Source organism: Capricornis sumatraensis, chromosome 20, assembly GCF_032405125.1.
Source record: "Capricornis sumatraensis isolate serow.1 chromosome 20, serow.2, whole genome shotgun sequence".
Lineage (NCBI taxonomy): Eukaryota > Metazoa > Chordata > Mammalia > Artiodactyla > Bovidae > Capricornis > Capricornis sumatraensis.
In genome coordinates, this window is record NC_091088.1 from 58,202,461 (window position 1) to 58,340,327 (window position 137,867).

A 137,867-nucleotide genomic window follows, 5' to 3' on the forward strand; every position below is an offset into this window, starting at 1 on the left:
CTGCTGAAGCCCGTGGGCCTGGCATCCGTGCTCTGCAGCAAGAAAGCAGCCCCCCACTCTCTGCAACCAGAGAAAGGCCCGAGTGCCGCGGTGAAGACGCAGTGCAACCAAATAACAATAATAAACAAATATGTAAATTTAAAAATAAATAAATCCAGGGAGACTTCCCCAGTGGTCCAGTAGTTAAGAATCCACCTTTCAGTGCAGGGGACCTGGATTTGATCCACATACCTCGAGGCAACTAAGACCATGCGCCACAACTAGGGAGCTGGTGCTACAGCTACTGAGTCTGTGCCTTCTAGAGCCCGAGCTCACCAACACGAGAAGCCCAAACACCAACATTTAAAAAAATTTTAATTAAGAAATGGAATTTAAGGTTCTGGCTCTTGCCCTCTGTGATGGCCCCCCACTCTGTCTGTGGAGTGTGTTTCTCTCTGAATAAATCTACTTCTTCTATCAAAAAAAATGGAATTTAAGAAATCCAATTCCTGATCCTCTATCTTAAGTTCAATGGTGGGTGCCAGGGTGTGACTCAGGATAGGACTGACCTTGTCCTTGAAGGGGAATTGCCCCCGAAGGAGGGGAACTTGACCCTCTGTGGGCTCAGGGTTCTAGGATAATTGCTTTTTAAGCTTTCCTTTATTTGACGTACAAGACCACTGTTTTCCCAATGTCCCAGCCTTTTACAGAATGTACAATTGTCTTGGGACAAAGGCAGGGACCGTTGATTTTAACTGCTTTTTCCTCCTGCTTTCCTGAAGGCTATTGTAAAAGAACCGAGAAGCAATTTCTGTAATAACATTGAGAGCCTGTCCATCCTGGCCAGTTACACTATTTTGGATTTGCTCAGACAGTAAAGAATCTGCCTGTCCCTATGTAGGCAAGGTCCCCTGGAGGAGGGCATGGCAACCCGCTCCAGTATTCTCGCCTGGAGAATTCCGTGGACAGAGGAGCCTGGCAGGCTACAGTCCAGAGGGTCACAAAGAGGTGAACAAAACTGAGTATGCACACATGTGTGCTCACACACACGTTAGGGAGATTTCCAGCCAAAGCAGACATGTTCCGGGGCATCTGAGTTTGATGCAGTGTGTCTTTGAAAAGTCTGTGTAACACCTTCCACGGAGATTTGGGGACGCTCTTCTTTCTGAGCACACAGTTCAACCTGGGACCAGTTTACCTTTGGAGGAAAGCCCTTTAGCATCACTCCTATCAGACCTGGAACATCAGGCTCCACTCAGGTCATTTCCTGGCTGTTTGCTGAAGCATCTGGGAAGGGTTCTGGCCACCAGTTTCCCCAGTGTGGGGAGTTTCCTGCGGGAGCTCTTGGCATATGGCTTTAGTATCATCAGAGGGCCTCCCTGGGAGTCCAGTCGGTAAAGAATCCGCCTGCAGTGCAGGAGACACAGGCTCATTTCCTGGGTTGGAAAGACCCCCTGGAGAAGGAAATGGCAACCCACGCCAGTATTCTTGCCTGAAAAATGCCACGGACAGAGGAGCCTGGTGGGCTGTCGTCCCCCAGATTGCAAGAGTCAGACATGACTGAGCGACTAAACCACCGCCACAGTATCATCATCAATGGAAAGAACGCATCTTACAAGCTGCCCCCTATGCGCAGGGCTATATATGGCCACTAACGTTTCTAGCTCCTCTCTGCATTTGGCAGGATCTTCTGGAAGTGGAAGTTTAAAAGATCTGCTGGTATCCAGGGAACATGGATGCTTTCCAGTGGAATCCAGGATACTTCTTTCCTTTTTTTTTTTTTTTTGGCTGAGACAGGTCTTAGTTTCAGCATGTGAGATCTAGTTCCCTGACCAGGGATTGAACCCTCACCCCTGCATCGGGAGCATGGAGTCTTGGCCACTGGACCACCAGGGACAGCCCCGTCCCGGATACGTTTATTCATTTATTAGCTCTGGTTTACCCCGAGCATAATCTTACATTTTATCTGTTTACTTGTTTATGGCTGCGCTGAGGCTGCTTTGCTGCCTGAAGGCTTTTCTCTAGTTACAGGGAGCGGGAGCTACTCTTCATTGCGGGGCGTGGGCTTCCCGGTGCAGTGGCTTTTCTAGCTTTGGAGCACCGGTTCTAGGCACCCGGGCTCAGGAGTTGTGGCGCACAGTCTTAGTTGCTCTTTGGCACGTGGCATCTTCCCAGACCAGGGTTTGAACCAATGTCTCCTGTATTTGCAGGGGGATTCTTAACCACTGGACCAGCAGGGAAGTCTGAGTCCAGGAAACGTCTGACCAGCCCTTTGCCTGGGAGAGCCTGAAGCTGATGGATTTTGATTACAGAGCCCTGGCAAGTACCCCCTGATTACCAGAGATGGCAAGACCAGTACTGAAGCCTCTACCAAGTATTCCTCCTCAATATCAGCATTTACATAAATGGCCTGTATCCCTCAGTCCAGAGATCAGGCCCAAGTGCTCTCTGGATTCTTTCAGGGAAGGGGAAGTTAATCCTGGCAGCTGTGTGTTTGAGGGATTTTCTGGGGAAGCTGGGGGTAATTTTAGAAATTAAAGGTATTTGCTGGAGAGGTGAGGCTAGATTTTGGGGAGATGGATTTGAAGCAGGGACCCAGAGATGCAGAAGACCTTCTGGAGGGTCAGCGACAGGGAGTTGGGTATGAAGAGGCATGTGGGAGAGTGGAATTTATGGGGCCTGTAGGTTTGTGTTCTAAGTCTGACTTCTGTTTTTTTCAATCTTGTTGAAGGGACCCCTAAGGCTAGCCAGGATGCTCTTTTGCTTCCTTCTATCAGTTTGGTCTTGGTTCCAACAGGACATTTATTTAGGATGAGAAGTCTTTAAAATCTTTTAAAAACACAAATGTTTTTCCAAATCAAAGGATCCCTTATCTCACCATTGATGGGTAGAATTTTCAAAGACGTTGTTTAGTCACTCAGTTGTATCTGACTCTTTGCAACCCCATGGACTGTAGCCCGCCAGGCTCCTCTGTCCATGGGATTCTAATACTGGAGTAGGTTGTCATGCCCTCCTCCAGGGGATCTTCCCCACCTAGGGATGGAACCCATGTCCCCTGCATTGGCAGGCGGATTTTTATCACTGCACCACCTGGGAAGCCCAAAACCCAGAAAGACACAATAATCACAAGAGTCACTGGACTCCAGGAGTTAGTTCACACGAACGTTTTCTGCAGCTAATGTAAATTTAGAAGGGAGAAGTACTGTAGAGACTTGTGCTGCTGGGCTCGATCAGACCACGTGCAGAGGTCCAGGAAACAGAAAAGAAGCCTAAGGTTTTGCTGCCGTTGTCAGGTCCCAGAATCTCTCAGTTGCAGCCTCCAGAGTGGGCAGAAGGTTCTGGGCAATGCAGTCTCTCCACACTTCCAATGCAGGAGGTAAGGGTTCGATTCCCAGGCAGGGAACTAAGATTCCACATGCCATGTGGTGTGGCCAAAAATAAATAAATAAATGGTTAAATATATAATTACTGTATGATCTGGCAACTCCACTTCTAGGAATATACCCAAAAGACTCGAAAGCAGGGACTCAAGCAGATCCTTGCACATGAATGTTCATGGTAGCATTAGTCACAATAGCCAAGGAGGTGGAAGCAATCCAGATGTCCGTCAACAGATGAATGAATAAACAGAATGTGGTATGTACGTGCAATGAAACAGTATCCAGCCTGGAAAAGGATCAGAATTTTGATACATCCCACAGCATGCCCAAGCACGAAAACATTATACTCAGTGAAATAAAACAGACACCAAAGGACAAATAGCTATAATTTCTCTTATATAATGCATCTGGAATATGCAAATTAATCAAGACAGAAAGTAGAATAAAGATTACATAGACATTCAGTTCAGTTCAGTTGCTCAGTCGTGTCCGACTCTTTGCATCCCCATGGACTGCAGTGCTCCAGGCCTCCCTGTCCATCACCAACTCCCAGAATTTACTCAAACTCATGTCCACTGAGTCAGTGATGCCATCCAACCATCTCATCCTCCCGCCTTCAGTCTTTCCCAGCACCAGGGTCTTTTCAGATGAGTGGGCAAAGTATTGGAGTTTTAGCTTCAGCATCAGTCCTTCCAATGAATATTCAGGACTGATTTCCTGAATCAGAACAAACTATGGAAAATTCTGAAAGAGATGGGAATACCAGACCACCTGGTAGGATGGACTGGTTGGATCTCCTTGCTGTCCAAGGGACTCTCAAGAGTCTTCTCCAACACCACAGTTCAAAAGCATCAATTCTTCGGTTCTGAGCTTTCTCTATAGTCCAACTCTCACATCCATATATGACTACTGGAAAAACTATAGCTTTGACTAGACAGACTTTTGTTGGCAAAGTAATGTTTCTACTTTTTAATATGCTGTCTAGGTTGGTCATAACTTTTCTTCCAAGAAGCAAGCATCTTTTAATTTGATGGCTGCAGTCACCATTTGCAGTGATTTTGGAGCCAAAAAAAAAAAAAAAGTCTATCACTGTTTCCATTGTTTCCCCATCTATTTGCCATAAAATGATGGGACCAGATGCCATGATCTTAGTTTTCTGAATGCTGAGTTTTTAGCCAACTTTTTCACCATCCTCTTTCACTTTCATCAAGAGGCTCTTTAGTTCTTCTTTGCTTTCTGCCATAAGGCTCTTTAGTTCTTCTTTGGTGTCATCTGCATATCTGAGGGTATTGATATTTCTCCCAGCAATCTTGATTCCAACTTGTGCTTCATCCAGTCCAGCGTTTCTCATGATGTACTCTGGATGTAAGTTAAATAAGCGGGGTGACAATATACAGCCTTGACATACCCCTTTTCCTATTTGGAACCAGTCTGTTGTTCCATGTCCAGTTCTAACTGTTGCTTCCTGACCTGCATATAGGTTGCTCAAGAGGCAGGTCAGGTGGTCTGGTATTCCCATCTCTTTCAGAATTTTCCATAGTTTGTTCTGATCCACACAGTCAAAGGCTTTGGCATAGTCAATAAAGCAGAAGTAGATGTTTTTCTGGAAGTCTCTTGCTTCTTCCATGATCCAACGGATGTTGGCAATTTGATCTCTGGTTCCTCTGCCTTTTCTAAAACCAGCTTGAACATCTGGAAGTTCACGGTTCATGTACTGCTGAAGCCTGGCTTGGAGAATTTTGAGCATTACTTTACTAGCGTGTGACATGAGTGAAATTGTGAGGTAGTTTGAGCATTCTTTGGCATTGCCTTTCTTTGAGATTGGAATGAAAACTGACCTTTTCCAGTCCTGTGGCCTCTGCTGAGTTTTCCAAATTTGCTGGCATGTTGAGTGCAGCACCTTCACAGCATCATCTTTTAGGATTTGAAAGAGCTCAGCTGGAATTCCATCACCATAGACCTGGGTTAGGGAATGATTGTTTAATGGGCACAGAGTTTCTATTTGCGATGTTAAATGAAATTCAGGTAAGCAAATTAAAAATTAATTTGGCTTACTCAACAGTTCATGACTCAAACTACATTCCATCCACCAGCAGAAAGGTGCTCCATGGAGCTGTAAAAAGTTTATTTAATATTTATTCATTTGTTTGGCTTAGCGAGGTCTTGGTTACAACACGCAGCATCTTTTCACTGTGGCGCACAAACTCTTCGTTGTGGTATGTGGGCTCTAACTGTCTGACCAGGGATCGAACCCAGGCCCCCTACACTGGGAGCACAGAGTCTTAGCCACTGGACCACTAGGGAATCCCAAAAGAAAAGTCTTTTATAGGTGGAAAGAGGTGGGGGAAAAAAGTTATTAGAAAAAAAAAAAAGATTTTTTTCAGACATAGTAACCCTCCTAATGGGAATGGAAGGATCTACTGGGCTATGAGCTCAGTGGTACTGCCCAGGCAATTCCAGGTTGACTGGTCAAAGGTCACATACCTGGAGATTGAGACTACAATTGGGTTAGATATTGTCTTGTTTTCCTGGCATGGGGTTGAGCACAAGTGACTCCATTTTGAGCCTGCTATCTTCTTTTTAAGGGGGCTTCCCTAATGGCTCAATGGCAAAGAATCTGCCTTCAGTGCAGAAGACTTGTGTTCGATCCCTGGGTTGGGAAGATTCCCTGGAAGAGGAACTGGCAACCCACTCCAGTATTCCTCCCTAAAAAGTTCCATCAAAAAGAGTAGGACTCGACTAATCAGTTGACCATGCATGACTTCTTTTTAACCATCCCCTAATTTTGATTAGCTTCTCAGCCTGAGAGATATGATTAACCTTTAAGGCATTAACGCCACTCGAAGCTACTGCTCTGTGGTTTTCTGAGCTCCTGTTGACCCTCTGTGCCGTATCCCCAAGTCCTGATGGCCTTCCTTAATCTGCGATACTTGCGGCCACAACTTCAGATTCACAATTTGTAAGCTGGACATTTTCTTTGTTTCTTTTCTTATATCCCAGGGAGAACACTTGTTTGGTGATGATCAGCTATGAACATACAATTAAAGCTTTTGAAAGAGTATGAGAGGGTACAGTGTACCAGGGAGATGACTGTGGTTTTTATAAGCAGGATATTTCTTAGTGTGCTGAGTGCACTTTGGAGATATGATCCTCAAGACCCAAACCAATCAAATCAAATAAGTTAAACTCCACTAAAAGAATGATCTTTATATGTATATATAAAGATGATTATATTATATATTATAAGATATTATATTATATAATTTTATTTATTTATTTATTGGCTGTACTGGATCTTTGTTGCTACTTGAGCTTTTCTCTGCTGTGGCAAGTAGGGGCTACACTCTAGTTGCAAGCACGGGCTCTTCATTGCAGTGGCTTCCCTTGTTTCTAAGCACGGGCTCTAGGGTATGTGGGCTTCAATAGTTGGGGTTCCCCACCTCTAAAGTGTAGGCTCAATAGTTTTGGCCCACAGACTCAGTTGCTCCGAAGCATGTGGGATCTTCCCGGACCAGGGATTGAACCTGTGTCTCGTGCATTAGCGGCGGATTCTTTACCACCGAGCCACCTGGGAAGCCCAGAGAGTCATCTTCTTAAGCCAGGTAGCCTCCTCAAGGATCGTATGTACCTGAGTTTCAGCTTCTCCAAAAGTGTTAACCCAGGTACAACAGGTGGTGTTGGCCACAGATACCGGCTCACTCAGCTAAAAGATAATCAAGGGCTGTCCTGTTACCAGGAACAACCTGGACCAGGGTCTAAGGCCCTTTGTTGGGCAGCGTGGTCTTAGCAATGGACGCTACAGTATCTTCAAGAGTTAAGGAGATGTTTGAGGTCATATTCCCATTTGCAGTTAATCCTAACTGAAAACGCAGGGCCCTGCCAAAGGACGTCAACCTTGAATCATGAACGCCTCCTGACAGTTCCTTTCTAACTAGACAATGTAGGTCAAAGGGATCCAATCAATGAAATGTCTTCATTCCCTTGTCCACAAAGTTAGAGGCGCAGTTAGATAATCTAAGAGGCATTACCCAGCTGTACACCAGTCACCTAGGCATTCATACACCCTACGAGAATGATAACCATTACAGACAAAGACGAAACTAGTTGCAGGACAGACCATTCCCCTTATGGGAGTACTATAAATAGATCCATCCAAAGGCATGGCTGTGTTTACCCATTCAAGCCAGAGGTCAGTTAGGCTTTTAGTGCATACAGGAAGAAAATCTCCTAGCCTGAAACAGAGTCGTTTTAAATCCCTTGCAAAGATGGGAGCTGCTGGTGAGAATGTTTAGTGAGTGGGAGTAGATCTGATCTAGATAATCATGAGTAGGTGGCGGGTGCAAGTGTACAAAGATTTACATAGGGGTGTGTGTATGTATGTGAAGTCACTCCAGTCGTGTCCGACTCTGTGGCCCTATGGACTGTAGCCCACCAGGCTCCTCTGTCCTTGGGATTCTCCAGGCAAGAATATTGGAGTGGATTGCCATGCCCACCTCCAGGTTACGTAGGTATTCCTGTGTAATCGGGCAAGCACGGGCATAACAAGAAAAGGGAAGGACAAGGCACCGGATATTCTGGCCACAGCAGCTGAGACTTCTAAGGGGAGTCAGTCACGGTTTGCAGTGACATTGCGAACAGAAGAAAAGTGGGCCACTGGAATGATCAGCGGGGATCTCTCACCTCATGGACAGGTGAGTTTTTGATGAAATATTCAGTAGTCTGAAAGGTTGCTTCACTTAACAACGGCCTGGGAGATATGATGAGGGCATTATCTTGCTAGGCCAATGCCAGAGTAAAGAGAAGAAAGGGTTTCACATTTAGCTAAAATATGAATGGGTCTTTTTTGGGGGGCGGGGGGGGGGCAGCTCTTGGGCTTTCTGTAGTTGCAGTGCACAGGCTTAGTGGCCTCATGGCATGGGGGATCTTAGTTCCCTGACCAAGGATGGAACCCAAGTCCCCTGCTTTGGAAGGCGGATTTTTTTTAAACCTAATCACAAGCTTTTAGTTTTTCTTTTTTTAGTTTATTTTTGGCTGAACTGGGTCTTTGTTGCTGCACACAGACATTCTTTATATACAACATGCTAAGTCACTTCAGCCATGTCCTACTCGTTGTGATCCCATGAACTATAGCCTCCCAGGCTCCTCTGTCCATGGGATTCTCCAAGCAAGAATACTGGAGTGGGTTCCCACACCCTCTTCCAGGGGATCCTCCCAACCCAGGGATCAAACCCAGGTCTCCTGAGGCTCCTGCATGGACAGGCCGATTCTTTACCACTAGCACCACCAGGGAAGCCTCATTGCAGCAACCAGGGGCTACTCTAGTTGCAGTGTGCAAGCTTCTCATAGCGATGGCGTCTCTTCTTGTGCAGCACAGGTTCTAGGGTGCACGGGCTTCAGTACTTGTGGCACACCAGCTTAGTTGTCCTAAGACATGTGGAATCTTCCTGGACCAAGGATCAAACCAGCGCACCCTGCATTGGCAAGTGGATTCTTTACCCCTGTATTGCCAGGGAAGTCCCTGGCACAGGTATATTTTAACAAGGTTGCTTGCTATCAAAAGATGTCTCTAATGCAAAAAAAAAAAAAAAATACTGAGCTCTGAAGTTCAGTGACACTGTGGTGAGGGATATCCAGGGGACAGTCCCTAAAACAAGGGGACCAGGCAGCTGCTCAGACTTGTCCACAGACTCTCAGTGTCAGCAAGGGGCCAATGAATAACCAGCAAAAAGTCCGTCTGGACCGTTATCTCCAGGATGGCTCACCAAATATGTTACTGAACCAGGTTCATTTGCCCACGGTGAAGCAAGCCAAAGGCCGAGACACTAAGGTTTGCAGCAGAAAATGTTTATTTACAAAGCAGCCAAATGAGATCTCAAACCCACAAATCCTGCTCCTCATAGGTGAGGAACTTGGACTGTCTGTGGGTGAAAGAGTTAGGGTGGTCATAAGCATGGGGAAAGGAGATTGGAGGTAGGGGAAAAGGTGAAGTAACTGGCATTCTGCACAGATGTCTCTGAATTATTAATACGAGATGCTAATTATTAATACATAATACTTCATGAGACGCATGTTAAAAAATGGAAGTGCTTTAGTGCAATCTGAGGGGCTTCCTCGATGGCCCAGCAGTAAAGAATTTGCCTGCAATGCAGGAGACACAGGAGAGAAGGGTTTGACCCCTGGGTTGGGAAAATCCCCTGGAGGAGGAAATGGCAATGCACTCCAGTATTCTTGCCTGGAGAATCCCATGGAGAGAGGAGACTGAAGGGGTACAGTCACAAAGAGTCGGACACGACTGCTCACACAGTGCACTCTGAGACTGGAGTTTTTGCCCCTCTGATGTCAAAAGGGCATCTGTTGGACACTTGTGCAGGACCAGCTTTAGGGTCGGTGGTCCCAATCAGTCTCAGCTGACTCGGACAGGACAAGAGCTGGCTCCAAGTTCCTGAAAAACAGCTTAAGCCCCCATTACTATAGTGACCCATCGGTCAGTAGTGTTATCTATAGGGGTGGTTAAGGCATTAAAAAAAAAAAAAAAAAAGGCAAGCTTGGTCAGTGAAGGCAGGTTACAAGTGGAGATTTGTTTATTTTTTTAAACAAGGTGTTTCCTTAGTTGCTGTTCTGTAAGACCAGCTCAAGAATTTGTTAGTCACCAATTTCTGTTAACCCTGTGGAGCACAGTTTTAGTTACAGCCTTATAGTTGGGGTAGGCACTACCCTCTGAATCCACTTGTGTGCTGCTATAAAAGGCAATGAAAGTTTGAAAGTGTTAGTTGCTCAGTTGTGCCTGATTCTTCGTGACGCCATTGACTATAGCCCACAGGCTTCTCCATCCACAGAATTCTCCAGACAAGAATACTGGAGTGGGTTGCCATTTCCTCCTCCAGGGAAATCATGCGGACCCATGGTTCAAACCCCACGTCTCTTGCATCTCCTACATTGGCAGGCGGGTTCTTTACCCCTGGGGCCACAAAGGAAGCCCTTAGTAAGTTTATAGAGAGGAAAATGAGGATCTGCAAGTAGCCAGCCAGGACTAGAAATCCACCAAGCTGTTGCCTAGTTGTGGGTCAAGGAAATTCTTGGGTTAACTTAATCTGTTTGGAAGACAATTGGATTCCTTCAGCACTTCGATTATGACCTAGGTAATAAACAGTGTCTAGAGATGGTTGTTATTTTGCATCAGAGATTCCATGTTTCTTTTGAACTAACTGTTGCAGCAAATGAATAGAATCATTTATGGACGCCTCTTGGGGAGCACTGAGCAAAGCAAGAGTTCATCTACATATTGTAAGAGAGTCGACTTCCTGGGGAAGTGGAGGGTGCTCAGATCCTGGTGGAGCACTTGGGAGAGTTAAGAAGGGGTCTCTGTGGACCCTTGCCACATGAGTGTCCAAGTATATTGTTGATTGTTCCAAGTAAAGGCAAATAGATGTTGGCTGTTGGGGTCCACAGGGATGCTGGGGGGAAAAAAAGCCAAGCAAAGAGCTACAGCAGTGAACCATTTTGAGCCTGGTGGAATTAGTGACAAAAGAATGTTTGTGTTTGAAACAACTGGGAAGCAGGGAGTAACTATCTTGTAAACAGCTTCCCAACCATTCGATTTTTTCCCCCTGTGCTGGGTCCTCACTGCTGTAGGCAGGCTCTGGCAATGGGGAGCTGGGGCCACTCTCTCGTGGTGTGGTAGCTTCTCTTGTTGCAGCTCACAGGCTCTAGAGAGAGGGGGCTCAGCAGGTGTGGCCCACAGGCTTAGTTGCCCCATGACACGTGGGATCTTCCCAGACCAGGATCAAATCTGTGTCTTCCACACTGGCAGGCAGATTCTTAACCACTAGACCACCAGGGAAGTCCTCATTAGGGTTTCCAATCAGCCAGACCAGTGTTACAGGGGCTGGTACAGGAAATGATCAACCCTTGGTGGTGAGATCGTCTATTGTCGGTATGAGGCCTTGTATGGATTCAGGCTTTAATGAATATTGAGGCAGTTTAGAAAGAGGTCTAACCACATACGTCAGAAATTTTACCGGCTCTGCACTTTTTGCTTTCCCAAAGTCAGGATTAGAAATAGCCCATAGATTGAGTATTCTTGCCTGGGAAATTCCTATGGACAGAGGAGCCTGGCGGACTACAGTCCTTGGTGTCATAACACTCAGAGACAACTTAGCGACTAAACAACAATAAAAATGGTTTAGTTATGAAGGCAGGTAACAGTAAACAGACCAATTCTCATAAGTATTAAATGCTAATATAAAAGAGAGCATGTCACTGTTTCATAAATAAAGCTTAAAATGCAAAAAGAAAAAAGAAAAAGAGAGAGAAAAAACCCATAGATTTGGGGGCACCTCTGTTAAACTGGAGAATTTTTGTTGTAATTCTTTCTCTTCTATATCAAGGACAGATTGTAAAGGACATAAAAGAGCAGGTTTAAGCCATAACCTGCCAGCAAAAAGCCCGAACTTCATTAGCCAGAGTAGTGCTAGACAATAAGATTGCTTGTCATTGCAAGAACATGGATTCAGTCTCACAGGAAACACTTTGTCATGGATCCCATAGGAATAAGGTCTACATTGGAGGGATTACTTAAACTCAGTAATAGTGTCTTGTGCTGCTAGGATTTATATTCCTTTTTGTCATAACTCTGTTCTTGCTCTATCCAGACCCATCAATTTTTGCAGCTTTTGACCTCTGAGGTCCCAGTTAGCAACAGCCCTCATTGATTCAAAACAAGCAAACACATGTACCTTAATATATCGGTGAAGATCAAGAGCTGTTACTGCATCCTGGCCCAGAAAAGGTCCTGTGGACACCATGACCAGTTCCCAACATGGAACCAAGGACTGAGGAAAGGACTGAACCAGCAGACTTCAGAGAATGAGAACTGCAGGCTTCTTCCAGACAAATGGGAAACTGCAGTGGTCACCGGCTGTTCCTGACATGGAACTAGTAATTCCAGACAAATGGGAAAACTAACTGGAAAGCCCACTAGGTCAGGAACTTGACACAAATAGGACAGAACTCAGACCAAGAACTCACCCAGGATCCTCGGAAATGGCCAGAAACACAGTGAGCCCAAAGGGTTCACGGGGCGCCACACCTGTCTCCTGCTGTCTCCAAAGCCATCAGAAATCCCCTTTGTCCTACTGCTGCCACCAAATCTGTTAAAAAACACAAAGTCCCAACTCAGTAAACTTAAAGATCAAATTGGCTTTATTCAATGGTTCATGCATCAGGCTACATCCCATCTAGTCGTAGAAAGGATCTCCACTGAGCTGTAGAAAAGGGAAGTTGTTAAAGGCAGAAAGGGAGTTGAAAAAATGATCTTTTCAGCAAAGAAATTCATTGTTTGAGTCAAGGCTATCCTCCTAAGGGGATGGAAGGGCTTATTGGGTGGCCTACCTCACTAGCATTGCTGATTCATTGGACATGAACCTGGGCCAACTCTGGGAGATAGGGAGGGACAGAGAGGCCTGGCAGGCTGTAGTCCACAGGGCTGCGAAGAATCGGACTCGACTGGGTGACTGAACAGCAGCAAGGCTCATTAGTACCAACCAGGCGATCCTAGGTTGAATAAAGGTTACATTCTTGTGGGGTTGAAACAACCATTAAGTTAGTTATTAAATCTTGCTTTGTTAACCCAAGGCTTAGCACAGCTGACTCCATTTGGCACCTGTTTTCTTCTTTTTATCAGGGGTGATGAAATAGGTCTAGGATGTGGTGACAGTTGCACAATCTTGTGAGTGCACCTAATGTCACTGAATTATATCTATACTTTGAAAGGATTAAAATGGTGAAATTTATGTTACGTATATTTATTTTACCACAACAATCATGTCCGACTCTCTGAAACCCATGGACTGCCCGGCTCCTCTGTCCATGGGATTCTCCAGGCAAGAATACTGGAGTGGGTAACTATTCCTTTCTCCAGGGGATCTTCCCTACCTAGGGATCGAACTGGGTCTCCTACATTGCAGACGGATTCTTTACTGTTTGACCTACCAGGGAACCCCATTATTAAATAATAATAATATTTATTATAAATAACTATAATTTATGTTATGAAACCATAGCCATAATCATTAGATGATAATTACAATTTATTATTGTAAATAATTGCCTTCTAATTGTGGCACTGGAGAAGACTTCTGAGAGTCCCTTGGACTGCAAGGAGATCAAACCAGTCAATTCTAAAGGAAATCAATCCTGAATATTCATTGGAAGGACTGTTTCTGAAGCTGAGACTCTAGTGTTTTGGCCACCTGAAGTGAAGAGCTGACTCACTGGAAAAGCCCCTGATGCTGGGAAAGATTGAAGGCAAAAGGAGAAGGAGGCAACAGAGGATGGAATGGTTGGGTAGCATCACCAACTCAGTGGACATGAATCTGAGCAAACTCCAGTAGATAGTGGAGGACAGAGGAGCCTAGCATGCTATTGTCCATGGGGTGGCAAAGAATTGAACGCAACTTCGGGACTGAACAAGAACAAATTATTCAATAATAAATGCGAAGAACAAGTGAAAAAACCAGAATTTGCCAAGGAGAAGTGAGGAGAAAGGTTACATAGAGCCACTGTAAGGCCTCCGGCTTTTATACTGCCTCGGCAGATAAGTTGTAAGTGAGGTTCTTCTGACAAACTGATAAACCCCGCCTGTCGGACACAACTTGGCGCCTGAACAATGACGTGATTGGTCCCTCGTTTCAGTTCTGGCCTTCACCCACCAACAGCGAGATTGAGTTCAGTGACCCAAATGGAGGTTATCTGTGGGTACCCTTTGCCCAGCTCTGCAGGTTGAGGGGAGGCTGGATGTAAGCTGGCTCTGCAGGCGCTGGGAGTGGACTTTGAGCTCAGGTGTGGACCTATCAAGGGGCGGTGTTAAGGCTATGGGCGTGGCTGTTGGTTAGATTAAACCCTCATTGGGCGTAGCTAGGGAGAGAGGCGGGGTGGAACGCTTGACTGGCAGTGTGGGCGGGGCTAACGCCCAGGCTTCTAATAGCTGCCCCCGGAAAAACCCCCTTGGTCCTAGGTCGGGTGATCTGTTGGTTGGGGTTGTGATGGAGGCGGAGTGGGACGGGCTGAGAGTGCTGGGAGCGGTTACAGCCCTGTTCCTGCTGCTGTGGGCGACCTGGGCTGTGGGCTCCACAGTCTATGTGTATCTGCTGCCTCAGGCACGCCGGAGCAACCACTGGCTCCGGGCGCACGGGGCCTGGGCAGGTAAGGAAGAAGGGCTCTGCACTAAGCAGGTAGAGGCGGGGCAGCAGGAACACGGACAGATGACCGGTGAGGACCCCTAGTCAGGGCAGAGGCCAGGGACCCCTGGAAGCATGACGGGTGAAGGCTGGACATGTATGAAGTCCTCCAACCTGTCCGAGGTGTCAGAGCCCCTTGCTGATGAAAGAGGAGGACGAAAACCAGGAGGGTTGGGTCTCAGTGAGGGGGGTTCCCAGAAAAGGTGCAAAAAGGGACAAGAGGGACATGAAGTGGATGACGGGGGTAGGAGAGGGTGGGGATCCCCTCCTGCCCTTTCCTCCTCTCCTTTCTAGTGGTAACAGGAGCCACCAGCGGCATCGGCAAGGGTTACGCACATGAGGTGAGCCAGGGCTTGGGGTGGGTGATGGGAGGGCTTCTGTTTGCCTGTTGTCAGCTAACTCTATCAGACTGAGAATGCTGTGCTCTCTCTGGTTCCCGCAGACATCCTCTCCAGGGAGCCTTTCCTCTGCTCCCCAGGTGGGGGCAGGAACTTATTCATTCAAAACATATTTATATAGCACCTCCAGGCACCAGGCATCTTCTAGATGCTAGGAGGTACAACAGTAAACAAAAGAGATTTAAAAGAAAAAAATCAAAAGACCTTGTCTTCTGGAAGCTTCTGTTGTAGTGAGGGGAGATAGGTGTAAGATAAACAAATGAAATGTATAGTGTATCAAGTACTGGAACAGTTGCCATTTCCTTCTCCAGGGGATCTTCCTGACCCAGGTATTGAACCCAGGTCTCCTGCATTGCAGGTGGTTTCTCTACTGCTTGAGCCACCAGGGAAGCCCATCAAATGGTTACAAGAGTTGAAGAGAGGGACTTCTGTGGTGGTCTAGTGGTTAAGACTGTGCTTCCACTGCATGGGGCAAGGATTCCATCTCTGGTCCTATCGGGGAACTAAGATCCCACATGCCACACGGTGTGGCCCTAAAAAAGAAAGAAAGAAATAGATTTAAAATTTTTTAAAGAGTTAAAAATAAATCAAGGAAGGAGAAGAGGGAGCCCTGGAGATGTGCAGGTTCCAAAGCATGGAGCTGCCATTACTGCAATGGAGTTGAACTGAGGAGAGGACCAGGTTTGGGGGAAGTGGAAAGGAGTCTAGTTTTGGGCATTCTAAGTTTGACGTTTTGGACATTCTATCTTCGTTGGTGGCTCAGATGATAAAGAGTCTGCCTGCAATGCGAGAGACCCAGGTTTGATCCCTGAGTTGGGAAGATCCCCTGGAATAGGAAATGGCAACCTCCAATATTCCTGCCTGGGAAATCCCATGGACAGAGGAGCCTGGCAGGCTATATAGTCCATGGGGTTGCAAACAGTTGGACATGACTGAGCAACTAACACACACATTTGAGATACCAGTTAGGTATCTGAGTTGTGAAGTTCCAGAAGGTGGAAATGCCATTCTGGAGTTCAGAATGGGTGGAGATAGAAATTGGAGCATCAACATCATAACAATGCCATTTAAAGTCCTAAGACTAGGGGTCCTCCCTGGTGATCCAGCGGTAAAGAATCCATTTGCTAGTGCAGGAGACATGAGTTTGATCCCTGGTCTGGGAAGATCTCACATGCTGAGGAGCAACTAAGTCCATGCCTCACAACTACTGAGCTTGTGCCCTAGAGCCTGGAAGCCACAGGTACTGAGCCCATATCCTGCAACTACTGAAGCCCATGTGCCTACAGCCCGTGCTCTCCAACAAGAGAAGCCACCAGGAAGAGAAACCCGAGCACTGCACCTAGAGTGTAGCTCCTGCCTGCCACCACTAGAGAAAAGCCCGCACTACAGTGAAGACCCAGCACAGCCAAAAATAAATAAATACATAATATTGTAAAAAATAAAGTCCCAATACTCGATGAGATGCCCATGGTAGTGGATGTGGATGGAGAAGGGGAGCACAGTCTGAATCCCCCCCAAAGTGCTCCCTGGAGCACTCAAAGTTAAGACGCACGGAAGATGAGGCACAAGATCTGAGCCAGGGCAGGAGGGAAACCAAGGTTGGAAGAGCTGTCTTGGAAGCCAGGGAAAGAACGTTGCCTGGAGGAGGGGGTGATGAACGTGTCAGCTAATGCTGGGAGGTGCTGAGAATGGCACTGGGTTTACCACCGTGGAAGTTACTGTTGACCAGAGTGGTTTGGGTGGCACAGTGGGGGCAGGAGTCCAACTGGAGTGGATACAAGCGGCCCGGGAGAGAGCCAGGGTAAGCAGTTCTTAGAATGTTGAGTAAAGTGGGGTGGCGTGATGAGAAATGGGGGAACACCAAAACAAAGACCTTCTGGCAGGTCTGCACATTGGATGGGAATCATCCAGAAAAGAGAGAGCGTGATGCAGGGGGAAAATGGGAGAAAGCTGCAGCGATGTCCCCGAGCGGGCACGAAGGCAGGGGAGGCTAGTTGCTGTTTAATCACTAAGTTGTGTCCGACTCTGTTGTGACCTATGTACTGTAGCCCTCCAGGACCCTCTGTCCATGGGATTTCCCAGGCAAGAATACTTCATTCAGTGCACCCTGGACTGTGTGCTGTCCTTTCAGCTAGCCAGCCTTTGCGCAAGGGCCTGCACTTGCTGTTCCTTCTGCCTGGAATAGTCTGGCCCCAGAATGCATGCTCCGCGAGGGCCAACTTCCCTTATTTCTCTTTTGTTCATCTCTGCATTGGCAGCGCCTACAACAGCGCAGCACGCTGTCAGCACACAGTAAATATTTGTGGCTTTCGTGAATAAATAAACGAATGCATCTCCTGCAGCTCGCCCGGAGAGGTCTGAACGTCGTCCTCATCAGTCGAGACCTGAGCAAGTTGAAGCACGAGGCAAAGGAGATAGGTGAGTAAAGGAAAGGAGGGGAGCTCAGAAACGCGGCCCTCCTGGCTCACGGGCTGAGGTTTGACGGGGTGTGGTCGGGGCGTGGTCGAAGGCGTGGTCGAGGCAAGTGCAGGGAGCACGCTCCCACTGCCTCTGGGGCCTGCGAAGGATGGGGTAAGGGCCTGGGGCTGAACTGAGACTGGAGTGAGATGCAGGCAGAGATGAGTTACAGCCAAAAGCCTGGCTCCCACTCCGCCTCTGCCCCTCAACCCCTCACACACTTCCCAGAGCGGCTTTACGGCAAAAGTACACGAGTGATTCAGGTGGATTTCACCGGGGGCTTGGAAATCTACGAGACCATTGAGGCGGGACTGAAGGACCTGGAGATCGGAGTATTGGGTATGTCCCCGTGCCTGTTGGGAGAAGCACTGCTCTCAGCCGCCCTCGGGCTCACCCTGACCCCAGAACACTCTCCTGGCTTGGCCCCACCCGGTGTCCCAGGGCCTGTTGGAGTGACACAAGCACTTTGTCCCCTCTCATTCAGTAAACAACGTGGGCCAAAAATATACAACCCACTTGAGTAAACTGCTCGACTGTGAGGAGGACGTCGGCAAAGTGAGTAACACCGAGAACTAGCCCGCGGGACCTCTGCCTTACACTGCTGCCTCTGTTGGAAAACCTCGCGCAGTACACTAGCTTGATTAAGTGGAGAGCTAGGAATCTATGCTCTCCTTCCATGGGGCGCCCTTCTGCAGTGCTCAACCAGGACCACTGTCTAAATTGAGTCTGGTTCTGCCCGTTTTATATTCTCCGGTGCTAACTTTCTGGAGAAATGAGGGACTTCCCTGGCGGTTCAGTGGTTAAGACTCCGTGCTTCCAATGAAGGGGGGGTGGGCCGGGGTTGTGGGTTCTGTCGGTGGTCAGGGAAATAAGATCTCACGTGGCCGACAGTGTGGCCAAAAAAAGAGTAGGGGGCGGGGAATGAGCCACGTGGAAAAATCAGCGCCTCAGTCTCATATCTATAAAATGGGAATCAGTGTTTTTTTGCTGACCTCGTAGAGCTGATAAGATAATAACAGCTGATAAGACAACACAATGCACATACACCTAAGTTGTGTGCTCCATAAATGAGGGCCATTATTATTAGACATAGGAGATCAGGATGGCTTTTAAATTCTCTATTGTTAGTTCTAATCATGTTAGTTTAAGACGTCTGTTGTGGGAGTGGGTCCAGTAAAAGTATCTAAGGCCTTGATAAGACTAGGGAGTGGGGGCACTCTCCGTCCCTCTTCTGATGTCTGTCAGAAGCTTTCCCTGTCCCTTTATCACATTAACAAAACTTTGCTATACACACAAAAAAAAATAAATAAATTCTAAATATTATTATTTCAGAAGGAATGCATAAGGGAGTGGGAGGGAGGTCCAAGAGGGAGGGGATATATGTATACACAGAGCTGATTCACTTCGTTGTGCAGCAGAAACTAACACAACAATGTAAAGCAATTATGCTCCAATAAAAATTAATCTGTGATAACAGAAGTCAGAAAAGAAAAAGAAGGCATAGACTCATTTTAGAAAATGCAAGGAGAATCAGCCTGTGTATTCTGCCTCTGGTATTAGAGGAAGCTGTGACTGAAGACTAACCCTGCAAATGAGAACGAGTAGGAGAGCTGGATAAAATAGTTTTAAAATAACTGTTTGAAGGTATCAACCTACTAAGTCAATGAGGAATTGTCACGTCAAGATTTGAGGGAAGAGAGAATCCAAGAGAGGTGAGATCTGACATTTGAAGCAACATTCCCCTTCAACATGGATAGTGTTTGGAGCTGCAACAAATAACATAGCACAAAGCTTTGGAAAATATCTCAGATTTTAGGTTGGAATCCTGAACACTGTAATCCAGGAGTTAGGGTAAAGTAGGTTTCATAGGCCCTGGAAGAGGGCATGGGAACCCACTCCAGTATCCTTGCCTGGAGAATCCCATGGATGGAGGAGCCTGGTGCGCTACAGTCCAGCGGGTCACAAAGACTTGGAGATGACTGAGCGACTAAGCACAGCACAGCAGCAGGTTTTATAGGAACTGAAGCCAACTCTCAGATGATCTTAATTCCACTGGGATTATGTGGATCTGATATTTTGGCATCCCCTAGTTTAGCCACCTGGGAGATGCAAAACCAAACCATTTTTAGAGAAAAACAATGTAGTCCAGAGACTCAAATTAGCAGTTAAATTTTTTTAATATTAAATATACAGCACCAAAAAAATATAACCAGGAGTATTAGAAGAAAATTCATGATTGAACACAAGAGAAATAATAGATAATATAACAAGGTCCACATGGAGCCAGGGTAATGGAAATATCAGCATAAATTTTTTAAAAAATTGTGACATATATAACATAAAACTTGCCATTTTAACGATTTTAAAGTTTGCAACTTCGTGGCATTAAATACATTCACAATGTAGTGCAGCCGTCACCACTGTGTATTTCCAAAACTTTTCCATCATCCCAAACAGAAGCTCATTAAGCAGTATAAGTTAAATACAGGACCTGTAAGTTAAACAGGTCCTATTAAGCAGTATCTCCACATTCTTCCCTATTCCCTGGTAACATCTATTTCTACTTTTCTGTGTCTACAAGCTTGCTAATTCTAGATACCTCATACAGGAGAAATCACAGAACAGTTTTGCTTTGGTGTCTGGCTTATTTCAGTTAGCATGTTTTCAACTTCATCTGTGTTGTTAGCAAATATCAGAATTTCATTCTTTTTCTGTTCTTTGCTTTTAAGTTATGGGAAATATATATAACTTAAATTTTGTCATTTTGACTCTTATGTGTGCAGTTCAGTGGTATTGTGTACACTCAGATTGATGTGAAACAATCCCCTCCATCCATCTCCAGAACTTTTTCAGCTCTCTACCTGTTGAACAGTAACCCCCAGTTCCTAACTACCTGCAGGTCCTGGAAACCACCATTCTGTCTCTATGAATTTGCCTATTCTAGATGCCTCCTATAAGTGGAATCATACTGTATTTATTCTTTTGGGCCTGGTTTGTTTCACTTAGCATAGTATTTTCAGGGTCCATCCATGTCACAGCCTGTGTCCCAATTTTCTTTTTAAGGCTGAATAATATTCCATCATATGTATTAATATGTATCACCCTTTATCTCTTCACTGTTGATAGATACTTGGGTTGTTTCCACCTATTGGCTGTTGTGAATAATGCTGCTATGAACTGTTGATGTACCAATATCTGTTGAGTACCTGCTTTTTATTCCCCAAACTTTAAACTTTTTATTTTGTATTGGGGTATAGCCAATTAGCAATGTTCTGGTAGTTTCAGGTGAGCAGTGAAGGGACTCAGCCATACATAGAGATGTATCCATTCTTCCCCAAACTCCCCTCTCATTCAAGCTGGCACATAACGTTGAACAGAGTTCCACATACTATACGATAGGTCCTTGTTGGTTATCCATTTTAAATACAGCAGTGTTGGGTTTTAGTTCAGTTCAGTCGCTCAGTCATGTCCGACTCTTTGCGACCCCAAGAATCGCAGCACGCCAGGCCTCCCTGTCCATCACCAACTCCCGGAGTTCACTCAGACTCACGTCCATCGAGTCAGTGATGCCATCCAGCCATCTCATCCTCGGTCATCCCCTTCTCCTGCCCTCAATCCCTCCCAGCATCAGAGTCTTTTTCAGAGTCAACTCTTCGCATGAGGTGGCCAAAGTACTGGAGTTTCAGCTTTAGCATCATTCCTTCCAAAGAAATCCCAGGGCTGATCTCCTTTAGAATGTACTGGGTGGATCTCCTTGCAGTCCAAGGGACTCTCAAGAGTCTTCTCCAACACCACAGTTGAAAAGCATCAATTCTTCGGCGCTCAGCCTTCTTCACAGTCCAACTCTCACATCCATACATGACCACAGGAAAAACCATAGCCTTGACTAGACGGACCTTAGTCAGCAAAGTAATGTCTCTGCTTTTGAATATACTATCTAGGTTGGTCATAACTTTTCTTCCAAGGAGTAAGCGTCTTTTAATTTGATGGCTGCAATCACCATCTGCAGTGATTTTGGAGCCCCCCAAAATAAAGTCTGACACTGTTTCCACTGTTTGCCCATCTATTTGCCATGAAGTGATGGGACCAGATGCCATGATCTTCATTTTCTGAATGTTGAGCTTTAAGCCAACTTTTTCACTCTCCTCTTTCAATTTCATCAAGAGGCTTTTAGTGTTGGGTACCTGCTTTTAATTCTTTTGGGCATATACCCAGAAGTGGAAATGATGGATGCAAGATTAGTCTGGCTAATATCAGGGTCCCTTGAGATTCCATATGAATTTTGGGCAGGGTTTTTCTTTCTGCAAAATATGCTACTAGGATTTTAATAGCAGTTGAATTGAATCTTTTAAAAAATATTTTATTTATTTATTTGGTTGCGCTGGGTCTTAGTTGCGGCTGTGGGGTCTTTTAGTTCGGCCTGTGGGTTCTAGTTCCTTGACCAGGGCTTGAACCTGGCCCCCTGTATTGCGAATGTAGAGTCTTAGCCACTGGATCACCAAGGAAGTCCCAATACTTCCTTTATGTGGGTAGAAGCTAAAGATTTGTGTTCAGTTTTTACTCTAAGATTTGCGCACTTTGGTATGTATATGGTATGCATTTATAAATAGTTTACTGATCAGAAAATCCAAAGAGAGACGTTTACGAAACGAAAGTGAAAATCTCCCTTCTCCCTTCAATCTTATTCCCCACAAGTGCCCCCCGGTTTAAAATAGTGATAGATTTTTCTCTTTATGCCTACAGAAGGATGTATATGTAATTTTTATCCAAATGGCAGCAGCCTATTGTTCTGCACTTTACCTTCACAAGTAGACATGTATCTTGGGGATCATTTTAATCAGAATAATTAGCTGATCCATTCTTTTTACTTGTTGTTCAGTGGTCTATCCATGGGCTACCCAGTGTTTATTTAGTCATCCCAGTATTGATGGATATTCAGGCTGTTTCCTGGTATATCTGACTACAAATTGTGTTATAATGTGTATTTTTGGACATATGCATTCCCCACATATGTGAGTATCTTAGAAAGGAATACATTTCCAGAAGTGGAGTCAATGCATCGAAGTTTATGTGTATTTTAAATTCTAGTAGATGCAACTTTTAAAAACTGTTCCACATTAAAAGAAAAGTAAGCTAGAAAATATGGGAGTTGTGGCAGAGTTGTGGTGAAGGAAAGGACTGATTAGTTCCATTTTCTTCCCCTAGAAACTCCAGGATATTATAAACTGCAACATGCTGTCTGTGGCCCAGGTGAGTCAGGGCTAGGAGGGACTGGGTTCAGAGTCAGCATAGCTCTGACCACTCTGGGTGGTCCTCAATATCCCCCAGTACTGGACTTGGCATGGAGGCAGTGCTAGCGGAATAGTCCCTGATGGAAAGTAGGGGGACAGGAGTGAACTTGAGGAGGGGCCCGGAGTCTGGGCAGGTGAAAGCAGTGGAAAGAAGGAAAGACAGGATCCTCTTCATTCCTCCTGCAGATGACTAGAATCCTCCTGCCCCGAATGGTCAGCAGGTAAGAGGCAGTCTCTTTGTCTTTCACTCTGGATCTTTCCCATCCAACCTCTGCCTATTTCTATTCCCCAGCTCTCCCATTTACATTTCCACCTCTTCCCTATCTCTCTGATCTTTCTGGTTAGCACAGCGACTAAAGGGTGGGGAGGTGGGTAAATCACTAGGATCCTCTCTTCCCCATGGCAGTGACTGCCTTCCAACTAATGCTTCCTCCTCCAGGGGCAAAGGCATCATCATCAACATATCTTCAGTAGCTGACAGGAAGCCCTATCCATATTTAGCAGTGTATGCGGCCACCAAGGTACCCAGACCCACAGACCGGGCACCGGCTGGCTGTCATGGTCTCATTCCTACAGTAGCCCTTAATTCTGGCCCTGAAGGTTATGGCGGAAAAGACCCGAATGCTTGCGTGTGTGTGTGTGTGTGTGTGTGTGTGTGTGTGTGTGTGTGTGATGTATCACCAGAGTCTGAGGCTATTAATAGGACAGATATCTCGGGCACAGTCCAGTGGGCAAGTCAGATTTTGTGTTCTTTTTTTAAGAGAAAAGAAAGCTAGGATTTCGAGAACATGTGCGGTGGGAGGAGGTCAGGGAATACACAGAGACTGGCGCGGCTGGAATGGAGAGTGAGAGTATGGGAACAAAAAGAGGGCTTAGAGCAAAGAAACTTTCAGGTGTTAAGGTGAGAACCTGAGCCGTAAGGGAGGGGCCCCTCCGGGAACGAGGGAATGTTCTAGGATACGGGACGGCACGCCGGGGCAGGGGGCAGGCTGGAGGACTCCACGCGGAAAGCTCGTGGTCCTGGGACCCGTCTCTCCTTCTCCGCAGGCCTTTGTGCGAAGCTTCTCCGTGGCCGTGGGCACAGAGTACCGCTCCAAAGGTGTCATCGTGCAGGTGCCTGACTCCGGAGGGAAGGAGCTCGAGAGGGGCAGGAGGGGCAACTCACGAGGGGAGGGCTCTGAAGGAGGAGGAGCTTGGATTCAGTGGAGGCTCCTAGGAGCAGGGGCGGGCTGGGAATGAGGTGGGGGTGAGGTCAAAAAGCTTCGGTGGATGTAAATCATCTATACTTCAGTAAAATTTAAGAAAGAAAGGAAGGGAAGGGAGGGGAAAAAAGAAGAGAGGGAGAGAGAAGAAGGGAGGAAGGAAGGAAAAGAGAGAGAAAGAGGGAAGAAGGAAACCTTTTTTAAGAAAAAGCTTCCGTGGCACCAAAGTCGCAAGGGGTGGGTTCTCGAGGGGGCGTGGCCAGGGAGGCGTGGTCAGCACATATCTGGGGGCGTGGTCCGCAAGAGGGGTGGGATTCAGGGATTCTCGGAGAGGGCCCGGGAGTTTAGGCTTGGGAGGGAAGGGAGTTCTTATCTTGATTCCTTTCTTACCTGCAGACAGTGAGCCCCTTTTTGGTTGAAACAAATATGACCTATCCCTTGAGAAAGGGACTGCTCATGGTGAGCGCCGAAGACTTCGCTCGGCAAGCATTGGACACGCTTGGCCTCACTTCTGAAACCACTGGGTGCCTCAGCCACGCTATTCAGGTGCTTTCCTGCGGACAGTCCTAGGATGCGAGCGGGATGGGACAGCCCCTGGTGCGGGTCCACTAGTCCTCAGAAAGGGGGAGATGGACAGAGAAGGGAAGGGCCCCCAGCCCGGGCTGGGGAGCCGGGAAAGGAGAGGGGAGACTCAAGAATGGGGCGTGTCTTGATCCTTGGTACTTCTCCTTCCCAGGATTTCCTGCTGACCATGCTCCTGCCCAGTTGGTTTTTTCTGAGTCCTAGGGGATTTACTCTGTTGGAGAGCCTTAATAAAGCAGGATTCTTTTCTGAAAGAACTTGACTAAAGGTCTTGAAGGCGTGACCGCATGTCTGTCGCCCCCCCCCCACCCCTTACCAGAGTCCTAAACCAGAACCGTTGTTAGGGAGACCGAACAAACAGACCAGTGGAACGGAATTGGTCTCCCAGATACCCGGACATTACTGACAGCAGCAGCATCTCAACTCTCTGACAGCAAGATGGAGCTCTTAATATGTGCCGCTAAGACTAGATAGACATTTGGAGAAAAACAAATACACACACACACATACATAACATATATGTACAAATATAGCTTGTAGCAATGATAGGTGCACAATTTTGTGAAATACTAAAACCCACTAAAATGTACACAATTAAAAGGGGTGAATTTTATGGTATGTGAATTAAATCTCAATAAAAATACTTTTAAAACAGAGAGCCCCTGTGTATGTATATATATATATTTATGTGTAAAGTTGGATTTAGTTCTCACAACATGTACCTGCATAAACTCCAAATAAATTAGAAATCCCTAAATCGCTGTGTGAAAGTGGAAACACATCAACTAGAAGAATCCATGAATGAATTTCTTTCCATCTTGAAAGTGGGAGAATCTTTTATTATTAATATTGAAAATTAAAAGCAGCAAAAAAAAAATTGAACTGTGGTTAATGACATACAGGCTGAATTATTTAGGGAAAGTGTACTGATGTCTGCAATTTACTTTGAAATGCATTGAAAAGTTAGATGGATAGAGTAAATAGAAATACAGTTAGACAAGTATGGCAAAATGTTGGTAACAGTCTAAGTGGTAGACACATGTACACCTCTTTCAACTTTCTTGCGTGTTTGAAATTTTCCATAATAAAATGTTGGGAGAAATCCAGGAGCAATCAAGTTAAATTTATAAATAAAACGACTTAAGCAGCTTTATAAGTCACTTAAGATGATATGCTTTTTTATCACATTTCTGGTGAAGGACAGGCTCGGAACCCTGGGGAAGAAACGGACTTTTTTGAGGCGAAGCGCGGATGTAGACCATCGAAGAGCCGTCGTTCTTCGCCCGCCTTGGTGCGGGTGGTTGTGGGTAGCGCTCAGCGGAAGGAGGATAAACAAGGGCGGGCACCAAGCTGAGGCAGGTGGCGGTGGTGGCGCGATGTGGGTGGCGCGATGTGGGTGGCGCTGCGGACGTTTTGTGTCGGGAGCTGAACCTGGCCGAGGGGAACACAAGCTAACTCCGCCGCCATCGAGGACATCTACGGCCTAGAGGAAGTTACACACTGGTCGGCTTGTTCGTTATCTGTCGCCTGCCTCAAAAGCATTATCCCCACAGTTGGAAACCATATCTTGGAAGGAAATTAAGCGAAACGCAATTTCAAAAAATTTGAGCCAATTTTTAAAGATGTGTTTCAAAATCCATGTGAAGCGCCACCAAAGTTACCACGAAGCAGGAAGCAGAGGAGTCCTTGCAGTGTTAAGGAGCTTTTTAATTTCTTTTGGACACTTTGTTTATACTGAGGATAATTTTCCTATGATTGGAGATGATTTAGTAAACTCATCATTTCCTTCTGTGCTGCTTGGATCCGATTTTCGTCAGTGACATTATATGCTCAAATTGACGAGACTCCTTGAATTCATCTTTAAAGGTTTACCATCCTGATTTTCGTATTGCTGATTTTAGAGCTTCTGTATAGCCTGGCTGCGTCACTGCTGTACTGTGTGAACTATAGCCAGAGGGATAAAGGAGCACTACTTTAAGCCATATGTTTCAAAACTATTTGACAGGAAGACTTTAAAGGAGAGAATGCCTCCTGGGCCTTTCCAGTTTACTGACAATAGCGAAGCAGTGAACACGGAGAGTGTGAAGAATATGTTTTAACTATTGGTGGTTATGATGAGAAGCTCTTTTGGGGAGAATATGCAGAAGAGGAAATAAACTCCTGGAAGGTTCACTGGTGATGCCCTGTTCGGAAACGGACAACCCAGACTACTGTCGAGTGTAACCATCAACAATACTTTGAAACAAACATTATTTATACCTTCTACCCCACTGACAGGGCAGCAGTATTTAAGAGAAAAAGTAGCAGTCATTAACTCTTGTTGCTTCAGTCACTCAAAGTGTGAGCTGATTGCAGAGTATTGTGGCTGGATTGAAAAATGCACCAAGTAACCAAGTTATAAATATTTTTGAGTCTTGTTTGTGTAATCCAAGGGAAAACATAATGGAACTAGTGAGAGAGACTCTGCCAACACTATCCTCAATCAACATGAACAGCCAGAATCTTGCATAGACTTCGCTGTAAACAAACTGGAACTTGCAGAAATTTTGTACTATAAAATATGAGAGACTGCAATGGTTCAGGCAACACAAAGACTTCATGGAATAGACATGTCAGTTATTTTAGAGCAGGATATATATTTTTCATCATTCCCTGATGGCCTGTTGTTTCAAAATGGTCCTCTTTGCCTATAGCTCACTTCATACTTTTCTCTGGATTACTGAAGTTTTTAATCTGTGGCCATTTTATTTTTGTAAGGTTATAGAGGTGGTGGAGTGACAATGGCAACAGTGTCAGACTTTATGTTCTTGGGCTCCAAAATCACTGTAGGTGGTGACTGCAGCCATGAAATTAAAGGATGCTTGCTCCTTGGAAGAAAAGCTATGACAAACCTAGACAGCATATTAAAAAGCAGACAACTTTGCCGACAAAGGTTCGTCTAGTCAAAGCTATGGTTTTTCCAGTAGTCATGTATGGATATGAGAGTTGGACCATATAGAAAGCTGAGCGCCTAAGAATTGATGCTTTTGGACTGTGGTGTTGGAGAAAGACTCTTGGGAGTCCCTTGGACTGCAAGGAGATCAAACCAGTCAGTCCTAAAGGAAATCAGTCCCCTGGAAAGACTGAGGCTGAAGCTGAAACTCCAGTACTTTGGCCACCTGATGTGGAGAACTGACTCATTGGAAAAGACCCTGATTTGTGGAAAGATTGAAGGCAGGAGGAGAAGGGGATGACAGGATGAGATGGTTGGATGGTATCACGGATTTGAGGGACATGAATTTGAGCAAGCTCTGGGAGTTGGTGATGGACAGGGAAGCCTGGCATGCTGCAGTCCATGGGGTCACAAAGAGTTGGACACGACTGAGTGACTGAACTGAAGTGATAGAGGTGGTGATCTGCTCAGAACAGGGACTCTCCAGGGACATGGTGAAACACCTGAACAGCATCGAAGAACAGATTTTAGAGAATTTAGTATGGAGTCATGATTCTGCACTGTGGGAGGCTCTCCATGCTTCTGCAAAGTTCCTACCTGTGAAGAAGTTATATTCCCAAATAATTTTGAAACAGGAGGTGGGGGAAATGTACAAGGACATCTTTCCCATGAGCCAGTGTCTCCTGGGTCAAAGAAATGGATGACCTTGTCATCCAAGGGTCAAAGAAATTTGGACAGTGGAAGTCTTCAAAAGGGTAGGGAACTGTTGTCTCCAGTTTCTGTCCACGAACGCTACAGTTCTCCTACGGCTGGGAGTGCTAAGAGACTTTGTGGGGAAGACTTCCCCCAAAGGAAATGCATAAAGATAGGATCGGAACAGAGGGAACAAAATAGAAATTTGTTCCTTCTTCAAGCATTACTGCTGAAAATATGTCAATTTCACCCAGACAGAGTCTTCTGTTGATGGCCAGAGACATAGAATAGGGACAACAGGACATAAAATTACAATCCCATTGCATACAGTCCAGCAAACGATGCTGGATCGATCACACTGATATCAGTTTCCATGGATGGGTCAGTCCTTACGCCAAGGAGTACTCTGCTGTCTAAATCCAGTGCCGCGCCTCTAAGAGTTTGAAAGATATCAACAACGTGATAAGGCAAGGTGAGCAGAGAACCAAGAAATGGACGATAGGGACTTCCCTGGTGGTCAGACTCTGTGTCTCCAATGCAGGGGACACAGTTTCCATCCCTGGTTGGAGAACTAAGGTCTTACGTGCCTTGGCCAAAAAATATAAAAGAAGCAAGCAATAGCTATCGATGGTGTTGTAGAATCACCAACCATCAAGAAAATGATGATGTGTTACTTAAATAACTACAGGATGTTGTCAGTGAAAGAGCAGATCATTAGCCCCTCCCCATTTCTAGGATAAAAGCACTTTCAGGATGTTTTGCAGAAAGTTGGGGCTCTGTTTTTCAAAACATTCAGCCCTTGTAAGTAGTAAATATCGCTGAGTTACAAGAAAACTTGCATCAAAATTAAGCGGGATTTTTTTAAACATTTGTCCAAAATGTAGTTGCAGATATATTTGAGTTGGATTGCAAACAAATGTTTTAAGTACCTTCTAAACATGTTAATAGTCGTAGTTTTTTTTTTTTTTTTTTGGCCGCACCATGTAGCCTGAAGGGGTGAATCTTAGTTCCCTGATAAGGAATCAAACTCTTGGCTCCTGCAGTGGAAGCAGGAAGTCTTAACTCCTGGACCACCAGGGAAGTCCCAAAATTTTTAACATATTTGTTCTTCGGGTTTTTCAGATGAGGTAAGGAGAAACATCATCATTTTATAGCCCACTTTTAAAAATAATCAAATGTCTTCTCCTTCTAGGCTTCATACTATGAGGGTGAATAATCTGTTTTTGGCAAGTATGCTTTGAGATGCTTATGATGCTTATGTTCCCAATTTAATGTTGGGCAGCAGTTGGGTCCCATAGCATCTAGGGCAGAGGAAATGCATCAGCCTGTCTTTGACCCAGCGTGGTAACTGTACATCCAGGTGCCAGGACCATTCTGGGCTGTCCAGACTCTTCTCATGCCCTTCCTCTCCTTGAATGGAGGTCGATTTATACCTGAACCGCTCACAATCCCCATGACTTACTTTCCAACCCTAAGCCCTCTTAGCCTGGTGTTACAACCTAGCAAGAGAGATACTTGCTCCTTTTTAAAATTACTATCATTTTGTTTTCTAAGCCATTAGCTTAATTATATATGATTATATTATGTCATATATTTCTCAAAATAGGAAGCTGCTTCTCAAGCCAGTAGAGGAAAATATAGAAAAGAGTTGTTAGAAACTGAATTTCCTATTAGTGAGATGACACCATGATAATAGGGGAGATGTTCTTTCTGAGGTCTTAATAGGATTGTTCATTCTCAGTGTCTTAACTGATCCCCTAAGAATAGTTGAAACCTTTTCCAAAACCTCAGTAATATCACCTCATACCTTTTAATTATACTATATACATCAATGAAACATCTGCATATTACTCCCCTCTCTTTGTTCTCAGCATCATTGCTACTTTGTAAGTTTCCCATTAGGGTTTTTAAAAAGCAATTCTTTTTTTTTTTTTTTTCAAACTTTAAACTTTTATCTTGTATTAGGGAATAGCTGATTAATGGATTTCCCTGGTGGCTCAGACAGTAAAGAATCTGCCTGCAATGCAGGAGCCCCGGGTTCAATCCCGGGGTCAGGAAGATCCTGTGGAAAAGGGAATGGTACCCCACTCCAGTGTTCTTGCCTGGAGAATTCATGGACAGAGGAGCCTGGCGGGCTACTGTCCATGGTGTTGCAGAGTCAGACACAGCTGAGCAACTAACACACACACACACACATAGCTGATTAACAATGTTGTGATAGTTTCAGGTGAACAGCAAGGAACTCAGCCATACGTACACATGTATTCATTCTCCCCCAAGCCCCCCTCCCATCCAGACTGGCATATTACATTGAGTAGAGTTTCATGTCACGTGTATGTTCAATAGTCCCTGTTGGTTATCCATTTTGAACATAGCAGAATATGACCTTCCCAACCCCCTACTCTTTTCTAATTATTTATTTGGCCGCCCCGGTTGCTGTGTGAGGGCCCTCTCTAGTTGCGGTGTGCCGCTTCTCATGTGTTGGCTTCTCTTGTTGTGGAGCACAGGCTGTAGGTGTGGGGGCTTCCGTAGGTGCGGTTCCTGGGCTCTAGAGCACAGGCTCAATAGTTGCGGTACATGGGCTCAGCTGCCCTGCGGCAGTGTGGGATCTTCCTGGACAAGGGATCGAACCTGCGTCTCCTGTATTAGCAGGCAGATTCTTAACCGCTGGACCACCAGGGAAGTCCTCCATTAGGGTGTGATCCCTGGGCCCCTTAAGGATGTTTTCCAGGGGTAGGGGTGCAGCTTTCCAAAGAATCAGTTGTTCAGTATTCACTTTTTCTAGTGTGTTTCCAGGATCTAGAATGACATGGATAAACAGTTCTTAATTTTGACAAAATGTTATCAAATTTACCATCTGAGTCACCAGGGAAACCCTACGTATGTTTATTAAATTGCAAACCTTATTTTTTTAATGCAGAGTATTTAACTCTAACCCTGGCTAATTTGAATTAGTCTAAGATTTGGCTATGAATTAGTAATTACAACAGGAAATTTATTGTTAAATTTTAAGAAGAAAAGTGACATTTTACTTTTCTGGAAATTACATCCTCATTTTTTGTGTAGTATCTACCTGTTTTATAAGTCAAATAACATTAAGTCTATCTTGAATCCATATAAATCTATATTATACTTTTATTATATCAGTTCAGTTCAGTCGCTCAGTAGTGTCTGACTCTTTGGGACCCCATGGACTGCAACATACACCAGGCTTCCCTGTCCATCACCAAATCCCAGAGCTTGCTCAAACTCATGTCCAGCAAATCGGTGATGCCATCCAACCATCTCATCCTCTGTCATCCCCTTCTCCTCCAACCTTCAATCTTCCCAAGTCTCAGGGTCTTTCCTGAAGAATGAGTCAGTTTTTCGCATCAGGTGGCCAGAGTATTTGAGTTTCAGCATCAGTCCTTCCAATGAATATTCAGGGTTGATTTCCTTTAGGACTGACTGGTTTGATCTCCTTGCTGTCCAAGGGACTCTCAAGAATCTTCTCTAGCACCACAGTTCAAAAGCATCAAATCTTCGGCACTCAGCTTTCTTTATGGCCCAACTCTCACATCCATACATGACTACTGGAAAAACCATAGCTTTGACTAGACAGACCTTTGTCGGTAAAGTTACTATATATATATATATATATATATATATATATATACACACACACACAGAGACAGACAGAGAGAGAGAGAGAGGGCACACCAAATGACTTGTGGGATCTTAATTCCCAGACCAAGGATCAAACCCGGGTCCACAGAAGTGAAAGTGCTGAGTCCTAACTGCTGGACCACCACGGAGTTTCCAAATCTTTGTATATATTTTTATGTCGTTATAACTGTTGTGTCATTTTCATTGTCATTATTAATGTGCAAAATGTAAACAAGCATTTGCACTTGTCTTTATAAGAAACTCTGGACATATTTTATCAGATTTCAAGACTGGATAGCAATGCACATAAAATAGCTAATAAAACATTGGGATTTTGAGATTATTGAAAAAGAAGCAAAGTACTTTACTATAAGCAAAGTAAAACTGTGACAATCTCAGAAAATATTTACAACTTTTGTCACACAAAATGTTTACCTCTTTATAAGGAAAAGACTAAAAGCCCAATGTTTTAAAATGTGCAGAAGAAATAGATCACAGAGAAACAAATATGAGCCATCATTAACTATATGAAAAGATATTCAACTTCACTCATAATAAGAGCAACTCCAGTGATAACTACCCTGAAGCGGCAGTCTTCACCTATAAAACTGGCAACAATTTCTAAGGTGGGAAACGCCTTCTCATGCATTGCTGGTGGATATGCAAAATGATACAAACTCCATGGGGAGACATCTGATGATAGCTAACTAGCTGAACAACATATGTCTTTACTCTCAGACCTAGCAATGCCACTCCCAGGAATATACCTTGCAGACCCATCTCCACAGAAAGAGCAAGCCCTCCCCTTGGGGTCAAGCTTGAACACTTTCAAAGAACAGAAACAGGTATCACAGGCTGGGCCATTCTTAATTTTCTATTTTGAACATTTTTAAGCCTATTTACATTACAAGACTAGTATCTTTGTTCACTGTTTCATCTAGAGTCACTGCTCATTAATGTTCGTTTAACTTGCTTTTATTTCTCTCCGTGGATATGTGATGATGATGGTCGTGGTGGTGTTGTTAATGAATGGGCCATTTGAAAGTAATTTGAGACCTTATGATTCTTTACCCCTAAACGCTCTAGCAGGTAACTCCCAAGAACAAAGACACTATTCTAATAACAACAATTCAGCGATTGAATTCAGGAAGCTTATAATTAACATACACTATTTTTAAAAAATAATTTTATTTCTTTTTGGCCATGCTGGGTCTTTGTTGCTTGTTGGGCTTTTCTCTGCTTGCAGAGAGCAGGTTGCCGTGCGCAGTTTTCTCATTGCGGTGGCTTCTCCTGTCGCGGAGCATGGTCTCTAGGACTCCAGTAGTTGCAGCTGCCAGGCTTAGTTGCCTCGAGGAATGTGGGAACTTCCTGGACCAGGGATGTGACCCGTGTCCCTGGATTGCCAGGCGATTCTTAACCAGTGCACCACCAGGGAAGCCATATATATATATTTCTTTTGAATAAATACCCAAGAGGATTCTAAATCACAGGGTAAATGTATATTCAACTTGACAAGAAAGTGCCGATCTGTTTTTCAAAGTGGGGGTACTATTGGGTTGGCCAAAAAATTCATTTGGGTTTTTCCGTTACATCTTAAGGAAAAATCCAAACGAATTTATTGGCCAACCCAATATTTTGGACTCCCTTCAACACTATGTGAGAGTTCTAGCTGCTGCATATTTTTCCAGTGTTTGGTATTATCAGTCTTTTAAAATTTTAGCCTTTCTGGATGTATAGTCGTATCTCTTTGCGGCATTAATTTGAAAATCCCTGGTGATTGTAGATGCCGACTGTCTTGATATGTTTGTTGGCCTTTAATATATCTTTTTTGGGGCAGTGTTCATGTCTTTTGCCCATTTTTAATTTGAAAATTAAAGTTTTTTTCATTATTAAGTTATAAAGATACTTTATATATTCTGATTTCAACCAACTTGGTGGAAAACATATTACACATATTTCTCCCAGGCTGTGGCTTACAGTTTCACTTTCTTAATTTTGTCTTTTGGAGGACAGAAGTTTTAAGTTTTGTTAAGTTGCATTGATCTTTTGTGTTTTTTTTCCTTTTATGGTTAGTGCTTTTAATGTCTTGTCTAAAAACCCTTGCCTACCCCAAGTTTATGAAAATTTTCTCCAATTCTTTTTTTGAAATTTTATAGTTTTAGAGTTTATATGCTGGGTCTATGATTATATGTTAGGTCTCTGATTCATTTGAGGTAATTTTTGTGTGCACTGTGAACTGGGTTCAGTTTTATTCATGCAAATATCCAGTTGTTTCAGGATCATTTATTGAAAAGACTTTCCTCCCCTTGAATTATACTACATGTTTATAGAAAATGCACTATTGTGTTTGTATGATATATGTCCTCACTCCAATTCCACACTGTCTTTTTTAAAGTATTTACTGGTTTATATGTGGCTGCACTGGGCCTTTATTGCTGTGCACAGGCCTTCTCCAATTGCAGCGAGCAGGTCCTACTCTCTGGTTGCCGTGTAAGGGCTTCACGCTGCCGTCGTTTCTCTCGTTGCGGAGCACCGGCTCTAGGCGCTAAGGCTTCCTCAGTTTCGGCACCTGCATGGGCTGCATAGTTGTGCCACGGGGATAGTTGTCCCTCAGCATGGGGGCTCTTCCCGGACCAGGGATCAAACCGTGTCCCCTGTATGGGCAGGCAGATTCTTCAACTCTGAGCCACCAGAGAAGCTCCAGTACCGCACTGTCTTGATTACTGTAGCTTTAAAAAAATGATTGACGTATAGGTGATATACAGTGTTATAAATACGTATTCTTCTTCATATTCTTTTCCATTATGGTTTATCACAGGGTGTTGAAAGTAGTTCCCTGTGTCACACGTTGTTGTTTAACCATCCTACATATATACTGGTTTGTATCTGCTAATCCCAGACTCCCAGTCCTTCCCGCCTGCACCCCTCCTCCCCTTCGGCAACCATATGTCTGTTCTCTATGTCTGTGAGTCTGTCTCTGTTTCACAGACATCTTCGTTTGTGTCATGTTTTAGATTCCACAGATGAGTGATATCATGTCATTCTGACTTACTTCGCTTAGTATGAGAATCTCTAGGGCCATCCGTGTTGCCGCAGATGGCATTCGCGCATTCTTTTTGTGGCTGAGTAACAGTCCACTGTGTATATACACTGCATCTTCTTTACCCATTCATCTGTTGATGGCTGTTTAGCTTGTTTCCATGTTTTGACTGTTGTAAATAGTGCTGCTGTGAACATAGGAGGACATGTATCTTTTCAAATTATTCTTTCTTAAAGCAGCGTTTTGTTTTGTTTTTTATATCCCACCTCTGGATCCCTGATGTGAGCCCTGCCTGAGAGGGTGGGCCAGTTGTGTTGTGGCAGCAATCTGTTGTGCCCTGGGGTGCCCTGGTGGGGCGTGGTGGTGGTGGTTTGGTTGCTAAGTTGTGTCCGACTCTTGCGAGTTCATGGACTGTAGCCTGCTGGGCTCCTCTGAGCATGGAGTTCTCCAGGCAAGAATACTGGAGTGGGTTGCCATTTCCTTCTCCATTACAGCAGTGCTTTTTTAGTTTTCAGTGAAAATTTACTCCTAATTTCGCTCCCAGGCGAAATTTACTCCTAATTATTACTTTGTATGCTTTTGTAAATGGAATTATTTCTCAATTTCTCTGTTAGACTGCTTATTGCTAGTGTATAGAAATACAACTGGTTTGTGTGTGATGATTTTATATCCTACACACTGCTGAATTCATTTTTGGTTCTAATTTTTTTAAAATTCTTTAGGAGTTTCTACTTATAAGGTCATGCTATTGCAAATAGATTTTATTTCTTCATTTCCAGTTATTTATTTTTCTTGCCTTTTTCTAGAAGCTGGAACTCTAGTACTATGTTGAATAGAAATGGTGAAAGCAAATATTCTCGTTTTGATTCTCATCTTAGGGAGTTTCAAAAAGATTGAAAATTTTCAATTTTTCCCCATTGCAGGTAATATTACTTATTTTTTAATATATTGCCTTTATCATGTTGAAGAATTTCCCTCCTGTTCCTAGTTTATCTATTGCTTTTTGTCATAAAAGGTGTCAGTTCATGTCTAATTCTTTTTCATATCTCCATGAACATGAATGCAAAAATAATAAAATATTAGGAAAGCAAAGCAAGCAATACATAATAATAATACATCATGATCAAGTGGGTTTAACCTTAAAAATTCAGGATTGTTTGAACAATCAACCATCAATCTAAGTAATCCATCTTCCATTAATAGAATAAAGAAGAAAATAGTTTAATTATCCTAAAAGATACAGGAAGAGCCTGAAGCAAACTTATTTTCCATACAAACCTCTCATCATGCTGGGAATAGAAGGGATCTTCCTCCTTCTAATATGGAGCACCTATGAAAAGCCCACAGTTAACATGATATTTGGGCTTCTCTGATTACTCAGCAATAAAGAATCCACCTGCCAATGCAGGAGAATCAGGTTCCATCCCTGGGTTGGGAGGATCTCCTGGAGAAGGAAATGGCAACCCACTCCAGTATTCTTGCCTGGGAAATCCCATGGACAGAGAAGCCGGGCAGGCTACAGTCCATGGGGTTGCAAACAGTCAGACAAGACTTATCAACTAAACAACAACAATAACATGATACTTAATAATGAAAGACTAAATGCTTCCCTTCTGAGCTTGAGAATAAGGTGAGAGTGTCAACCTCCAATCTTGTATTAGTGATGTTGTATTCCACTGGGGACTGTACCTACTGGACCCAACTTAACTGGTCACCTGTTGACTGTTGTCCATCGTTGCCACTTTGAACAGCGTAGCAGTGTCTGTCTTGCACCTGTGAGAGTACTGCAAAGGGACACATTCCTAGAAGTGGGGTTTCTGCGCTCAAGGGTATGAGCATTTTAAATTTCCCTTTAAACATCGTTCCATGTATTGCAAAGTTATTTAGGCAAGACTACAAGAAAATTTGGGGGAATCTATTGATTCCATTTTCTTCCTCGGGCCCTCTGGGGTATTATGACCTGCCAGATGATATCCGTGGTCCAGTGGAGGGTTGGATCTCAGAGCAGGTGCCTCCTTCTCCAGGAAGCCTTCCTGATTCCCAGACAAAGTCAGGGAAACTTTGAACTTCCCCTAGAGAGCTCCCCAACTCTAGCCTTGACCACTTTGTATGACAGACATGTCTCCCCCCTGGACTGTCAGTTCCGTCAGGGCAGGGCCAAGGCTGTTGAGGTCACTACAGTGTCCTCAGCATCACCCTGTACAAGGTTGGGTGTACAAGATGAACTCAGTGGATGAATGGATAGAATGAGTGAATTTATAGCGACAGAAAGAGAGGGGATCCAAGATGGGGACAGGACTCAGCTTCCAGGGGCTCAGAGAGGTGGTAGAGAGGCTCAGAGTGAGAGGTGGAGACTTGAGGATTGGAAGGGGGCTTCCAGAAGGAAGCAAGGCCACGAAGAGAGAGACAGCCAGAGAGGGGTGGCATCTCAGGATGAGGCATGGGGACTCAGTGGCGACTGGGGGTTAGAGAGAGCTGTTAAGGCTGGCAAGGATGACAGGTGCTCTGACGGGGCTGGAGGTTACAGAAGACCTGGGAACTGAGGCTCCTAGACAGGATGGGAGTTGCGTAGGTTCCCACCTTCTTCCTCCTCCTCTTGCAGATAGCGACAACCAGGCTTGCCTCCTCCAGCTTGACCACCTGCTCGGTCATGGAGGCCTTGGGAGGGGCTCAAGGGCTTTGCTAGGTCAGCACTGAACACTGTTGGTCTCTCCCCCAGGCCTTAGGGGCCTCTTTCACACTGTCTGGGTGCTTTGATGGGGCTGCCTTAGACACAGGGCTCAGTGGGAAATGACCAGGCATGGGTGGGCAGCTCATCAGAAAGGCATTGGGCAGAAAAGGAGGGTCCTCACCCACTCTGGGTGGGGCTGGAGGGGCGGGTGCGGGAAGACTCAGGGTGGGGGTGGCTACTGACCCCGGGGCCCTCTCCTTTCCCAGAATTTCCTGCCCTGGTGCCTTTATGGTCCTGGCTGCTATTTCACATTTTGATGAAGCCGAAGGATCCTGTTTCCAACTGAACCAAGCCCAGTCCGAGGGGAGGGCCTGGCCCCCTGCCTCCCTTTCTCTCATCTGGACCGTGGCCGTGGCCCATATGGATAGCCCCTCCCCAGCCGGCGTCGTCTCCTTTCTCCCCTTCCCAGGAAGGCGCTGCTCAGCCACTTCCTGGCTGTGTGACCAGAGTGTCCATCAGACCCTTGGGGACCTCATCAGTGCACCAGGAACAATAACACCATCCATCTCCCAGGGGTTGACGGGGAGGCTGGCCGTGGACCAGGCAGCGAGGCACGGGTACAGTGAGTTAGGCACGTGCTTGGCCTGGCGCACAGCAGGGCCAGCAGACAGTGACTGAGAGCTCTTGGAATCTATTTGATTGGGGTTTAAATCCCAGCCACTGCCTCTGTCCTAACCTCTGAGACTGCTTCCTGCCTGAGAGGACCAGTCCCTTCTCCCAGGGCCAGGGGGTGGTGCCATGAGACACTCTGCATTAAAAAAAAATTTTTTTTATTTCTGTCTTTGTTTGTTTGTTTAGGCTGCACTGGGTCTTTGTTGCGGTATGGGAACTCTTAGCTGTGGCATGTGGGATCTAGTTCCCCGAACAGGGACTGAACCTGGGCCCCCTGTACTGGGAGCAGGGAGTCTCACCCACTGGTCCACCAGGGAAGTCCTGAGATGCTCTGCATGTAGGATACATTCAGGGAGCCCCTGACACAGAATCGGTAGGTACCCAATAAACAGTTACCACCCCGCCCCAGTCCCACAGTCCAGAAATCAGCTCTGTGTGAATCCAATCAGTTAAGGGTTTTCCAAGCACTCCCCTGGGTCAGGATCTGAGCCAGATTTCTCGCACACAATCTCCTCGGGAGCCTGGGGTGAGTAGGTGGGGTCTTGCCCCTGGCACTCTTTGGATGGTGATTTGGCATTTTTTAATTACTTTTTTGACCGCACCACACAGCACATGGGATCTTAGTATCCCAACCAGGAACTGAACTCATGCCCCCTGCGTTGGAAGCGCAGAGTCTTCGCCACTGAGCCACCAGGGAAGCCCCTGGATGGCGACTTTAGTGGCACTCCTGTCTTCGTCTGGGCCTCTGTTTCCAAATCTGCAGGTTTGCTGAGTGAATCCTCGGGAGCATGGCACTTGGCATGCTGCAGGCGCCACATTAACGCTGCTGTTAGGACTCTTCTCCCGTTTTACAAAAGTGGAAACTGAGGGCGTTCCCTGGTGGCCTAATGGTTAGGGCTTCTGGGTTTTCACTGCTGTGGCCTGGGTTCAGTCCCTGGTCAGGGGACTAAGATCCTGCAAGCATGCAACAAGGTCAAAAATAAAAAAACACGGTGGAATGAAGCTCAGGGTAAGGTCAGAACTTCTCAGGGAACCAAGAAAATGTTTGTAATCTAGAAAAAAAAAAGTGGAGCACAATACTCATAACTAAAAAGTAGAAACAGCCTAAATGTCCATCAGCTGCATGTGTGCGTGCTAAGTTGCTTCAGCTGCGTCCGACTCTTTGCGACCCCGTGGACTGTAGCCCGCCAGGCTCCTCTGTCCATGGGATTCTCCAGGCAAGAATATTGGAGTGGGCTGCCGTGCCCTCCTCCAGGGGACCTTCCTGGATTCCCTTCCAGGGATTGAACCTGCGTCTCTTATATCTCCTACTTTGGCAGGAGAGTTCTTTACCACTAGTGCCACCTGAGAAGTCTGTCCATCAGCTGATACACGGATGAATACAAGGAGGTATAGCCGTACAGTGGAATGTTATCTGACAATGAAAAGAAATGACGTAGTGACACGTGCTACAACATGACGGATCCTGAAAATACTTTGCGAAGTGAAAGAAGACAGGCCCCCCAAAAAATCACTTCTTTATTCACAGTAGCCAAGCTATGGAAACAACTGAAATGTCCAGCAGCAGATGAGTGGGTGAAGCCACACAGCAGAATATTATTCAGCCCTAACAAAGAAATCCTTCCATTTGTGACAGTCATGAGGTGAAGTGGAATAAGCCCGTCAAAAAAGGACAAATTCTGCATGATTCCACTTACACGAGGTATTCAGAATACTCAAACGCAGGGGGTGAGGGAGGGACAGACTGGGAGTTTGGGGTTAGCAGATACAAGTGACTACATAATCAAACAGGTAAGCAACAAGGTCCTACCATATAGCATAGGGAACTATATTTAACATCCTATAACAAGCTATAATGGGAAATATGAAAAGACTATGTATATAGATATGTGTAACTGAATCACTTTGCTGTGCAGCAGAAACTAACACAACATTGTAAGTCAACTATACTCTTCAATAGAAAATAAGAAAAATGAAAATAACTCAGAGTCATCAAAGTAGAGAACAGATGGGATGAGGGAGGGGGGAGAGTTGTTTAATGAGCGCACGGTTAGAGTGCAAAGATCTGCTGTTCAGCTTTGTGGCGATAGTTAACAGCACTGTATTACGCACTGAGAAATGGGTTAAGTGGGTAGATCTCACATTGTGTTCTGAACACCCGTACACACATACACACACACACACCGAAGACCCCATTTTCTGTGATCCCATTTACACAAAAACGTTCCAGAACATGCAGATCTCCAGAGAGAAAAAGGAGCCCAGTGGTCCCCAGGGCCTGAGAGGGATAGAGGGGTTGGGTTGATGGTTAAAGGGGTGCAGGGTTTCTTTAGGGGGATGAAATGTTCCCAAGATTGACTGCAGAGGTGGCTGCCCTGAACTGTGCACTTTTAAATGGATGAATTCTCTGCTGTGTAAATTCTATTTCAATACAGCCATTTTACAGTGGGGCACCAAACTCTCGAAAAAGAATCCTACCAAACTGAGATGAATACATCTTTCATTAAATGTCCACAAACTGCAGCCGGTTCATTCCTCAACTCCCCACTTGTATATCCATGACATTGAAAGTATCACTTGAGGATGTGAAGTGAGGGGCATATATCCTCTGGACATCTCACCTTGTCCTGGGCAAAGAGAGGTTAAGCAGTTCCTCAGAGAGGGACAGGAACTGCAGCCCAGAGAGGGTCAGCTTCCTGCCTGGCATCACACAGCCCTGGGGCTCCAAGAGACCGTCAGACGTCAAACGTGAGTTCAAATGCGCATGAGGTTCCAACCCCAGCCTCCACTCTGACCCCTGGCTGCCTCCTCCTTCCGACTTTGCAGAAAGAAAAAAAAAAGCCATGCCAGGAAGCATCCATCATAGCCTGTCCAGCTGGGCCGGAGGGGTAGGGGTCAGCAAGGAGGTCACCTCAAGGTCTCCGTGGGGACTAGGATCCGGCGGCAGGGCTGGGGGTGAGAGGCTGGAATTTTTCCCACCCTGAGATTTTCCTGCGTCAACCCAGGAGGGCGCCCTGGATGCCGCCAGCCCTGCCCCCAACCTCCTTCCTCTCTTGATACCGCTTCCCGCCTGAGGATGGGGGAGGGGGTGTGTGCCAAGGTGGGACCACTGGGCCCAGGAGAGAAGGCACTTGCGGATGGACAAAATGAGGGTCGCTGGCCCAGAGAGGCCGAGGGCCTGCCGTAGAGTCACGCAGCCTCGGGGACCTGGTGTAAATGGGACGGCAGGGCTGCTCCCGTCCTGCAGGGCCTCCCGCAGCCTCCACTGCTCTGCCCAGGAGTTGGACCCTAGCCCGGCCTTGGGTGTGTGAGAAGCCCTTGGCCCTGGGCCCTGCCCCAGTCCTTCCTCCCCCCACACACTGGGGACTCAGCCCTTCCTTGTGTTAAATAGAAACCTCTTTATTCTAAGTATCGTACGTTCCTTAATACATTGGATTGAGGCCAGACCTTGAGGTGAGGGGAAAGGGGGGGGCCTGGGATATTTGTGTACAGCCTTCCAAAACGCCACCCACCCCATGCTGGGCTGGGGAGCTGGTGCTGGGAACGGGCTTCATGGCCTTGGGAAAGTCCTTGCTCCTTCTAGCCGCTTTCTCCTCGGAACACAGGGAGTTTGGGGGCAGGAGAGAAGACCGCTAAGGATCTTGCCAGCCCAGGCGTCTGTGGTGCCAGGCTAGGAGTTGAGTCGGGGTAGGGGGGGATGGTCTGTCAGCAGCAAAGATGGGGGGCACTGAGGTGGGGCTGGGAGAGTCTCAGCGTCGGGCCTGGGGCCGCCGTAATGGAGACGGAGCCGGAGGCCGAGGCCACGGCAGGCAGGCCAGCCGGGACAGGGTGAGGCGGCCGAGGAAGAGAGGGAGGCTTAGGCAGACAGGCGGCCGGGGCACGGGGATGTCTGCGAAGAAGGCACGGTCCCGAGGTGGGGACAGGGCTGCCACCTCGCAGAGTTCCAGGTCCCGGGTCACCGCCAGGATCTCCTGGCGGGCGGCCGTGTGGCGCAGACCACGGATGTCAAGGAGCGTTGCCACGTGCTTCTGCCTGGGGGCGGAGGAGGGGACAGGTGCATGGGGGCCTCCAGATATACTCCAGCCTACCTGGGATACCCACCCTGCCCCCCAGCCATCTCTTCCAGAACTCGTCTTAGCTCTGGAACCCCTTTGCTCTCTCCATATCCCTCCTCCGTATCAGTTTCCCCCAGATCCTCCCTTCCCACCAGCTCCCCTAGATCCCACCAGCCCCCTCCAGAACTTCCCTCCCAACCAGTTCCAAATCCCCCTACTCACAGTGGATTCCAGAACCCTCACCTCCAAAACCAGCACAAGCATCTTCCTCTTCACCCCATATCAGCTCTTGATTAAAATAACCTTCCATTTCCACCCCTTCAGGAGCTCAGACCGCTCCTGAATGACCATTCTGCTACTCTCGCGCCTATTTCAGCTCTGGACTCTGTGGCAAGCCTTAACGTCACCTTCGCTTTCATCTCACACGGCTCCACGTCATCCCTCAGATCTAGCCTGGAAGTGCTCACCCCCGTCCCTATCCTAACCTTCACCTCACCCCAACACCCGGTCTAGAATATTCTCCACCACTGCTGTTTGGACTCTCATCCAAATTCAACCTCAGAACACTCACTTCACCACTAGCCCATTCCTGGAATTGTTATCAAGCAAAATTCTCCCCCAGAACCCCAAATTCACCTTGGGGACCCTTACTCCCACCAGAAACTCTGTTGTCAAAACTAACTCTGTTCCACAACCCTTGGCCCTAAATGCAACACATTAGAACCTCCCCTTCACCCGATCTCAGCTCTAGATCCTGGATCCAAAACGCAATTCCAGAACCGCCATATTTCAATTCAATATCCTGCACCCAACATTCATTTCCAGAACTTTCATTTCAAACAAGGTTCTGGGGTCTTTACCACCCCCTTCAATCCACCTCAGCATCTTCACCTGTCCACATTCCAAATTCGAAATCCCCAGAGCTCCCAAACACTAATCTAAAATGGGACTCAAGAACCTTCCAGCTCAAGTGAGCTTCAAAACGTGGCCCCCCTAACTCAGCTCTGGAACCCCTCCTCCCAGGCCAGCTGGAGACCTTTCAAACTTGGATATGCAGGTGGGCTGTATATCCAAGTTCAGATTCAAGTTCAGAAACCCCAGCTCAGCAGGAATGCCATGCAACTCTGGGATGCTGTGGTTTCCCAAGGACACAAGTCCCCCACCTCACAACCAAAACTATTCATCCTGAATCAGCTCCTTAGTCCTTACCTTAGCTGGAGTCCTTAGCTCCAGAGTCCTTACCTTCAGCCCCAAGTCCTGACCCTAAACCCAGCGGTACTCCAGGGTCCTGTGGGGTGTGTCTCTCTGAATACAGAATGTCTGTCTCCCCAACGCTGTGGGACTACCGCCACCACCACCTTATGCAAGCGGCAGTGTTGAGCGGTGGTCAGGAGTACCAGCTTTAGGGCCTACTGCCTGGGTTCAAGTCCAGACTTTGCTGCTGGCTAGCTGTGACATTTGGTGTCAGCTAGTTAATCTCTGCCTGCCTCCGATGGTGCTAAGCTCTCAAAACAGTGCTTGCCTTTTACCTGCAAAGAATTTCTAAAATAGCTTCCATTCTAAAATAACTCTTACTTATAGAGCGAGTGTGTGCCAGGCTGTTTTAGGTCTGACCTAAGGACTCAATAAACAAGAACTGGTGGTGTTACTGCTGTTACCACGGAGGATGGTAAATCATCCCTCGCTAATCATGAAAAGAGAACTATTGTCCCCATGGATCAGAAGCGGGAGACTGAGGCTCAGAGAGGATCACAAAGGAAAGAGTCCATCAGGACCTGAGCGGCCCCTGCCACTATCCCAGTGCGTGTGCGCCCGTGCGCCCCTGCGTGTCCCCGAGTCCCCCGCGGCTCCCCTGATGGGCCGGCCCTTCCTGCCGGCCGGGCGGCCCCGCGGCCCCCCTGCCCCGGGCTTCCTGTGACTGCTTGTTTGTTTGTGAGCCCTGGTGGCGGCGGCGGCAGCGACGGCGGCGGCAGAAGGAGGGAAATCGTATTAATAATGCCCTGGTTTCCAGCAGGAAACGGCCGTCAGACACGCTCGCCGCCTCCCTCCCTCGCCCAAGAGGCAGGAAACGCACGGACGGATATGCCAGGGCTCGCGGGAGACCTCGGCCCTGCCGGCGGCAGAAAGGGCCAGGGCGGCCGTGGGGGGGTGGGGATCTCACCTGATGTCCGGGTAGTCCCGCACCAGCACCCCCACCTCCATCTGGATGCTCGGCGTGTCTTCCAGGCGGAGAACTTCGGCCAAACGGGGCACCACGGCGTCCAGCCACGAGGCCTGGGACTCCTGCAGTTAAGAGAGGACCCTGGGCTCACACCCTCGCCCCCAGTCAACGCTTACCCTTTGGAAACCACCCTCTCCCGAGGCCCCGCGGTTTTCTCGTCGGTAAAACCAGGCAGAGGGCCTCCTGTAGTCAGAGACTATCTGGAACCTTTGGAAATTTGAAGGAAAATCCGTAATATAATCTACTGTTTGTAGATAATTTGGGGCTCAGGGACACAATGTTAGCATTGGGGGAAACTGGACAAAGTATGTCATTGATCTCTCTCTGCACTCTTTCTTATAACCCCATGTGAACCTACAGTTATCTCCCCACAAATTAACAAGAAAATTCCAAGAACTCTAGGTTAGAAACTCCCCGGATAGCCTGGGTGAGACTCTTCCGGTCTTGCTGATTGTAACTGGGTACAAATAAGATTTGCTGATTTTAAATGCTTGGATTTGGGAGCGCTCAAGTCCTGAGTTTCTGTCGCATTTAGCGACTCTCTGTGCTCGTAATAATAGCTAATGTTCAGGATTCCAGGTCCTAAGCCCCTTTAACTTATCTAATCGCCACAACAACGCATAGGGACCATTTTTTTCTCATTTGAGCCCTGACTTGAGCTCTCGCCGCCGGGAGAAAGCCGACTTTTTACCCGCAGAGGGCAGAGATCAGAGTGTTACAGTTGGGTATAAGTTGGGTGAGGGTCTCATTCTAAGCCCCCGCCCCCGGCTATCGAGTCCCCAGATTCCCGGTTTTCCTGGTTTCGGAGCTCCCCGCCCTCTGACCGCACTGACCAGCCGTCGGAACAGCCTCTCCAGTTGCGCGGCGTCCTCCCGGAGCCTTCCGGCCACGCGGCTGCGGGTCCTCGCGGAGCCACAGCGCAGGCGCCCGCGGAACAGGGGCCGCACGTACTCGACGAGCGCCCGCCGGTGCAGCTCGGCCACCAGCGCCTGGGGACCCGGGAAGCCGCGAGGGAGTGTGAGCTGTTGATGACCCTCTCTCCCCGCTTCCCACCCGCCCGCGCCCACTCCGGGTACCCAACGGGAACCCCTCCCCGCACCCAGTCCCCAGGCAGTCCTCCTGACTCCTTCTGGGGAACCCCTGACCTGCTCCCTAATCAGCCCGCGAGCCCACCGGCCCCCAAAGGATGCCCCATCCCAGCCTTCTCCGGGTTTCTCCGGAGCTCCACTCCCAGAGGCCCCCAACCCTGCCGGCAACCCCCTCCCCCGCTATACCCCATACCCGTGGGCGCGCTCCGCGCAGACCCCAGCTTGAGCGCCACCTATCTCTCCCTGATAGAGTTGCTCCCCACCTAGAAGAGGCCTCTCCCAGCCGAGCACTCTGGCTCCCCTCCGCCCCTCGCCCCGCGGCCGCCCGGGTTCCACCCCGCACTCCTCCCCCGCCCAAGCAGACGCACCTGGTAAGGCTCATCCTGCATTCTGCGCAGCGCCAGGGCCTTAGCGCCCAGCGTGCCCACGATGCCATCCAGGGCCTCCGAGCTGTTCAGCCACTTCCTGCGCATCAGCTTGCTAAAGTGCGGCTGGGTGGGAAAGAGTGGGCAGAGGTTCGAGGCTCGCCTCCTTTCCACCCTCTTTCTTCACTTAGCAATTCAATATTTGTTCCCCAAACTCTGCTCCTGCACAGTGCTGGGGATACAGCAGTGCCAGAGACAGTCCAGCCCTGCCTCCCTGGGGCCTCACAGTCAAGAAGGGGAGACAGACCCATTTACAGGGGATTAGGAGATCCAGAGGAGAATGGCTGAGTCAGCATAGAGAGTCAAGGAGGGCTTCCTGGAGGAGGGGTCCCCAGAGCTGAGGCACAGAAGATGGTCACTGTTAGCCAAGTGAGGAGTGGGAGAGGCAGTAGCGGAATCCAGGGGAGAGCCAGTGTGAAGAAGATTCAGATTTCAGATGGGCTTGCAGGTCAGAGGGCCAGAAAGGTCAGTGTGGCTGGCAAAACCATCTAGATAATTCACAGGCCCAATGCAAAGTGAAAATGCGAGACCTTTGTTCAAAAATAATTACTTAAGAGGCAGCAGAGTGTTAAACCAAGCTAAGGGCCAATCTAAGCAGGGAAAGGAGTCAGGGTTAGCAAGGAAGGGGAAGGTCATGTATGACTGCCCAGTAGACAGATGGGGCTGGCCTGGTGAACGGAGCAGAACACACAAGCCTCCCGGGCTGTGTGAGGATCTCCAGATTTCTCCTGAGGGTACTGGGGAGCCATGGAAGGTTCTGAGCAGGAGAGGGAGCAGATCAGCTTTGTGCTTCACCGAGATGGCTGGGACGGGGCAAGACTGAGGCAGAAATGGGGGGTCTGGAAGGAGGCGGAAGGGATGAGGAGGAGGCAGGGAGAATGCAGGTAGGAGATGCATAGGACGCAGTGGGTGGTCGCCTGTTGGGGGAGGGACGGGAGGCATCTGGATCCTGGAGGTGGGATGGGGAATGGGTCTCCCTGAGATGGAGGCTGGGAGGAGCGAGGGGAGATGCTGCTGTTGGGTGGACACTGGGAGCAGGAGGTCCCCAGACACCTTTGAGGTTGGTGTCCATGAGGGCCCGAAGCAGGATCCTATCCCATTCGGACCTGCACCCCCTTCCTGCTTTCTCATCCCACAGTAGCCCAGTTTTCTGATCCTCCAAAAATGTGGGCTTTTGTTAGAAAGCAGGTATGAATCAAACGAGCCGTCACTCTTGGTACAGCACTCGACTCAGGAAGTGTTGCTGATGCTATGAACTGTGTACATTTACGAAGATCACGATGATCAGTACCCGAGAGCTAAACACTTTATGGCCGCAAGCCCATTGCTTCCACACAGCCATCTGAGAAGGCTGTGCTCATTTTCCAGATGAGCAAACAGCAACCCCAAAGGGAAAGCCATTTGCCCAAGACCCCCTACCTGGAAGTGGTACCGCCAGGCCTGGAATAAAGACTGTACCTAATTCCTCCACCACACTCACTTACTTTCATTCCCATACTTGTCCATTGAGTCATTCAACAAACATTCTCTGAATCTTTCCTGCATGGCCCAGCCCTGCGTGGATCACTGGGAACACATCAGAGAACTCTTGGGGACACAGCGCAAAATGAGATAAACAGAACTCCAAGCGCGTGATCATCATAAGCCTTTGGGGGGAATCTGAATTCTGATTGATATGTGATGATATTAAGGACTGATTGTTCCATTTGTTAGGTAGGAGAGTGGCAGTGAATTATGTTTTTTTTAAAAAGGCCGGATTCCTTATCTTTTTGGAGATACAGGTTGAAGTGCTGATGGATGATGACAGGATATCAAGGATGTGCTTTAAAAGAAACCAGTGGGCAGGAGAGGTACGGGAAAGCTGGAGCTGATACTTGCTGGAGCTGGTCCATGGGAGGTCATTCTGCTGACTTTTGTGTATGTTTGAAATTTTCCATTACAAGAAAGTTATTTTAGAAGCATTCCAACAAATCCTTGCCCTTGAGAAGCTAACATTCCAATGGGAGGAGACAGATTGGAAAAAAAAAAAAAGCGAAGGATATAGCATGGCAGGTAGTGATAAGTGCTTTGGAGACAAACAGAGCTTGGGGCGGGGGGGGGGGTGAGGGAGAGTCTCAGGGGGCTTCTATTTTAAATATGACAGTCACAGCAGGTCCTTCTGAGAAGGTGACATTTGAGTCAAAACGAAGGAGGTGAGAGAGGGAGCTCTGGGCCTGTTGAGGGAAGAGAAGTCCAGGCAGAGGGACCCACAGGTGCAAAAGTACTGAAGTTGGAATGTGTCTGACACGTTAAGGAGCAGCTGGCCTGGCGGGTGGATGTGGCTGGAGTGGAATAAGCAAGGAGGGAAGCGGGAGGAGATGAGGTCAGAGGGGGAACGGGCAGACCATCCAGGCCCTTGGGGGGCCACAGCGAGGACCTTGGCTTTTGCCCAGAGAGAGCTGGGAGCCATGGAGGGTTCTAAGCAGAGGTGGGACACAACCTGATATACAACGTGGACTGAGCACCAATTGCAAGCAGGGACATGCACAATGCTCAGTTCTGTTCCCCAGTGTTCCCACCAGCCCCCCACTCCTTCTGAACCTTGTCCCCTCTGCACATGTGCAGGAGCCCAGAGATGAGTAAATGGGGCTCTTGGAACTAGGAGAGGCTGGGCAGGGATTTGGGGAACCTCGGTGACGAGGAGCTCCACCCAGTCCCCAAGGCCCCTTCCTGCTGATGGCCATCTTCCCCCGACCATGTCCTCCTGCCTCTTCCTTCCTGCACCCCCTACCCCTCTAAACCACCCAGATATAGCTGTTACCCCACCCCACCCCCTCTGCTTCCCGAACACTGAGTCATGGGCTGAAAGGAGCTGCAGGATGAGGTGGGGGTGCCCCCTTACCCTGGCCCCACCCCAGCCCACGGCCTCTCACCTGCAGCTCCTGGAACAGCAGGTCGGTCAGGATGCGGTGGCAGAGTCGGATCACGCGGTCCAGAGCGCTGGCGGCCGCTTCCCGGGCTGGCTCACTCTCGGGGGGCCCCACTCGGGCCAGGCGCTCCGCCAGAGCCCTGCAGGGATCCATGGAACCAAAAGTCACGGACCCAAACATCTCAGCCCAACTGTCTGGACCTGTCTCCCCTTAGACGGACCCTATTTTGTGGGTCATAGGGGTGACAGGTCAGAGGAGGAGCTGGTGGAAGTCAGGGGCTCTGGGGAGGGCCTGAGGTGAGAAATATCAGGGGATGTCTGGAGGGTTGGGGATTTGGGGGGGCTCTGTGGACTGTCTGGGAGTCTAGGGGGATGTAGTGGAGAGGAAACGGTCTCTCTGGGTCTCTTCGTCTTGGTGCTTTCTGGGTGAGATTGGGGACGCCTCCATCCTAAAAGTCTGTGATTCTAAAGGACTATAATTCTAAAATGCTACCCTTCTCATTTTCTGTCATTGTAACAGTTGATGACCATCTCCATCACTGAAAGAGAAAAACCTGGTTTGGAGGGCATTTGGGACTTTCTGCCCAAATTCCAGCAGACCCCCTTCTGAGAACATATCCCTGAGTCCCCAAACCTGTGCCACGTTTTTCTCTACAAAAGGGTGGAGGCCACTGTCCACCCACTGCGGGTAGATTAAATGAATGATGTCAGATCCAGACAGGGGACAACACTTCAGATATGAAAGAGGAATGTGGGAACTCTTCAGGTGCTCACAGAAAGACCGCCAAGGTGTAAAAGGGAAAAGGACAGAGTGTGTTCAGTATTCTACCATCTGTATTTTGGGGGGAGTCATCCCCCTTTTTTTTTGGCTATGATGCAAGGCATGTGCATGTGGGATCTTAGTTCCCCACCAGGGATGGAAATTTCGTCCCCTGCAGTGGAAGCACAGAGTCTTAACTGCCAGGGAAGTCCCTGTATTTCTTTTTTTTTTTTAAAGGGAAGAAATAATATGTATGTACATAGTAATATATTTACTTGTGTATGTTCGAAATATGCATATGCATACACATCTCTGCATATGCATGAAGCTTGCCTCTGCATATATACATTTATTTACACATATTTACTGGGAAATGTACCAAAGAACCCTGCAAAGATAGGGGAGACGTTAGTAATAACTTGACCAGAGGAGTAACGGAGGGAAGCTTTTCATTGTATGCCCTATTGTGTCTTGAATGCATTCCCGATTTAAAAACTCACTTAAAAATAAGTCAATAAAAGGGGAAGTAATAGAACTGAATCACTTTGCTGTACAGCAGAAATTGACACAACATTGTAAATCAACTAAACAAGTAAGACAAAAACATTAAAAAAAATGTAATTCCTAGAGTCTGGCTTCTAGGTTCCTGGAATTCCAACACCCCCAGGTTTCCATTACCCTATAATCTAGTGGTGCTGCGGTTCTTTCTAGGACTCCCAGGTCGTAGGATTCTCAGGTCCCCTGTGTATGCCTCTTGGGGCCACCCCACCCAGGATCCAGGCACCCCAGTTGAGCTTGTCACCCTGAACTGGCATCTCCCCCATACCCTGTGGATGCTCTCACCTCAGAGGGGGGCCACAGTTGACCAGGGAGATGGTCCTGCTGATGTAGGTGTCGGGTGGCAGCTCGCGGACTCCTGGGTTCTCATGGAATCGCTCCACGCGCTGCTGGAAGCTGGTGGGAGGAGAAATGGCAGACAGATGGAAGCGCTGCAGGATAAGGGTCCCTGGCTGGGCAGTCAGCCCAGCAAAGCCTGTGATCCCTACAGAGGCGCCCCTTCCTGCCCATCTTGACTCGATTCACTTTCATCTGTCCTCTCTCTGTTGGATCCCGGGTCCAGATGCCCGCCCCCGTCCCCAGTCCTCCGTACCTCTGCAGGAACTCCGCCAGCCCTCCTAGGCAGCAGTGGGCCATCCGCTCCCCGAACTCCTGGCTGATGCGGGGCGCTCGCTCTGTGTGCTCTTCCAGCAGCTGCATGGTCCGGGGTGGTGGGGGGGTGTAAGGAGGGGGTGAGCAGGGAGCCAGGTCCCAGTGGCCCGCCCCAGCTGATTCGCCCTCTTCTTCCCCGCCCCGTACCTCACACACGTCCTGGGCCAGGTTGCTGGACCAGTCCTCCGTGCTCCCCCAGTGCTCCCCGTCCTCCTGCAGCACTCGAAGCAGGGCTGCCCGCGTCTGAGCCTGGAGGAGGGCAGAGGCAGGCGTCAGAAGCCCGCGAGCCTCTCCCACCGCAATCCCCATACCTTAGGCCCCAGCAGGTCCGGAGTCTACCTGTGAGCTCATCAGGGCAACACTGGAGAGAGGGGCTGGCCCAGAAAACTGCCCCAGCCCTTTCCATTCCTAAGCCTACAGTTTGGCGCCTGATATTAAGAGTCTGTGGTTTTAAGGCCCCCCCATCTAATAGGCAGAGGGCTTGAGGGTTTATTCTCTCATTATCTGATGATTCTAAGACTCTGCTCTCAGCTTCCGCAAAATAGTTCGCTCAGGGTTTCCCAATTCTGTGAGTCAAGAATTCCAAGAATCTGAGGTTCTCAGGTTTACACATCTCTGATTCTCTAGTCCTGCCCGGTCTTCAGTTCAGTGAGTATGAGTATCTAGGCTTGTTCGAGTCTAAATTTCAAAGCTTCAAGTTTAGAATTGAACTAATTAGAATCAGAATTGCAACTAGAATTAGAGTTGCAAAGATTCTGACTTCTGTGGCTGAGGCAGGACTGGCTTTTTAGACCAGAAACACAGCTGCGGCTGGGATGGGTGTTTACAGCAGGACCATTCTGCTTAGCAGTAACTATGTCAATCATTAAGCATGTTTATTTACTATCAGCCCTGCTTATATGCAAAGATGTTTTTAATATAAATTTATTTATTTTAATTGGAGGCTAATTACAATATTGTATTGGTTTTGCCATACATCAACATGAATCCTGCAAAGATGTTTCGATGCCCTCTTTCTGTGAGTCCTTGAGTCTGTGAGCTGAGGTCCTGTGACCAACTCTGTCTTGCTGTAAGATTTGAAGTGTCCGAATATATTGAACCTGTACCGAGTGTTCCTATGCCCGGCTGGGTGCTTGAGATACACTGAACATGAGACAGAATGGATCAGTATGGGCTTACATTTCTCTCTTTTGGACAAAACTCAGAAGTCCATAAAGGGAAAAGGGAGATGGAAAGGGAAAGAGGGAGGGGAGAGGCCCCCCAAGCCCAGTGTAACCCCCACCCCCCTCTGCAGAGTGCCTCCCGCTTCCAGATCACTAATGCCAAGTTCTGGGTACCTTCACGTCTGTGACACATTCATCCTCCAAGCCACGAAGGGTGCCGGGCGACAGGAGGGGCCCCAGCTCCCCGTTCTCCAGAGCAACCATGTCCACCAGACCCAGGACCTCTCTAGGAGTGGGGGAAAGAGGCAGGGGGTCTGTGAGAGCTGAGGCTGGCCAACTGAACCCCTCCCCACGCTCATTCCTTCACGCTCTCGCTCCCTGTGTTTGTGACCTGAGCCACTCCCTTCCTCCCCTGGGGCCAGCTTTGCTCATCCCTCAAAGGAAGTCTCTGGAATTGTTGCTCCCTTGGCTCCAGCTCTCTGAGTCAGCTCCCTGATGGATGGTGTCCGGGCAAGACTTGGAGGGATCAAGTCCAGACGTGAGGATCTGGCACGCAAGGTCTCACCCACCAGAGGTTCACAGGACAGAAGCTCCCTTCCACCTCCGCCCCTAGTCCCTGCGGCCTCGCCTCGCCTGGTAGGCCTCCAGCGTCAGCCGTCACCCTTGGCTTCTGCCCTTCTGCATGCCCCGGCCTGTACCATGCCATCACTCTCACCACACTTCCCCACTAACCCCTCCCCCCCCCACCAGCCTTTGGCTCATGGCATCCTCTCAGCCAGAAGCCCCATCTCCCTAAAAGTCAGACTTGACATCTCACATCCCAGGCTCCCTATTCTGCCTCCCCCTGTGACAGTCGGCATGTGGGTGTCATGAACAGATACTCCCAAATGGGATGTGGCTTGGGGGTAACTGTTGCCTTACTATTCTTCTGGTGTCAGCACCCTGATTTTGATGAGGAACCGCCCACTCCCTCTCCTTCCAGTGTGTGGTTTGGGTGTGACTGATCCCTTTTCCCTGGAGCCCCTAGTGACGCAGTTATTGCTAATAATGTTATTCCATCCTGTGGCCACAAGAATGGAATGTTTTAAGGTCCAAAGCCTCGATGGTTATAAAATTCTTGGACTGGAGGTGTCAATGGTACTCAGGTTCTAGATGCTAAGATTATAGCATTCAAGAGGCTAAAACTGTGAAGGATCAACAGTGTCAAAGTTCTAGGATCCAAAGAGGGGATAGGGAATTTCCGAGTGGTCTAGTGGTTAGGACTCTGAGCTTTCACTGCTGAGGGTGGGTTCAGTCCCTGGTCAGGGAATTAAGATCCCACAAGCCTTACATGGCAGACCAGAAAAAAAAGCTAAGGTATAGGACTCAAAAGGCTCATCAGCGCCAAGGTTCTAGAATTGATAATGTCATCAATTCTAAAGTTCTAAGATTGGAAGAGTCATCTGCGCTAGTGCCCTAGGGTTGAAGGCTAGAGCGCTGTATGGGTTCTAGAATTCTAAGGGTCAACAGTGCCAAGATTTCAGCAGGACAAGAGTCACTGGTGCTAAGATTCTCGGATTAGAAGGGTGGGCGGTGCTAAAATTCTAAGAGTGCAAGTGTTGAGGATTCTAAGGTTCGTGTATGGTGCTACGATCAGAGGCTTCCTGTTGCTGAGTTCTAGCGTGGAAAGCGTGCTGAGCCATAAGACTCGAACTGTAAATGTCACCAGCGCCGAGTCTGGAAGGGTCAAAGACGTTCAAGTTCTAGGATTGAAAGTCCAGGGTCCTTAGGATCTGAAAAGGCCGGGACTGGACGGGGTGGAGGGAGGGGCGTTCTGAGGACTTCGGGCAGCTGGTCGCTGGTCCGCAGCTCACCTGGGGTACACCTGGTTGTGCCAGTGCAGCAGGGCGTAGCGGTCGGCCAGCGGCAGCCTCCGGCGGGCGGCGGCCCCGATCCACTCGGCCAGCGCGCCGTGGTAGCCGCGCAGGTAGATGCCGAAGGCGCCCAGGCCGGCTGGGTAGGAGGGCGCCAGGCGGCCCCGCACGACGCCCATGTCCTCCAGCAGCCGTCCCCGCAGCGCCTCCAGCTGCCCGGCCAGGCCCCCGGGCGCCCCGGGAGCCGCCGCCTCTAAGCGCTCCCGGGCCGCGCGCGCCACCGCCTCGGCCCAGCGGGCGCGCAGCTTGCGGGCAGCCTCGGGTCCCCGGCGCCCGTCGGCCGCCTCCTCCTGCACCAACACCTGGCCCAGCTGCGCCACGGCGCCCGCCCCGGAGCCCGCGCCCAGCCCGGGGCCCGCCAGCGTCTCGCGCACCAGCGCCCACATCTCGCGCTGCAGGGCCTCGTAGAGCAGAGCCACGTCCCGCGCCCGGCGGCCGCCGCCCGCGCCCTCGGCCTTGGGCGGCCCGGGCGCGCCGCCCCCCGACGACGCCAGCTCTTCGGCCTCTAGCTCCAAGATGTGCTCGTCGGCCCGCGCCAGCTCACGCTGCTGGATCAAGCTCAGGATTTCCAACACTGTGGGCGCAAAGTGGGCGATCAGGGGCTGGAAGACGGGGCGGAAGGGGGCGAAGAATGGGACAAGGTGGGAGGCGAGGGGGAGAAGGTTCGGGGTGGTGAGGGGGTGGGGGCAGAGGTGGAGGAGGAGGTCAAGGGAGGAAGGTGAGGAGAATGAGGAGGACTTGGGGAGGGGAGGATGGGGGACCAGGGGATGAGGGAGGCAGAGAGAGAGAGTCAGGAAAAAGGAGACAGGAGAGGGTTGCGGAGGGAAGAAGGGGTTTGGTGATGGGAGAGGGAGTCTCCATATGGGAAGGAGGTCAAAAGGCTAGAGGGTGTCTAATTAGGAGGAAGATAAGATGGGGGAGTCGGAGTAAGATGGGGGTAGGGGTTGAGGAAGAAGGAAGGGATTAGGGCTTGGGGAAGAGAGTATCAGGGGGTGGGTTAGGATGTGGGGAGCAGTTGGGGAGCTGAGGGCGGATAGGATAGAAAACGTGCATCAAGATTTTTTTAAAAGGCATCAGAGACAGTGGAGAGGCTGAGGGAGGGCAGTCAGATCCAGGTGAGGGGAGAGATGGGGGCCTGGAGGTGGGAGGAGGATGTGAGGACCATAGGTAGGGCTTTTGGGGTGCAGACAACTGTGGGGGTGATCTGGTTCTCTGGTGATTTCACACTCCCCCAGGAGAGGGGGGTCCTCTGAGGGGCTGAGAGGCCTCTGAGTGAAGGCAGAAGCAGGGTCCCAGTGGCCCAGGGTTACCCCCAACACCTCCCCCCACTCCCCTTCCTCCCTGGCAGAGAAACTGTTTCCTGGCCAGTGCTATTTCTGCCCATCCGTTTCCAGAAGGCGGGGGCTCCACTCACCCGCTTTGCCCCTCCCTGCAGTGCCCTCCCAGTCCCTAGGGCGCCAGGCTGAAATAGCCTCTGATGCAGGATGTGGAAGGCATCAGAGGATGGAGCCCTTGCTGGGGCAGCAAGGGCTGTCCGTGGGGGGAGGCCAGGGGTGGGGGTCGGGGAATAGAGACAAGGCCTCAGGGTTGGGGCTGGAGATAAGGATCCGGTGAAGGTGGGGGTTGGGATGCGGGAGTTCAGGAGAGCTAGGGTGGTGCTGCAATCTGAAGAGGGAGGTGGGGAAGGAGTTGAGGATGGTGTCTGGGCTTGGGGTAAGGATGGGGCTGGGGATGAGTTGAGGCATTGGTGAGGATGGAAAGAAGGAGGTGAGTTCAAAGAAGCCTGGAGGTGAACTGGGGTTAGGAATGCGGAGAGTTGAAGTTGGAGGCTAGAAGTGGGTGGTTAGGATTGGGACTGAGAGGATGAGTTTGGGTTAAGGTTGAAAACTGGGGCTGGGAATGTGACTTCCTGAACCAGGAAGCTGGGGAGGTGAGTGGGGTTGAAGGGGGACACTGAGATAGACCTGGGGTTGGGGGGTGGGAGTGAGATGGAAGAGGGGAAAGATTTGCACACAGGGACGGGATTGAGCGGTGGGATAAGAGGCGAGGAACAGGCCGTGGCAAGGGACTGGACCGCTTGGCAGCTGTCATGGTGTTGGGCATAGCTCTCAGGTTAAAGATGGCATTTGGAAAAAGGGATGGGTTGAGAATAAGCGTGTGGATGTGTCTCAGGGTGGAGACGGATGATGGGTTTGGAATACGTGTGACTGGAAACCAGAAAGGCACCAAGGAAGACATTGGGGTTTGGGGTACAGCTGGGGTTGAGGATACAGCTAAAGTGGTGTTGTGAGTTGAATTGTGTTTGTCCCCCCTCCAACCTCAAAAAAAAAAAAATATGTGAAGCCCTAACCCTTAATACGTCAGAATGGGATCTTATTTGGAAATAAGTCATTTGTAGAGGTCATCAAGTTAAAATGGGATAACAGGGTGGGCCCTGATCCTGTGTGACTGTCATCTTTGTAAGAAGGGACATTTGGACACCAAGACCGACAGGCACAGAGAAGATGAGGTGAAGATAGAGAAGGCCACAGGCGGATGGAAGGCGGGAGGGATGCAGCTAGCGGAGTGCCAGAAGGTGGCAGAGGCCAGGCAAGCCTCAGAGTGGGCGTGGCCCTGCCAACACCTCGATTTCAGACCTCTTCAACTGCAAGAGAATAAACGTCTGTGGTCTTCAGTCAGCCAGTCTGTGTACTAACAGAAAACTAACCCAGGTGGTGATGGGTTTGGGCGGATGTAGCCGGGAGATGGAGGGGGACATCAGGCATGGGGGTGAGCTTGAAGATGAAACTTGGGTATAAGTGGAAGTAGGGATGAAGCTGAAGGTGGAGGCTGGGGCTGGGGGTTTAGGATTGGGGTGGAGTTAGGGTTGGGGTTCAGAGTGGGATGGAAGAAGAGAAGAGATTAATGATGAAGGAGGAGGTTGAGGTGGGGGTTGGAGTTTGGGGCCAGAATTAGGGCTAAGGATGGGAATACGGAGGACTGCGGAGGTTAGGGAGGGGTTTAAGGTCAAGGTCAAATGTGGATACTTTGAAAGGAGATGGGATTGAGGCTGAATTTGAGGGGAGTAAGGGAAAGAGGATTGATACTGGAGACAGGGAGGGCATTGGAGGAGACGAGACCAGAGTTGGTGATTTGATTGTTGTTGGACCACGGGGCAAGGTTGAAGGTGGCAGGTGGAGAAAGGGACAGATTGGGGCTGGGGGTGGAGATGGGGCTGAAGCTGGAGCTTGACAATGCAGATTAGGACCGCAGGAGGGACGGCTGGCCCTGTCCATGGAGGTGGGCGGATGGAAACTAGAGATGTGAATGGCAGTGATGTCACAGGTAGAGACACTGGTTCTCTCAGGTCTGAGCCAGGGCTCCCAACTCACCTGACAAGGGCTCTTTCACCTTTGGGGGCTCTGGGACCTTGGGCGGGGGCTCGGGAGCCGCCTCACCTGCGGGCACCACCCTCTCAGCCAGTGATGCCCGCAGGGGCTTGGGCCCACGCCCCAGTCTCAGGAAGGCCAGTCTCCGAGCAGCCTCTCCAGCCGCCTCCTCATCGCCCTGGGCTCGGCTCCCCTGAAGCCTGGCCAGGAGGCCGAAGTCTGCTGAGCTCCTGCGAATCCCTGGCAACAGCACCCGGCCCAGGAAAGAGCGAGGCTGCCCATCCCTGGGGCTGCCCGCCTGCCGGCCAGGGGTTTTACCCAGCCGGAAGGGGGACAGGCCTGCCAGCTTCTCCAGGGTGGCTCGGCGACGACATGACGTTCCATTGGGCAGAGCCCCCAGCTCCGCAGCCTCCTCTTCTTCCAGTCCTGAGACTTCCTCAAAGGGGTTCCGAGAGGACCTCAGAGGCAGCGTCCCTGCCCGGGGCACCTTAGAGTCTGCCATCCCTAGACTCTTGAGGATGGGCATTTTGACTGGAGAGGGCCTGGGGGCGGGAGGGGTGGAAATGGCCCATCGGTATTGCTGGTGGTGGGTGACACTGACGACAGAGCCTTTGTGTCCCCAGCACTTTGAAGCATGCGTGCCAAGCACTGGGCTGAGCACTTACACACCCCCAGAATCTGCACAGCTTCCTGTGCTGAGCACTGTCACTATGCCCATTTTGCAGATGAGGAAACTGAGGCTCATAAGGGCCTAATGTCCCATAGTGATTCAGGGACAAAGCTGGGATCCAGACCCAGGCCTGTCTGATTCTAGATCCTGGGCTCTTTCCCTGGAGCAATGGAGTTCAGACTCTTCCCCTACCTCACTCCTGCCCTGGGACCCTCCTATTCCAGGAGAAAACAGGCTGAGAGGGGAAGGTCCCCTCCTACATGGGGACCCAGACCACACCCCACCATCTACCCAGGCATCCGTTCACACTCTCGGGCACCTTCGTCTCCTCCCCATCCAGTCAGTAGTCCTGTCACCTCTACCCCAGTCATTCCTCCAGCAAACTCTTACTGGGAAAGATCCAGAACAAGCAAATCCACAGAGACAGAAAGATTAGTGGTTGCCAGTGACTGGGAGAAAGGGACTGGGGCCTGACCACTTAATGGGTACAGGGTTTCCTCTTAGAGGGATGGAGATGTTCTGGAATTTGTGGTGATGTTTGACCACCCTTGTGAATACATGAGATGCCACTGAACTATACACTTTAAAATGGCTAATATGGTAAATTTAATGTTGTACAGATTTTACCACACACACACGTACATGCACACATGTATACACACACACACACACACACTTATTAGGTATTTGTATCAGTCCAGCCCTGTGCAGGCACTGAGAACACAGCGGCGGCCAAGGCAGACCCAGTCTCTGCTCCTGTGGGGCTGGAAGCTTCCAGAGTCTGACCCATTCCATCTCCTACATCCCTGTCTCCTCCCTCTTCACGGCCCCTACCCTAGTCCAAGCCCCCTCCTGCTTCTCTACTTCAGCCTCCTCCCTGATCTCCAGCCTCTAGGCCTCCAGTGCACCTTTGAGGACCTTGTTAGGGCTCGAACCCGCCCCTCCCCTTCTCTTAACCCTCCATGGCTCCCCAGTGCCCTCAGGACAAAATTCAGGCTGGCCAGCTGTATCCCTCATCAGCATGATCCCACATTTTCCTCCTTCTTCCTCCAGGCTCCTCTGGGCTTCAACATCTGCTTCTACATGGAACTCTGTTCTCCATAGTCCATTCAGGGTTTGAGACCCAGCTCAGATGTTGCTGCCTCCAGGAAGCTCTCCAGGATACCCAGGCTGAATCAGGTGCTCCCCTCCTTGATATTCCCACTCTGGGTCATCGCTGTCTGGGGTTGGGTCTGTGAGCCCTGAGAGGGCTGAGTCAGGACTGTCTGGGTCACCACTGTGTCCTCAGCTCCCAGAGCAGGCACTCTGGGAATGAATGGGGGCCAAACAGGAAACAAAGGAAGGGGGCAAGGACTTCATTTCTCGTGGGGGAGGAAGAATGATAAGTCAAGCTGGAGAGGTCAGCAAGAAGCAGGCTAGGCAGGGCCTCAAAAGTCATAAGGAAGGGCCTGAGCTTTCTCCTGAGGGCACCGAGGAGCCGTGAAAGGCTATTTTTCCTTTGTTTTAACTTTTGGCCATGTGTGGGACTCAGTTCCCCAACCAAGGATTGAACCCACACCCCCTGCATTGGAAGGCAGAGTCTTAACCGCTGAACTGCTGGGGAAGTTCCGGAAGGGCACTTTTGAAAACAATGAAATAGTCCAAACAGTCAGAAAAGTATAGAAAACAAATTTACTAAACACCCTTGTGCTTACGATCCTAGCTGCATCTAATGCAAATATATGCTCTCTTGGGTTCAGTTTTTTGTTTTCCAAAGAAATAAGCATTGCAGAGCATTCCCTGGTGGTCCAGTGGTTAGGGGGCTTCCCAGGTGGCGCCAGTGGTAAAGAATCCGCTTGACAACGCAGGAGATGTGAGTGATGCAGGTTTGATCCCTGGGTCGGGAAGATCCCCCGAGGAGGGCATGGCAACCCACTCCAGTATTATGCCTGGAGAATCCCAAGGACAGAGGAGCCTAACAGGCTACAGTCCATAGGGTCGCAAAGGGTTGGACACGACTGAAGTGCTTTAGCATGTACCAGTGGTTAGGACTCTGCACTTTCCCCGCCAAGGGCATAGGTTAGGCACAGGTCAGGGAACTAAGACTCAAGCGTTGCAAAGGCACTGAAGCCTCCCACACCCCTCCCTCATCCCGCCCGCTCTAGCCCTCTCCCAAGGAAAGCCATCCCTTTGCCTACCCAGACTAGTACCCAGAAATATCATACTGTTTTGCGTGGTTTCAAACTCTCTATAAACACTATCTTACTACATGTGTCCCTGCAACTTGCTTTCTTCTTTCCTCACATCTTACATGTGAGATTTGTCCACACCTGTCTCTGTGGCTCTAATTAGTGCTGCCTACCGTATTCCACTGTGCAACTATGACAAAATGTGTGAAGTGTCAGAGGTTCCCACATCCTCCTCTGGCCGGACACATGGTTGCTTTCAACCAGGACAGGGTCGGAGAGGCTAGGGACAGGGTCTAGATGGGGCACTGGGTGTGGGAGGGCATGGGGGCACTGGGAGGAAGCCGATGCTGAAGGGGCCCTGAGTTGGCTGGGCTGTGGGCACAAGCCTCTCCTTTGCTGGTGGTGACCCCACTTCTTTCCTTCCTGACTTCAGCCTCCAGACCTTAGCTGTTGTCTCTCAAGCCTCCTGTTCCTCAAAACACCATCCTAGCCTCTCTGTAGCCTCCATGGTCCCCAATCCCCCCAAGAGGCAGTCACCATGGCAACCCTTGCCTGGAACCCCTGTGGCTATGAGCAATTGGTGCCAGCCCCTCCACACACACACACACACACACACACACACACGCATGCACACACCCCACATACTGATTCTCTTTCATCTTCCAAGCTGGCCTCCACAGGCCTCATCTCCAAAATGGCTCTGTCATTCCCTAGAACTGGCTCCATCATTCCTCCGCCTGCAAAAAACTCCCCCTCCCCCTCAAAACAGGGGCCTTTGATTTCCCTCCAGCAGAAGTCAACACCACTCAAACTAGATCTTTTTTCACCCAAACAAGATTTGACATTCCCACACCAGCTTCCACAGCCACCCCTAAACTGGGACCCCTCCCCGCCAAATCATTTCCAACATCCTCAGACCCGTCTGCAACATTTTCCCAAAACTGACCCCGACGTCTTTCCCCTTCCTGGCTCCAGCACCTACCTCTGCAACCTGACTCCAACATCCTGCCCCCTCCAGCCCCCTTGTCGGCCTCCGGGTGCCGGCCCCTGACTCACTTCCGAGGGATCCCTCAAGCCCCCCAGCCTTTGTGCCCCCCGCAGGATGTCTTGGCCACCAGAGCTTCCCTCTTTGGGCTCCTCCTCCTCTTCCTTGCTACCAGCCTTTCCCCAATGCCCCGAACCTTTTGCAGGCCGGCCGGCCTGTTTGCAGAAGTTATCACCTCCAGTCCCATGCCTGTGATCAGGGAACTGCCCTGACCAGCTGTGTCCTACCCAGCCCCAATCCAGACCCTGCCCGCAAACAACTCCGTCACCAGCCCGGCCTGTCCAGGTTCACCTACATCTTCAATCCCAGCCTCATCCCGCCTCCTGCTCTATCTCCATCCCAACCCTGGTCACCGCTCCCACCTCTGGGACCCCATCTCTTGGGGACGGAGCAGAGCGCCCATCCCCCTCTGGCCTCAGCCTTCCCACCTGAACTCAGAGCGCTTCCGACCCAATGACACCGTGTCTCTCCTTTCCCTTGGTGCTTCCAAGCTCTCCATGGCTCCCTGGCAGCCTGGATCGGCAGAGTCCCCACGGCATGCCCTGCACCCTCCTCCTCCGGCTCCCCCTCTCCTCCCCCTAGCCTCTTGCTGGCTGACACCCCCCCACCACCACCAGGTCAGGCCCTAGAGTTTCTCTTTGCCCCCAGACTCTCCTGGCTTCAGGGGACACGCTCTCCCCAATTACGGTCCAGCGCCCGATTCAGAGGCGCGGGGCGCCGTGATTCCCCTCCTCCTGCACACTCACCTCCTCCTCAGTGTCTCCTGTCCCGGCTGCTGTCCTGTGTTGAGGCTCCTTCAGCCAGGACTGCCAAGAGCTTGGATCTGAGGAGGGGGGGTTAGAGGAGGTCAATTTCCTGTCAGGAAACCCCTCCCTCTCTGGGGCCAGGGGCGGGAAGGACTTGTTATCTGTCTGCCCTTTTAGGCCAGGCTGTGTTGGGCTGCGGTCAGGCCCCACATTCATCCACCCCGACCGGAACTGGCAACACCCCCAGTCTGCTCTTCACACCTCCCAACGTGACAACACCCTCCTGGGTACCCCCTCAGAGACACCCCATGCTGGCTGTGGGCCCCGAAGTTCTCTCCTGGGTTCCCCCGCTCTGGGGTAAAGACATGGAGGAAGGTTCTGCTGGGACCAGGGGCTGGTTGGAGGCCTCAGGGGGTGGCCCTAGGCAGGGCTTTGCTTCCGTGGTTCTTTCTGCCTAAAAGCCCCTGTCTCCAGGTCTCCATACGCCTGCCTTCTCATTATTACCCAGGTCTCAGCTCCAGCGTCCTTTCCTCCAAGGAGAGGTTCCCGACCAGCGAAAGCACTTCTGCCCATCCTGTACGCTCCCCGCTCCCCAGAGACATTGCTCTGATTTTTCAGTTTCTTTAGAGCACTTTCTACAACCTGAAATAATCAAATCCTTCTTTCTCCCTGGTGGATTTTCTGACTGTCCCAATCAAACGTAAATTCAATGCAGATTTTGCTTACTGTGTTCATCGTGATAACTCTAAATACATGCCCGGCACATAGCAGGTGCTCAGTAAAGCTCTGTTAACAGAATGCACCGGTGGGGATAGAGCAGTGCTAAGGATGGGAGGTTGTGGATGAAGACGGCAGATGGGTTGGGGCTAGAAATGGGTTGGGGGTTGGATGGAGTGAGATGCAGGATTAGGGTTACTTTCAAGGCTGGGTTTTAGGCTTAGGTGGCCCTTTGGGTTCCCAGGCATAGTATCCCAGGTGTTTGGCCTGAGAGAATGATCACTTGCCTCAGCTCGATTGGGGTTGGGGTGAGGTAGGGTTGACATTAGGGACAGGAGCTGGGCTCAGGGATCACTCCTTCTCCCCTAGCCCCAGTGGGGGCTCTGTGGACATTAGGTTGGGATAAGTGCATCAGGGGTTAAGATTCCAAGGTCTGAAGGCCTCCACTCAAGGATTGGATTTGTCAGCAGAGGGCCCCGGGGGAGTGGCTGATTTGGTGGCCAAGAAGGCAGGGGGAGAAACAGGCTTTGTCCTCCCCAAGTCAGTGTGGACCCATGACAATGAGAAGGCAGGCCGGGCTGGAACCAAGCATCTGTTATGGGCCATGGACACTGTTGGATCTCTCCCTCTTTTTTAACTTAATTTTTTATTGAGCTATAATTCTTACGCCATAAAATTCACCCTTTTAAAGCATATGTCAATGGTTTTTGGTATATTCACAAGGTTGTGGCAACCATCCCCACTATCTAATTCCAAAGCATTTTCACCACCCCAAAAAGAAATCCTTAAATCCTAAAACCTTTTCCAGTCGTTCCTTACTGCGCTCTCCCCCCAGCCTTTGGCAACCCTGAGTCTACTTTCTGTCACTATAGATTTACCTGTTCAGGATATTTCACATCAATTTGTTGTTGTTTAGTTGTGAAGTTGTATCCAACTTTTTACAACCCCATGGACTGTAGCCCTCCAGGCTCCTCTATCCATGGAATTTCCCAGGCAAGAATACCAGAATGGGTTGCCATTTCCTTCTCCAGGAAATCTTCTCGACCCAGGGATCAAACCCTCATCTCCTGCATCAGCAGACAGATTCCTATACAACTGAGCCACCTGGAAAGCCCATTTCTTATAAATGGAATTATACAGTAAATGGTCTTTTGTATGCTTCTTTTGATGAGCGTAACTTTTTAAGGTTATCCATGCCACAGCCTCCCCTCTTTAAGCCTCAGTTTCCCCATCTGGGAAATGAGGTGGGGACCATACTGGGAACTAAGGAGCCAGGGTGAGCCCTGAAGAGTGGTGGACAACCTGTGTAGAGGGAGGCGATCTTCTCCCCTCTTGTGGTGTTTCGGAGAACTGCAGCTGTCAGCGGTAGGGCTGGGAAGGGATTGGGCGGATTCAGCCTCTATCCCATTCCCAAGACCCCACCCCTCATCCCGCAGGAACCTTGGGATCCCAAAGCTTCCAGAACAACATTCTGAGCTCCTCCCTCTCTGCCTCCCACCATCCCTGAGACTCCTCAGGCTCCATTTGTTGAATAATAATAATATCACCCATTTAAGAGATTCTAATCTGTTCCCGCAAGAACTGCTTTCCTTCCATAGTCTCATTAATTTGTCACAGAGCTGGGCTGCTACTTCTACTTTCCAGAGACAGGAAGCCATAGTGGACAAGACCCTACCTTGTGGAGTTTGATGACGCTTGTGTTCAAACCTCAGCCCTGCTGCTTACCAGCTGTGTGGACTTCAGCATATGGTTTTTCCTCTGTAAGCAGGGGTGACAATGATGGTCCAATCTCATGCTGTAGCAGAAAGGATGAAGTGCTCAGAGCCTGGCACAGAGGAAGCCTCTGTGAGTAGATGTAGCTGATGGTATCAAGCAGTGATATACAGGTCAATAGGTTACAACCAGAGCTCTGCCAAGTGAAGGCGGAAAGCCTTTCTTTGTAGCATGTGCCAATTTCCATGGTGTAAATATTCCCACCATGGCTAATTCCAGGCTACCAAGGTGTCAACATTGAAAGCCTTTGGGGGAAAAGAGATGTGCAGTCACCCCTTACATAGCAGTTTCACTGTAACAGAATACAATAGATGTAAATAACCTCAGGATCACACGTAAGAACCAAACGTGAAATAATTAGGACGTGATGACTATTATCTTTGCTTTAAATATAATTTATTTAATTGTATGTTTGCATAATTTAATTTTTAATAATGACTGTTTAACAACCAGCTCCAAAATCCCTGAGACTTCAACAACCAGCTCGCTGAGCTGGCTCCAGCAGGCTGCTATTATTGTCAAACCAGTTTTTTAGAAAAGGAAACAGGTTCAGGAAGACGTTCAAACAGACATCGATCCCATGCAAGGGCTGAATCCAAGGCCAGGGCAGTGTCCCTCTTCCTTTCATTCCACCCTAGTCTAGAGGGGACGCGCGGCCCCCATGGCACTGTGTGATCTCAGCAAAGTCCTTGACCTCTCTGGTCTCAGTTTGCCTAGCAGGAGAATACTTGCACCAGGTTCTTCGCACCTACTTCAGCCCTGCTAGGAAGGCAACATGCAGATCCTCCCCCTCCCTTTATAGACGTGTGAAACTGAGGCCCAGAAAGAGCCAGTGCCTGTCCTGAGTGCCAAAGCTGGACACAGAGTCTGGAGACGCCTACTGGGTTGCAAAGGAAAGGAGACTGCAACCCACAACCGTGGGGTCTGGAGTTTTCTGGGAGGTGGGAGGCAGCGTTGCTAGAGAGGTTGGTCACCCTTCCTCAGTGGCTCCGCCCAGACACCGTCCCCCCAAGCATCCTTAGCCCGCGGTCCCCAGAGCTTCCTGGACTGGGGAGGAGGCGGGGCTGGGAGGGAGAACAGGGAAGCGCCGCCGGCCTGGCTGTTGCCTTTGAGGGCTTCTCTGTCAGTCCTGCCTCTTTGTCTCCATTCTCTCCTCAGGTCTGTGCACCTCCGTCCCGCCTTCTGTCTCTCTGCGTGGATCCATCAGTCTCTGTCGCTCTCTGTGTCTCTGCGTCTCTCACCCTGCCTGTCTGTGTCTCTTCTAGCGCTTCTCCCTCGTTCTGCCTTTCTGTCTTTTGGCCGCTCCGTTGTCTGGCTGCCTGTTCATCTCTTTGTGTCTCTCTGTTTCTCGCTACCCCTGTCTCTCTATCTCTTTGTGTCTCTCTTCCTGAGCCTCCCCGTCTCTGCGCCTCTCAGTATCTTTCTCTGCGTCTCTGGCGCCGTGCCTTGGCGCTTCTCACTCCTCTTCCGGTGAGTCTCTGCTCTCCGGTGAGAACCTGCTCCGAGCCGACGCGCCCAGACCTGCCTCCGCCCCGAGAGCGCGCGGCCGGCCCCGGCCTGCGCCTTTAAGTGCCGGCGGCGGGGGGCGGGGTCTCTGCGGCCCCGCCCCGCGCGCCCCGCCCCCTGACGTCCCTTCCTCCCCGGCCCCTCCGCCGCCTCCCTCCGCCGCCGCCCGGGCCGGCTCCGCGCCCCCTCCCCGGCCCCCGCCCTCCCGCCTGCCCGCCGCCCCCATGGCGCCCCGGGCCCCCGCCGTTCGGGGCCACTAGGACCCTCGGCATCCCTTTCCCTCCCCCGCCCTGCCCCCTCTCCCACGGTGCGAACCCCGGTGTCCGCAGCGCCCAGCTTTTGAGCTCGCGTCCCCAGGCCGGCGGGGGGGGAGGGGAAGACAGGGGACCCCGGGACCCCCGCCCCCCCCGACCCGGCCGCCCAGTCCCCCGGGACTCGGAGAAGATGTCTTCGCGGACGGCGCTAGCCCCGGGCAACGATCGGAACTCGGACACGGTGAGTGGGGCCCGGCCCCTTGGGGAGCCCCGGCCGGGTCTGGCCGCGGAACCCCTCTCCCTGCTGTGCCCCTGGCCACACAAGCCCCTGCCTTCGTTTTCCCGGCCCGGCCCGCCACCCCCCGACCCCCGGCCCGGACTTCCAGGCCTCTCGACCCTCCCCCACTCACTCCTCAGCCCAGCCCGACCCCTCGGGGCGCCCCTCTCGCGGGACCCCCTCTTGTCCCTCTGCAGACCGCTTCCGCTTGGGTCTCTTCTCTCCAGGAAGCCCCCTCCCCTGCCTTGCAAGAGCCCCTCCCTTCTCCGGCGTGTTCTTAAGCCCCTTCCCCTCCAGGCCGCCTGCATCCGACAGCTGGCCCCCTCCCGGATTTGCCGGGCTCCTGACCCCAAGGCCCAGCCCCGGCCCCCGCTCCCCAACCCAGGGAGGCCTGGCCCGGTGCTGCTTCTGCTTCTGGCCTTCCGCGACTGGATCTGGGTGCCGGGCTCCCCATCATCCCCTCCTCTCATCCACAGCTTTACGGCCCTCCGGAATGCTCCCAGCTCTCTTGGGCACCCCCTCACAGGAAGCCAGTTCCACCTTTCCTGGGCCGAGGGCCCTTTCTAGCTTGTTCAAGGTCTCTCCACTTCCAAGGCCTGGTCCCCATCTTCCAAGCAGCCCTGTCTCTGGATCCTCAGCACTTCCCATCCCCACAGATTCCACCCGCCACCCCCCACCCCGGACCCTCTCTGGTCTCTTCCTCTCCCAGGAAACCTTGGCTTCCAACTTCCAGGCCCCCCCAGCTCAGTCTCAGATTTCTAGGCCCTGAACCAGTCTGACTCCAGGCCTCATCCTTCCTGTATCAACTCCTCTACTTCAGGCAAGCCCCCTCTTCAAGCCCCCAACCCTGTGACCCCCCTCCTGACAGGATACTACCTCACCCCTTAGAGCTCCAGGCCCCCATCCCTTCTGCTGCACCCAGGGCCTCCCTCTTCCTTGCCAGGGGGTCTGGCCTCCCAGAGGAGCCCCTTCCTCAGTGTCAGAGCCCTTCCCCAGCTCTCAAGGCCTGGCCCCAGATCTTTCTTCCAGAAGACTCCTGGGCTTGAAGCTTCTGGTCTTGCCCTGCTCTAAGCCCTCTTCTCTTGGGGTCTGTCCGCTGGAAGCTTTCTCCCCAGGTTCCTAGGCCCCTGACCTCCCACCAGGCTCAGCCTTTGTTCCTTGGATCCACCGCTTGACCAGGAAGCCCCTTCCCCAGGACTTCAGGCCCTGGGACCTCTCTCTGGTTCCAGGGACTGCTCCTGGAAACCCTCTTCTTTAACTTCTAGGAGCTTCCTCAAGACCCAGGCCCCTGGCTCAGGTATCCTTGGCTGCTGACTTCCACTGTCCCATGGCTTGGACCCCTCCCACTATTCCCAGGTCCCCCTGCCCCTACACCACAGCCCGACAACCCCAGGGAGATCCCCCTATTCCTCATTTCCCTGATTTCTGATTAGTCTCAGCGCTTCTGAAGACTCTCCCACCAAACAATGCCAGACTTTTCCCCATCTGGGTTCTTCATCCCTTTCCCCCCAAGGTGTTCTGCCAGCTCCCTGCCAATCCCCAGCCACCCTCACCCTCGATGCCCACCAGAGAATTTTGTTTCTGTCCCTTCGTCTCGCAGGACCCTGTCTCAGAAAACTCTTTCCCTCATCACCATCCCCACTGCCGCCACCGGACATCATGCTCCGGGGCAGACTCTGATTTGGAGTCTCCAATGAGAACCACCGCTCCCCCAGTCACCCCAGGCTATGACAGGGAGCCCACAGGCCTGGCTCTGCTAGCCGCTTTGCCGTGTGACCTCAGATAGCTGGTTCTTGCCTTCTGAGCCTCAGTTTCCTGCCCTGCAAAATGGGGGTGATCACTTGAATTCCTCAGATTAGTCGAGATGATAGGGGCAAAGCCTGGCACACAGGACGCGCTCTACACGTGTTTGCAGCTGCTGTGACCGTGGGTGCAAGTCAGACAGCAGTGCCTCCTCAGTGCAGGGCTGTCATTGGTTGCTGTGCGGGCTTGCAGGCCCATTCCCTGCTTGGAGCCTCAGTTTCTTCACCTCTAAATGGGATCAGTGGTAGCACCTCCCTGTTAGGGAAGTTGTAAAAGGGGCCAATGAGATTATGTGAGTAAGATGCATAGGGCCAGACCTGTTGTAGTTGCTATTATTGTTGTTGCTGTTAATGGCTTTGGTTATCCAGAGAGGCATAAGTTCACATCGAGTTCCTGTCCCTCCCTAGCTGTGTGACCTCAGGCAAGTGACCTCACCTCTCTGAACCTCAGTTTCCTCATCCAGCAAACAGGGCTCATACAAGCACTTCCTCCTCCTCTTGTTCAGATGTGTGGGGAAATTTGGGGATGGTTAATTCTCCCCTCTCCTCCCAACTCTAGTCTGTAAGACCTGCTTGTCAGTCCTGGCAGAGGGTCACCTCTCTCCTGGAATCTGAGGTCATACCCCTCTCCTTTGCCACCTGGACATGACACCACCTACATGACGACAGGCATGTGGGGTCATGTCCAAGTTCCAGGCCCCCTACCACCCAGCCTCTGGAGGTTCCCTAGCAACAGGCTCAGTGTTGGGGCGCCAGCCGGTCAGGAGGGAGCCGGGCCAGCTGGTGGTGCTGGCCAATTTTCGCTCCCGCCCCCAGCCCCTGGGGGGCTTTATCACCCACTGCCCCAGCGGCCCCTTGCAGGGGTCCCTCAGCCACCAGCGGAATGCCAGCCCAGCCCCAGTTGGCTCCCCTGGTGCCACCTAATGGGGATTCTTCTCCAAGCCCTTATCTGGGTGAGAATCAGAGCCGTTATCTGCCAGGATCTCCAACTCCCTTCCCACCTTCCCCTGGGAGGAGGCCCAGCGGGGGATGTGGGAAAGAGCTGGGGGCTCAGGAGTGTGCAGAGCCGGGTTCAAATCCTAGGCACTCTGCTCCTTCTGCCCTGTGACCTTGGGCAAGGTGCTGCCCGTGCCTCAGCCCTGGGGTCCCCGTGTAGGGAGTGCAGATCGTAGTCGGGACCCCCTTGGAGGCCAGGGTGATGGCACAGTGGGCCACAGGCACGCGGCTAAGAGCTCCAGCACTGCGGCTGCCTTTCTGCCCCTCATGGGGCACACTGCCTCCCTGTCTTTTATGAATGAACCGTGTGACCTTGACGAGGCAGCATCTCACCACAAGCCTCAGTTTCTCCTCTGGAATACGGGGCTGCTGGTGCCACCCTCAGTGGGCTGCTGTGGGGATTAAATGCAGATGAGGTGCACTGAAACCCAGGATTTGGCCCATAGTAAAGGCAACTTCACAAAAATGACAGGAGCATGAGGCAGCATGGTGTGGCGAAGGGGAAGACATAACTCTGGGGTGCACGGTCTGGGTTCAGGTCCCAGCTGTGAATCTCAGTTGAAAGTGAAAGTGTTAGTCATTCAGTCGTGTCCGACTCTTTGTGACCCCATGGACTATAAGTAGCCCTTCAGGCTCTTCTGTCCCAGAAATCTCCAGACAAGAATACTGGAATGAGTAGCCGTTCCCTTCTCCAAGGGATCTTTCCAACCAAGGGATTGAACTCAGGCCTTCTGCATTGCAGGCAGTTTCTTTACCATCTGAGCCACCCAGGAAGCCCTGAGCCTCAGTTTCCCTACCTGTAAAATGGGGATGATGGTGCCTTAATGACCAGTGCTCATTAGATGTTGGTCCTCATCACTGTTAAGTGGCCTGGCAGAGTCCCTGCAAGGAGCTGCCCTGGGCCCTCCTCTTTGTTGCATATTTCACCTTCTCTCTTCCTCAGTTCTCTGTCCTCCTGAGTCCCATCCCCCAGCCCTGGGAAGGGCTCAGGGACAGCATAGGGTCTGAGCTGAGCTGTCTTGGCTGGGGCCTCTTGTCTCCTGCACCCTGGGCCCCAGCTCTGAAAGGGAGGCACAGTCCCTGGGGCTCACAATGAGGGCAGGGCAGCCAGGAGCAGACAGGTGACCTGCAGGGGGAGAGGCCCAGGAGGGACAGGACGGCAGGGACAGGACGTCAGGGACAGATTGTGGTGTGGCGTGGGAGACCGCAGTCCAGGCGCCGATGGAGCTGCGGGGTTCCACAGGGCAGTGGTGGGTTTGGGGGACTGATCGAGGAGGCAACAAAGTTTCCTGCCAGAGGAGGGTTAGCAGTGTGGCCTACAGTATCTGGGTGGAATGAAAGACGGTTGGTTACGGTGTTTGGAGTAGAACTGGGGGCAGTAAGGATCAGAAGGAAACATTAGGAGCAGGAACCTGGGAGTGAAATGTTGATACGTGGGTTTGCCATGGAATTGAGGGGCTGGGTGGGGACAGAGATAGAGAAGATGAAAAGTTGGGAGCAGTGAGAGTTGGGGTAGAGGGCTGAGTTCAGACATGGGGGTTGAGGACTGCAGCGTTAAAAGTCAAGTATCTTGGAGCTGATGGAGGTCCCAGTAACTAGGAAAGGACGTTGAGGCAGGGGTAGCCTGATCACAGGGAAGGGGAAAGAAGAAGACAGCTGATGTCTGGGGTCTCAGGTTCCTAAGAGTTGGGGGGCCCCAGCATCTTTGTTCTTGGAGACGTCTTTTTGGAGAGAAGGGTAGGGGAACCAGAGGCCTCTGTCCTGCATGGTTTTGCAAAGGGCCTTGAGAGGGCGGTGGCCATGGCTGGAGTTAGCTGCCCGAGCACTCTGGCGGGTTGGACAGGCGCTGCCCGCCACTCACGTTCCATCTCCCCCACTCAGCATGGCACCCTGGGCAGTGGCCGCTCCTCAGACAAGGGCCCATCCTGGTCCAGCCGCTCCCTGGGCGCCCGCTGCCGGAACTCCATCGCCTCCTGTCCCGAGGAGCAGCCCCACGTAGGCAACTACCGCCTGCTGAGGACCATCGGGAAAGGCAACTTTGCCAAAGTCAAGCTGGCCCGCCACATCCTTACTGGCCGGGAGGTGAGTGAGGGGAGGGGCGGGGCTGGGGGCAGAATCCTGCAGCCCTGGTGCTTGGTGGGAGGAGGTCAGGCTTGGCCCTCACTTGGCTTTGTGACCACAGGTAAATCTCTGACTCTCAGAACATCTCCGATTTTTGTTCCAGAACAACCCAAGTAGAAGAAGAGAGCTAGTGTCAGGCGTCCCTGGAATTGTGGGACCGTCTCAGTCAGATCACAGGCAAGCCACATGCGGGGTCTCTTCAAAGTCATGTGGCTTTTGTGCCTAAACCTAGGCTGTGCGTGTGTGCTCACTCGCTTCAGTCATGTCCAGCTCTTTACAACCCCGTGGACTGTGGCCCGCCAGGCTTCTCTGTCCATGGGATTCTACAGGCGAGAACACTGGAGTGGGTTGCCATGTCCTCGTCCAGGGGATCTTCCCCACCCAGAGATCGAACCCAGGTCTCTTATATCTCCCACATTGGCAGGCGGGTTCTCTACCCCTAGTGTCACCTGGGAAGCCCCTACACCTAGGCCACCTCCCTGGTTTAATGGTGGACTTTGGTTCAATGGAGTCTTCCAGTGATCTTGATTGAGAATGCGAGAGGTTTATTCATGTTTAGGCACCCTCCCCACCTGGCCTTCTAAGGTGGGCGTATACACACTGAGTGTGGCAACAATGTTGCAGAAATGGAGAGGAGTCTGTAAGTCACACTTGCTGCTGCTGCTGCTAAGTCACTTCAGTCGTGTAAGTCACACTTGCTGCTGCTGCTGCTAAGTCACTTCAGTCGTGTCCGACTCTGTACGACCCCATAGACGGCAGCCCACCAGGCTCCCCCGTCCCTGGGATTCTCCAGGCAAGAACACTGGAGTGGGTTGCCATTTCCTTCTCCAGTGCATGAAAGTGAAGTCGCTCAGTCGTGTCCGACTTCTAGCGACCCCATGGACTGCATCCTACCAGGCTCCTCCATCCATGGGATTTTCCAGGCAAGAGTACTGGAGTGGGTTGCCACTGTAAGGGATAAAAGAGAGTGGGTGTGTTTATGACCCCTCTACACCTCTTTCAATTTTAGAGAAGCGACAGGAGCAGTTTCTCCTGCTCTCACATTGTCTATGCCACACACACAAAAGATACCAGGCCCCCGTGGTTTTATGGGCAAATTGTACCAGACATTCCAGTTTTATGCCAGTACTTCCAGAGACTAGAGAAAGAGGTTCCGCTGCCAGATTTTATGTGCTTGTTCAACAGTGACAGTGAAACCGGGTAAGACATAAAATCGTAGGCCCATCTTACGTGTGAATATAGGTACAGAAATCTTCGACAAAATGTTAGCAGATAGACTCTGACATATCAGTTAAAGAAAGCTGCTTGGTGACAAAGCTGGGTTTATTTGAGGAATGCACAATTCTTTTCAAATTGACAATTTATTCATGTACTTTGCCACATGCACAGATTCAAGGACAGAAACCATATGATCATCTCAATACTGGCATAAAAAGTGCTTGTCGAGATCAAAAACCCATTTGTGAAAATATAAAGGAAGCTTAGAGACCCTCTTCCCCCACAAAAAGTGCATGATTCCCCTCACGTGGGTTTTGAACGTGACTCCAGGGGTTTCTTAGGGAACAGAGCCTCCCAGGGAAAGAGTTCTGTTATCCAGTGGATCTGGGGTGACTAAGGGTAACCCCAAAACTCTTTGAGAAAAATCAAAGACCTAAGCTGGATTAAGACTTTTGAAGTGCTGTACCCTAATGTGTAATTCAAAATAAAAACTTAGCTAAACTGCAAGATAAGTATAAAGAGGCTTCAATAACATTTTGATTTTTCCCCAATGATGACCATCCCAAAACTTTTTCAAAACTAGCTATAGATTTTAAGTGTGTAAAAGGTTGATTCTGTCAAGCCGCATAAGTTCAAACCCCAGCCCACAGACTTCCCAGCTGTATAACCTTGGCCACATTATGGAACAGCTGTGTGCCTCAGTTTCCCCATTTGTGAAAATGAGGATAATCTCATGGGGTTATTGGGGGGATTCAAAGAGTTCTCATTTAGGGACTTTCCTGGTGATCCAGTGGTTGAGTCTGTGCTTCTGATGCAAGGGGTGCAGGTTGAATCTCTGCTTATGGGACTAAGATCCCACATGCCAGGGGGTTCTCATTTGTAAAACACATAGACCAGGGCCTGGCTCATGTGACTACTTGGTAAATGTGAGCTCTGGTTATTATTTCTTGTTCCACAGTGTGAATGGTCTGAGATGCCCTCACAAAGGGGCCCCCTCAGGGGCTTGGTCACCCTCACTCTGGACAGGCCCCTGGAGCAGCCCCAACCAGACCCCATGATGGAATAGGGGATATTTCCCTGCAGAAGTAAGAGTAGCACTGGGCATGGTGAGAACAGCGTGTGCAAAGGCCTTGCGGTTCCAGCCCCCATCCACTAAGAATGGCCCGGGTAGAGCGCTGTTTCTGAAAGGGGACAAAGGAAGGACATACCGGGGTGTCTGGATGAGGGACCCTTTCCCAGCTTGAGGGCCTGTGGTACCTTGACCTTTCCCCCTTTCTTCCATCTCCAGGTCGCCATCAAGATCATCGACAAAACCCAGCTGAACCCCAGCAGCCTGCAAAAGGTGAGACCCAAGGGGAGGGAGCAAGGCGGGGGAAAGGTAGGGGAGAGGGTCCTTGAAACCCCCCACCCTCATCTTTCTCTTCTTTTCCTTTCTTCCAGCTGTTCCGAGAAGTCCGTATCATGAAGGGCCTAAACCACCCCAACATCGGTGAGGAGGGGAAGGGAGTGGGCTCAGTGGATACCAACCAGGGCACTTGGGAAAAGAGAGTCGGGGGAAGAGAGAACTGGCTGTTACAGTAGTTAGAAAGACCTGTTTTCTATCCCTGCTTCCTGGCTGTGTGACCTTGGGTGAGTCACTCAACCTCTCTGAGCCTCAGTGTCCTCCTCTGGAGTGGGGGGTGATAAGAGGGCTTATTACTTCAAGGTCATTGTGAGGACTGGATAAGATCATGCATTCAGAACACTTAGTTCGGAGCTAAGCTGTGGGAGCCGCTCTGATTATTGTCATCAGCAGTATCCATTGTCATTGTCATTATCATTAGTCAGAGCCGAGAGAGTGAGGTCTGTACCAGAGAAGCAGGATATGGCCTGGCCTGAATGTGGCCGCAGCATTTATTTATCCGTCTGTTCATGTACTCAGTAAGTATTCCCTGAGTGGCTGCTCAGGCGCCAGACTCTGGGGCCCAGCAGTGAAGAAAACAGGTACATATCCCCAGCCTCACAGAGCTGACGTTCTTGTGAGGAAGTGGAGACAGTGGTCAGGTGGGGTCAGGGAGTTTGGAAAAATCTTGCCATCAATAGGGAGCCATTGACTGTTCTTGAGTAATGGGGGGTCTTGGCCAGCACATGCGCAGTTACTGAGTGCAGGTGGAGGGTGAGGAGTCTCTTCTCGCCTAACCCCTCTACCGCCACCCCCTGGCCATTGCAGTGAAGCTCTTCGAGGTGATTGAGACAGAGAAGACACTGTACCTGGTGATGGAATATGCAAGTGCTGGTGAGGCCCCTCCCCTCCCCGTCCTGCTCTCTGTGCTGCCCCCCCACCACATGCCCCACCTGACACACTCGGCCTCTGCCCTGCAGGAGAAGTGTTTGACTACCTCGTGTCGCACGGCCGCATGAAGGAGAAGGAGGCTCGAGCCAAGTTCCGACAGGTCAGGGTCATGGCTGTGGGCGGGGCTGAGAGGGGCGCCCAGTCTCCAGGGATGAGGGTCTGATTGTGAGTCTGGGCTGTTGAAGGACCTGGGGGTGTGGCTTAAGTTGGGGTGGGGGTGAAGGTGGACAGTTGGGTGGCCATGGGCATGCAGAGGCCCAGGTGTGAGGCTAGTCAGATGGAGGGGTGCAGCTGCCTAGCTGGGTGGGTGAGAGGACCAAGCCTGAAGGTGCCCAGGTAGGCCAGTGTCCGATGTGTGAGTGTGAAGGTGTGCCCAGTATATAGGAGTGTGCCTAAGAGGGCACCCAGGTACCAGGGTGCTGAGGTGTGTGAGTAAGGGAGTGTGGGTGTCCAGGTGTATAGGTGTGTAGCTCTTTGGGTAAAAGTGGAAATGGTAGCTGGGGTGTATGGGTGAGGGAACCCCAAGTGTGGGTTTAAGTTTGTAAGAGGGCACAATATATATGGGTGCCCAGGCGTGTGGGTAAGAGGGCGTGTGACTTCAGCTCTGTGGCAGTGAGGATGCTCAGGTATATAAACAGGTGCAAGGGAGCCCAAGGGTGGGCATATAGGCTGATGGACCAGAGGGTATATGGCGCCAGGATGTGCAGGTGGATAAGGAGGTGTGTGGATGTCCAGGTGCGTGGCAGTGCGGATGCCTAGGTATGGAAGAGGGTTTGGTGGGTGAAGAGACCTGAACAAGAATGTTGATCCGGGAGTGTCCAGCTGTTGGACGCAGCTATGCTGGGTGCGCAGGGCGTAAGCCCTGGTGTGTTGGGGCTGCCTGTCTGTGTTTGGGTGTATGATGCTCTTGTGTGTTTCTCGGCATGAAAGTCAGGAGGGGCCGGTCCTGTGGCCTTGGTGCTGATGCCCCTGCCACGAGGGCGGCTCCTCCTCTGGGTGGAGGCGTGTGTCGGGGCAGCGCCGTCTTCATTTCCTGCTGTGACTGGGTGGGGAGTGGGCAGAGTTGGGGCTTGGGGGGGACCCAGCATCACGGCCTGTGTTTGGGGAGGCCTGGAGTCCAGAGCTCGGTCGTGGGTAGGTTCCTGGGGTCTCTGTGGGAGGCTGAGAGGTCACAAGTAACCAACCTCCGCTTTTCTCCCCTCCCCTGCAGATTGTGTCGGCCGTGCACTACTGTCACCAGAAAAATATTGTCCACAGGGACCTGAAGGTGAGCCCCCCGGCTCAGCCCGCTGACACCTGCTGCAGTCCCCCGGGCGCCCCGCACCCTCCGCCACATCTCCCTTCCTTTCCTCCGCATCCAGAACCCCTGGACTTGTCCCCAGGCTTCTGTGGCAAAAACAAGGCCAGCCAAAGCGGGGAGCAGGTGGGGCGGGGGCAGGAGGAGTGAACAAAGGGGAAAGAAACAAAGTGTCCCCGAACGGCCTCGGGCAGTTACATGCGTCCCGGGCAAGGTCACTGGAACATCACTCTCAGAGTCTCCAGAGACTTTAGAACATTCAGGAAGCTTCGAGAATTGAGATCCCAGAGCCCCAGAGTCCCGCAGCCTCCAGGGCATCAGAGTCACAGGCATCTTTGAACTTGGGAGGAGGGCGAGTGCCTGGTGGGGACGGGAGACTGCAGGGCCTGCCCTGCTCCGCCCCACCACCGGGCTGGGCTGTGTGTCCCAGGGCCCCTGCCACACACCTCCCACCCAAGAGAACCTCCTTTCTCAGGAAACATGTATCCGGTCTGAATCAGGTCATCCGTTGTCCTGATGATGATTTGTTGAGCATCCACTGTGTCCCAGGCCCTGGGCTAAGTACTTGAGGAACTGCTTCTTAGGGTTTCTACCGCAGAATACTGGGTTGGTTTGAGTGGTTTCAGCTCCCAAGCCATTGTGGACAGGGGCTTGGGTAAAGTATAATAAAAGTTAAAGGAAAAAGAGATGTATAAAGTACAAGCCCAAGGAACGTCCCTGGTAGTCCAGTGGTTAGAACTCCACGCTTCCACCACAGGGGGCACAGGTTCAATCCTTGGTCAGGGAACTAAGAACTCTGTATGCCACCCAGGGAAACCAAAAAAATAGAAGAAAAAATAAAATGCAAGCCTGATTTTAAGATGATTATTATTACAGTAAAAACAAACAAACAAAATTCTGTCAAACTGCTGTAGAAGTTCGAAACACTGCCTGTGTGCTTCTGAAATCCCCACACAGCCCACTGAGGAAGCTCCTCAGAGGCACGAGTTTGCCCTGCAGGGGTGTGAGTGAGCCATTGCCAACAGCCTGGGGGAGGCGCGCCCCCTGGTGGAGGGTCCTGGAAGTGGCTAAAAGGGGACTTGGGGATCTGGTTAGTGCACCCAGGGGACCTGCGAGGAGAAGCAACCCAGACGTGAGGGTGGGCAGGACTCTGGAGCCTCAGACGCCACCACAGGGAGTGTCACCCCTGAGCAAGATGGAGGTGCCCCTAGATTGAGGTTTGGTGTGTGTCTGTACAGGTTCTGTCCCTTTGTCAGGTCAGAGGTGCGGAAGGGTGGTACCGAAATGCACCACCAGGAAGGAGGGAGACCAGGAGGAAGCCCCACACGCTGGGTTGGGGAAGGACGGAGGTTGTCAGGGGTCGGGCGCTGGCAGCATTCTGAAGGGTAGGTTTTTTTTGTGTTAAGTGTAGTCAGCACACGAGAGGAAGAGGGATGCTGGCGGCTCCTTCCACGCTCGGGCTATGGAGATGGCAGGCCTCTTCTGGGTTCCAGCTCTGCTACGTTCATGCTCTCAGGGAGGCATGAGGTAGCCTCCCTGAGCCTCGTTTCCTCGCCTATGAAATGGCAAATACACAAACTCCTGCCACCAAAAATAGACAAAAGCCTATACATAGCATGTGAAGTATTTATTGGGTGCTGACTCTGCCCCATGTGCTGTGATGAGCACTTTTCAGTGAACCCCAAAACCGCCTGTGAGGCCGGTGCTGTAATGACCTTCAGTTTACACATCAGCAACCAAGGCACAGAGAGGGCTGGTAATCCACCCAAAGTCACACAGCGAGTGAGTGGTAGAGCTGGGATTCAAAGCTAGGGTGCTTCCAGAATCTGTACTTTAGCCCCGCGTTATGTAGCTACTTTTATAAAGGATAGTCTAAAAGCCCAGTGCATAGTGGGTGCATAATAAGTTTTATATGAAATGATTTTCATTTTTATAAGTGTTGAGCAGTCCATCCTCATTTTTTTTCTGTTTGGTGAAGTGAGACTCCAAGATGGGCAGGGGATTGCCTGAGGACATTCAGCCCTGCAGGCCACGTGCGAGAATAAGAGCTGACATTAATCTTACAGTGCTTATTGTAATTTAGTCGCTCAGCCGGGTCCGACTCTTTGTGACCCCATGGACCGTAACCCGCCGGACTCCTCTGTCCAGGGGATTTCCCAGCCAAGAATGCTGTAGCAAGGTGCCATTTCCTTCTCCAGGGGATCTTCCTGGATCAGGGATGGAACCCATGTCTCCTGCATTGGCAGGCGGGTTCTTTACGGCTGAACCACCAGGGAAGCACGTTACATAGCACTCACCGGGCGTGAGATATTGTCTGAGGCCTTTTGCGCAGATTGACTCACATAATTCTCACACATCCCTGTGAGGTGGGGACCCTGGTTATCACTATCATATGGATGAGGAAACTAGGCCCAGAGAAGTAAAGTCACTGCCCGAGGTCACACGGAAAGAAGGGACGAGGCCGCGGCCGCTTCAGGTTGGCTGGCTCTGGCGCCGCGCACATCCGCCCTCTGCCCTCTCCTTGCCTGGCAGGCCGAGAACCTCCTGCTGGACGCCGAGGCCAACATCAAGATTGCCGACTTTGGCTTCAGCAATGAGTTCACGCTGGGCTCGAAGCTGGACACCTTTTGCGGGAGCCCCCCGTACGCCGCCCCGGAGCTGTTCCAGGGCAAGAAGTACGACGGGCCAGAGGTGGACATCTGGAGCCTCGGCGTCATCCTGTACACACTCGTCAGCGGCTCCCTGCCCTTCGACGGGCACAACCTCAAGGTGCTGGGTGGGGCTGGCACAGGGGCTCTGACTCCCTTGGGGAGGGTGTCTCCGGCCTCCACAGCCCCCATCCCCCATATCCCTCCCCTGCAGAGGCCCGGAGGGGCGGGGCAGAGTTCTCGAGGCAAGACGGGGGTCGGGAGTGGGCTCGCAGCTGGCGAGCTTGGATTCAAATCCTGCTCACTCACCCGTCCACTCCTTATATAGTTATTGTTTACCGTCCACGAGTCGGGCTCTATTTTAAGTTTTGCAGACGTGGGGTGAACAGAGGAGACGTGCAGCTCCCCGGGCGATCCCTGGAAACAGGCTGAGTGGGAGAAGCCAGTCACTGGAGGCCCCCGTGGTAGATTCCACGCCTATGAAGTGTCCAGAACAGACAAATCACAGAGACCGAGTGCAGATCAGTGGTTGCCTAAGACAGGGAGGCGGGGGGAGCTGGATGACAGGGTTTCTCCTGGGGGTAGTGAAAATGTTCTAAAACGGATTTGAGTGATGATTGCAACAGCTCAGTGAAAATACTAAAAAACCATTGAATGGTGCACACATACAAAAAAACATCCTTATCTCATGCTGACATTCTTGCAACAGAGCCAGGCAGAAAATAAAATAATAAGCAAAATATATAGCACATTAGATGCTGGCCAGTTCTATAGAAGGGGGTGGGAAGCGTGGGGTGAGTTGTAGTGTTGGGTGGTTTCTTTTTTTTTTTTTCCCTTTGAATTTTTTATTCTGAAACATGCTGATCAACAGAGACGTTGTCAGACTAGAACAGAGGACAGTGGTCCTTTTCGGGAGATGCTCTGATTGCCAGCCCGCGGCCACGTGTGCTGTGTGTATGTGTCTGCATACGCCCGAGCTGTCACTGCCGTTGCAGTTCCTGATGGAACACATGGGAGTCGGTTGTAGACACCACATCCCTTCCCTGCCTGAAGGTTGCGTACAGCCAGGATCCCCTGAGATGGGGCATTTGCCGTCCACGATCACGCTCAGGAAGTCCAGAGTGGGTGCAGTCCCCAGCTCTGACCCATGGCCTGCGCTCGGGTTTCATCAGCCATCCCAAGAATATCGTTGGCAGCTCTTTTCTTCTCCTGCCCCAGCGTCCCCTCGGGCACCCTCATTGCGCTCGGCTGTCCTGTCTCTTTATTCTCCTTTCATCCGGAACAGCTCCTCGGCGGTTCTTTGTCTTCCTCAGCCGGCAGCGATGAGTTCAGGCCAGTCATCTTGCAGAAAGAGCCTCCCGTGGTCTGGGTTGCCCAGTGTTTCCTCCTGATTGGATCCAGGTGGTGCATTTCGGGTGGGAATTACAAAATTCCGGCAGGACTGCTCAGGCCTGCTCAAAGTGGCCGTTTGGAGCAGTCAGGGGATCGGGGAGGTCATTGCCAAGGACAGGACAGCAGAGCCCTGAGTGATGAGTTGGAGGGGCCCCTTGTCACTGTGGCGTCAGCCAGTCAGCCAACCCCTTCGAGCCTCAGTCTCCCCCTCTGTTCAGTGAGAACCCTAAAGTACCAGCCTCATAGTAGCGATGTGAGGACTTGATGAGGTCAGATAACAATCTTTCTGAGCCCCAAGCGTGAAATCAGAAGATCTTCCCGAAGGGCCAGGCCGGCATCTCACCCGCCCCAGGCTCTTGTCGCTTCCTGCTGGCCTGGTTTCCCCGCCAGGCACCCCAGGCCTTGCTGGGTGTGTGGCTGGGAGCCATCTCTGCTCTGTCATTTCTTTGCTGAGTGACCTTGAACAAGTCTCTTTCTGAACTTCTCCTTGTGGGGACACTTAAAGCCAGACTGGGTGTGTGAGGCCCTTCACCAGGACTTGGCATCAGGCCAGAGTGTCACCCCTGGGAGCTGCCCTGGTGGAGGGTTCAATGTCCCTTTGATTACTTTGCAGCATCACACGACAGAGGCAGTGTGGAGCAGTGGTTACACAGCACAGGTTCCAGGGCCTGATTGCCTGGCTTTGAACCCTGGCCCTGCCACTTTCTGGCTGCACAAACCCAGAGCAAGTGACTTAACCTCTCTGAGCCTGGTTCCTCATCTGGAAAATGGGCGTCATGACCCTGCTCCACAGCATTCTTTGTGAGCATAGATGTCATACGTGTGAAGTGCTTAGAACGCAGCTGGCTCATGATGAGGGCTCTGAAAGCAATACTTATCACTATAGAATACTCATAACCCTCCGGGCTGTGATACTGTGCAGTGTCGGAGGCTCCCCAGGCCCAGGCCTCATCCTGCCCTGTTAGGAGAAGGTACCCGGAGGGAACTCCCAGCCCAGGCCCTGGCACAGGGCTCCACCCAGAGACACCCCTTCCTCCCTTCACCTCCCGCTCCATTTTCTCTCTCTCCCAGTTCTTTGGTCAGGATGGTAGGGGCTTCCCCTGGTCTGCCGTGCCATGGAGCGTGGCATTTATTTTTTTCTTCTGTAGCCTTGGCAGGGCCCTCCTAACAAGCCCTTAAAAAAAAGGAGGCAGCATGTAAATCGATGTTCATTCTTGGAGACTGCCAGGGCCTCATAGCTTTTTGGAAAGACAGGTGTGGGGCGCGGGCAGGATGCCTCTCTCTTGTCCCCTTTGTAAACCTAGTCTTTCCTTTTGCTTTTATTTTTGACTGCGCCGGGTCTTCGTTGTGGCACATGGGCTTCTCTCGTTGCAGAGCAGACTCTAGACAGTGCAGGCTCAGTTGTTGCAGCGGACAGGCTCTCTAGTTGCGACAAGTGGGCTTAGTTGCCCTGTGACACGTGGGATCTTAGTTTTCCACACCAGGGATTAAACCTGCATCTCCTGCATTGAAAAGCAGCTTCTTAACGGGAGAAGTTCCCTAAACCTAGTATTTAAAAAGCACTTGCTCTGGGCCTGACTCGTACTAGGCACTCACTTCTCTAAACTCACTCCTACCCTGGCCTGGAAAGTGAGCACTATGGTCCCTGTTTACAGATATGGAAACTGAGGCCCCAGAGGCCAACTCACTGGCCCACCTCCCCTCTTATCTGGCTCATAGAACGCACACACTCTGTAAGGTTTCCTCAAAGTGAAAAGTTATATTGTTGGTTTTTTTTAAAAAAAAAAAAACCTGTTTGAAAACTTCTGCATCTGTAACAGTGTTCCCATTTTACAGATGGGAACTGAGGTCAAGAGAAAGTGGTAGGGTTTTTCCCATCACATCAGGGCTAGGACTTAGGGGCCCTGTCACTTCTGTCGGGGGATTGAGAAAGAGGAAGAGAAAGTGTGTGTGTGTATGTGTGTGTGTGTGTTTGTGTGTGAGATGGTTGGGGAGGTGGGGTGGACCCCTCCCCCAGTAACCCCGTCCCCCCAGGAGCTGCGGGAGCGAGTCCTCAGAGGGAAGTACCGGGTCCCTTTCTACATGTCAACAGACTGTGAGAGCATCCTGCGGAGATTTTTGGTGCTGAACCCAGCTAAACGCTGTACTCTCGAGGTGAGCTCAGTCCCCAGCCCCACACCCCTTCCACTGAAGCCCTCTTGCCTGACACGGTTCCTCTCCCCTGTCCAATCCACCACTGGAAGGTGAGGGGAGATGGGCAGCCCAGGAAAAGGCTCCTAGACTCATCCTGATACCATCGCCCCCCCGCAACAGCCTCGCCTACTCCCCGACATGCCAGTAATTAGCTAATGAGCTCCTAGGATGATTACAGGGTGCTGGGGGCCCAGATGACGCGGAGGAGGAAGGGTGGCTTCGGCAGGCTCCAGATGGGGGCTGGGGGTTGGGAGAGGAGGTGCTAGCTCTTAGGATGGCCTCGATTCTGGGGTGTTGGGCCTTGGAGGTGGGGGGCGAGGCAGAGCGGGAGCCCTACTTGGGAGCTATGTTTTTGTCCCAGTGTCTTCTGACATCTCTTTCTTTCCCCTTCCGTGTCCCGCTCCCAATTCCTGCAGCAAATCATGAAAGACAAATGGATCAACATCGGCTATGAGGGTGAGGAGTTGAAGCCATACACAGAGCCCGAGGAGGACTTTGGGGACACCAAGCGAATCGGTGAGGGTCGTGGGCCGCAGACCCGGGAGTGGGGACTTCCCAGCACCTACCCCTTGGGTTAGTGCGTCAGAGAAGTTTGCAAGGCACCTGGGGCCAGCAGAGAAGTCTGGGCTCTGGTCCCTGCCCTGCTCCTTTCTAGCTGTGTGACCCTGGGCCAGTGGCTTCCCCTCTCTGTGCCTCTGTTTCCTTGTCTATAAAATGAGATAATCATAGAACCTGTCCTATAGGTTTGTTATGAATAGTAAATGAATGAGTTTATATAAAGCAGTTACACTGGGCATGAAACAAGTGCTTTTGTGTCATAATAGACATGTGATAAGTTCTGTTGTCTTAGCGAGGAAAGTCGCTCAGTCGTGTCCGACTCTTTGCGACCCCATGGACTGTAGCCTACCAGGCTTCTCAGTCCATGGGATTTTCCAGGCAAGATTACTGGAGTGGGTTGCCATTTCCTTCTCCAAGCTTTGACGATTAACACACAAGAACTCACAGGTGACTTCCGGAAGAGTTTGGACAAAGGCATCAGTCATCTGCACGCTTGAGAAAAACTCCCACCTTGGCACCTGCCTCACTCACCACCCCTTCAGGCCCAGTCCCTTCAGCCCAGAGCCCTTGAACACTTGGCCCTAAAGCATTAGCCTTGGAAGAGCCCCTTAGGAGCCATCTAGGAAACCCTCACTCTGCAGCTGATGAAGTTGAAGCCACCATCAGATCTGGCTGTATTAATCAGGACTTCACAGTTCCTTCGCAGTTCAAGGAAAATCAGGGTGCTGCTGGCAGAAGGGGGAATGATTACTGGACAGGTAGCAGAAAACCTTAGCCATTCTTGGCTTCAACCAGAAAATAATAATTGGTTGATCCATATGAAGTCACCATTTTCATAGCTCAGAAATGATCAGTATAAGCAATTTCATGTAGTTTAACCTAATAGTGATGTTATTTCATTCACATAACTGAAAAGGCCATGATATGTCAGCTTTCAGGCACAGCTGGATCCAGGTGCTCAGAGACAGTTGTTAGGAGTCTTCTCGGTGGTGACTTCTTTCCCAGGCAGCTCTCCCTGCAGGAGCAAACTGACAACAGCATGTCCTAGTGGCCTGACACCTCAATGGGAAGAAAAGCTACTTTCCTAATGTTCCAATGGAAGCTGTAGGGTGGGACCCATTGGCTACCCCTGAAGCAGTCAGTTTGACCTTGGGAATGGAACACTCTTATTGGCCAGAAGTGGTTCATATGCCCACCCTGAACCAATCAGTGTGGCCTTGGGGATGGAACACTCTGATTGGTCACACCTGAGTAATATGCCTGCCCCTGGGGTTTGGAGCAGGCAGGAGTCAGCTGGGGGATCTGAGCAGAGAAAAAATATTCTTCCAAGGCAAATCAGGGTGCTGCTGGCAGAAGGGGGAATGATTACTGGACAGGCCAAAGTGTAGACATTACTGTGTGATGCAGAAAAGAGTGGAAGGGAAGGATCTGGGGAGACTGAACCTCCTCTCCATCCCCCTCTCCCAGAGGTGATGGTGGGTATGGGCTACACGCGGGAAGAAATCAAAGAGGCCTTGACCAGCCAGAAGTACAACGAAGTGACTGCCACCTACCTCCTGCTGGGCAGGAAGACTGAGGTCAGAAGGCGTCAGGGACATTCGGGCTGCGCGATACCCGGGGTGGAGGGAGACCTCTGGGACAGAGGGGAAGGGGCTGAGGTTCCTCGTCTGTCATCTTCCTGCAGGAGGGTGGGGACCGGGGTGCCCCGGGGCTGGCCTTGGCACGGGTGCGGGCGCCCAGCGACACCACCAATGGAACAAGCTCCAGCAAAGGCACCAGCCACAGCAAAGGGCAGCGGAGTTCCTCCTCCACCTACCACCGCCAGCGCAGGCATAGCGACTTCTGTGAGTACTGCCCCAACACTTGGACGTTCTGTCCCGGCCCAAGGCCGCAGACCTGCATTATGTCAGGGTTCTCTGACTGGCAAGCAGCAGAAACCGGCTCGAACCAACTGCAATGAAGGGAGAAACATCTTATAAAGCTGCAGGGACATTGCATGGAATGTGGAGGCAGCCAGGCTCAGGAAGGGATTAGAAACTGGAAAAGCAGCCAACCCTAGAACAGACACTCTGTGACTTGCTTCTTCTTTGTTCATCTGGTTCTTCCTTTCTTTTTTTCATATCCTGCCTTACCTTTTCCAGTCTCTTAACTTCTTACAACTCAGTTTTAGAGGCCAGCTCAATAGTAACTGAAATCCCTTTGATCCACTTGATATCAGGGTCCAGTCGGGATTAATCCACTTAACTGGGACACAGGAGGACACGTACAAAAATGCTGCTGAAAGCCTGCCCTCTTGCCTCTCTTCCAAACTTACTAGTGGGAAGGGGCTGGGGAGACACCTGCTTGCATCCGACATTCTTCAACTAACAGATATCTCATTTCCTGCAGAAAATAGACCCACGACCACTGCCACCATAAATGAGACATGGGAACTTGCAAGAAGTCTCTACCTATACCCTCATCTTAATCATCTTCACTATATTTTTTAACAGCTTTATTGAGAAATAATTCACATACTATGCAGTTCACGAATTTAAAATATACAATTAAGTGGCATTAGTACGTTCACTGATGTGTGCATCCTTCACCACAGTCCACTTTAGAACATGGTCAGTACCCTGGAAAGAGACTCTACAACCCTTAGCCATCTACTTCGAATCTCCCATCCACCCTAGCGCCCCCCCCTCTGACAACTACTTATCTACTGTCTCTATAGATTTCCCTATTCTGGACCTTTCTTATAATTAGAATCATGCAATCCATGGCCTTTTGTGACTACCTTCTTTCACTAAGCATGTTTTCAAGATTCATCCATACATAGCATATATCAAAACTCCACTTTTTTATTGCCAAATAATATTCCATCACGTGGATATGCCATATTTTGTTTATGTATCACCAGTGGGGGGTCATTTGGGTTTTCACCTTTGGCTGTTGTGAGTAACTCTCTGTGTGGGTCTTTGTTTTCATTTCTCTTGGGTGTGTACCTAAGGGTGGAATCGCTGGGTCATATGGTAACTCTGTTTAATAGTTAAATAACTGCCAAGGTGATTTCCAACTTTCTATTATTTTTGCATCCCTACTTCTCCTGGGGGTGAAGTTCCTTACTCTGGGACAGACACTAGTACAGGGAAGTCAGGGAAGCTTAGTCTTGAGCAGGGAGTATCCTGGACGGTCAAACCATTCCCCTTCCCTGGGTTTCCTTTTCCCCACCTATACAGTAGTGAGATTGGCCCAGAAAGGCCCTGAGAAGCTTGTGATTCCAACAACCTATGATTAGGACATGTTAACCTTTCAAAATAATCCCCATGGAGACCTCCTGGGTTCCAGGGTTCACGGGATGAAGGATGGTCGATGGGTGCCCCGGGTGTCACTGTAGAGCTTGCTATGGTTCTGGGGCTTTTGAGCATTTAAGTTTTCTGAATTTTAACACACAGAAGTTCCAACTCTGAAGTTCTAGAACACCCTTAACCCCTGGGTTCTAAAACCATAAATTTTGAAGATGTTCTAAGGGACCAAATTTGTTTTGTTTTTGAAATTAATAATCACATCCTTCAAAACTCAGTTCAGAAAGCGTAGACAGTAAAAACATCTTTGTCCTACACGTTTCTCCCAGCCCCCAAGTCCCATCTGGAAACAGCCGCTGTTACTGGTTTTATATGAACTCTTTTGGAGAAGTTTTATTCATATATAAATATATAAAGAGACAGACATGAAAAGAAGGAAAAAGATACGAAAATGCATAAAGATGTATAAATACAATATTAATATATTAATATACCATAAAGATAATCTCCCTTTTAATAGAAGGGATAGTCTTTGGGCAACATTCATTATAAACAAGTACAGATAAATAGATATAGATAGGTATGTACTCTCTCCTCATTTTTACACATGGTAGCCCACTGTAGACCTCATACCTAGCCTTGCCCTTTCTACATCACCGTCTATCTTGGAGGTCTTTCTGTATGGGAACATTTTTTATAGTTGCATAGTATTCCATTGGGTGGCAATATCTTGACTTATTCAGTTATTCCCATATTAAGGGGTGTTGAGGCTGTTCCCAATCTTTTGGCCTGAAAAAAAGAAAAAAGGAGTAGGATTCAGTGAATAACCTGCTCAAGTGTTGTGTCATTTATGTGGAGCCTCTGAGTCCGTGAGTATGTGTCACTTAGACATTGTCAGAGTAGCCTGTGCGAGGAATTCTGAGGTTGTCAGGATCACCCAGAGCAGATTTTTGCTTTTTCTGCACAAAACTGTCCCCTCCCTCTACCAGGTGGCCCGTCCCCCGCACCCCTGCACCCCAAGCGCAGCCCAACCAGCACGGGGGAGGCGGAGCTGAAGGAGGAACGCCTGCCAGGCCGGAAGGCGAGCTGCAGTGCTGCGGGCAGCGGGAGCCGAGGGCTGCCCCCCTCCAGCCCCATGGTCAGCAGCGCCCACAACCCCAACAAGGCAGAGATCCCAGAGCGGCGGAAGGACAGCACGAGCACCCCTGTGAGTTGGGGGGTGCTGGGGCGGTGGCACCCGGGCTGCCCCTGCCTGTGGCCCAGCCTGTCAGTGACCTGGGTCACATTTCTCGCGCTCCGTCATTTCCCATCCCTCCTGTTCCGCAGACCACTGCACAGGGCTCTGTTATATCCATTCACTCCTTCACTCGACACACATGAGTGCGCTCTCTGCCTGAGCTTGTAATCGATTCTAGTGTATGTTAGGATTCAAAAAGAAATTCCCTGTGCTTTCAACTTGAAGGATTTAATATGGAGAATTAGCTGTGGTGCTTACACAGTTGTAGGGAGGGCTGGAGGAGCAGGCACTGGACCAGACCCATAAGAAAGACACATCACCACGGCAGAGCTGACCCGCCAAGGGAGCCCCCGCCTCTGAGGCCCCCGCGAGCTCTGCCGAGTTTAAGAACATACAGTCAGGGCTACGATGCAAGACTCAGAAACGTCATCCTCCACCAGGAGAGCCTCTTGCTACCCAGAGGTCTCGAGAACCGGCCCTGGTGCCCTGCTGAAGCAGAGACCCTCATCCCAGTCTTGCCTGTGTGAGCAGAAGTCAGAGGGGGCAGGAACGTGGCTGCCACCCCATTTCCACCTTCCAAATCTCCACAAGAGCAGAGGTTTCCAGATCCCATTCATACCTAGAACCTGGGCTGCCGAAGAGTTTCTGGGGAATGTAGCACTTGGCTTACTTGCTTCTGCAGCTCCCTAGAATGCTATAATACAAGCCGAGGGAACCAAAACATCCTCAACCTCAGGAGACAGAGGTGGAAGCAAGTTACAGGGAGGTGGTCCGGACGCGGAAGCCGCATAGACCCACGTTTGAATTACACTGATGAGCTGTGTCGCCTCGAGCAGGTGGCTTCCCCTCTCTGAGCTTCACTGTGCCACCCTGTGAAATGAGCTTATCACAGAGCTTGGGTTTGGGGAGGATCTTGTGCCATCCTCACACAGTGCCTGGCTCAGTAAGCACTCAGTGAATGAAAGCTGTTGTTGAAATATATCCACACTTTGAAGACACTAAAAAAGGACAGCAAATTACCCCCTCCCCCAAAAAATAGAAGGAAGGAAATAATAAAGAGAAGAAATCAATACAGGAGAAAACAGATGCACACGAGAGAAAATCAACACGCCAGAAGCTGATTCTTTGAAAAGATTAATGAAGTCAGTGGACCCCTACCAAGACTAATTAAGAAAAAAAACACACAACATTGTAAATCAACTATACTTCAATTTTTAAAAAGAAGATAGCAAGCACAAATTACCAGTATCGGAAGTGAAAAGGAGAGCTTCATTGTGACGTAAAAAGAAAGATGGTATTAGGAACTACTTTATGCCAATAAATTTGACAGTTTAGACAAAACAGACAAATGTCTTTTAGAAACACACCAAAACTGACCCGAGAAGAAGTAGAAAACCTGAACAGTCTCAACACTTCCCCATAAAGAAAACTCCAGACCCAGATGGCTCTAAACTGGTGGAAGTCTTCCAAACATGAGAGAAGGAATAATACCTATCTTAGGCAGACTTCCAGAGGGAAAAAGGATCACTTCCCAGCACATTTTATGAGGCAACAAAATCCTGATACGCTGTGTCTGTCCTCAGCTCAGTGCAGTGCAGGGTGGAGATGTATGTATGAACAGAGGTGGTCAGTACAAAGCAGTGTGGCCAATACAATACTAGGCTGTAGCTGGGAGCGCAGAGAAGGTAGCTGACTCAGCCAGGGCCCAGGGTGGGGATATGTTGACCTGACACCTGAGAGATCCCCAGGAGTGAGTCAGAGGGACAGGTAGGAGGAAGACCCAAGCAGAAGAGACAGCCTGTGCAAAGGCTTTAGGAAGAGAGATGCGACTTCCCTGGCAGTCCAGCAGTCATCACTCCACCTTCCCACGCAGGGGGCCTGGGTTCAATCCCTGGTTCGGGAACTGAGATGCCACGTGCCTCTCAACGTGGCCTGAATAAGTATGTTTTTAAAAGTTTGACATGGCTGGAGGTGGGCGAGGCTGCCCCCTGGGAACTTTCCGTGACCTTCTCTCCTCCCAGCTCCAAGGCCCCCCATGACTCTCAGCCTGCACTGCTGGCATGACCCACTGACCTTTCATGTCTTTAGCCAAAGTAAACCATCACCTACTCACTTTTGGTTCACACACAGGCCCCTGCCTCATTCCTAGTGAGGTAGGCCAGAGAGGGTAAAAGGGATTAAGGAGGGTCCCTTTGCCCCCTCACTCTCCTCCTGGCTTTATCTCCTACAGAACAACCTCCCTCCCAGCATGATGACCCGCAGAAACACCTACGTTTGCACAGAACGCCCGGGGGCTGAGCGCCCATCCTTGTTGCCAAATGGCAAAGAAAACAGGTATGAAGGGAGGGCAGCAACAGGGAAGGAGAGATGGGGTATAGGTGAGCAGGGCCCCCTGATCTAAGATGTTAGACGTTGTGGGGAGGGATGGTGTGGGGACGGGGGAGTCTGCATGTGTGCCGTTCCTTCGGCAGAATCTATCCATGTCCTCCCTGTCCCAGACCCCCCTGAAAAATCCTCCCCCTTAATTAATTAGTCATCAGCACCAGCAAAGCAGTCTGCCCCCCTCTCTGCCCACGAGCCTGGGGAACCTGAGTTCATTTTTTTTGAATGATCCATTTTTAGAGTTGGAGAGAAGCCCTAGAATGTCACAGCTTCAACATCCTCTAGTTGGCGGGATTTCAAACTTACTTGCTTAAGTTGGTTCAGGCTCCTTCAGCTGGCAAGTGAGGGAAACTAGAGCAGGCTGGCCGGAGCATATAAAGGGAATGAATTGGTTCACATCACAGTTCAAGTCCCAGCGTGGGGTGGGCTTCAGGATCATGAGACTCCCACCCATCAGGACTAGAGGGCGTGACTCCTAGGTGCACTCTGGGAAACACCCAATAAAGGGATGCAGGTGTCACTCTTTGGTGGGGGCAGGGGGAAGTGTTTGGAGGCAGTGATTCAGCTCTGAGTTCCGAATCTCGCCTCTGCACTCCACAAGCAAGATGACCAGTGGCAGGTGTCTGAGCCTCCGTTTCCTCCTGTGTGAGATGGAGCTGATGTCCTCTGCATTAGAGGGATCTGGTGGAGATAGGTGTGTCCTGTACCTCACACAGGGTCTGAGACACAGTAGGCATTCAGTGAGTCAGAACTTATTTGGGGGTTATTAAATAAAAATAATAATAGCCAACATTTATCAAGCAGTAGCTGTAGGCCGGGCCTGTGTATGTTAGCCGGTTGAATGCCTCTAACAATTATATGAGATCGATCCTGGTGTCTCCATTTTACAGCTGAGGGAATGAGGCACAGATAGGTTAAGTAACTTGTCCAAAGCCACACAGCTGGTAAGTCAAGAAGCAAAGATTCCAGACTGACTCCAGAATCTGTACTTTTAATCACTATAATATAGGGCCTCCAAGTCCTGGCCAAAAGATAGCATAATGTTAGGTTATAGGTTCAGGAGTGAAGAGACCGTAAGGCACAGTAGGTGAGGTGGAGGCTTAGTCCTCTGTGATCCAGAAGTAGGAGGCAGGGTCCTCCAAGGATTCAGGACCAATCTTAACATGAGACTGCAGCTCTAGATCTGAGGCTACTGCACCAGTTCCCACCGTTTCCCAACCAGCAAAAGGGTGGAAAGACAGTGGAGTGCAAACTGCTTTTCTGTTCAAAGACAGGACCCAGAAATGGGCCAAAGCACTTCTGCTTACATCCTATTGGCCAGAACATGGTCATATATATGACCATCCCTAGCTGCAAAGGAAGCTGGGACTTGTAGTCTTTGGCTGGGTGGCCATGTGCAATGTTTATACTCTTAAGGGGTTTGGTTACTAAGAGTAAAACGTTGTGTATGGATTCTGGGTGAGAGGTAATGGTATCTGCCAATCAGGGCTCCCTCTTTGAGATCTGGCTGGTCTTGGGGTCCCTAGAAGGATATTAGCTGGAGGTCTGGCTTCTGCTGTGAGGACTGAGAGGGTCAGAGGGCCTGAGGAAGGTCCTAGGATAATAGAGCCACCCCTGCCTACACAGAATCTTGAGAATTAGAGAGGGTTCCTTCCTCTTTATTTTTACCCGTTGAAAATTTTCATAATGAATGTAAGTTTCCTTGATGTTCATATCTATTCCTCTCCCACGTTTGAATAATGAAAGTTCAGATAGCAAAGTGTTTGCACAATTGATGTGGTTCCTGAGGTTTGGATGGCAAATAGCAGGGGATTCATTTAAAAGTATATCTGAATCTATTCAGTTGCCAAGTTTGGAGAGAGGAGAGTTGGGATAGGGGATGGTTTGGAGGGGACAGAGCTTGAAGAAAGGATGGTTTGAAGGAAGAATGATTTAGGAGGTGAGAAGAGTCTGTCAAATAATGCTAAGGGTGTATAGGGCACAACCCGCACAACTCTGCACCGCAGCCCTGTCTCTGAGTTCTAGCTTGGCAGAGGTTTCTGATCTCAGGACAGACCAGTGAGGAATCAGAGGGACTGAGGACTCTGGCCTGCCTCAAAGCTCCACCCTAACTTGTACCTCTCTGCCCACAGCTCGGGTACCCCACGGGTGCCCCCCGCCTCCCCCTCCAGTCACAGCCTGGCTCCCCCATCAGGGGAGCGGAGCCGCCTGGCACGCGGCTCCACCATCCGCAGCACCTTCCACGGTGGCCAGGTCCGAGACAGGCGGGCAGGGGGCGGGGGAGGTGGGGGCGTGCAGAATGGGCCCCCGGCCTCCCCCACACTGGCCCACGAAGCCACGCCCCTGCCCACTGGGCGGCCCCGCCCCAGCACCAACCTCTTCACCAAGCTGACCTCCAAACTGACCCGAAGGTGAGCCCCACGGGACACGGGGGTCAGGGAGAGGGGTGGGGGGCTGATGGGACCTAACCTGTCTTCTGCTCTACTCTGCCTCCTGTGCCCTGACATCTCCGTCTCCACTTCCTCTTGCTCCATCACTCTTCACCTCCCTCCTCACACTACAGGGTTACCCTCGATCCCTCTAAACGGCAGAACTCTAACCGCTGCGTTTCGGGCGCCTCTCTGCCCCAGGGATCCAAAATCAGTAAGTCCCCTCCACCTCTGCTCTCACTGGCTCTGCCTTCCTGTCTGCATGTCTGACCCGTGTGCGGGCCTGGCGGGAGGGGGCGCTGTGAGTTGGGTAGGGGGTCTGTATGTGGGCTCTGGTCGTTCATTTACTCAGATAATAAACAATAGTCTGGCCTCTGGAGCCAGACTCAGGGTTCAGACCCTGAGCTCTTCTGAGAGACCTTAAGCAAATAACTCAACCTCTCTGGGCCTCACTTTCCTTTTCCCTAAAATGGAGATAGTAATGACAGTATCTTCCTCAGAGGGTTGTTGTGCAGACTAAGTGAGGTGGTAAATCGACTGAGCTTTGAATGTTGCCCTGGAAAATACTTTATAAATGTTTTCTATCATTTTTATTCTTTGAGTGTCTACTGTGTGCTTTGCACCATCGTGAGCCCAGAGTAAAGTGAACGAGAGGGAGAAAATCCCTGCCCAGGGCATTCTACTAGGGGACCCAGACAGTAAACAATAAATAAAATATATAGACCATCAGGTGTGGCAAGTACTAAGGAGAAAAATAGAGCAGGGAATGGGGTGGGGTGGTGGTGGTGGTGATGTGCCTGTCAGGGTATGGGGAAGGAAGGGTACAGTTTAAATGGAGCAGGCCTCGCTAGGGAGGTGTCATTTGAGCACAGGCTGAAGGAGGGGTTTGTGTGTCTGTCTGTCTCCTGTATGTAGGCGTGTCTCTATCCACCTCGCCTCTCTTTTGTCTTCCAAATTCTTCAGTATCTTTCCTCCAACCTGCACTAACCATTTCCGAATGGGCTCCCTTTCTGGGGATGGAGAGGGAGATCAAATCCTGACTCCCAGCCCAGCTCCAGCCCTCAGGGAGGAAGCAGGGCTGAGGCAAGGGCTACCCGCGTCCTGGAGGCAGTGGATTGAGGGAGGGGGGCCCTTTATGTCCAAATTAGACACTCATCCCCCCACCCTTCCTGTAGGGTCACAGACGAACCTGAGAGAATCGGGGGACCTGAGGTCACAAGGTGAGTGTCTGTTTCTCCGCTTTTGCCTCAGACCCTCTTGTGTAAGTGCCTGTCCTTACCACCCCTGCCAGAGCCCTGGTCGGGGCTATGACCCCCTCTTCTCTGCCACTTCCTTTTATGCACCCCCGCATTGATTTCCTCTCACCTCCATCCCTGAGCATCATCCCTTGACCATCTTTAACTTCAGCCTCTCCCATGTATAACCCAACTCCTCCCTCTGTTGACACGACACCACCTTTTCCCTCTCATCCAGTGACGCACAATGGTTGCCGACAACCCTGGGCCAGTATAGAAACCTCAGTGGAAATAGGGAGCCTCCCCAGTAGGGCCAACAGTCCCAGGACCTAATCTCATTGGTTGGAGTTGGGTCACATGTCTATCCCTAAACCAGTGCCTGTGACCAGAAGGGTGGAGTACTCTGATTGGTCAGACTTAGTCACATGCTCATCTTTGAACCAGTCAGAGTGTGGGGAGAGGTGTGGAATGCTCTCTTTGCCTGGAAGTGAGTCACGTGTTCACCCTTGGCGCTGAGAGGTGAGTCTGCCCCACCTAAACCAGAAAGACTAGATCTGCAATGCTTTTCAAGAACATTCTCGGTATTTTAGGAGACACATTTCTTTGTTAGGCAGGGCCCTTTCACACGCTGCAGAATGTGTATCATTCTTGAACCATCCCTCCACCCTGATAAATGCAGGCAGCACTCCCTTCCCAAGACATTTTGACAATCAAAAAGCCCTCAGAAATTTACTAATATCTGTTGGAAGACAGTACTGCTCCTAGGTGTGAGAAATCCCTAGAGTGAGAATTGGTTCTCCAAGGGAAAATGATTATTACCAGAAAAAGGATATGTTAGGAAACAAACTGAGCTGCTATAGGGAAGAGACCCCAAAATACAAACAGGAATACGTGTCTGTCTCACACAAACCGTGTGTCCAGGCCAGGCTGGCAAGGCCACTCCGTTATGTGAGATCCTTTGGGTACCCAGGGCTCCCACATCCTCACCCCTAGAGCCCTGTCATTTTCACAGTCCACGCTAGCTCGTGCTGCAGCCTCGCAGGAGGTGGGGCAGGAGAGTCTAGGGCATACAGTTTCCTTTGAAAGAGGTGATACGGAGTTACACGGTCACTTCCACGCACATCCAGGCATTTGGAGAGAAGACCACACCTGGCTGCAGGGGAGGCTGGGAAATACTGTTTCCAGGTGGACAGCTATTTGTACAGCAGAAAGACTGTCCCCTGGAGTAAAAGAGGTTTTGAGAAGATGTCTAGGACAGCCTGTCCCAAAGTGGGAACTGCGGGTTACCTTTCTCTTCTCTCCCATCTCTAACCCGTCATATCTTCCCACCTCAGTTGCCATCTACCTTGGGATCAAACGGAAACCGCCCCCCGGTTGCTCCGATTCCCCTGGAGTGTGAAACTGACCAGCTCACGCCCGCCTGAGGCCCTGATGGCAGCTCTGCGCCAGGCCACCGCGGCCGCCCGCTGCCGCTGCCGCCAGCCACAGCCGTTCCTGCTGGCCTGCCTGCACGGGGGTGCGGGCGGGCCCGAGCCCCTGTCCCACTTCGAAGTGGAGGTCTGCCAGCTGCCCCGGCCGGGCCTGCGGGGAGTTCTCTTCCGCCGCGTGGCGGGCACTGCCCTGGCCTTCCGCACCCTCGTCACCCGCATCTCCAACGACCTCGAGCTCTGAGCCGCCACGGCCCCGAGTCCCCTCCTCTTCCTCGCCCCTTTCACTTCGACAGAGAAAGGGGGTCAAGGAGGGGATTCTACCTTTGTCATCACCTCAGTTTCCCTGAAATGGATTTGGGGGCAGAGGTTGTCCCCTCTGTGTTCTCCGGGGCCCGCTGAGCAGGAGAGAAGAGCGAAGGGGCTTCGCAGGGGGGAGCTGGCACCTTCCTGGAGCCTCCAGCCCACCCACTCCCCCCTCACCCTGCCACGGAGCACCGGAGGAGACTTTGGGGTCAGGGTGGGGCAGAAAAGGAAACTGAGGAAACTTCCATTCCCTGACAGCTCAAGAATTAGGCCTTGGGCAGAGACAAGAAGAGTTGCTGAGCCTAAAGACTGAAGAATTGAGAGTGGGGGGGGGGCCGGGAGTGGGGGGTCAGAGAGGCAGATTCCTTCCCCTCCCCCACCCCTCCTGCTCGAATCCCCCCTTCCTGCCCCAGGCTGGCGCGGGGCACTTTGTACAAATCCTTGTAAATACCCCACACCCTCCCTTCTGCAGAGATCTCTGGAGGAGCTGCCGCTCTCACCTCTGGTTTTTAAGTTATTACACCCGCCCCCCCCACTCCTCCTGTCAGCCCCCTCACCTGCAGCCTGATGCCCAATAAACTTAGGAGAGTCCCCCCCTCCCCCATGGTGACCCTGGGGTTTTCCTTCCCTGCCCTCACCTGCAAGTGAGATGAAAAGGAGGTGTGTGACTTTGGGCCAGTGGTTTCTCCTTTCTGAGCCTCGGTTTTCTCATCTGCAGAATGGGAGCAGTGGGGGTGTGGGGTCAAGGGTGATTGTGGAAGAGGGTAGGAAGTGACTGGGCCTCATCCACGAGGCCCCAGTTCCTCTATCGGACCCCTGTTCATCCACTTACATATTCACCCACATGTTATACTGGACTCTAAGCCACTTCTTACTCCAGTAGTACATTTATTCAATAAACAGTCATTGACCGGTGCCTACTCCATCCAGGCCCAGTGGTGGACACGGAGATGCAAGGAGCCCCTGTCTGTGGGGGACATGGGTTCTGACAGACTCTAGAGAAACCATTGCTTTTGGAGGGGGTTGGGCCAGAAGAGAAAGTGAGAGGGTTTGGGGAAAGCACTCCAGAAGAACTGGTGCTGGAGTTGGGCTCTAAAGGATGAGTAGGAGTTGACCAGGTTTGGGGCATGCCCTGGGCACAAGCCAGGAAGTGGGAATGCATGGTATAGCTCAGAGAACTGTGGGTAATTTCAGTATGGCTGCTGTGTTGAGGGCTGGGTGGAAAATTAGCAAGAGGAATGCGGTATTAGGACTAATAATCCATATACACTTAAGCAAAAAGGTATTTGCTCATTTCATAGGTCAGGGGTGCCTGACTTCAGGTATAGCTGGATTCAGGCCACAGGCTGGCTCATCTCTGCTTTTTTCAGTGTAAGTTTCATTCTAGTAGTTTCATCCAATAGGTGCCTGGTGTCAACGGTGACACCAGCAGTTCCAAGCTTTTATCCTTCCAGCTTAGCAGCTATAGCAGAGTTCCTCATTGCCAACTGCAAGCAAAAGTCCCAAGACAGGCTCTCATTGGCCCAGATAAGTCATGTGATCACCCTGAACCAGTCACTGTGACTCTAGAGTGGCCTGTACCTAGAGTTGGATTTGGAGGGGTTCCTCAAAGGAAAGTCAAGGTGTCACGATAAGGGAAGTAGAAGCATGATAGACGTAAGCAGAAAAGGGCTGTCCGGTGCAGGAGGGCAGGGCACTTCACCAGAGCCTTGTGGGCCAAAGTGCGCAGTCTGGGCTTTCATCCGAGGGCATTGGGGAGCCACGGAGGGTTGCTTGCAGGAAAGAAGCTTAGTTAAACTGCCTCACTTGCCTGTTTTAAGTCATGGTAGGGTCAACTGTTGTATTCTTCATGGGACAGGAAAGTCAAATGAGAACTGAAGGGGGCTAAAAATTAAGTGGTCAGTGTTGAAAAATTCAGGGTCTGAGGCAGAATCAAAATCCTATCATGAGTTAGGCCGTAACAGGACTCTGCTGAAAGACAGGTGCTTGTAGTTGAGAGGGTAGAAGATAAGGTGTGCAGCAGGGAACCAACCCTGTCATAAAAACGTCAATTCCTGAGTTCTTCCTCGGTTCCCACCCCGGGGCTGGGGACACAGTGGTGGCCAAGACAACCCCAGCCCTGCCTTCACATAGGGTTCACAGTCCAGGGGAGGAGGCAGCCATGTCCTCAGTGATGATTCTGGAGTCGGTGAGGCGGGTTGGGGGAGTGCAGAAGGGGAAACTGACCTCTCCAGGGAGGACTTCTTGGAGGAGGAGGCACAGCTCCCCTGGGACAGGGAGAATGACGAGCAGCTAACCAGGCATGGCAGAATCTGGGGGCCTGGGTTGGGGGCGGGCATGAGTTCTAAGAGAGAAGCAATAGTACAAGTCCTTCAGCAAATGGCATGTGGCTTGACTGAGTGTGGAGGCACTGTGAGGGATGAGGCTGGAGGGCTGGGTGGCCTTGAAGGTCATGGAGAGTTACCTGGGCTTTGTACTGAGGGTACTGGGGAGCCACAGCAAGGTTGTTGAGTAAGAGAGAGTCAGGGGCAGGCAGGTTTGTGCTGTGAAGGGAGGGAGGGAATCGGGTCAGAAGGGCAGGGTGACAGAGGTGGGGAGGGAAGGGGTGGACTTCAGGCTTAGGAGGCAAGGTGGGAGGGACAGACATGGTAGCTGACAGGTGCCTGGATGGCGGACTTGGCTGGCTCGGACCGTGGTCTGTGCTCTATGTGCGGGTGGAACTCGGATTAGTGATGGGATCTTCAGTTGGGTTCAGTATTGTAAAGGATATCCCAAAGTCTGCCAGACCTTGAATGCCCTGACCTTTGGGGTCTCTTCTGTTTCCATAATCTCTCTGGGAACTCTTGGGGACATCCTTAGACCTGTTTCCCTTCTGGAAAATGGAGAGATTGCTTGATCTCTAAGGGCCCTTTACCTGTGTGAGTTAAAAAAAGTGCCTCCTCCAGGTCTCTGGCAGGCTCTGTCTTCCTAACTTTGCTTCACCATTTCTTCTAAAACCTTTGTCTCTTTGGGAGCCCACCTGCTACCCGCTTGATAATGAAAGCTTCATCCTACTGGGTCAAGTAGAAGTGGTTGACGTGGCTGACACCCAATACGTGTTCAGATGTTTCTTGCCTTCCATTACCCGCTTCTCCCATTCCCAACCCCATGACCACTTCCTGCTCGTTCATGGAACCAAGCTCTCCAAAAGGCCTGTCCTCAAAAACTTCACAGGGATGCTGTGACCCAAGCTCCAGCCTGGAGGAAGAAACAGCTTGGGCAGATATTAGGGTGGGAATTCCACAGTGTAAGGAATGGAAAAGTGTATAGAGGAATCATGAGAAAAGAACTGGGAAGAAGAGCCTTCGGCAGATGGTGTTCATGTTTAACCTTGAAGAATCACACATAATAGAGCATTCTAGGAGATGTGGGAAACCATGGCAGGTTCTTGAGCAAAGCAAGGGAAATTGAAAGGACTAGTAGCAGCTATAGAGAGCTATATATATATGAATGTATATATCTATACCTTCAGATCTGAAGTCAGATTGCACAGAAAGAGGGTCAGGAAAAAGCATCATGAAGTAGAAAGTGATGAGATGCATGCAAAGTCTCAAGCCAGAGGCCCGGAGGGCAAATTCAGATATTTTGTTTGACGTCCGTTTCTCCCTAGAATGGGTCCTGTGTTTGAGATCTGAGCATGAGTGATCGGGAACAGAGGTGACTGAGAGCTCTCGGGACCGCAGATTCCCCATAGAGCCTTGTAATGTTTTCATTAGATGCTGTACCCTGGACTTGCCTCATTTTAAAGATGGGAAAAGATGAGAAGGGAACGGCCATCCACTCCAGTACTCTTGCCTGGAGAATTCCACGGACAGAGGAGCCAGGAGGGCTCCAGTTCATGGGGTCGCAAAGAGTCAGACACGACTGAGCGACTAACGCTTTCACTTTAGAGGTGGGATAAAACGTGTAGCCCTAGGGCATGCCTAGAGACGACAAGCCGCTTTGAGGTCACACAGTAGCCAACTGCCGAAGTTTTTTCTCCTTCTCCTTCAGTACTAATAACAATCAAACCCAACGCTAAGGCCACCATTGCTTTTATTTGTTGCTTTGAGTGGAGAAAAAGCAACAGCTCCAGGTGAGCTCCGTTAGCCAGAGCTCCTGCTGGTGGGCGGGGCTTTGAGAAAAAAAAAGAGGAGACCGTAAGGGAGGTTTTTCATTGGCCAGAACCCAGAGACTGGAGCCCATTGGTTGGAACTCTGGTTGGAACTGGAACTAGAAGGATAGATAGAGCCCCAGGTGGACCAAACGTTTATAGGCTGGGATCCAGGAGGAAGGGGCGGGCCTCCGGTGGGCTGGGTCCTCCCTTAGGATGGGGCTCCAGCAGTCGGCGGCGGGCTGTCTGTGCGCCTACTTCTGGGCGGGGATCATGTCGTCGATGGACTGGCCCTTCTCCAGCTTCTTCTCCATCTCCACCATGAGCTTCACACCATCCACCACCAGCTGCACCTGTTCTACCTCGGACGAGCCCAGCCGGTCGGCGTTGGACACGTCGAACACTGAGCCCACGGCAGCCGTGTCCACACCACCTGCGGGAGTAGGAGGCAGGGGCTAAGGAGCCGGCAGAAATGCTGGAGCGGGGCCTGGAACGCGGGCCGCCGTGCCAACCGCGCAGGCGGACGTCCTGGGTGAATGCCTACTGTGTTAAATTCATGCAGTTTCCTGAGCGTCTGTCTATTCTCGGGCTGGCTTTAGGTATCTCACCCCTCAACCATCCAACACTGTGGGTAACGGAGTTGAGCTCAGGAGCCGGGCTGCCTGGGGTCGAATCCTGACCATCCTCCCCTTTACAGATGGGAAAGTGAGGCCCCTAGGTGCCCAGGGACATACACAGTGTATATTAACCATATAACCATGATGGTATATGGACTTCTCTGAGATAAGGCGTGCTGAAGCCTATTTTCAGAGGAAGAACTGAAACTCACAGAGGAGCAGCCCTTGCCGACCCCCAGAACCCGTGGGGATGCCCCCGCTCCCCTTCAGCCACCGCTAAGGGCCAGCGCTGGAAGCCGCAGGAGGGAACTTGGGCCGTACCTGTGCCTCGCTTCTGCAGGCGCAGGCGAGTGAGGATCTCCTCGAACTTGGGATGCTTGCTCAAGTGCGCCAACTTGACATGCACGCCTCCACGCAGCCCGGTGCCCAGGTTAGATGGGCAGGTGAGCACGTAGCCCAGGTGCTCGTTCCACATGAACGGGTGGCCGGCTTTCTTGAATATCTCCTCAATCTGAGGTAGGCGGAGAGGACCCGGGATCAGCGCTGTGGGTGCCCCCAAATGCACCCACAACCCGGGCAGGGCTCCGAGGGACAGGGGGTGAGAATGTCAGTGGTGGTAGGACTCCGAGAGGGCGGGTCTGGAAAACTTGGAGGCACGAGATTCTTGGGGCAGGGGCCCCACCGCACAAGTGATGGCTGGATTCTGACGGGACTGGGCTTGAGGACGCCTTGAAGGCCGGTTCTTGTCCGCGGGGCTTGAGGATAGGGGTGGGGCCGGTTTTCCAAAGGGCGGGGCTTTGGAAAGCGAGGGAGGAGCACCGCTGAGGGGAGTGGCTTCGGTGCGGGGAGGAGCCGGGTTCCGAGGGGCGGGGCCCGGGAAAGCGGCTGGGGGGCGGTCACTTGGACTCACACGAGGGCAGGCACCCACCTTCTGCAGCCCCACGCAGAAGCGGCGGAAAACCTCCTTCATGTTGCCCCCCTTCTCCATGGAGATGACTCGGAGGTGGTCCTCCTCGTTCACCCACACCAGGAAGCTCTTGTTGTCATTGTGCCTAGCATCGGGCGCAGCAAAAGGTCAGGGAACCAGCTCCGCAGGAACCCGGTCCCCCTCCCTCTTGCAAACACACGTCCACCGCTAGGGGGCAGCGGGCCTAAAGGGCACGAGGCCTGAGCATCTCAGTCTCAGGAGCTTACACCTTTAAATGTCCCAGGACCCGTGAAATCTTGAATCGTGGGATCAGTGGCTTTCAGGGTCTTAATTCTTTGCACAATATTATAGAATCTTAGAATATCAGAATCGCTGAAAAACGGAAACCGAAAATCAGAGTTGATAAACCTTCCATGACATTGTGACATCGCAGAAGGAGTCTTAGACTGGAAAACTTTAGAAAACACTTGAATTCTTACAACCTATACTCTCCAAATTGTTTGAAACCGAGGTTCTCAAAACCTTTTAAAACCTTTGACTATCAGAATGGAGGCGGGGGCATTTTCCCTGATAGGTCAGTTGGTAAAGAATACGCCTGCAATGCAAGAGACCCCGATTAGATTCCTGGGTTGGGAGGATCCTCTGGAGAAGGGATAGGCTACCCACTCCAGTATTCCTGGGCTTCCCTTGTGGCTCAGCTGGTAAAGAATCCGCCTACAATGTGGGAGACCTGGGGTTCTGTCCCTGGGTTGGGAAGATCCCCTGGAGAAGGGAAAAGCTACCCACTCTAGTAGTCTGGCCTGGAGAATTCCAGTCCATAGGGTCACAAAGAGTGGACACGAATGAGGAACTTTCACTTTCATCAGAATCAGGGATTAAAAAATTACTAGAAAGCCCAGCTAACAACAATAATTAGCAATAAATATCATGCCAATGGCCAGTATGGATACTTACTATATACCAGACACTTTTCTCAACACTTTGCGTAAATTAGTTCATTAATCCTCATAAGAACCCCAAGAGCTATGAATTATCACGATCCCATTTTATAGATGGAGATTTGGGGCAAAGAAACATTAAATTACGTGCCCAAGATCACACAGCTAGTAAATGGCAGCCCTGGGATTTGAACCTAAGGAGTCTGGTTCAAATCTGAATTTCAAGCTTTTTAAAATGTGACATGCAGACCACAGGGAAGGCAGGAGCGGAGGGCAAGATGATCCTGGAGAATTGCTGTTGTGGTCTTGACTCTGGTGGAGGGTTGTGGGACAACTAGAGGAGGCGGGGCAGAAGGGGGGCATTGGGCAAGGGGCCTCACCAGATGCCGCGGGCATCGGGCCAGTCTCGGGCCATTCCCGAAGCCAGCAGCAGTGGGGACACGGGCTTGTCGAACAGGAAGTGGTCGTCGATGAGCTGCTGCTGCTCCTGCTCCGTCATGCTCTTCAGAGGGTAGTATTTCCCCTTGAACTCGCCCGTCAGGCTGTTGAGGGCTGGTGAGGGGCCACAGGAAGGAGGGGTCAACAGCCTGCCCTACAAGGGGGGTGCACAGGCCCTGGGGACCCCACACTGCTGTCCCTCGGGGGCCTAGGCCTTGACCTTGCAGAGGTTCTAAAGGTGTCTAACCCTCCCAAAAAAAACATGCTCCTCCGCCGTCTGCCCAGGCCGGGGAACACCCACACTGTGTGCTCAAGACCAAAAGCATGGATTCTCCCTTGCCTGCCACCAGTTCTCACATCCAGTCAGGCTATCTGCAGGCAGTAGTGTGCTGGTGCTCACTTCTGCTGGCTGGCAGGGACAGAGTCAGTCTCAGGAATCTGGGAGCCATCAGTAAACAATATTATATTATAGTATATATAGTATTTGTATATATTCATAGGTATTCATAATACAAAGTATGTATTAAGTGTTGGAGAAGGAAATGGCAACCCACTCCAGTATTCTTGCTGGTAAAATCTCATGGACAGAGAAGCCTGGCAGGCTACACCATGGGTTTGCAGAGTCAGGCATGACTGAGGAGTTGAGCATACACCCACACATGTATATTATGTATATAATACATATATAATACATATATGCATTTGTATATATTCATATCTTCATAAGACATGACAAATATGTGTATAATGTATTTCTATAATACACCTATTTTTAAATATGTTATACATATTTGTATAATATCCTATATAATATGTTCTATATCATATACTACATACTATATTATATTGTTAAAAATAAATTTGGCCTCTGTAGGAGAATTTACACCAGAGAAATTGGCAGTGGCTGGCAGCAAATCAAGGCTGCTGCTGCTTTTTTTTTTTTTAGAGCCAATTGTTAAATATTTAGCAGAATGACACTGCCTGCCAGCCCTAATTCTTCTGCCTCCAAACACACCCATTCTTTCTCCCCATCCCACTGCTCCCCTCACTCCCCAGCCCTGCCTGGACCCCTGCAGTTGCCCTTCTCAGCCTCTCCTACCTCTGCCCACCGACTGTTCCCCACCAGGGGGATCCATGTAAGTCTGAGCCTGTCCCTTCTCTACTCACCACTCTCCCACAGTGTCCTCTTCCCACAGGGTCAAAGCCAGAGTCCTTCCAGCAGCCCACAAAGCTCTGGACAACCTGGCCACCCCAACACCCCTTTGACCTCACTTCCTCCCCTCTCCCCATCACCCACTCAGCTCCAGCAACATGGTCTCCTTGCTATTCCTCCAACATACCATCCCACCCCAGGACCTTTGCACTTGCTGTTCACCTGCCTAGATTTCTTCCCAAGGTTGGCTCCTTCTTGTCAATCATGTCTCAACTCCTTTCCAACATAGCTACCCACAGTCATTCTGTGCCAAAACCCTTGTTTCTTGGCTTCAGGGCATTTGGGGAGAATGTATTCTTTTGTTGGTTTCAGTGTTTCCTCTTATCTCCCCACCAGGCTGACAGCTCTGCGAGAGCAGTGACCTTGGTCCATCTTATTCACCATGGGAACCCCAGCTCCCCACACCGGGCCAGAACAACCATAAATGTTTGCTTGGTGGATAGAAGGATGGATGAATAGATGGATGAAGGTCAGGACCCCTGGCGCAGTTGGGTGTCAAATCTTGACAGCATCCCTTAGACCTCCCCCAGGGGTAATACTGCCAGCTGTCACTCACCAAGCACCTGTGATTATCAAGTTCTTGCAGTGTTTTGGCAAATGGGGGCACAAGGGGGTCCAGACCTGGGGTGGGGGCTCTCACCTTCCACGGAGAGTTTCTCCACGGCCCGGCGCTCGCCGCGGGAGCAGTGAGGAGGCAGTGCGTAGCCCTTGATGCTGCGGCCCGTGCGGACACGGCTGCTGAGCACGTAGTGGGGGTCCAGATCGTCTCCACCCTAGGGAACGGCGGGGAGTCAGGGCTTGGTGGACCATCCTGTGTGCCCTGCCCCCTGCCCACCAAAATCAAATCTCCCCCACAGGCCCTCCCAGCTCTCTTGGGCTCTCAGCTGGTTCCTTTGGTTCTTCCTCCCCGCTGGCCTCTCTCCCCCTCCCTCCCTGGCTCTGTCTCTCTTTTCTCTCTCTCCCCCCATCTTTATCTCCCTCTCCATCTCTGTGTCTGTTTCTCCCTTGACTCCCTGTATGTTTTCCACCTGCTTTCCTCTCTCTCTCTCCCCCAACCTTGGCCATCTTCTGTGTCTGCCTGTCCGTCTTTCCTCCCATCCCCCTCTGTGTTTCTCTCCATGTCTGTCTCCCTGTCTCTCTGGGTGTCTCCTCCCCCCACCCCGCCCCGCCCTTCCCCTGGGGCAGCCGACCTTGAGGTTCTCATGGTTGAGGTCAGTCTTGTGCTTGTCGGTGGGTTTGAAGCCCCCGTGCCGGTCCTGGATGATGGGGTCAAAGAGGTCCTTGAAAACCGTATAGGACTCCTCATCACCAGCCACACAGCCCACGGTCATGATGAAGGGGTGACCTGGGGGGTCAAAGGGAGGTCAGAGGTGCTTGTCACCCACGGGGAAGACCTGGGCTCCTGGGTCCAGTGTAGACTGTGTGTGCACACATGGGTGTGTGTGTGTGCATGCGTGCGTACATGCAAGGGATTTCACGGAGCACCGTGGGTCAGAACTGAGGAGGCTGAGGGTGGGTAGGAATGGGGAGAGAAGACTGGGGGAGATCGAGGCGGTATCTGGGGGTGGGCAGTGAGAGGAATGTTGAGTGCAGGGCAAAGGAGAAAGGAGAGTCTGGGGGGCGAGTTACTAAAAATATTACCACGTGTGAATCCCCACATCAAGGGATCGTCCCCTAAAAAAGTTCAGAGCCTTAGACACTCTCAACCCCCACCGATAAGAAGAGGCTTGAAAGACCCTCTTGGGCTTCCCTGATGGTCCAGTGGTTAAGACTCAACACTCCCAATGCAGAGGGCCAGGGTTCAATCCCTGGTTGGAGAACTAAGATCCTGCATGCCTTGTGGCCAAAAAACAAAACAAACAAAACAAAACAAAACAAAACACCTTCTTATTTCTCAAGTAGGGAAACAGAGGCTTGAAGAGAAAGGGCCTTTTCCCTCAGTCATGAGTTGGAGGCTGAGGCCGGAAGCTGGTCTCTTGCCCAGTTCCACCCGCCCTGGTGGGGTGTTCCTGGAGAAGGAACCCCCTGTCAGAGTCAGAGCGCCCACTCGGTGCCAGGAGCCACTCCACATGCCTATGTTTTCCCAACCTGGGTGCCCATTTTTCAGGTGAGGAAACTGAGGCCTGGAAAATGCAATAGCTTCCCTCAGGGGAGTCTCACGTGATACTTGCACATATTTAGCAAGTGGTTTGCCACCTGCCAGACCCTGTCCCAGGCCCTCACACATTCAACTCATCTGTTTCTCACAGCAGCCCCATGAGTATGGTCCCCACTTTACAGATGGGAAAACTGAGGCTCAGGGAGGTGGGACTGAGGCCTGGCAGGCAGCCTTCAGGCCACCCACACACACACTGGCCTCACAGTCCCTGGGACGCTCCCCCAGGAGGCTTACCTGGGTTGTCCACACCTGTCTGGATGACATCATCCAGAGTGAAGCCAGATGGCGTCTCCTTGTCCCGCAGCTTCTTGTAAATCTCGAGGGTCAGCGCCTTGGCCATGTGGTTGTTGTGCTTGCTGAGGTCTGGGTATTCCTCCTCAGCCTTGAAGTTCAGCTTGTGCTTGTTGTGGGTGTTACCGAACGGCATGGTGGTGGTGGTGTTGGGGGCCTAGTGGGGAGGGGTGGAGGGGGAAGTTAGGTCACATCCACGGAGACCAGCAAGCGAGCAGAGCCAGGCTCTGGGTCAGGCAGGCCTGAGAGCCAGTCCTGCGTCCTGGGCTGTGTGACTTGGACCCAGAGGGATCCCTTCTCTGAGCCCCTGCATCTCAACAGGATGTATCATCAGTCTGGTGTTGGGATCTTAGCTCTGCCTTATCCTGCTGGTGACCCTAGGCTAATAGCATTGCTAGAGCCTCACTTTCTCCAGCTGGAAAAATGGAGGAGAGAACCCCTCAAGCCTGTGATAAGATATGATAACTGATAGATAAGAGTATAGGTTCTAGAATCAGGCAGCCTGGCTTTGAATCCCAGCTCTGCTGTGTGACCTTGGGCAAGTTACTTAACCTCTCTGTGCCACAAAGTAATCACCTGTAAAATGCTGGTAGAATAGCATTCATCTCAAGGAGGTGCTGGAAGGATGTGATGAGTTCATTACGTAAAGCACTTAAAATAGTGCCCGACACACACTAATTATTTTGCTAGCTATTGTTATTATTGTTGTTTTGAATTACGAGGAGCTGGTGAGGGTGGAGGCTGTTGCTGGGAATGAGTGTGCGAGCAGAGAAGGGCCGTTCTCTCTATGAAGATTCCTGGGTGCTCAGTCGAGGGAGGAGGGGCAGGGTGCCTGCCCCCATCCCGCAGGGCACACTTAGTAACAGCTCAGCCTCTGAAGTCGACAGAGCTGGGTTCAAATCTCACCCGTGCCATCTCTGGGCTGTGTGACCCTAGGTCAACTTCTCAGTCTTTCTGAGCCTCTGTCTTCTGTGAACTGAACTTTTCCCATGGGGTTGCCAGGAGGATTCTTTGAATCCAGCACAAAGCCAGTTGAGCACAGGCCCTGGCATGGAGCTGGGGCCTCTTGTAAAGAACCTGCCTGCCAATGCAGGAGATGTAAGAGATGACAGTTCAGTCCTTGGATCAGGAAGATCTCCTGGCGGAGGAAATGGCAACCCCTTCCAGTACTCTTGCCTGGAGAATCCCTTGAACAGAAGAGCCTGGTGGGCTAACAGTCCATAGCGCCACAAAGAGTCTGAAGCAACTAGCATGCACACACCTAGAAGGGTGGTTGCTGTACTGTTGTTATTTTATTCACAAGACGCAGGAAGAGGGAGGACCCTTTAGCGGTGGTGGTAGGGACGAGATGTTCGTTCCCAGCTCCAGGAATGGGAAGTGGGTAGGACGGTGGGAAGGAGATGGGCACGAGGGTGAGCTGAAGGCCGAGGCATCAGGCCAAGGGGGATGGAACCCACGAAAGCCTTTGGAGTTGATGTTCAGGGTGGGGATTTATTTTTAGAATCTGGCAGACTCCTCTCCCCCACCCCCAGCTGCCACCCCACCCTCACATTCCAGGGGGCTCGGCTTGCACCACGTCAGCAGGCCAGAGACAGGTGGGCCAGGGTGGCTGGGAGCACATGCATTCAGGCTTTGGGGCTCAAGGGCTTTCAGCCCAGAAAGCCCCCTTCAGAGCATGTCCCCACCCCCATCCCTCCTGGGGGCAGGCCGGGAGAGGGCAGGGAAGCAAGGTCGGGGAGCCCAAGAAACACCAACAGACGTAACCCAGAGCTCCTCCTGCACACACCCGTACGCACCCCCAGGTCGCACGGTAAATGGGCCCACATGTGCACACCTCCCAGCTCAGGGACACCGGCATACAGGGACTCACGCAGGAGCCACGGAAAGCCAGACAGACACAAGGTCACGCTGTGCAGAAGGCAGTGGGACCACAAGGTCACCAAGGCAAAGACCCTGACAGGTGATACACAGACACCTCCCACGGCTTACGGCACCCAGTTCTGGCGACAGACCATCGTGAACAAGGCCTGGCCCGCAGCCCCTTGCAGGGGGGCGACAGCTGGCCGCTGTCAAGGCTCCTTTCCATCCTGGGTCTCCCCCCAGGATGCGTGCCCCAGCCATCACAGGCATGGCCGGGAGTCAGGGGCTGTAGCTGGAGGGGACCCTCGGACATAAGGACCACCTTGCCACACACTGACCTGCCTGTGCACGGGGGCATGTGGGGGGCAACATGCAAGTCCCCTTCCAGAGACAGCTCGACCTCTGGCTCCTATGGAAGACACCCCACTCTGGACCCTACCCCGGGCAGTACCTGGCTGGGCGGTGCTGGAAGGGGCTGTCTGTATCCCGGAGGCGACACTGACCCAGAGGAAGGTCCTGCAGCCCTGGCCTTATATAGGGGGGGCCTGAGCTGTGTGATTGGCTGGGAGGGGCTGCCCCTTGGGAGCGGGCTGGAGGGCAGCTGAGCTCTTCACCTCACTGCCCAGGCATCGTGCCCACCCCAAACCCAGGCATGCCTCGCGCCCAGCCCTATGCCTTGTATGGGCCGCGCCAGGGTCTGGGCCCATATCCCCCCCGCAACCAAGCTGGTCCCCCGACCAAGTGCTGAGTCGGGCTGGCGGGGACAGCTGGAGCCCCGCCGGGGCCACGGGATAGTGTCAGGAAATGTCCCAGGCACGTAGAAGTCACCCTCCCCTGGCCCTCCGCTAGGCCACTGGCCTCCCCTGAGCCCCCAGTGGCCTTGACCCCAGCACACAGCAGGTCCTGAGCTCTGTCCCTGGGGAAGCCTTGCAATGGCCCCTGGAGGTCAGGTCTTTGGTTTTCCTGCAGAGGAAAGGGCCCAGAGAGGCTGTGTGACTTGCCTGCTGTCACCCAGCTACAGGCAGTGTGTGACCAAGGCCGAGGTGGGAACAGGGGACGGCCTGACCCCAGAACCCTGTGCTGGGATGCACTTTCCTCCTCGGAAGTGCAGGGGAGGGAAACTGAGGCTGGGCCGAGCTAGGGCGGTTCTTACTCAAGGCCAGGTTGAAGGTGGTGGTCACCCTTTCCACTCCAATCGACCAGCCCAGTGACCCAGGGAGATTTCTGCTGTGGAGGAGACAGAGAGGGACGGCCTGCCGGGAAGGGAGTTTATTTTTAGAACTCACTGCTCTCGATCTCCTCTGGGAGACCCGAGGTGCTGGGGCTGGGGGGGCATGGGGGCAGGTGTTGGTGGGGTGAGGTCGCCACGTGTCCAGGTTAATTATAACCCAGAGTCTCGGGTGTCCCTTGGCCTCGCCTCCTTACAAGGGCAGCCGAGAGCTCGGGGAGGCCAACCCCAGCCACGGCAGAAGGGGGCTGGGTGGCAGCTCAGGTCAGGGACGCGCTCAGATCCAGGCTTGATCGGGGACCGCAAGGGCTGAGGAGGAGATTCTGCAGAAATGGGATGTCACAGAGGGAACAGCGTCTTCGGCCTAGAAGGCACCAAGACTTCAGGATGCAAGGATCGGGCAAGTCCAGGGAGCACCCAGCATTGAAACAAAGAAGAGAATGTTCCTTTCCCTCTGGAGTTCCTCCCTCCTCCTGGGTCTCCCCTGCTTCTTGCTAGGCAGGAAGCACTGATCTAGAGAAAGGGGGGCCCTTTCTGCCTCTCCCAATGTTCCTGGTGGTAGGGGGGCTATTTAGAAAGCTTTTCTCCTTGGGGCCTAGTCCCTGATCGCTCCCCTCACTGTCCTGTCCCAGCAAGGTCAGTGTGTCAAAGCACTCCTTCATAGTTACAGAAACTGAGGCCCAGAGAATGAAAAGGAACTGGTCTAGAGTCGTTAAGGCGTGTATCATGTCAACAGTTATTTATTAAGCACTTACTGGGACCCAGCAGAAGATAACCCAAACCCCTGTCCTTATGGAGTTAATATTTTAGTGAGGGTGAACAAGTTGTTATACATTTTAATGTTGGGGACAATGGGGCTTTGAAGGAAAGAGACAGAGGGTAAAAATGCAAGTGACGGGACACAGCGGAGGAGATCGGGTCAGGCCTCTCTGGGGAGGTGACATCCAGGCAGAGCCCAGAGGGAGCCAGCCATGTGGGTGTCTGGAAGGGGGACAGCAGGTGCAAAGACCCTGAGGTGGGGGTGGCTTGGCATGTCAGAGAGACGGGGAGGAGGCTGGAGCAGATGGAGGGGAGAATGGGAGGAAGAATGTGAGGTTGGAGGGGGACCAGGAGCAGACCTGTAGGGTCCTAGGGCTCCGATGGGAGTCCCTGAGGGTTGTGAGCAAAGGAGAGACAGGATCCAGCCACGTCACACACAGCCCAGCCCCCGAGGCCCCTAGTAACCCCTTGTGTGGACATCTGACATTCCTCTTGGCCACACAGCATCCGAAGCCCTTTCTATATTGAGGGAGTTCTCCACCCTTTGACCACCTCCTTTGGAGAAGCCCAAATATTAGAAACTCAGTTTCCCAGAATCCTTTGCCGCAATGGTTCGCTCATGTGACCTGTTCTGAGCCAATCAAACCCTCCAGCAGGACCTTGCAGTCATGTGACCTGGGCTGAGCCAATCAAACCCTCCAGCAGGACCTCGCAGTCATAAGCCCTACCTCCTTTATCTTGAGTCTCGCAGAAACAGTTGGCCGTGGGGTTGGCCTTGGGGAGCACTGTGACCCCTATCGTATAGCTTCCTCCCACCCCTTGAGCCCCTCAGTCTCCAAGGCTTGTCCCTCCCCCGTCCCATACCTCAGGACTTCCACTTTCCCTCCTGCCCTAGCCTCCTCGCTGGTCTCCTGACCCAGTCTTGGCCCCTTCACCGACTTCCCTGCTGACCTTTCCTGCTCCGAACCTGTCATGGCTCCCCAATGCTCGCAGGAGAAATGAGTGTTTGTTGACTAAGTAAAAAATAGCCTTGTCAATCAATAGGAAACCCCTCCGGCCAGCTTAGGCATAAAGGGCTTTCCTACCAAATGCTTACAAAATTGTTACAAGGGCTGAAGGAACACCTCTTGCTCTCAGAACTATGCTTCCTCCGGGAAACTGGACATGCTAGAAGGAGGTCAGCGTGGAGGTTAAATGGCCTCTCTGCTTTCTGGGAAAGACTGAGGGTAGGAGGAGAAGGGGGCTATAGAGGATGAGATGGTTGGGTGGCATCACCGACTCGACGGACATGAGTTTGAGCAAACTAAGAGATAGTGAAGGACAGGGAAGCCTGGCGTGCTGCAGTCCGTGGCGGTCACAAAGAGTCGGACACGACTTAGCGACTGAGTAACAGTTAACTCTCGGAGCACTCCTACATGTCGAGTACTAGGCTAACTGCTTGACATTTCCTAACTCATTTACCATTCTGAGCCTTACCAGCAATAAGGCTCAGAGAGGTTAACTGACTTGTCCAAGGTTGCACAGCTGGGAGAGAGCAGAGCTGGGAATCCAACTGGCACAGGGCTGCTGAAGGTAGGTTCAGTGTTTGGTGAAGATAATTTCCAGACTTCTCGGCAAGGTGAGACTATATCGTCAGCCCCAGAGTCCCTTTCTAGGTCTTCAGGCCCACATCCGCTTGCCCACTTCATCACCTTAGCAGTCTGACTTCAGGTTTCAATCACTGTATGTGTATTAACCAGTTTTAGTTTTCCAACAGTACTATGAGGTAGGTCCTGAAAATTTTACACAGCAGGAAAGTGAAGCCAGAGAGTCTGAGTTGCTTGCCCAAAATCACCCAGCTGGAAAGTAGCAGAAGCAGACTGGATGAGTTAGTCACTCCCTTCCTCATTTTACCTCTTTATGCTGAAGCCTTATTTTATAGAGAGTGGATGCTGAGGCTGCAAAAGGGCCAGGGATTGCAGATTTTCTTGCAGTATTCTCAGGAGGCAGAAGGTACAAGGGCGCTTTATGGGTTCTCTCTTATAAAGGCACTAATCCCATTCATGAGAGCTCCACCCTCATGATCTAATCACATCATACTAATACCAAAGTGAGTGAAGTTGCTCAGTCATGTCCGACTCTTTCCGACCCCGTGGACTGTAGCCTACCAGGCTCCTCCGTCCATAGGATTCTCCAGGCAAGAATACTGGAGTGGGCTGCCATTTCCTTCTCCAGGGGATCTTCCCAACCCAGGGATGGAACCCGGGTCTCCCGCATTGGAGGCAGACACTTTAACCTCTGAGCCACCAGGGAAGCCTAAAGGCCCCGCCTATTAATACCATCACCTTTGAAGGTTAGGATTTCAACATATGAGAAAATACGTTAAAATCATAGTTGTTTGTTGTTGTTTAGTCGCTAAGTCGTATCTGACTCTTTTGTGACCCCATGGACTTTAGCCCACCAAGCTCCTCTGTCCATGGGATTCTCCAGGCAAGAATGCTGGAGTGGGTTGCCATTTCCTCCTCCAAGGGATCTTCCCGACCCAGGGATCAAGCCCGGGTCTCCTGCATTGACAAGCGGATTCTCTACCACTGAGGCACTAGGGAAGCCCTTGGATCATAGCACCAAGGATATTGCTAAAGTGAAAGTGTTAGTCACTCAGTTGTGTCTGACTCTATGCAACCCCATAGACTCTAACCCCATGGACTGTAGTCCACTAGGCTCCTCTGTCCATGGAATTCTCCAGGCAAGAACACTGGAGTAGGCAGCTATTCCCTTCTCCAGGGGATCTTCCTGACCCAGGGATCAAGCCAGGGTCTCCTGGATTGAAGGCAGATTCTTTACCATCTGAATCACAAGGGAAGCCACCTAAGTGAGGACAATTCTATAACCTATTACCACAAAAATACAGTGAAACACATCACCCCAAAATGCAGGAGCTTAAAAGCGGATGTAGGGCTGGCTGAGAGTTGGTTGTTTGGGGCTGGGTGAGACTGGGAAGCTTTGTTCTATACCATTATGTTAAAAATGAGACAACAGGCTCAAAATGCTGAGACCCATGTCATAAAATCAAGACTTAATGACAGCTGTGGCTCTCCCGGAGACTGAATCTTAAACCAGCCATTCCGATCAGCTCTAGCTGGGTAATCTTCCCAGATAGGTGCCTGCCGTCCCTAAAGGAAAGTGACCTCACCATAACCAGTCTGCTTTTTTGCCTGCTTTGTTGTTCCAGGAACTTTCTTGTTCCTGCTCCCTTCCTCCTATGAGTCTTCCGTTTTGTTTAGTTCCTCGAAGCTCCTTTCTGTCTGCTAGATTGGGTGCTGCTCGATTTGAATGGATTTTAAGTAAACGCAATAAAATGTTAACATGCCTCAGTGTATCTTTTAACAATACGGAGATGTTGTGGTAAGAGGGAACACACAGGGGCTGTGTCATGCCTCCACTGGGATGCAAGAGGGAATCTTCAAAGCCCCTGAGATCTAAGCTCAGAACTGGGAGGACTGTCACTTGTGCCCCTCTGCGATTGGCCAAAGCAAGTCACCACACCCAAAGTCAAAGCCATCATTACCCTCCAGGGGTCAGGTTTTTCTCATTTGCGTTTTTCTTAAATGGTCACTCACGCTCAGTCACACACAATTCATTTCTGTGGACTAGCTCAGGAGGATATTAGAAACTGGTAATCATGTCTGCCAAAACCACTGCAGATGGTGATTGCAGCCATGAAATTAAAAGACACTTACTCCTTGGAAGGAAAGACATGACCAACCTAGACGGCATATTAAAATGAAGAGACATTACTTTGCCAACAAAGGTCTGTCTCGTCAAGGCTGTGGTTTTTCCAATAGTCATGTATGGATGTAAGAGTTGGACTATAAGAAAGCTGAGAGCTGAAGAATTAATGCTTTCGAACTGTGGTGTTGGAGAAGACTCCTGAGAGTCCCTTGGACTGCAAGGAGATCCAACCAGTCCATCCTAAAGGAGATCAGTCCTGAGTGTTCATTGGAAGGACTGCTGTTGAAGCTGAAATGCCAATACTTTGGCCACCTGATGCGAAGAGGTGACTCATTTGAAAAGACCCTGACACTAGGAAAGATTGAGGGCAGGCAGAGAAGGGGACGACAGAGGATGAGACGGTTGGATGGCATCACCAACTCAATGAAGATGAGTTTGGGTAAACTCCGGGAGTTGGTGTTGGACCGGGAGGCCTGGCGTGCTGTGGTCCATGGGGTCTCGAAGAGTCGGACAAGACTGAGTGACTGAACTGAACCGAATCATGTCTGCTTCTTGGAAGAGTATCTGGGGATCAAGGAGAGACAAAGACCTACTTTTCATTCTGTAATCTTTTGTTATCTCTGAGCATCCTTCTGACACCACTTTTTTTTTTCTTTTTTATTTATTTATTTGGCTGCATTGGGTTTTTGTTGTGTCATGCAAGATTTTTCATAGCAGTGCGAGGATTCTAGTTGTCTCACATGGGCTCAGTAGTTGTGATGAGTAGGCTTGGTTGCCTTTTAAAGGGATTACTCATTAATCCCCACATCAGCCTCACAAAATAGGTTACCCTTGTGAGTCCATTTCTACAGACCAGGACCGTGAGGACTAGAGAGCTTGGCTCCTGGCTCAGGGATTGTACAGCCAACAGATGACGGAGCAGGGATGTGCCTTAAACCATCTGACTCGGTGCACTGGTTTGGAGTGAGCGTGTGGCAGTTCCAGAATCAGTGACCAGTGTCCTGGGGCCAGAACAATCGGGGACAAGGGCTCAGCTGCCTTCTTCCACCCTGTTCCCTAGACGTACCTGGAGAAGTAAGAGCGTGAGTTTGAGTTTGATTTTCCATCAATCAATCAACAGCCATTGTCAGTGCCTTCTCTGTGCTCAGGCTGTGCTGGGGAATGTGCCTTGGCTTTTGTCAGTCCTTCTGGTGTTCCAGCGAGGGAGAGAGACATGTGATGACCTAGAGTGGGCAGGGTTGGAATGTGGGAGCCTAGACGGTCGCAGGAGCCCAGGAAGGTCGTATCCTCCAGCGAGAGGTTCCTGCAGGCGGGAGCATCTGCACTGAGGCTCCGAGAATAGGGGAGTGGTGCCCCAGTCTGGTGCCTGGTCCACGGGCCAGCAGCGCCCTCTGCTGGATATATACTATAGTGCAGTGACCGGGATACTGCAGGGTTTGGCAAAGCAGGTGATCATGCTAAAATCCTGTGAGCCTATCTTTGGCCAATTTATGTTTCTAGGACTTGATTTATTGAGTAAGTCACTCAACAGGTATTTATTGAGCACCTACTTTGCACCACGTTGTTCTGTTGCTAAAGATAACATGCTTACAACACAAAGCCCTGCCTTCAGGGAGCTGGCATTCTAAGGTTGTTCAGTAGCTCAGTCATGTTCGACTCTGAGACCCCATGAACTGCAGCACACCAGGCTTCCCTGTCCTTCACCATCTTCCAGAGGTTGCTCAAATTCATGTCCATTGAGTCAGTGATGTCATCCAAACATCTCATCCTCTGTCTTCCCCTTCTTCTCCTTCCTGCCCTCAATCTTTTGCAACATCAGGGTCTTTTCTAATGAGTCAGCTTTTTGAATCAGGTGGCCAAAGTACTGGAGCTTCAGCTTCAGCATCAGCCCTTCCAATGAATATTCAGGACTGATTTCCTTTAGGATTGACTGCTTGGATATCCTTGCAGTCCAAGGGACCCACAAGAGTCTTCTCAAACACCACAGTTCAAAAGCATCAATTCTTCAACGCTCAGCTTTATTGTCCAACTCTCACATCTATACATGACTACTGGAAAAACCATAGCTTTGAGTGTATGGACATTTGTTGGCAATGTTTCTGCTTTTTAATACGCTGTCTAGACTGGTCATAGCTTTTCTTCCAAGGAGCAAGCATGTTTTAAATTTCATGGCTGCAGTCAAGATCTGCAGTGATTTTGGAGCCCAAGAAAATAAATCTGTCTCTGTTTCCATTGTTTCCCCATCTAGTCACCATGAAGTAATGGGACCAGATGCCATGTTCTTAGTTTTTTAAATGTTGAATTTTAAGCCAGTTTTTTTTTACTCTCCTCTTTCACTATTGTCAAGAGGGTTTTCAGTTCCTCTTCGTTTTCTACCATAAGGGTGGTGTCATCTGTGTATCTGAGGTTATTGATATTTCTCCTGGCAATCTTGATTCCAGCTTGTGCTTCATCTAGCCCAGGATTTTGCATGATGTACTCTGCATACAAGTTAAATAAGCAGGGTGACAACATACAGCCTTGATGTACACCTTTCCCTGGGGGAGAACAATAATGCATCTGTGCTGAGTTGCTTCAGTCGTGTCTGACTCTTTGTGACCCAAAGGACTGTAGCCTGCCAGACTTCTGTGTCCATGGGATTCTCCAGGCAAGAATACTGGAGTGGACTGCCATGCCCTCCTCTAGGGGATCTTCCCAAACCAGGGATCGCACTCGCATCTCTTATATCTCCTGCATAGGCAGGTGGTTTTTCTTTTTTTAGCTCCACTTGGAAAGCCGAACCAATAATATAACACCACAAAATCAGCAGCTAATATTTGCTAAATGCTTCCAATCCATATATTAAGGCATTCAGTCCTCACAGCTTTTGACTAATCCATTAGAGATCAGGGAAACGGAGACAGAGAGGTTAAGTTACTGTCCAAAGCCTGCACAGCCAGTAAACGGTGAAACATGATGTGAACTCAGAGCCAGATTTTTAGCCTCGCCAATAACGTGATGTAACATAACATAGTAATTATAATGTTATATAATTTTAGGTCCTGAAAAAATTTATTAACAAAATCAAGCAGATAAATGAGGTTGTGTTTCGGTGGGAAGGGTGTATTTTAGAAGCGGCAAGGAAGGCCTCTCGGAGGAAACGGCCTTTGAAAAAGGACAGACGTCGAGATCTATGTGGAGAGATTTCCAAAGCGGGCGCACAGCCGAGGCGAAGGGCCGGAGGCTGGCCTTGCAAGAAGGCCATCCGTCTGGGATGCAAAGTTTCTAAGATTTCGAGTTTCCAAGATTCTAGTTTCGCGGAGACTCGCATTTCCCGCGCGCCTGCAATCATCTCGGATTCGACGTGCCGCAGAGACTACCGGCTAAACGCGCGCACAAGGCTCTGCTACTCCCGCAGCGCTGGGGCGGCTGGGCTTAACTTTCCAGGAGCGGCGGGCGGGGCCGGTCTCACCTGCGGGGCGGGGCTGCGGGCCGCCCCGCCCCGCGGAGGAGCCGCCCGCGGCCGGAGACTGCGGGCGCAGCTGCGGGCAGCGCGCGTGCGTGCGCAGCGCGGAGAAGCGGGACCTGGAGCCGTTCGCGGTCAGGTGGGCGCCAGGAGTGCGGGGTGGGAGTCCCGGGAGCCGAGAGGATGGAGGCGGGGGCAGAGGGTGTGGGCTGGGCCTGGCACACCCCTGGGACCGCTGGCCTGGAGACGGGGACGGGCCTTGGGGTCCCTGGACGCCCCCTGTCCCGCTCTAGGGCTCTCCCGGGTCTGGAGGGCCCGCTGGGGCCGCGCCCCCTCTCTCGGGGCGCAGGTAAACAGGCGCGAGGACGGGGCGGGGCCTGGGAGAGGGAGGGGGCCCTTGTGACGGCCCGGCCGGCTGGCAGGCTGGCGGGCTGTGAAACCGGGGTGCGCGGGGCTCAGCCGGCCGGCCAGGGGTTAAGTTGTGTGGTTTGGGGAGCGGACCATACACTCCCGCTGCAAGTGTATATGTGCGTGGATATTGGACGTGAGTGTGCACGAGAGATGGTGTAGAAAGCTCAGATGTGTGTGATGGTGTCAAACGGTGCGTACAGATGTGGGTACAGGTTGGTACAGGGGATGGCCTGTCCGTTTAGCCCTGTGAGGGCACCAAAGGACCTTGTGAATGATGTGAAACTTTCAGTGGTGTGAGAATGTGGGCCACCTCTGATGGTGAGTCTGTAATGCTGTGTGTGTATGTGTGTGTGTGTGTGTTTGGCAGAGTTGAACTGTTTATAGGGTTAGGTATGTGACCAAGAAATTGCGTGGCCGTGGTTGTCTCTCTGATGGTAAGACTGGTGGGGGCGGGGATGGCAGGGAGGTGTGTGCTGTGGGGTACAGGATGGATGTGTGGAGTGTGACTGATTATTGTGGTCAGCTGTGTGCTGGTACACACGGGGCTGAGCAGGTGAAGGGGAGTGTGCTGTTTGGGAGGATGTGTGAGTGTCGGAGACGTGTCAAGGACAGTCCGAGTGATGCGTGGCTGTGGTCGAGCCGTATGTCTGTGAGTGGTACTCTATGAGGCCGTGTCTGAACAGTCGACTCAGCTGTTCGAGGTTGTGCGTGATGTTGTAGAAGGTTGTATACGTGAATAAGGGTCATGGTTGTCAAGATGACTCAATGAACTGGCGTGGTTGTGAGTCTGATCATTTATAGGACTTGCGTGTAAGGTGTGAAGCTGTTAATAAGTCTGATGTGATATACGCACACATACGTACAGCGTACATGGAGATCGATATGTGCGTGAGCACATATACATAGAGAAAGAGGGAGATTCGGGGTGGAGAGCCTGCAGTGTGTAAAACCCCTGTGGTTACACACCTGCCCTTGCTCTGTGTCTGAGTGGATGTGATTGTGAGCATGTGCGCAGGTGTGAAAAGCGCGGCGCTGCTTTTGGGGATGCCATGGGTGGAGTGAAGTCAGCCTGCGAGTCTGTGCATGAGAACGTGGAACTCCGTGTGTCTCCGTGTGTCTGTGCCGTGGGCACCCGCCTGCGAAGGTGTAAGAGCCAGCGTCGGGTCATTTGCACATTCGTGTGTGAAACTCTAGTGTGTCTGTGTGTGGCCGGGCAGGGGCGGTGGAGGAAGCGGGGAGGAACGATGACAGGTCCACCGCGAGTCCTGGGAGCCGGCGAGGGAGGGAGGCGTGGGATGGAGGGCTGGCGCTGGCAGGATGTGGAGGTGTGGGAGAGGGCATGTTCAAGGAGACAGTCCGAATGGGAGTGACGGGATTGGGTTACATTTTCGCAAGTGAAGAGGGGTGAGGGGGGGAGTTATTTGTGTGCTGGCTTTTAGTTTCAGGGGTGCAGCAAAGTGATTCGGTTGGATTTTCTCTTTATTTTTCCCATTGTTTTCCGCTGTAAGTTATAATATATTGAGCACAGTCCCCTGGGGTTTACAGTAGATTCTTGTTGGTTATTGATTTTACATGTGTATATGTTAACCCCAATCTATCCTTCCGCACCCTCTGCCCCCTTTGGTAACCATACGTTGATTTCTGTCTGGCGTTTTATTTCTCTTTCTTATCGTTTGGTTTGTTTTGGGCTGTGCTGGGTCTTCCTTGCTGCGTGGGCTTCTCGTCGAGGTGGGTTCTCCTGTTGCAGAGTACAGGCTCTAGGCGCTTGGCCTCCGCAGTTTCAGCTCCCCGGCTCTAGAGCGCACGCTCAGTAGTCGCGGTACACTGGCTTATTGCTCTGTGGCATATGGATCTTCCCGGACCAGGAATTGAATCTGTGTCTCCCACATTCTCAGATGGATTCTTTACCACTGAGCCTCCAGGGAAGCCCACGGCCTTTATTTCTGAAAGGAAAATGTACCTGTCTGTTGGGTTCTGTTTTTCAGAGGGGAGTGTATGTGTGTTATTTTCCTTTTCTCTCTCTTTTTTTTTTAATGCTTATTTATTTGTTTGGCTGTGCTGGGTCTCCATTGCAGCACCTGGGTTCATTAGTTGCAGCATGCGAGATCTAGTTCCCTGAACAGGGATTGAACCCGGGACCCCTGCATTGGGAGAACAGAGTCTTAGCCGCCAGGAAAGTCCCTACACATGCTGTTTCTGGAAGAAGAATATGTGTGTGTGTGTGTGCCTGAGTTAGTGTGTTGCACTAGGTTGTATTTTGAAAAGAAAACGCGGATGTGAGTGGGTGTGTTGAGTTGTATTTTTAAAAGAAAGTGTGTGTGTGTTGTATTTCTGAAAGGAAACTGTGTATTGTTGTATTTCTGAGATGGAGTGTGTGTAGAGGCATGTTTCTCAGAGTGTGTCTTGTGTTATATTTGAAATAACGAAGAGTATGTATCACATATCCGAGAGGAGAATGTGTATAGCATGGTTTTAAGAAGGGAGGATGTGTGTGTGTTGAGGTCTGTTTCTAAGAGGGGAGCGTGTGTCCCAGAGACATCGTCCCCAGTGTCGTTGACCTTGTCACCCCCATACAACCCCATGCAGTACCACGTGTGAGACCCCCCCCACCCATTACCATCTGGGACTCAGACCCTCAGCTGTCACATGGCCCGTGTGACACCCCTGGGCCATGCCTGCCACACGTGTGTTCCAGCACGCCTTGGGCTGGCCGGGCCTGTCTGCAGTGGAGAGGGGAGCTGGTTTCCTCTGGTCTGTCAGCTCCTCAGGTCCCCAGGAGTTGCCACATGTGGGGACCCTCCCTGACCTCCCCAGTACCCAGGCCTCCTCGGCTTCCCGCACCCCGTGGCCCTCTCCTCTGCCCCACCCCACCCCCAGTGGTCTGACTGGTTCCCAACAAAAACACCCTGAGACTGAGCTCACGGAGAGGCTGCCGCCTCCACACGTCCCGCCCCACACGCCCAGCAGGGGAGGGCACCTCCGTCCGGTCACACAGCCGGGCCGGCCGGGCTGGGGGATCCGGGGTCCTTGGGGTCGGGAGGGCTGACCAGGTGAGCTGAGGGCAGGTGGGCGGCCGTGGGATGGCTGCTTGGCTGTCTGGGTTAATTCCACACCGGGAAGGTTTGGGAGTTGTCCTCGGGGCCGGGCCCCGGGGCTGAGGACAGGCGAAGGAGACCAGAAAGTTTCCAGCTACAGGCTCGCCAGGATGGGCGTGGGACAGGTTGCCGGCTGCAGTGAGCAAAGCATGGAGGCAGAGGGTTGGCTGGGATGGGCAGATGGGGCAATGGCTGGGAGGGGATGTGTGGCCCAGTGACGCGGAGACCGAGGGGTGGGCTTGCCTGGCCCCGGCAGTGACCACCAACCCCCCACCCCGGTCCTGGTCCCCCCCAGGAGCAGCCATGTCCGTGCAGGTGGCGGCTCCGGGAGGCGTGGGGCTCGGCCCGGAGCGCCCAAGCCCCGAGGAGCTGGTGCGGCAGACGCGACAAGTGGTGAAGGGGCTGGAGGCCCTGCGGGCAGAGCACCGGGGCCTGGCTGGGCACCTGGCGGAGGCCCTGGCGGCCCAGGGCCCGGCGGCTGGCCTGGAGCTGCTGGAGGAGAAGCAGCAGGTGGTGAGCCACTCGCTGGAGGCCATCGAGCTGGGGCTGGGCGAGGCCCAGGTAGGTATGAGGGGCGCACTGTCTGCAGGGGTGTGGCTCAGGCCTGGGGGGTCGCCCAGGGGTGAGGGGCCAGGCGTGCTGGGGGGTGGTCTGGGCAAAGGGGGGCCTAGGGGCACCTGGCCCGGGACAGGGAGCCTCCAGTCCCGAGATGGGATCCCTAGCCTGCAGTTGTAGGGGGTTTCCTTCTGTGTGGCAGGGATTCCTGAACCAGGTGGGGTTCTTCCATAGAAGGGTGGGTGCTGGGCAGACTTCCGGGTTGCCCGGGTGGGATATGACGTGTCCCTGTGTGTGATCTGTGTGTCTGGGTGAAACGGGAGGGAGGGGTCCCCCTGGCAGGATCGGGGTGTGGCCCTGGGACTCGCTGAGCATCCCTGGAGCCACATCGGAGAGCTGTATGTAATCTGGGGCACCCTGGCTCTATTTGAGGCCCTGGGCTGGGTGGGGGCCGTCTGGCAGGGTGGGGGCCGGGCGTCTGACTCGCCGCCCCCTGCCCACCCCCTGGCAGGTGCTGCTGGCACTGTCGGCACATGTGGGTGCGCTGGAGGCGGAGAAGCAGCGGCTGCGGGCGCAGGCCCGGCGGCTGGCCCAGGAGAACGCGTGGCTGCGGGAGGAGCTGGAGGAGACGCAGCGGCGGCTGCGGGCCAGCGAGGAGGCCGTGGCCCAGCTGGAGGAGGAGAAGAGCCACCTGGAGTTCCTGGGGCAGCTGCGGCAGTACGACCCGCCCGCAGAGAGCCAGGTGCAGCCGGGCTGGCAAGGCGGGGGCCCCCAAAGGACCCCTTGTCCCTCTGCAGAGCCCCCGCCTTCAAAGGTTCCCTGGCCCCCCTGGAACCTCTGAAGAACCCACCACAGATCCCAGATCTACTGGAACTTACTCAGAAGCCTGCCCCACGCCCAGCTGCCCCAGAAAGCCCCAGGATGCTCCCAAGCCCTCAGGAGACCCTTGCCCACCACCTCCCTCAAGCCCTGGGGTTCAGGACCCCGTCTCAGAATCAGACTCCCAAGCCCCGTGACACCCTACTTTCCTCCTCTCTCTGCAGCAGCCTGAGTCCCCCCCTCGCAGGGACAGCGTGGCCTCCCTGTTCCCTAGTGAGGAGGAGGAGCGGAGAGGTGGGTGCAGCCTCAGCCATGGAGGATGGGAGGCCGAGGCTGGGGAGAGCGCATCTGAGTCGCTGGACCCCGAGGTCTCTGGGGAGGATGAGGCAGCTCAGGGCCAGGTGTCAGGAGGGTGAAGCAGGTGGCTGTGTGTGTGTGTGTAGGGGGGCGGGTAACAGGGCAGGTGAGGCTGGAAAAGCTGGAAACCAGGCCTGTCATGGCGACCACAGCTCCAGGAACCAGGCGGCTCCCGCGCGTCCATCCCACAGGCCAGGCCCCCTGCTGCGGGCCAGTGAGATGGCTGGGATTCCCATCTCGGGAGCCAGTGCAGGGGCCCGCGGTCCCAGGGACCAGCAGTGGCTTTGGGGAGGGCATGTGTCCCCTGGTGTGTGGGCTGGGGCAGCAGGAGGCCTGCAGTGACTCGGTGCCCCGCACGCACCCCCAGGTCCTGAGGCAGCGGGGGCCGCGGCAGCCCAGCAGGGTGGCTACGAGATTCCAGCCCGCCTCCGGACCCTGCACAACCTGGTGATCCAGTACGCGGGCCAGGGCCGCTACGAGGTGGCCGTGCCGCTGTGCCGCCAGGCCCTGGAGGACCTGGAGCGGAGCTCAGGCCACTGCCACCCCGACGTGGCCACCATGCTCAACATCCTGGCGCTGGTGTACCGGTGGGTGCCGCCACCGCTGAAGGGCAGAGGGAGGGACGTTGTTGGGCAGAAGTGGGGGGCCCTTGTGTCCTGCTCTACAGCACAGGGTACCTTCAGGGGTGGGGCGGAAGGGGATGGAGATCTGGGGAGACCACAGAGACCTGGGCAGAGAGGAGTTGGCGTGGGCGAGACCCCCAACAGAGTAGGGCGGAGGCCTGGGGCGGCAGAGGCTTGGCACCCACCTGGGGGCATGCAGGGACCCTGTGCTAGATCTGGGAGGGGTGGGGACACCCAGAAGGGACCCCTGGGGGACGCCACCCATGCTCAGCCCAGCCCAGGGCCCCAGCCCAGGGCCCCGGCCCCGGCCTAACCGCCTCCCCCCGGGGCTGCTCCACAGAGACCAGAACAAGTACAAAGAGGCCACAGACCTCCTCCACGATGCCCTGCAGATCCGGGAGCAGACGCTGGGCCCCGAGCACCCTGCAGTGAGTGGGGGCCCGGGAGGGAGGGCGGGGGGCTGTAGGCTGGGCGCCCCTCCCCTGACCCCCTCCTGACCCCCCAGGTGGCCGCCACCCTCAACAACCTGGCTGTCCTCTACGGGAAGCGCGGGCGTTACCGAGAGGCAGAGCCCCTGTGCCAGCGTGCCCTGGAGATCCGGGAGAAGGTACTGCCCGGCCTGGCTCCCGTGGGGCCCCGTCCCACATGGGCCTTCCCCTGACTCTGTGGCTCTCGCGTGACCCTGATTTGTTTTTGTGACCCCAGACCTTTTGTGCCCTTCCCATGTGATGTTGTGAACCTAGAACCAATTTGAACCTGGAGTTCCCAGTCCCCTGACTCACCACCCTTGACTCGAGCTACCAACTCATGAGCCTCGTCATGATGGCTGCTGGCAACACGTGGCCCGCCAACCCCAGATGACTTGTGAACCCATGACCCCTAGGTCCTGGGTGCCGACCACCCGGATGTGGCCAAGCAGCTCAACAACCTGGCCCTGCTCTGCCAGAACCAGGGCAAGTTCGAGGAGGTGGAGCGGCACTACGCCCGGGCCCTGAGCATTTACGAGGCCCTGGGCGGGCCCCATGACCCCAACGTGGCCAAGACCAAGAACAACCTGGTGAGGGCACCTGGGGGCGCGGCAGTCTCGGTCTTGAGGCCCCAGCACCAGGCGAGCACCCATTGCTTGACGGGGGCCCCATCTCTGCCCAGCCCTTGAGGGTGCCCCACGGGGCTGGGCTTCCACACCAGTGAGGCTTGCCAGCTCAGAGGATGTGGAAGGGTCGGGAAACTGACAGGTTGGTGGGGGCCAGAGAACTGCTCCAGGCAGAGAGGCGGCCGGAGACACTGGCCGGGAGCAGAGAGCATTTGTTGAGCCAGGCCCCCTTCTCAGGACTTTCCCTGGACCGTTTCAAGGGCCTTGTGAGGGAGGTGCTCCCACTGCCCCATTGTGCAGGTGAGGAAACTGAGGCATAGAGAGGGCTGTCGCCGGCCCACGGTAGACTGGGGAGCAGGCCCCTGCTCCGAGCCAGCAGGGCACCTGCCCTGTGGGAAGCAGTGGGCTCGAGCTCCAAGCCCACTCTGCGGTCGGCTGAGGGCCTGGAGTGCGGGGAGAGGCCGGGCCGCTTCCTGGGGGGCCGGGAAGGAGGTGCCGGGTGCGGCGCTTAGATGAGCCAGGATCAGCCAGGCCATGCCCTCCCCGCAGGCCTCAGCCTACCTGAAGCAGAACAAGTACCAGCAGGCAGAAGAGCTGTACAAAGAGATCCTCCGCAGGGAGGCCCTGCCCGCCCCGCTCGGTGAGCCCCCGGCCCCTCCCCTGCCCCGGGGGCTGCTCAGCGTTCCCCCCCACAATGTCCCCATCTGTCCCCAGGAGCCCCCAACACAGGCACCACTAGTGACGCACAGCAGCAGGTGAGGAGGGCTTTGTGCGGGCTCCCGGGGGAAGGGCGACCTGGGTGGCAGGGGAGGCTGACCGGCGCCCCGGCGCCCTCCCCAGACCCTTCGTCGGAGCAGCTCCTTCTCTAAGCTCCGGGAGTCCATCCGGCGCGGAAGCGAGAAGCTGGTCTCCCGGCTCCGAGGCGAGGGGGCGGCAGGGGCGACCGGGTGAGTCCGCCCCTTTCCCCCTGTCCTGCTTGAGGACCATGCTTGGCTCCCGCCTCCCCTGCGACACAAACTGTCAGGCCCGGTGCCCGAGTCTCCCTGGGTGGGAGCCAGACTCACTGCCACGCCCCAATCCTGGGCAGGATGAAGAGGGCCATGTCACTCAGCATGCTGAACACGGATGGCTCGAGGACGCCCGAGAACCAGGTGAGGGGACCCCTGATCGGGTGGGACAGGCCCAGAGGCTGGGGGAAGAGCTGTACAAAGAGCTGGCATTGGTCAGGCTGGCATTGGAATGGACCCCCACACATGAGCACGATGGGTTTTATTTGGGTAGATGCAGGGGGATGGAGGGGTTGGAGTTGGGTAGGGACAGGAAGATGGGCCGGCGGCATAGCCCCGCTGGGCAGGGGCAGCCCCGTGTCCTGCCCTCAGCTGCTCCGTGCCTGTCCCCAGTTCCCCAGGCAGCACCTGAGCGAGGCCTCGCGGACCCTCAGCACCAGCACCCAGGACCTGGGCCCCCGCTAGAGGCGACAGGACCACGTGGCTGCGGCTTCTCAGGAGGAGCGGGAGGGGTGGGCAAGGGGAGGGAGTCCTCTCCTCTCCCTGATGGCTCCCCACGGCTCTGGCCTCCCTGAGCTCCACTCCTGAGATTAAAGGCTATAGATCTGGCAGCTAGAAGGTCTCCCTGAGGTGTCCTGTGGGGACCTCCAGGCCCCTCCCGGAGGCCCCTCCGAGCACCGGGACCAAGGCCGGCTAAGACTTGGGCGTCACGGCCCCGCCTGGTGCTACAGCTGCTGGGCAATCTGCTCGATCCTCCGCAGAGTCTCCTCCGACTCCAGCTGCTCCAGGCTGAGCAGGGACAGGCCCAGCTGGTCCTCCTGGGAGTGAGAAGAAGGGGTGTCAGCTGGCCTACATCCCCCCACAGGGCTCAGTAGTGACAGGAGGCGCCACCCAGGGGCCCAGGACAGGATGCTTGAACTAGAAATGCCCAGTCAACTCGGGTCATCCCGTCCCTGTGAACGGAAGACGGGCCCAGGGAGGGAGGTGGCAGAGCGCCAGGTCTGAGCCAGAGAGGACTGGCCTTCCACAGCCCCCACGAGCAGCTCGGGGCACCCACTGGGGACACACTGGCATCAGGAGCCCTCAGCTCTCCCCCAGCTGCCAGGCACGGGCTGGGGGGTGGCACGCACACAAACCTCCTTCTGGGGCAGGCTGGGGTTGGGGCTCGGGAAGAAAGCCCAGGGCTCTTCCCAGAAGAGGGCTCACCCGGTGGAAGGGCTGTGCCATCTGCCTCAGGAAGTACTTGGCGACCTGGACCCCCTCGTCGACGGTCAGGTTGAGGTTGGCGTCCGTGAGGTGCTCCTGGATCCACCGGGGCAGCTTCCCTCGCTTGTCAGCCCGAGCAAACCGCTGGTGGTGGTGGGGGGCGGGGTGTCAGGACCCTGGTGGGAGAGCCCAGCCACCCACAGCCTGGCCCTCCCCCTCTGGTTGGCGGGGGCCCCGATCCCACCGCACCTTGTCGGCAAAGACCATCAGGCCATAGTCCGTCTTGCCCCTGATGGCCCGACCCACACACTGGGCAGCATGGCGCATGGCATCAAAGGTGAGAAAGTCGTTTTCACGAATCTGGAACTGGTCCCGAAGGTATTCCAGCCGTGCCTGTGGGTGCAGAGATGGGGGCCAGGGCCATTTCTCACACTAGCCCCAGGGGAGGCCTTCACGTCCGTCCGCCTGCCCCCGGCGAGGCTCACCTTGAGAATGCGGCTCTGGGTGTAGACGTAGGGCACCCCGAACATGATGACGGCCCGCCCGTAGTGGTGCACTGCGGGGCGAGGGGGAGTGAGAGAGGGCTGACTGCGCAGAGCCCAGGTGCTCTTGCCGTCAGAGGGGGTCCCCGAGGGCCCTACTGGGCACCCAGGGATGGAGGGAAGGGGAGGCCCCTGTGTGTCCAAGATGGTGGGTGGGTGGGTGAGGTCCCCTCGGGGAACAGAAACGGCCACACGGGCAGGGAGGGCCAAGTCCACTCACCAAAGTCGATTCCCTCGGACACCTTGCCTCGGGCCACTGAGAGCAGGATGGCACCGCGGCCGTTCTCACAGGCCTGGGGAGGGAAGGCCAGGACACAGACACGTTACCAGGGAGCTGTGCCGCCTCTGGCCCCTCTCCGCCCAGACTCCCCTTGTCCCCCCAGTACCCACCTCCTGGTACTTCTCCAGGGCAACACTGGTCTCAGCCCCATCCTGGGTCTCGATGAAGAGCAGCTTGTTCCTCTGGATGTTCTCCAGGATGCCCTTCAGGGAGGACAAGGGGAGGTCAGGATGTGGGCGGTGGACGGTGGGTTCAAGGACGGGGGTGTCCTGCTTAAACTCAGCTCTGCCACTGACTCTGGGGCGACAGGCCACCCTGTCCCCTGGCCTCAGCCTGCCCTCTGGGGACCGGGGGAGGGTGGTGGCAGGGTCCAGCCTCACTTCTTTGGAAAACCCTGTGATCCCCGGAGGGAACCAATCCCCATCTTCTGGACAAGTGGGGCAGGCAGGTGGCCCGGGTGACCAATCAGGATGCTCCACCCCCAGCTTGTGATTGGTGGGCAGGCTGAGGTAGGCCAGGCAGAGCCAATCAGAGGCTGCCTTGAGCGTTCACATTTGACACTGAAATAGATGCATGGTTCTGATGAAGGACAGATGTGTGACAGACCAGAGAGATAACACAGAGGGTCCAGAATAGCCCCCAACAAAGATATCCGTCACCTGTGCCACTCAGTGTGGTGGGGGGAGCTCGTTTCAGCAAATGGGCCTGGAGCAACAGATTTCCAAATGGGGAAACAATGAACCTTGACTTATATCCTACACAAAGGTGAATCCGTGGTATCTCACAGAGCTTAGATGTGAAAGTTAAGACTACAAAACTTCTAGACGGAAGCACAGGAGACCATCTCTGTGACCCTAGGGTAGACAGAGGTTTCCTAACTAGGACACAAAAGACACTGAGGACGTGGGGCCAAGTGGCTGACACTGTGCGGAAAGAGCCTGAGGACGAGACCGAGGTCTTGCCTTTGTGCATGACATTCCCACACACGCTGGTGTTAGCCACGTTGACTTGTCTCACCCCAAAGAAGCGCTTGCTCTAACTTACCCGAGAGCTGGGCTCATGGCACAGAATCATATCCTATCGGGGCCAGTGCCCAGCTGTGGTGAGCCCCATCTCCAGAATGCCCCATGACCTCACCCACACAGTCCCCAGAAGGGACTCCTCCAGGATCTTTGCCCCGAGTCTCTGTTCAGCCTTAATTCTCTGGAACCTTTAACGGCACAGCACCCCACTACACTCACGCCTGCTACCCAGTGTCTCCACACCACACCATACGAGCTGGAGGGACAGCTGGGGGTAACCAGGAGGGAACCAGGAAGCCCTCAGGTGGGGTGTGGTCAGCCCTCCTGAGGGGCACGCCTCTGAGGAAGGGGCCCAGTGAGGCCGCTGATGTCCTCGTTCTTAACCTGGATGTGGGGGCACAGTGAACACAGTTCTTTAAACTGCCCTCTGCGTTTTATACGCTGTCTTGTCACTTGCAATACACATCACCATTTAAAACACAAGAGGAAAGAAGCCAACAGAGGAACGAGCTGAGAGCTCAGAGGGTCCGAGCGCGGGGCCAGAGGCGGGCGTACCTGCTCGTACCAGGAGGCCACGGTGCTCTCCATGTATTGGTAGCTGGTGAAGAAGGCCACGATGCCGTCAGGGACCACAGCGGACATCTCCAGCAGGAGATTCCCGTAGTTCCGGATCACCGCTACGAGGGCGAGAGGTCAGACCGTCTCCTGGCCTGGGTCCTCCTCCCCACTCCCCATCAGAGCTTTCTTGTCTGAAACTTGGGGTTCCTAGAAACCCCACTGCCAGCTGTTCACACGCATCCCAATTCTCCTTCCAGACTCATGGGAGGACTGCCCCTTGACCCACCAGTTAGGTGTGGCCATGTGACTTGCCACGGCCAGTGAAGAAAGGGCCGTGTCACTTCCAGGCGAGGAGCTTTACGAGCCAGTACACAACCCACCAGGACCCCTCCCGTCCCACCTCGCCAGCGCAGGGATGTGTCCGATGGTGGAGGTTCCCAGAAGGGAGAGGTTCGTGGCAGGCCCCCACCAACCCACAGCGGCACGCAGCACAGGCAAGAAGCAACCTCTGTGTGAAGCCACTTCGACTTGTTACTGCGTCCAGGACCCGGTTCATGCTGACCAACCCACCTCCCCTCCTGGGACCCACACAGACCACCCGCTGTGGGAACCATACCAATATCTTCCCGGGTCTCAAACTTGGAGCTGATGGCTACCTGGTCGTTGCCACGGCCGATGATCTGGAGAGCGCGAGAGGTTGTGATGAGCATGCTGCAGCAGCCGCCCCGGTGTGCCCGCGGGCTGCAGGCTAGCGCTGCTGTATGCTTTCTATAGACACAGCGTCACCGAGTGAACCCTCAGCTACCCTCTTATCTGCAGGCTGCAGATGAGTGACCTCAGGCTCACAGAGGGCGAGTCGCCCGCCCAGGGTCACCCGGCAGATAGACAACAGAGATGGAACTGACCCCAGGTCTGTCCGTGTGTCTCACCAGCAAGGACCCTCTAGTCTGCCCCAGCCTCCAGACAGGTGGTTCCAGGAAGCTGCCCCTCATGCCACTGGCAAAATCACAAAAGCACTGTGTGGTGGAGGGTCCTTACCAGCCCACAAGCCCTGAAGGGCAGCTCCGAAAGCCAAAACACTCAGGAAACTCCAGGTGCTTAAGTCTGGCACAAACTCATTTGGTAGCAAGAATTGCCCTGCACGGAGCCTGTTCAGTGTGCTGACGGATCTCCCTTGGTCTGACTCATCAGAATGTTTGCTCAAATATGATTTTCACTAGAGGGATTTGCTCAGACCCCTTGGGAGTGTTTCAAGTCTGGAAAATTCTCAACTCTAAAACACATCTGCCCAGCGACTTCAGAAATGGGACCGAAGGCCCATGTTACGAGGTTCATTTCAAAGAGAAGAGGACTGAGGCCGAGTGGCAGGGTCACTTAGCAAGGTCACTGCCAGATGACAGGCCAGGTAAAACCCCGTTAACCAAGTAGCAGGCCCTGGGCCATGAAAGCCTGTCACACTCACTGTCTCACTAAATCCCCTCAGCCACCCTGGGAGATCAGAGAGGGGGTGTTCCCATTTCACAGATGAGAAAACCGAGGCTCGGGGAGTCAAACTCAAGCCCAGGTCTGTCAGAACCCAGAATCCGTGCCCTCAGCTGCCTGAGCAGCAGAGAGGAAGGGCGGCCCTCATCCTACCACCCTCTCCGCCACCTCCCCCACGTACCATGGGGCAGAGGCAGACCCGGGCCAACGTCATGGTGAAGGTCGCCATGGTGACGGGGTGGAAGTCCAGGATCTTGGGGTAGATGTCCAGTGGGGACAGTGTCTACAGCGGGGACAGCAGAGGGATCTCAGCAGGACTGGGCAGGAGCCCCCCGGGGAGGGCTGGAGGCCAGAAGGGAGGGTCCTCACCCCGGATGTGATGATGACGGACTGGAAGCGCTCGAACACGGGTTTGATGGCCAGTGAGGCGTCCATGCAGCTGTGGGGAGCAGACCGGGGTGGTTAGGGCCAGGCTGCGGGGGCCAGGGCCCTGTGGTCCGCTGACATCCCCCCTGGAGTGGGATCTCACCTGAAGTGCAGGATGGGGTTGGCAATGGTCGGGGTCCTGTCGTCAAAGGGCTCGATGATGATGGTGAAACCTACAGGGGGCCGGCGGGATTCCTTGAGGGCCAGGCATGACTCCGCCCACTCGGCCACGACCCCCCACTTTCTCCCTCCACTCCACTCCCCCTCCCCTCACGTTCCTCAGTGAATGCCACCAGCCATCAGAAGCCCAACGCTACAACCCAGGCCCCTGAGTCCAATATATACCCCAACCTGCCCACCCCTTCCTTGGGCCGACACCTGTGTGAATGTTCACAGAGGACCCTGAGCCGGGCACCAAAGGCTCACCCCTCACCCTCCGGGGCCCACAGGGGCCCACCACGCCCCTCCAGCCAAAGCCTCCAGCCTTCTCCCACCAGTTTTTGTCTGAGCGGTCAGGAGGCTGGTCAGCTCTCCTCCAAAGTCCAGCTGCCCTCTGAGCGCTTCCCTGGCCCCGCCCAGACCGGCCGCCATCACCCCCTGCCTGGCCCACTGCAGTCGCTCCTCATCCCCGCTCCCTTCACAGCGGCCAGAGGATCCTTGAACTCGAGTCAGGCCACATCCCTCCCTGCTCAGAAGCCCCCAGGGCTCCCCACGACCCTCCCAGGGTCCAGAACTGTCGGGGGGATCCTGCCACCCCAGCCCCCTTCCCTCTGTGCTCACGGGCTTCCTGCCTGACTTTCAAAACCACCAGGGTCACACACACAAAAGAACACCCCCACCAGAGTCATTCCACCCCAGGGCCTCTGCACGTGCCCCACTGTCTGAAAAGCTTCCTGAGGCGGCTGGCTCCTGGTCATTCAGAACCCAGCTCAAATGTCAGCTCCTCAGGAAAGCCGCCCTGGTCACCGCAGACACTGTGTGCATGGTCCAACACAGTGCCATGTTTGTGTCTCGTGAAAACTATCACTTTCTGGAATTATCTTCCGTACCTACATTTACATCTTTGCTACCTGTCTTCCCTGCTAGAATTTAAGTTCTGGGAGGTCAGGAATGAGGTCTTTCATGGTTCCTGCCATCTCCCCAGGGCTGGGCCTGGCCCATTTATGGAGCAAATAAATGAATGAACGCATCCGCATAATCAATTTCACTTAGCAAAGATGTTTTTAAAAATATCATCATGTTCTCTGTGCCAAGCCCTGGACTGGGAACATAGCAGTGACTGAGACAACCCTGACCTCGCCCTCTCAGGACTCACAGTCCAAGGACAGGGACACAGAGCTGTCCCCAGAGTGACCACTCTGAGTGGGAAGGCTGGGACAGGGGAGCCTAAAGGAGAGGGCCTGGCCCAGCCTCGGAGCCAGAGGAGCTTCCTGGAGGAGGAGGAGACGTCTCTCCTGAGCCAAGAACTGAAGGGTGACGGGGAAGACAGTTGGGAAGATGGGGAAAGCTGTTCCAGGTACAAGAATGTGAGGTGTCGGCAGATGGAGAAGTGGGGAAGAGAGGAGGACAGACAGACCAAGAGGGAGGATGGGATGGACAGAGGGACAGAGGCAGAAAGAAGATTCCAGTGGCACTTGCTGCCCATCGGCGCTGGGGTGGGGACGGGCTATCTTCCTGCCAAGGCCGGGCCCGCCCGCGGGCCGTCAGACAGGCTGACCTAGTTTGCTGGATAGAGGAGTAATCCCCGGGGATGAGACTGAGCCCTTGGCAGCTTAAAGCTGATGAGTGGGGGGCAGAATGCTCCCCTGTACCCTCCCAGCAGGCTGGAAATCTGAGCGTCCTCCCCCCAAGGCCCCGCACGACCAGGCACCAAGTCGCGGCCTCGTCACCTCCCACGACTCTCCCCCGCACCCCTCCCGCCCTGGCCCAGCCTCTGCCAGAAGAGTCCTCTAAAGTGCAATCTGCCCCTACCTCTCCCTGTTCAGAACCTGCCACGGCTCCCCAGTGCCACTGGGAGCATGACCACCCCCCCACATGCCCCCCGGGGTGAGCGGACCCTGCAGAATCTCTCCTTCCTCGTCTCACGCCACTGCCCACCCCCACCCACCTCCATCTGCAGCCAGAGAGAGCCTTTACAAATAATCACCTGAGCACAGGGCTCACTCACTCAAGGGCTGTTCGTGGCTCCCCACTGCCCTCAAAATAAGGCCCAGAGCACTTCCCTGGTGGTCCAGGGGCTAAAACCCTGCACTCCCAACACCGGGGGCCTGGGTTCGATCCCTGGTCAGGGAACTAGATCCCACATGCCGCAACTAAAGATCCTGCACGTCACAACTAAGACTGGCGTGGCTAATAAATTTTAAAACAAATAAATAAAGTCCAAACTCCAGAGCCCAGCCTGTCCAAGTCCCAGGGGCTACCCTCTAGGCCCTGCCGGATCCCAATTCCAGCTGCTGGGGGCCGGCAGAGGCAGGAAGAGGCGAGCTTACCCTTCGCGTAGGTGCTGACAAGCGTGGCGAAGTTAGCGAGGAGGGTGAGTGGGGAGAAGTCAGTGAGGTCCGAGATCTCCAAGGTGTGCAAGAGGGAGCGGAGGCGCTCGGCGCAGAACCTGGTGGGGTGGGGGGCGGGCAGGTGAGGGAGGTGATGGCTGCAGGCTGGACAGCCCCCTCGTCACCGTGCTCACATGCCGTCTTCCCAGCCGCCTGGCAGCTCTGGGAGGTCAGGGTCTGGGTCACTCTGTGTCCCCACCTTGTACCACTGCCCATCACAGGGGGCGCAGCCACAGGAGGGCACACAGAGCAATAATCTCACAGCCCAGAGTCACCACCCAAATTCTTAGACTGTGAGGAATCTGCCGGTAAGGCAGGAGACCCTTCCTGGGTCGGGAAGACTCCCTGGAGAAGGGCATGGCAATCCACTCCAGTATTCTCACCTGGAGAATCCCATGGACAGAGGAGCCTGGTGGGCTACAGTCCAGGGGGTCACACAGAGTCAGACATGACTGAGCAACTAACACTCCAGAGTCACACAGTCCTGTCACATGAGGTAACGCTCTCATACACAGGTTCTCAATCAAAAGGGGCAACCCACAACCATCCCCAGCATCCCACGGTCAGCACGTGAACGCCACACGGCCACAGGGTCACACACTCCCGCCCGGATCTCCACAAGGTCAGTCTCAGCCACAGTCCTCAGTGACACAGCATTAGAGTTCCGCACGCTCCCAGACGATGGCCTCGGTGACGGCTCCTCCCTCACCGAGCCTGACACAGGCTCTATCAACGGCACACAAGCAAGGCCACCCAGCTCGAGGCAGGGACAGGCCGTGTGTGGAGCAGGAGCACCCAGCTTTGGCGCCAGGCAGACGGTCAAGTTTAAAACCTGCCTCCTCGGACTTCCCTGGTGGGCCAGTGGTTAAGACACCCAATGCAGGGGGCCCAGGTTCAAGCCCTGGTCAGGGAACTAGATCCCACATGCTGAGCGGTGTGCCCAAGAAAAATAAGAAATAAAATGAATAAAACCTGTCTCCTGTATGTCCTTTCTTCCAGTCTGCCTATCCCCCAGGCTCGATCAGACGGCCCCTGTGTTCCTGCAGCCTCCAGGACACCCCCCGCCCTGAGCCCTGGACTGACCCTGTCTGGGACGGGTCTGTCTCCCCAACTGGACTGTGAGCCCAGGAGGGCAGGGCCAGGGCCGTCTCCATCATTGTTGTGTCCCCAGCACAGAGCAGGCCCTCGGAACACGGACCCTGTGACTCAGATCCCCTCTGTCCTCACAAGTCTCCTGTGAGGGAAGAAGGGTGAAGCCGCACCAAGGGCTCCCACCTCCTCAGAGGCAGAGCAACCAGGAGCCTCAGAGCCCCACCGGCAGGGCTTCTGGTCACAACCACACACAGTGCCGGGAGGCTTCCCCTCCACGGGACACAGCATCCTCATCGGCAGCACAAGGCGGGGGCGCTGTGTTGCGTCCCCGGGCCGTGGACTGCGAAGCACTCGGCTCGTCATCAGTGCTCTAGACCGGGTGGGTTCCTGGGGTCGCTGCTTTGTCATTAAACCACCACACGAACCCGGGGGTAAAGGGGCTGACCCCCTACCCCTTGCACAAAGGAGGAAACTGAGGTTCAGAGAAGACCAAAGACTGATCCACAGCACAAAGGAAAAGCAGAGAGAGCTCCACCCCCACTCCCGAGCCCCTCATCACTGGCCCTGCCCCCAGACTGCACCTGAGGGGCTGGCTCCTGCCCAGGGGCTGGGGGCCAATGAGAGGCCCTGGCGGGAGGAAACAGGGAGTGAGCATTTTCTCCCAGCTCCCATCCCGCTGGCCCTCATCAGGAGCCCCTCTCCAGGGCCGCTCCCTCCATGGCCTGGAGTGAGAACACCCCTGAGCACTGGCCAGGGCCCTGGGGTCTCGCCCCCGCCCCCCTCTCTCTGCACACAGTCTCCCATCACACTTCCTGAGGTCAGTTCTCTGATCATGGCTACTGACAAGGGCGCCCACCCCACATCCCCACCGGGACCCCTCCCACGCCCAGCCCACGCGGCAGCCGCACCTGAGGGGCTTGCGCTGGATGCAGACGCGCTGGGCCAGGCCGCTGAGGAAGGCGGGCGGGCTCTCCTGGACCACATGCTGCACCCGCAGGCGCCACTTGACGTACTCCAACAGGCGGCGCAGGAAGCCCAGGAAGTGCTCGGCCGTGCGGATGGAGCCGGGCACCGCCTCTGCGGGGAGACCTGCTCAGCCAGGCGCAGGGTGGGGGGCACAGGGGAGGGGAGGGGAGGGGTGGGGAGAGGCGGGGTGGGGAGGCACGGGGGAAGGGGCCCGGCTCACCCTTCAGCACTTCGTCAGGCAGCACCGGGTTGGCCAGGTGGGCATCAGTCTCCCGGGCGGCACTGGCCTCCCGCAGCCCCTCCACCAGGCGGCGGTACTCCTCTCGCAGTCGCTGCTCGTCCGTCTCCTTGATCCTGCGGGGAGTCGGGGTGTGGGAAGAGCTGGGCCACTTGGGGGGCAGGTCAGGCGCCAGGGTCTACGGGCCGGGGCACCCCCACCTGAGCACCGTCTTCTGCAGGGTCTCCAGGTTGGCCTGGCACCGATCCAGGGTGCGGCGGGTGAGGTTGACACTCATGGAGTCGATGCAGACGTTGTCTGGGGGCCGGGAAGAGGGCCGGGCTCAGGCAAGCGGACGCAGCACCAGCGGAGGGGCCGCCTCGCCTCCCCGCCCCACTCTCTGCTCACCGATGTTGTGGGCCTCGTCAAAGACGACCACGGCCTTGCGGGCCAGCTCCTTGGACACCAGGTCGGCAATCTTGGGGTCCAGCAGGTAGTGGTAGCTGTAGACCACCACGTTGGCGTGCAGGATCTGGGGGCCGAGGGGGCAGGGTCACCCCGGCCCGCCTGCCAGCGCCCACCCCCAGGGCCCTGTCACCTGGTGGACTCCACCAGGTCACATCTCTCCCTCCCAGGCCGGGAGAGGTGAGGCAAAGGGAAGGACACAGGCAGGTGGACAGACAGACACAGACATGCAGGCAGAGGCGAGGAACAAACAGAAGTGAAGAGGTAGAGACAGACTGAGGAACAGACACAGGCAGACCAATAGGGGGATCTAGGCAGGCAGACAGGCACACCGACCGGCAGCCTGTAACCCTCCCACCCGCCCGCGGCCCCAGTGCCTCCTCACTGAGTATCGGGCCAGGAAGTACGGGCACCAGCCCTGGCGCCGTCCCACGGCCTTCAGGTCATCCAGGTTGTAGATGCCCGTGGGGAGGGGCACCTGGCGCCCGTGAACATCAAATTCCTGGGGTGAGAGGGTAGCTGGGGGTCAGGGGGGTTGACTGCTGCAACTCGCCCTCCCTCACTCCCCGCTGCCCCACAGGTACCTCGTAGAAGCGGCAGTGGGGCAGGCTGGAGTCCCGCTGGTACTGCGCCCGCACGTATGAGGCCGTGAGGCTGTGGCATTTCCCGTCCACGTCCTTCCCAAAGCGCAGGGGTGTCACCTGCAGGCCAGGGAGCATCTTAGCACCGGGACAGGCCAAGAACCCTGAGCACGCCTGGAACCCGGGGCTGAACACCTGACGGCTGGTGGGTGGGAGGTCATCCTTTGAGATGACCAGGGTGGGACTTGGGCAAAACTTGTCCTGAACCTGCTTCGTGATTAAACAGTTAAGACACCTGCAAACTTACTGCAAGGATGCAAGAGTGGCCCAACCGTTGGGCTCTTATTCTTTTTAAAATGTTAAACCCTAAGACTTCCCTGGTGGTCTAGTGGATAAGAATCCGCCTGCCAATGCAGGGGGACACAGGCTTGATCCCTGATCCGGGAATAGCCCACATGCCGCGGAGCAACTAAGACCGTGTGCCACACTACTGAGCCCACGAGCCTAGAGCCTGCCCTCTGCCACAAGAGATGCCACCACGACGAGAAGCACGCACCGCAACAAGAGGAGGCCCTGCTCGCTGCAGCTAGAGAGTCTGTGCACAGCAGTGAAAGCCCAACACGGCCAAAAATAAATAAAAAAACGAACAAAACATTAAGCCTCGTGCAATGTCAGTTACACCTCAGTTTTTGTTTTTGTTTTTAACATTAAGGCTTGAAGAACCTTCAGCATATAGATTACACTTTATCTTTTAAAATGCTACAACAGCCAGAAACCTTGGCAAGGTCTGAGAACTAGAGGACGTTCTGATCACAGTTTGAGACCTTCCTTGGCCCTGCCCTGCTCCGAACCCTCCAAGGCTGTTGGTGGCATCATCACAGCCCAGGGCTGCCCTTCCTCGGAATGAAACCGTTCTTTCCCCAGAGTGAGGGCTCTGAGGCTGTGGGCCCTCCCTCTCCCATTTCATCAGTGACAAAGACTGCTGCTTCTTTCTCTTTCTTTACATTTTATTATTACTTTTAACAAGCAATACAGGCATTTCCGTGGTGATCCAGTGGTGAAGATTCTGCACTGCCAATACAGGGGGTGCAGGTTCGATCCCTGGGTGAGGAACTAAGATCCCACATGCCGTGGGGTGAGGCAAAAGATAATAAATAAAAATGGGTGCAAGTGTGTCATATGAGGCATGCAAGGCTAAATGTGTCACAGATGCTCCCACAGAAAAGTATTTTAAAACTCTGAAAACTTTCGCTAGGACTGAAGCAGAGAGATATTAGCAAATCTACTTTGAAACACTCACTTCAGTCCAGACGAAGACTACAGCTATGCTGGTAAGTCCTTCCAAGGCAGCAGGCCCACGGAAGGAAAAAACCGAGATGCAAATATCTGGCGCGAACTTCAGCCTTATCCAGGTCACTATACAGCTCTGGAGACAACTAAGACACTGCCCTGAAGTACAGTATAATACTGCTTATGCCCTTACCACGTTTCCAGAAAA

The 137,867-nt window shown here is 52.4% G+C and overlaps 6 protein-coding genes, 1 long non-coding RNA gene and 1 pseudogene across 9 annotated transcripts in view; 4 read left to right on the forward strand and 4 right to left on the reverse strand.

The window, feature by feature from the left end:
* Positions 1-3,839: 3,839 nt before the first annotated feature.
* LOC138096255 (uncharacterized) lies at positions 3,840-12,893 on the reverse strand. Of its 2 annotated transcripts, XR_011146431.1 has the most exons (4): positions 12,750-12,893; positions 12,387-12,508; positions 5,198-5,319; positions 3,840-5,083 (listed from the first exon to the last, which is right to left on the reverse strand). It is a non-coding gene; the product is annotated as an uncharacterized lncRNA (long non-coding RNA). The 2 variants fall into 2 exon arrangements; XR_011146430.1 differs by having other exon boundaries at positions 3,840-5,319.
* Positions 12,894-14,343: 1,450 nt separating this feature from the next.
* On the forward strand, positions 14,344-25,176 carry LOC138096084 (very-long-chain 3-oxoacyl-CoA reductase-B-like). Its single transcript, XM_068992183.1, has 11 exons — positions 14,344-14,561; positions 14,891-14,937; positions 17,337-17,412; positions 17,680-17,790; positions 17,936-18,006; positions 22,657-22,701; positions 22,929-22,963; positions 23,182-23,263; positions 23,790-23,855; positions 24,341-24,490; positions 24,681-25,176. Exons 1-11 carry the CDS (start codon positions 14,402-14,404, stop codon positions 24,786-24,788), a joined length of 951 nt encoding a protein of 316 aa, XP_068848284.1. The 5' UTR covers positions 14,344-14,401; the 3' UTR covers positions 24,789-25,176.
* A 360-nt stretch (positions 25,177-25,536) lies between these two features.
* Positions 25,537-28,596, forward strand: LOC138096837 (retinoblastoma-like protein 1; annotated as a pseudogene).
* A 12,464-nt stretch (positions 28,597-41,060) lies between these two features.
* EXOC3L2 (exocyst complex component 3 like 2) lies at positions 41,061-62,044 on the reverse strand. The gene is made up of 12 exons (XM_068991855.1): positions 61,919-62,044; positions 57,293-57,831; positions 53,862-54,495; positions 52,183-52,294; positions 50,993-51,094; positions 50,787-50,887; positions 50,480-50,590; positions 48,881-49,016; positions 45,912-46,034; positions 45,289-45,444; positions 44,396-44,517; positions 41,061-42,211 (listed from the first exon to the last, which is right to left on the reverse strand). Exons 2-12 carry the CDS (start codon positions 57,813-57,815, stop codon positions 41,929-41,931), a joined length of 2,403 nt encoding a protein of 800 aa, XP_068847956.1. The 5' UTR covers positions 57,816-57,831; positions 61,919-62,044; the 3' UTR covers positions 41,061-41,928.
* A 4,294-nt stretch (positions 62,045-66,338) lies between these two features.
* Positions 66,339-96,054, forward strand: MARK4 (microtubule affinity regulating kinase 4). Of its 2 annotated transcripts, XM_068993337.1 has the most exons (18): positions 66,339-66,409; positions 71,125-71,325; positions 73,871-73,924; positions 74,023-74,071; positions 74,792-74,857; positions 74,944-75,014; positions 76,125-76,181; positions 78,744-78,980; positions 82,286-82,405; positions 82,861-82,960; positions 84,470-84,579; positions 84,687-84,846; positions 87,279-87,496; positions 89,757-89,860; positions 92,041-92,319; positions 92,472-92,551; positions 93,513-93,557; positions 94,907-95,103. In XM_068993337.1, exons 1-18 carry the CDS (start codon positions 66,359-66,361, stop codon positions 94,969-94,971), a joined length of 2,067 nt encoding a protein of 688 aa, XP_068849438.1. In that variant the 5' UTR covers positions 66,339-66,358; the 3' UTR covers positions 94,972-95,103. The 2 variants fall into 2 exon arrangements, with proteins under 2 accessions (XP_068849438.1, XP_068849437.1); XM_068993336.1 differs by lacking the exon at positions 92,472-92,551 and having other exon boundaries at positions 94,907-96,054.
* A 3,637-nt stretch (positions 96,055-99,691) lies between these two features.
* Positions 99,692-106,156, reverse strand: CKM (creatine kinase, M-type). The gene is made up of 7 exons (XM_068992429.1): positions 105,964-106,156; positions 104,762-104,916; positions 104,212-104,344; positions 102,301-102,472; positions 100,983-101,106; positions 100,376-100,565; positions 99,692-99,870 (listed from the first exon to the last, which is right to left on the reverse strand). The coding sequence occupies exons 1-7, from the start codon at positions 106,154-106,156 to the stop codon at positions 99,692-99,694; spliced, it is 1,146 nt and encodes a 381-aa protein (XP_068848530.1).
* Positions 106,157-120,832: 14,676 nt separating this feature from the next.
* On the forward strand, positions 120,833-125,448 carry KLC3 (kinesin light chain 3). Its single transcript, XM_068992462.1, has 12 exons — positions 120,833-121,090; positions 121,596-121,826; positions 122,128-122,197; positions 122,628-122,847; positions 123,224-123,311; positions 123,389-123,490; positions 123,767-123,940; positions 124,526-124,616; positions 124,691-124,731; positions 124,817-124,923; positions 125,064-125,127; positions 125,377-125,448. Exons 1-12 carry the CDS (start codon positions 120,833-120,835, stop codon positions 125,446-125,448), a joined length of 1,518 nt encoding a protein of 505 aa, XP_068848563.1.
* ERCC2 (ERCC excision repair 2, TFIIH core complex helicase subunit) overlaps positions 125,268-137,867 on the reverse strand; it is a 16,308-nt gene continuing 3,708 nt past the window's right edge. The window contains exons 6-23 of the mRNA XM_068992461.1: positions 136,373-136,489; positions 136,174-136,290; positions 135,732-135,855; positions 135,545-135,641; positions 135,327-135,460; positions 135,049-135,217; positions 132,989-133,107; positions 130,603-130,672; positions 130,443-130,512; positions 130,255-130,356; positions 129,208-129,271; positions 128,589-128,710; positions 127,122-127,214; positions 126,952-127,024; positions 126,675-126,745; positions 126,439-126,582; positions 126,190-126,333; positions 125,268-125,801 (exon numbers count right to left, since the gene is read on the reverse strand). Of these exons, the coding sequence (XP_068848562.1) occupies positions 125,709-125,801; positions 126,190-126,333; positions 126,439-126,582; positions 126,675-126,745; positions 126,952-127,024; positions 127,122-127,214; positions 128,589-128,710; positions 129,208-129,271; positions 130,255-130,356; positions 130,443-130,512; positions 130,603-130,672; positions 132,989-133,107; positions 135,049-135,217; positions 135,327-135,460; positions 135,545-135,641; positions 135,732-135,855; positions 136,174-136,290; positions 136,373-136,489 (1,923 nt within the window). The 3' untranslated portion in view covers positions 125,268-125,708. The remainder of the gene's footprint in view (positions 125,802-126,189; positions 126,334-126,438; positions 126,583-126,674; positions 126,746-126,951; positions 127,025-127,121; positions 127,215-128,588; positions 128,711-129,207; positions 129,272-130,254; positions 130,357-130,442; positions 130,513-130,602; positions 130,673-132,988; positions 133,108-135,048; positions 135,218-135,326; positions 135,461-135,544; positions 135,642-135,731; positions 135,856-136,173; positions 136,291-136,372; positions 136,490-137,867) is intronic.

What these genes read in the sequence shown, in the direction of transcription:
- LOC138096084 (XM_068992183.1), top strand. Translation starts at nt 14,402, where the DNA reads ATGGAGGCGGAGTGGGACGGGCTGAGAGTGCTGGGAGCGGTTACAGCC. An exon ending in GTGAGGAGGACGTCGGCAAA is followed by an intron (nt 18,007 to 22,656) that starts GTGAGTAACACC and finishes TTCTTCCCCTAG; the next exon opens with AAACTCCAGGATATTATAAA. An exon ending in CCAAAGGTGTCATCGTGCAG is followed by an intron (nt 23,856 to 24,340) that starts GTGCCTGACTCC and finishes TCTTACCTGCAG; the next exon opens with ACAGTGAGCCCCTTTTTGGT.
- EXOC3L2 (XM_068991855.1), bottom strand. Translation starts at nt 57,815, where the DNA reads ATGCCCATCCTCAAGAGTCTAGGGATGGCAGACTCTAAGGTGCCCCGG. An exon ending in CTGGCGGAGTTCCTGCAGAG is followed by an intron (nt 50,591 to 50,786) that starts GTACGGAGGACT and finishes TCCTCCCACCAG; the next exon opens with CTTCCAGCAGCGCGTGGAGC. An exon ending in TGCAGGATGAGCCTTACCAG is followed by an intron (nt 45,445 to 45,911) that starts GTGCGTCTGCTT and finishes CCGGGTCCCCAG; the next exon opens with GCGCTGGTGGCCGAGCTGCA.
- MARK4 (XM_068993336.1), top strand. Translation starts at nt 66,359, where the DNA reads ATGTCTTCGCGGACGGCGCTAGCCCCGGGCAACGATCGGAACTCGGAC. An exon ending in ACGATCGGAACTCGGACACG is followed by an intron (nt 66,410 to 71,124) that starts GTGAGTGGGGCC and finishes TCCCCCACTCAG; the next exon opens with CATGGCACCCTGGGCAGTGG. An exon ending in CCTAAACCACCCCAACATCG is followed by an intron (nt 74,072 to 74,791) that starts GTGAGGAGGGGA and finishes TGGCCATTGCAG; the next exon opens with TGAAGCTCTTCGAGGTGATT.
- CKM (XM_068992429.1), bottom strand. Translation starts at nt 106,156, where the DNA reads ATGCCGTTCGGTAACACCCACAACAAGCACAAGCTGAACTTCAAGGCT. An exon ending in CCCGATGCCCGCGGCATCTG is followed by an intron (nt 101,107 to 102,300) that starts GTGAGGCCCCTT and finishes GCCCGATGCTAG; the next exon opens with GCACAATGACAACAAGAGCT. An exon ending in TCTGCGTGGGGCTGCAGAAG is followed by an intron (nt 100,566 to 100,982) that starts GTGGGTGCCTGC and finishes CGCCTACCTCAG; the next exon opens with ATTGAGGAGATATTCAAGAA.
- KLC3 (XM_068992462.1), top strand. Translation starts at nt 120,833, where the DNA reads ATGTCCGTGCAGGTGGCGGCTCCGGGAGGCGTGGGGCTCGGCCCGGAG. An exon ending in CCAAGACCAAGAACAACCTG is followed by an intron (nt 123,941 to 124,525) that starts GTGAGGGCACCT and finishes CCCTCCCCGCAG; the next exon opens with GCCTCAGCCTACCTGAAGCA. An exon ending in CTAGTGACGCACAGCAGCAG is followed by an intron (nt 124,732 to 124,816) that starts GTGAGGAGGGCT and finishes CGCCCTCCCCAG; the next exon opens with ACCCTTCGTCGGAGCAGCTC.